Source organism: Crinia signifera, chromosome 9 (genome assembly GCF_055691185.1).
Source record: "Crinia signifera chromosome 9, ASM5569118v1, whole genome shotgun sequence".
Lineage (NCBI taxonomy): Eukaryota > Metazoa > Chordata > Amphibia > Anura > Myobatrachidae > Crinia > Crinia signifera.
This window is the reverse complement of record NC_139225.1, coordinates 125,690,128-125,816,606: the sequence shown is the minus strand read 5'-3', so window position 1 is coordinate 125,816,606 and position 126,479 is coordinate 125,690,128. Positions and strand designations below refer to the sequence as shown.

Below are 126,479 nucleotides of genomic sequence, written 5' to 3'. Positions count from 1 at the left end.
GAGGAGTTAGTCCTTAACACTCGCAAGAACTGTGATATGGGTAGACTTTCTTTGAGTCTAACTGGGTGTTGGCTCTTAGCTTGTAACAGCGTGTTCCGGTCTGTACTTTTACGAAAGAGTGTATATCCTTGTTGGTAAGCTTCCCGAAACACCGTAACATCAGGGAAATCTACTGAGTGCTGGCTGTGGGCATGTGTGAACTATATTGGTTCATATACCATATTGAGCCAAACTATTAATAAAAACTGATCCTGTGTTCCCTAGCAAATCAAAAAGACAACGTCAACATAACGTAAATAACAGATGAGCTGGGCACGGAACTTTGGTATAATGTACAGTATGTCTGCTTGTACCAATTCATGTATACCGTAGGTTGGCATAGGATGGGGCCACCTTGTGCAAATTAGGGAGGGTATACAAAATACTGTAGGAGTCACAAGGAATTCCACATTCGAAACAGTTTTAGTATCAATCGATGCTTGACTCAAAGCCATATCAATGACACCATCCACTTTTAGCTTGATAGAACTGTGTGATTAAAATCCAAATTCGTATAAATTGATGTGTCAGAGAGTTAGGGGGAAATTTACTAAAGAAAATTTGTAAAAAAATAGGTGTATTTGTATCCAGAAATACACTTATTTTTGACATTTACTATCCCGAAAATATGGCAATTTGTAGTCGTATTGATGTGCTATCAATATGAATACGAATTGCCGTATTTTCGGGATAGTAAATGTCAAAAATAAGTGTATTTCTGTATACAAATCCACCTATTTTTTACAAATTTCCTTTAGTAAATTTCCCCCTTAACGTCTAATCTCAAAATCATAGTCCTGCCAATCCTGCAGTATCACCGCCCTGCCTTTGTCAGTGGGGTGAATGACAACTGCAGGAATGGCAGGCAGGCTAGCCATTGCCTGTCACTGGGGGAATGTTAGATTGTAATATTTTGGCTTAATCGTAACTTGGGAATTCATCTCTGATTCTGTTATTCTAAGAAATGAGTGGATGCTGTGGTTATTAGACACTGGGTCAAAGGTGCTAGGTCTTGATAATTGTCTACTATCACCCACAGCACCAGCAAAAGCGGAGTTAGCAAAATGTTAATTCAGGCAAAGTTTCCTGCCAAAATGGTAATTATCTACCATCCACTCAAAAGGGTCGAAGGCCGTAGTTGGTATAAAAGTCAGGCCCAATGATAATACTGATTTCTCAATTTCATTGAGTGGATAGGACAACAAGTTAAAAATAAGTTATAACTCTTGGGTTCTCTCAATCTTTTTCTTGGTGCCAACCCTCCTCTGATGGTGCCTGATCCTCTTTTTTGGAAAGGAGGATAGTGTGCTAGATCTAAAAAAGACTGGTGTTCACTACCATTTTCATTTGGAATCCATATATTGACGACCAGAGGAGGTAGCCAAGAGATATTGACTGTGGCAATTACCTTTAGTTCTTCGAAAGTGTGTGTCGGACAGCCCCGCCTGTCAGAGATTTCACCAGTTTAACCAACGATAAACTATGTATGAGTTTGAGAATCAGTAGTTACAGCATCTAATATTTTTTTGTTTGAAAGTCAAGAGATCCTGTTGGTATGACTCTACTTGGGTCTTAATTTTATCTAACCAGAGTCCATCTTATCGGTGGATAACCATTTGAGGTGTGCTTGTTTGAAGTAAGAGATTTTGTGTTTTTTCGCACAATACTGTGTGTTCTGAATGACAAAAATATTGTTAGGACCCCTGTCAATTTATTTTTGTAGAAAGACAGTCATTTTTAATATATATACATGGGTATACTACCACAGACACAAATTGACTAAGATAGCTAAACTGGATAGAAAATAATTTGTCTGGGTATGGTGCACCAGAAGAAAGAGAATTACAATAAAATGTAACCTTTAAAAAGCTGCAAAATATATATATATAAAAATACATACATGAGACAAACAGTATGAAAATAGTGCATGTTTAAAACAGTGCGTGCTGGGAAATCATGTGTCTAGTAATAATCTCTTTATTATACAGATAGAGCGATTTTAATCTTTGCAGGGGCTGGTGGTCGGATCGCCAGCCACCAGCCCCCGCCAGCCACCGGAACTTGATCCGCACGCACAAGATGCACGTGCATCGCCTTCAACCAGAGCTCCCCCCGGGTCCTCGCCACCTCGTTGCCGGTACCCAATGCTGACCCCACTTCCTCATTCCCCCCCTAACCCTGCCCATCTCCCTGAAGTGGAGACGGGCATGATTCGCATCCCAGCCCGCATGGTAACTGGGTTGCACTTGCGTCTGGGACACTCGCGAGTCCCAGTCAGATTTAGCGCCGGCTCGCCAGTGGGGGCATTCTGGTGAGCCCCAGCACTGAACGAGAGGCGCTCAATCTGTATATTTTGGTGCAGTGTATCACACAATATGGCCATTAGGCTTCTGTATATTAATATACAGTACAGATGTAGCGCTGCTCATTCATTGTCAGCGCCCGCCAGATCGACCTTCTCGGGTGAGCGCCGGCGATAGGGACTGGCACACGCGCGTCCCAATATCACGGCGGTGGGCAGCGTCTCCCTGCCCGTCTCCACTTCAGGGAGACGCTGCCCAATTCGGGGGGGGGGGGGGGGGGGCGGGCGACGAGGATGACCTATCGTGGCTCTCAGCCAATCAGAGGCCTCACACTCAGACTGCTGCTAATTGGTTGAGCGTGCAGCGACCATTTATAAAACATCTCAATGGATCTCTCCAGACCCATCCCCCATGTCCTTGTCATTCCCCAAAATATCTTATTTGTTCACGATGGACTGGACAGAAAGAACTAGTAAGTTTTTTGACACAAGATTGCCATATGTCCATATGCTTCCCTTGAAACTAGCCCTTAAAACCACTCTCACACACCTCATGGTATCTTTTGGAATCTTTAAGTAACTGTCCTCCTTTTTAATACATTATTATTTTTGACCGATTTTGTTTAACCCTTGATTTATTAAAAATATCTGCAATGTGTTACTATAGGCATAGAATACCATTGTCTAATTTATGTCTTACTGTCTATAACAGATTATGTTGCATTATTTGATTGTAATATTTTTGTATTGCAATGATTCTTTTCCTGTTAAAAACTTTTTGGTTAAAAAAAAATAAAATTTTGTTGTTTTTAGATTTATTTTTCCACAGGAAAAGACAAATGAAAATTTTAGGTTTTGGGGCATTAACTTCATTTGTGAATTAGGGTGGTCATTCAGAGCTTATTGCAATTGTGCGAATTCACAATCAGCAGATGTGTACGGATCATATTGTACATGGACCAGCCACAATAGGGACAAAAATAGCGATAAAATCTAATTGCAATCCCCTCGCAATTTGACATACAGGAAGTCTGCATTTTTGGGTGGTAACCAGATGTTTTCTGGGAGTGTCCAGAAAAATGCAGGCGTTCCCAGGCGTTTTCAGAGAGGGCCTGTGACGAGAGCGCCAGACTCAATCAGCATGTCTCTGTCGTAGGGCAAAAAAGATTACCAAAAGGTACGTTTTAGGCGCTTAAGGAGGTGCTTTTCTAGAAGCAGCTGCTTAGGGAGGGATTTAGTCAAGTCCCTTCAAGGAAGAATACAACACAACTAATCGAAATACTGTAGATGCAGCGTTATTATAGTATGGGTTTCGTCTGTAAAATGTAACTGGTACATTTATTATACACGTACACAGTAAAACTACATAACAATTCTCGGTACTTGTTTCCTAGCACGGCCACAGTCGCGGGCATTTCCCATTGAAATGCATTGAAAAAAGTCAAAATCGCGTCGGTCGCATCGCAGGCGGCTAAAAAAGCATTAAATGGTCCAGACGCGATGCCCGCGATTTTCCATAGGGAACAATGTTAAATGCCTCAATTTACCCAAATCAACATAGGGAACAATGTTAAATGGGCCAGAAACCCCCCAAAACATCCCTGAACAGTGAAATGGCCCCCCAAAATTAGTTAACGCCACCCCACAATGAACGTGAACCCGAAGCGTGGCGAGCGCAGCGAGCCCGCGAGGGGCGGCGGTACGCGTCCTCTGACATTTTCATACCCCCACTATCCACGTCGGCGTGGAGTTGAGAATAGATAGTGTGGCGAGCGCAGCGAGCCACCGAGCCCGAAGCGTGGCGAGCCCCGCGAGGGGACGCGGATACCTGTGAAGCCCACGAAGGGACGCGTTTACCTGTGAAGGTATCCGCGTCCCCTCGCCGCGCTTCGGGCTCCGTGGCTCGCTGCACTCGCCACACTATCTATTCTCAACTCCACGCCGATGTGGATAGTGGGGGTATGAAAAGGTCGGAGGACGCGTACCGCCGCCCCTCGCGAGCTCGCTGCGCTCCCCACGCTTCAGGTTCACGTTCATCGTGGGGTGGCGTTAACTAATTTTGGGGGGCCATTTCACTGTTCAGGGGTGTTTTGGGGGGTTTCTGGCCCATTTAACAATGTTCCCTATGTTGATTTGGGTAAATTGAGGCATTTAACATTGTTCCCTATGGGAAATCGCGGGCATCGCGTCGGTCGCATCGCATGCGATTTTTTAGCCCGCATGCTATGCGACCAACGCAATTTTTTTACTTGCGATGCCCAAGATCATGCTCGTTGTGGCCGTGCTAGGAAACAAGTACCCAATTCTCTAATTACAACAATAAAATAGCACAATCAGGGTAATCACAGTTCCATTCGTATGATGCACAGTCAGCTCCTTTAGTGGAGGTACTTGTTCAATCTTTGTCAATGCTCCATAGTTCCTGTTTATAATAATAGGAGGCACTTTTTATTGAGCAAATAAAGTCTCACCACTGGAGGACTTCCTAGGGCCTCTAATGCTGAAGTCCAATTGTCCTCATGATAGTGTGGGTGGATACTGGACATGGGGGTAGGAGTCCGCTGGAGGCACCTCTGGTCTTGGATTCAGTGGTCCTCACAATGGTGTGGGTGGAGTACCAAAAGTGGTGGTATAATGCGCTGGAGGATGATCGATGGACTGAGGGTTTGCCCATATATTGCCCTCGATAGTGTGTGGAGGTTAGGATCAAGTGCCATCAGCAAAAAGGTAGGAGCAGTCACATCAAGGGAGGCAATAGTTTGTACAGGGAGCCATGATCCAGCCCTCTCACCCACGCATTTTGCTGGCTCTGTGCCGCATTTTAAGGTGATTCAGTTGTTGTGAAAGGCTAAAAATATGTAAGTTTGTCGCAGAGTATGAAAAGGGTAGACATGATTGACATTTTCAAATATACAGATGGAGCACAGCCAGCCTGTGGAATCACTAGATTCCCTGAGCTGGCGCAGGCTGGCGGTCAGATGCTCGCGCATCCCATCAGCACGTCGGTCGGGAGGTGCGGTCAGCGACGGGGGAGCATCGGGGAGCCGGCAGAGGGCAGCAGTGGGCTTCAACAGAACAGGGCTCGCAAGCATCTCATGCGCACGTGCCCCCTTTGGTCGGATGGCACACATAGGCGATTGTCGTTTCTATCGCCAGGAGTCGCTCTAATGAGAACTGCTCTATCTGCATCAAGGGTTTTAACAAGGTCCAGGAGGGAAATATTCTTCAATTAAAGAGAACAATTAGAACATGCACTGAGACTGGGGGGGTGGTACAGTAGGTTCAGGGAAAATCTGAAGAAACATTACTTCACAGAAAGGGTAATGGACAAGTGGAATAACCTCCCATCAGAGGTGGTAGAGGCTAATACAGGAGAGCAATTTAAACATGCATGGGAAACATAAGGCTATCCTTACAAATAAATAAGGATGAAATGGGGTTTGAGGTAACAATATGGTTAAAAAAAGTGGTTCTAATCACATTTTATGTTTCTGTGTAACATGATGAGTGCATTCCAACATAAAATAAAACAAATATTAATTCTGGCTGAATGACTTTGTTTTTAGAAGTAAGAATGTAGGAGAACAAGAAATGGCCAGCTCATGTCAAAAACTCAACAGCTTGTGCTAAAGATAAATGCATTCATCAACAATGACTTAATACCAAAGCTAAACCAACTCATACTTGTCTGCTTTTAAAAACTTGTTTCAGGGAGATTATAATTGTTGGTAGAATTTTGTGCAGCGCCCCATTGAGGGGGCGTGTCATGCTCCACCCACTGGGCGTGTCTAGTTCCATATATGGAGAGATTGTGAAAAGTGATTGTGAACTATACTTGGTAAAGTGCTGGAAAATGGTGCAGATGATTCAATGTAACTGTATCTATCTCTCATTCCTTTTTCCCCCAACAAAAATGTAACAGTGTAATGTGGGCTAGGTGACATGAGGGAGATTGCTAGACTAATGAGGGAGAGAGGGAGATTGCTGTTATTTCAGGGAGTCTCCTGCAGAATGCAGGAGGGTAGGCAACTATGTACCAACTATACAAGTATACAAGTGATTTGTTCCTTTTTTTTTAGCACAGGAGCATTTTGGACTAAATAATTTGGATTACTTATGATAAAGATGTTGGGTGACATTTAGTAGGATGTGATTTTTGGTAAATATGCAAAATCGCAATATATTGTTTTTTTGTCCAAATTTGCAACTGTAATGAAAAGCAGTTTTAGGGGTAAAAAATAAAATTGCATGTGAAGTGTCGTGATACAGATGTAGCGCCTCTCAGGGAATCGCCAGAGGAGACGGGCAGGGTTAGTGCGGGGTGCAGGCAGCTACAGGTTAGCAGCAGGAGGCAACGGAGGGTGGTGTTGAGCTCTGTCAGAATGGGGCGTGTGTGCATCTCGTGCAAGCGCCCCCTTCTGGCACATGGCCCGGTAATGTGCGCTTTTCTGACCAACCGAGATTAAGATTCCATCACAACCAATGCAAACAATAAAACACCCCCACCTATTGGTCCACCAAAGTTTATGCATCAAACACCCTATATAAAGGGCATACCCACCATTTTGTGCTTTGAAAGGTTGTGAGGAGTACAAGAAGGAGAGGATGATTTCTAAGAGAGGGGCAAAGAGCAGAGGTCAGTGGCACCAAAGAGGTCAGTGGCTGGGAGAAGGCTGAGCATGATGGCAGGAGGAGGTTTGGCTGGTTGCAGGAACACTGGCAGAGAGGAGGAGGCATTTATCAGGGAGCAGTAGGAACAGCTGGAGGAGGTTGCCACTAATGATGTAAAGTGACTGGAGGAGGCGGGTGAGGTTGGCCAGTTTGAGAAAGGCGAGGAGGATGAGGCTGCCTCTATGCAAGGCCATAATCCCAGTGGCGGCAATGTCCATTTTTCCAATGAGGAAAATGGTGCCTTAATCAGGACAATGGTGCCAGTATTCCCTTGCCATCTTGGTAAAGACAACCAGCGCACTAATGTGACGGGAAAACTCCAAATGTGAGTGGCCATTACAGCTGCAGTTAGCCACTACAAGAGAAAAGTTGTGAACGTAAAGAAACATTTTAACGACATAAAGAAACTCCTGAAAACTAAAATGGCTGCTGAGCGAAAGGAAGCCACACTACCTACAAGGAGAAATTAAAGTGAGTCATTCCGCCTGAGGTCCTTTTCGGCCTACACATCACAGATCCAGATCAGCCTGATCACTCCCTCTATCTGGTAAGTGCTCACATATTTATGCTTACAAATAACCATCAGGGCCGCCATCACATATTCTGGAGCCCAGGACTGACAAAATAGGCAGGGCTCCTCTGGGGGTGGAGCTATGGATAATGTGGGTGGGGCTATCGTAAGAAATAGCATCTGAACGGTCACACAGCAGCCTTGTACTCACCACTTTGCAGCTGCAGCCCATTTGTTGCCGGCTGTCTCCTGTCTAGGAGCCGATGCCTGTGTCCCAGAATGGGGCATTGCATGGTGATCCGAGCAGCAGCAGCTCCCGGCCGGTGACCCCCTCATCTCGATTTAGCCGGAACAGGAAGGGGAGGGGAGGAGAGAGAATGGAAGAGCCTCTCCTCCAAGTCTTCCTGCCATGGTACAGGCTGGCCAGGGTTGGCCGCAGCATACTCTATTGCACTCTTGCTCTCTAACTGCTTCATCATGGCGGGCATTGCGCGCTGCACAGCCGCTTCTTCTGTGAAAGGGCTGCTTACTGCCTGCACTGCCGCAGTGTGTGCGCTGGACAGTGGGACCGCTCTTGTTGTTTTCAGATGGCCCGCAAGCCTGATGTGCAGTGTGGGACGGAGATTGCTGTAGAGGAAAAGTATGTAGCAGGGCAGATCTGCTTGTCTGGGCCCGGGACTGGACTCCCCACAAACCTCCCCTGTCGGCAGATCATTAGCATTAGTCTTTACTAACTATGCTATGTACTGGGTGCTTGGGGGTGGCTGGGGGAGTAAGGGGAACACACATTAGCCGCCGGGTGCTTGGGGGGGCACACACATTAGCCACCGGGCGCCATTCCGCACACAACAGCAGGGTTGGGGATGTGCAGGGACCGCATACACATTAGCGGCTGGATGCCTGAGAGGGAGTGGGCGGGGGGGGGGGGGGTGACTGCACACACAATGAGACACAATGAGTATCTGATGCTGAGGCAGGCTCAGGCACTGCTACCGGGCAAGGGTGCTTAAGCGTGGGTGGCAAGAGGTGCACCGAATACACATACAGTATATGTTGGCAGGGAGGCGCTGCTCCATGTTGGTTCTCCCGGCTGCAGTGCACAGCCCCAATGTTGTTCGATGCTGACTCTACTGAGGGCCAGGGACGGTCGGTGTGGTGAGGGAAGGCTGGGTAGGTGGCAGCTGTCTGATTGATGCTCCTGCCTTCCGGAAACTATGGTTTGTTTTTTTAAAGAGGTGCCGGGAGATAATTGGCATTGCTCGTGGGACCCGCGGTGCTTCATTTAAATTATAAATAAAGGGCGCCCTCCAGCGGCCAGTGCCCTAGGCAGCTGCCTAAAGCTGCCTAGTGGTAGCGCCGGCCCTGCACTCGATATTGACATTATTTTTAAGATATTACAACAGCACTATAAAGTAAACTTATTAGAGGATGAATATATTGTTTAACTAAACCCCCAGCAATTACACTAATGTAAGTTGAATTTTTGGTACAAATCAGGATTGCACTATGCAAAATAGGGAAACCCGTATGCTTTTGGTAACTGCTGTAGTGAAATTTAAACAAAAAATAGGTTAAAAACAGATTAACCATCACATAAAATAACTTACTAAATGTTCCTACCAAGTGGCCAACCCTCAGGCATGCTCCACTGTTGGAACCAGTCCCAGAGGGATGTGACACAAGATATAGGCATCATGGCAAGACCCTGGGTTTCCTGCAACCGCACTGCACATTGAAGGAGTGATGCCCACGTCTATTGATGTAGACATACTGCCTCATCATGTGGGGTGCCCGAATCCCACTATGAGTGCATTCTATAGCCACCTTTAGGTCCTGCCACTTGGACTCAGAACGTGGGAAAGAATTATACAGTATGTGCGCCACAGCTTCTTCATGGAATATACAGTAACACATGGGTTGCGTGGCTTAAGAGACTGGCTTGTGTTACCTCCAGCAACCTTGAGCTCACAGACTGAGCCCAGACACTGCATGGTTGATAGAAGCAAAAGGCTCCAAATCATCTCTCACCTGCTCATATAAGTTCAAAAGATTAGTGCGGTTCAGTCTAAATATCTCCACCACCTCTTGATCTGCGAGGGAGTCCAGGTACACCCTTGCACGGTACCTAAGTGAAGCACGGAGTGGTCTGGGGACCTGGATCTGGTGCGCAGTTTGCGCTCTCCTCACGCGCAGCTCCTCCAAATGTGCAATATCACAGACACACAGCTCAACTCCAGACTTCAAAAACTTCATTGCTCAAACCCTCACAGGTGCCTTTTATGAGGCTAAGGTATATGTAGGGCTGTTCCTGATGATAGTAGGAGTTGTCTGTGTTAATTTAAACACTTTGTTAATTTTTTTTTGGGGGGGACATGGTCAAAATCACAAAATCTCCTACCTCAACCTGGTCTTTTTAGTGTGTACATTTTGATCACATTTCCTTTGCAAATTCCAGATTCACATCCTACTACATTTGCGATTTGTATACTTTACAATGGAAGACAACTTTAGTTCCGCTCAGGATTTTTACCCCAAATGGTCATATATTTTAAATTTTTGTGGTCTCACAAAATTTGAAAATGGGAGTAACAAGTCTTGTCACCCGTATATTTCTAGTTTTGGTGGTGCTCCCAGAGTTGGGGGGGGGGGCACTCTTGGGTTGATCCTAGGGTATGTTTTACTCAGATATGTGTGATTACTCTGGAATAAAACGTCACTTTTATTAATTTATCATTTAAAAATGTTTTTTACTTTAACCGTGTAAAAGTACACGTACTGTATACACATTTACATATACAGTACAGACATAACAAATAAGGGATTTGAAACAATCCAGTTGGACAACTGTGATGGTTCAGACCTTTAGAAAGTTGAAGCTTAATAGTCCACGAGATGCTCAATTGCTTGTGGATCACAGACCCAGATAAATCCAATCAATAATTGTTAATAATACCACAGTGACTGTTTGCTTTAAATGTTAATCAACCTAAATTATTCAAATAATTAAATTAAATGAATGGAAAATTAGATGCAGCATGTCCTTCATCAGTGTCTGGTTCCACTGAAAGTTTTAACACCCATGATGGGCTTCTTTTTGACCAAAAATATCTAAAAAGTCAGAAATTCTCATCCTTCTACATGCCACCCTTCGAGTCGCAACTCATTTAGGAGTTATAATTTCCTAATTCATACATATGAGAACTGCATCTATGTATCAGCCACCTAGAGTCTGACATAATATACATAGTATATTTGCAGATATATATACGAGGGTGGATGAATAAGTACGGGCAGTACGGACGGTGTAATGGTTAGCATTACTGCCTCACAGCGCTGAGGTCATGAGTTCTATACCCACCATGGCTCTAACTGTGCGGAGTTTGTATATTCTCCCCGTACTTGCGTGGGTTTCCTCCGGGTACTCCGGTTTCCTCCCACAATCCAAAAATATACTGGTAGGTTAATTGGCTCCCAAAAAATTAACCCTAGATCGTCTGTGTGTGTGCGTGTACATGTGGTAGGGAACATAGATTGTAAGCTCCACTGGGGCAGGGACTGATGTGAATGTTTAACTATACTCTGTAAAGCGCTGCGGAATATGTGTGCGCTATATAAGAAACTGTTAATAAATAAATAAATAAAATAAGTAGGAATTGCTGCGCTATTTATTTGTAATATCTTAAAGGAATAAACACCATGAGTGAATGCACAGACTCAAATAACTGGATGGAAACTGTATCGGTATAATATCAAAGGTAATTTATTTAGACAAATATAGAAACTTTTAATAGGCGGCCACCTATAAACAATAAGACACAATAATGTACTAAAAATTCAAGATAATTATTATGTGCATATATATATATATATATATATATATATATATATATATATATATATATATATACAGGTCGAGTATCCCATATCCGAATATCCGTTATCCGAATTATTCCGAAATACGGACATTCCAGAAAGTGAAAAAAAAATTTTTTTTTGCTAAAAACTCACTGGGGACATTTGTAACAGCATCACTGGGGACATGATATGTAACTGGCACTATATATGTGCAAGACAATGATTGCTTGGCAGTCAAATTCAGTGCTGAGATAGTACACACATTTTGTTTCACGTTTTGAAACCTTGTTTTTTGAACAATTAAAATATATTTGTGTGTATTTTATGTGGTAATAAAATATATTTGTGTGTATATTATGTGTTTATACAGCATAAATGCAAGATACTTCAAAATACATAATTGAAATATTAAAATATTCCGAAATACGGAATAATCCGTTATCCAAAATTCTCCTGGTCCCGAGCATTTTGGATAAGGGATACTCAACCTGTATATATATATAATTATAAAAACTTTATACAATGAATTTCTGTATAGACAAGACTTTTTATATAAATAGGCTTTCTATTTTCCTCCCAATTTTGGATATATTTCCAGGGTAGTGGATGATATATATAGCAAATTTGCCAGAAGATATTGTCCCTTGTAAGGAAAGGGTAAGCCGAGCTGAACCCACAGTGTTGCCGGGCCACGGCACTACACAGTGGGGAGTCTGTATAGATGAAGTATAGCTCGCGAGAGGACAGTTTGTATATAAGAGCAGATGCTATGGAGGGTGTTGTGTTGTTGGATAAATATCTCACCTATACCTCCACACAGTCCTTCACCTGACTTTGTGGAGGTATAGGTGAGATATTTATCCAACAACATCCAGTTATGAGTCTGTGCATTCACTCATGGTGTGTATTCCTTTAAGATATTACAAATAAATAGCGCAGCAATTCCCACTTTGGTGGTTACATTTTGATATTTTTGTGTGAAGTCCGTTATCGGACCTAACACAAATTATATGCTCAGACACTTGAGCATATAGAATAGCTGCAGCTCAATATATTTATACAAAACCCGAATAGTAAAATTCTAGTATTATCAATATATCTTATAATATATTAGCGCCCGATTTGGTCACTAAATTTTAGTGACTAAGTATCTGGATGAATAAGTACCTGTGTTTGAAGACAGCTGGCGTTGCTGAGGACAGTTGGTATTACTATCGTGTACTACCATGTTTCAAACAACGCCATACCAAATTTCAGATTGATTCATAGGTTGATGTTTTTTTTCACCACCACAATACACCAGCTCCCTCATCCGGAATTGTTGCGGCCAAATTGCATGAATTGCGCTATGAATTGTTGCCGCATCCACCGTACTTACACGACTTGGCTCCCTACGACTTCTTTTTGTTCCCTAACCTGAAAACGTGGCTCGCGGGGAAAAAAAATCATCTCAAACGAGGAGGTCATCGTCGAGACAGAAGCCTTCATGAGTTTGACAAATCATATTTTTTAGAGGGTTTAAAGTAATGGCCATGAAAGGAGATTATGTTGAAAAATAAATAAAAAATAAAATAATAAAGTCTACACACAGAGTAAATTAAGAATATTCTGAAAATGATAGTTAAATAAGTGAAAAAATAACAAATGAAACCTTTCGCTGAAACATGGATAACGACTGTTAAGAAGTTAAAAAAAAATAGTCATGTATTGTAAAAAATACAGACAAAAATACAAAAAAAATACAACAAAATGTGAAAGCTAAAACATCAAGTGGTTAAATATTGTATAGATTAATAAGTTTATATTTTGCAGGAGTAGACAGGTTATATGTGTTCTTTAATCCTTTTATATACAGGAGGATGAGTCAGTGAGTAATGATTGTGCAGCTCATCTCAAAATCCTTCAGTTTTACATTGAATTGATGGAAACTCTCAGATGAAAGCTAATTAATCTGTGAGGCAGGTAAAAAGTTGTGAAACCTAGAAGGAGCTCTGCCAAATTAAGTCTTATTGATTCTCTGCATAATCTACATAAGCTGGTAATCATTAAATTGGTTTAAATGTTACAGACCACAGAGCCAGTATGGAGATCTTTGGGACAACTGCTCTGTTAGTGATATCATGCCTGGTCATTATGGTTATCAATATAATACGAGGTAGGAAACAGAAGAAGAATAACAGCAGGCTGCCACCCGGACCTACCCCATTGCCCATACTGGGCAACATTCTGGAACTCAACATGAAAGAGGTCTTTACATCACTCTGTAAGGTACAGTAAGTTTATTCATTGCTAATTTATGGTGTGAGTAATAAGGGCGAAATGTAAAAGGGTGCGATTTTTTGGGCATGTTTTAACATCACCCTATATCGCACGTCTAAAATGCGCACATTTTTTGATGAAATCGCAAATCTAATAGGGTGCGCCAGTCATTATTTTAGTATTTTAACAGGTTAACTACAAGTCTAAGGGGGCCCATTAATGCCCCACTGGGACTTGTGGTTTGCCAAGTCCCAGCATGCGAGGGAGGCCTGCTGGGGCTAGTAGTTCAACTGTAAAAAGCAATGTTTTTCATTCTAATTTTGCACAAATTAGCATGGCGTCCACCACCCTGGGATGCCAGGGACAGCGCTGGGCTTCAGACCTGGAGAGGAGACCCCCTTTAATGGGGGGGTTCTGTCTCCCCCATGGACCCCATTCTGGGCTGACCAGCCATAGTGCTCATGGTATGTCCAGGGAGCCCGCAGATGGCTTCTGAAATACGGGGGAACCCTACACATTTTGGGTTTTATTCTAGTTCCTTCGCAATGTGTGGCACCTGCGCATGCACATTAATGCGCATATGCAGACGCTAGGTGGGATCGGGAATTGCACACTTCTAGTTCATCACCCTGTTTGCACATAGCAGTGCGGGCCCCCCACCCACACTGCCCTCCACATGTGGCAGTGGCGAGGGGCTGCGCCCATGAATACGCTGGGCGTTTCCATGCCAATGTGTTTGTGACGCACATGCAGGGGGCAGGCAGCTGACATCAACAGATCACAGCTGCCCGCCTGTTTCCCACACAGGGCACCCGCAGATCTAAGACACCAGAGACACTAGAGAGGTGTCTTTGATCTGCAAGCACTTTCAAAATCATTTGATGGCCGGTGACCATCGAATGATTTTGTCCCTGCACGCAAGGCTTGAGAATGGATGTTTATACAAAACAGCCATTTGCATGCCTGCGGGGGATCACATATTTTGTTAATCAGAATAATGTAGGGTACACACCACGACGACCCGCTCACGATCGACCCGCTCACGATGCACATCGTGAGCGGGTCGTCAGTGTCTCGTCCGACCACGGTGACGCGGGGGGGCACGACCCGCTCACGATGTGCACCGTGAGCGGGTCCGATCCAATGGCGACCCGCACCCGGCTGTATGGTCGTTATTCAGATCCTACCTGCAGCTGGTAGGATCTGAATAACGACCGACCGACCCGCGGGACCGCGCATCGCATCAGTATCGGTCCACACCAGGACAGAAAAGGGCCCAATCACCACACAACCTACATCCAATTGGTCGGAATTGGATCTAGATTGAGGGGATCGGGCCCTAGTCGTCCTGGTGTGTACCCAGCATAAGTTCCTTTGTCCCTGGTATTTTTTAAAACCAGGACTGGTTTAATGAGCCCAGGGCTAGTTATGCTCAGGAGGGGGGACCCCATTCCATTTTTTTTCTATTTTCACATTAACACATTTTGGGGGGGGGGGGCAGAACCATGCACAGATCTCACTGATCTGTGCATGGTTTTGTCAAACTTGCCAGGTTGAACTTGATCTATTTGTTTTGTGATTTTTTTTGGTAATATTTACCAAAAGCCGCACCCTATTACATTTGTGAGTTGTATACTTTATAATGGGAAAAATCTATATGCGAATGGAGGTGTGTGAAAAAAGTGCCATTATTTTTTTATAAAACATTTTTATTGTAGTTTTTCATTGATACACAAGGAAATAAAGTATACAATTTGAAATGGTAACATTGTCCTTTTTTTCCTTATAATATACATTCAGGAGGAACATTATATGAATGTTATGAGCACGAGTGAGGAAAATGTTTACTAATACAGTAAAACATTTGCGAAGTAAACCGATCATTTATAAATTAAAAGGCATTAAAGATCAACATGGTGGGAGGACTGACCTCGGAACCCCTAGTGCCACATACGCAAAACCATCACACACTTGTATATACAGTAGTCAGAAAAAAATGAGGTCAGGGTAATATAATAAGTGAACAAAATTCAAAGCATAAATATTTCCATTTCTAAAGAGATACACAAAATAAACAAGGACGGAGGAATGAGGGAGGGATAAGGGGTACACAAGACTAATAGGTACAGTAAGCTGGAGTGATACACGGAAACATATCATTATTTAACTCATGGGGTCAGTGGGAGATGGTAGCAAGCTATACTTGGGTTACATGCTGTGTGTGGATAATTCACGTACTGTAGGATTGTGTAATAATGGGTATTATGATCAAGGCATACAATGAAGATATGCAGATATCCCATTTAGCCTAAAAGCGAGTCACTCCCTTTTCAATATCCTGTTGTGCAGTATGGCGTTTGAAAAATGAAGATGTTCAGGGGTGCCTTTTCAGTTCTGTTTTAATGAGTACGGGCTTTTCTTCAGCAATGTAACCATGTGGGTTTCAACAGTGCATGTAATCCGTCTCTTGGCAAGACTGTTAGCAATTGATATACATTTCTAATTCTATTACCCAAGACATTATGTGCTGACAATAATGAAAGAATCGAATGGTTACTGTCCATATAAAAAAGGGGAAATTTTTACCACAATTTGCATCCTATTACATGTGCAATATTTGGAAAATGTGCGAATTCGACCAAAAATCGCAAATGTCTAAAAACTGGCACCCTATAACATTTCGCCCTAAGTTTCTAAAATGTATATGAATGTTTACCTGCTGCATTTTTTTGTTACCCCATGGTAGATATGATTCAAACCTTGGGTTACAAATTGCGTATGTTAGAGCATATGTGATTATTAAGAATGCGGTACCCGGCGGAGGGGGGGGGGGGGTGATGTAGAGCGGCGGATGTTAGAACATCCCGCCCTTAGTCATTTGTTTATAGAGAATCTACACAAAATACACCATGCATTTATCAGAATACTACAGAGTTATCGAGAAGAAAAATACATTAGATTGTAAGAAATTTATTTTTATTTCAATTTACCACCAAAACAAACGTCATGGTTCTGTCTTTTGCATAAATCTCACATGATTAAGACCTGATTGCACGGCTGTGAATTGATTGACAGGAAGTAGGCATCTGGGGGTGGTAACTGGCTGTTTAGTGGGAATGCTAAGAAAAACACAGGTGTGCCCAAGAAAACAATGGGAGAGTTCAGGAAACCAATAGGTGTGCCTGAACATTTTACGGGAGGGTGTGTGATGTCAGTTACAGGCCGGATAGGCTTTTTTCCATCACAGTGCCAAGTAAGTCCAGGGTTACGTGGCGTCTGCAATGACTTGTGGCCAGTGTAGAAATCATTAAATGGTGACACTGTTACAATGGGTTTTGGCAGGGCTGGATTAACATAGGGGACGATTGAGCTGCAGCTCCCGGTCCAACTATCTAAACAGGCCCACAGGATCTGCAGATTGTTATGCTGCAGCAGACAGGTATACAAGAATCCTCCTACTGCAGTGTATCAGCACTGTCTGAGGGGGTGGAGCTACCCACAGGTGAGGGGGGCAGAGCTACCTGAGGATGAGGGGCGTAGCTACCTGGGTACATACCTTCAGTGTGTTAGGGAGAGCAGATCCGCCATCCAGCCTTTGAGTGAAAATACAGGGCTTGTGAATGTGTGACAGTGTGTGTGTGGTACGTGCAGGGTCGGTGTAAGGCTTTGCATCACCCTACCTACTACCCCCCCATACTGCCAACAATACCCACTTTCCAACCTCTTAAGGCATACTTGCCTAACATTCTGGAAAAGCAGGGAGGCTCCCAAAAATCAGGTGGTGCTCCCAGCCCCTGGGGAGTGTGGGGAAGGGTGCCTGACAGTTTCCCAACAGTCGGGATCCCGACAGTCATTACCCCGACGTTGGGATCCCGACAGTCAAAACCTCGACGCTCGGGGTCCCGACGGCCACCGGCTAATCTACCTCATGGGGATCCATGACCCCCAGTCCGGGCAGTCGGGATCTCGACGTCGGGCTAATGACTGTCTGGACCATATACCACGCCCTTGGGGAAGTCCCCTGCTTTCCCTGAAGGTCCCCTTTGTCACCCACAACAGAGTACAAGGGCCAGCTAAGTAGGGAAGTATGCCTCTAAGGAAAGTATGGGGGTAAGGTCTTAGAAGTTCCACAGCTGCCACCTGCATTAAATAAAACAAGGATCCTCATAGACATCCTTGGTTTTTTGATAAGCAGATTGGTGGCGCTCCCCCCCCCCCCCAGATCCCTGCACCCGAGACAACTGCCTAAAGCTGCCTTATGGCAGAGCCGGCCCTGGGTAGTCGAACTGGTACATGGGGCATTATGTATAAGGAACGCTGCTAGTGCAGGCCTCATGTATAAGCTGCACTGCTACCGTGCACACGTATGCGGGTGTAATGCTGCTACTGCAGGCATTATGTGTGTGAGCAGCACTGTTTCTGTGAGTATTATGTGTGAGAGCAGCGCTGCTACTGTGAGCATTGTGTGCGAGTGCTGCCGCTACAATGGGCATAGTGGGGCAGATGTATTATAGCAGCGCACATTGCGCCACTGTAATACTTCCTGCTTCGCCTCATTAGCGAGGGATCGCAGGGAGGAAGCCCATTACTGATGGTCACGAGGAGGACGCCTGGCGGGGGATCGTGACGTGGACGTCCGGCAGGGGATCACGAGGAGGATGTCCGGCAGGGGGATCGCGAGGAGGACATCTGGCAGGGGATCGCGGGAGGAGGCCCGGCTCGGGGACCGGGTGGAGGAGGCCTGGCACCGGGGATCATAAGTGGAAAGCACGGCGCCAGTGGATTTCGGACAAGAGGCCCAGCTGGAGCAGAGGTACACATCACATGCTGCTTTAATAGCTTTCACAAAACTTTCAAAGCCCTGCTCTGCTCTCTCCTCTACTCCCTCTCCTCCTTTGCAACCCCTCTCTCGTCCACTACCCCATTCTCTTCTCCTCTACAACTCCCCCTCTTGTCCTCTACCCCATCTTCTCCTCTGCAACCCCCCCTCTTGTCCTCTACCCCCTCTCCTCCTCTGCAACCCCCCCTCTTGTCCTCTATCCCCTCTCCTCCTCTGCAACCCCCTCTTGACCTCTACCACCACCCCCACCCTCTCCTCCTCTGCAACCCCCTCTTGACCTCTACCACCACCCCCACCCTCTCTTCCTCTGCAACCCCCTCTCCTCCTCTACCCCCACCCTCTCCTCATCTACAAACCCCCCTCCTCTTCTATTAAGGTTAGTGTTAGGAGCAGACTTGCTGAAAATGGAAATACTGAGATTATAGGCCCATTTCAGTCCTGATTGCAGTTGTGCGAAGTTGCACAGTGGACAATTATCTTTAGACTGTGCATGCATGCCCACCCCTGTTGTAGCTCGTCCCACCTTTGCCCCCCACTATTCACCTATGCTCCCTGGAAGAGGGGGGCACTGTAATTTATTTCAGTACAAGGCCCCACGGTTTCTGATGGCAGCCCTGCATGGATTGAAAAAGATGAAATAAATCCACAGCGTTGTGTTATATGTTCTTAGTGCTCCAATCTTATATTAAGGATATCTTTTAATAATCCTGATGATAGCTGCAAATAATCACTTTAAAACACTTCCAAATAATATAAAGCCATATTCCTTTTAAAATCATATGTAAAGGAAAGTTCAACAATAAAAAACAAACAATGCAAAAAAATTGCAGAAAAATAAGTACAGAGCTCACCGGACCTTCTGGGTTTCTGTAGTATAGTGTTCCCCAGCGGGATGATGTAATTCCTTGGTTGGAAGCCTCCTCTATTACCATCTACAAGCCCCACTCTCCCCTGGACACCGGAGACCTCAGATATACAGTAGGGCAAATAGACTTAGTGAATATCAGCGGTGAAATCCAGGAATTACACTATTCCACTAGGGGAACACTATACTACAGAAACCCTGAAGGTCCGGTGAGCTCTGTACCTATTTTTCTGCATTTTTTTACATTGTTTATTTTTTATTGTTGAACTTTCCTTTACGTATGGTTTTAAAAGGAAAATGGCTTTTGAAAATAAATGACTGTTTTTATGGAATAAACTAATCCAAATTGGAGTTTTTTCTGGACGGGAGTCCATCTCTGTTGAATAGCAGTATTTGGAAGTGTTTTCAAGTTATCCCTAGGATTGTTTGGAATTGTCTGAAAGTGATTATTTGCAGTTATCATCAGGATTCTTGAAAGATACAGTATCCTTAAGATAAGATTGGAGCACTAAGAACATATAACACAACACTGTGGATTTCTTTCATTTTTTTCTTTCCCCCAAGGATTTGTCTTAAGTCCTTTTTTGTACTCATTGGACACTTCAGATTGTTTTTCAAATTCAGAGTCTAACCTTATTGTCATATTTGCTGATGATTCTACAGTAGTGGGTTTGATCAGTGAGGGGGAGGAGGAGAGTTATAGAATGGAGGTGCAGCAACTGATTAACTGGGGAGAGGTTAATAACTTACACCTAAATTGTAAAAAGACAATGGAGGTGGTCATAGGTTTTAGAATACCCGGAAGATCAACCATTAGACCAGTTTTAAAGGTTTAGGAGGTGGAAAGGGTTACTAATATTAGATTCTTGGGTACTACATTTACTAAGGATTTGTTCACATACCGCTATAGCAGTTGGAAGGCTCAGCATCACCTTCTTTTTTTTTTTTGCGGACACTGCGAGCAGCAGGGTTTTCTAGGCCAATTATTTCTATTGCTGTATATTTGAGAGTCTGTTGACTTATGCCATTGCGGTATGGTATGGGAATTCTATGTTTTCTGATTGGAGATCCCTAGATAGGATGGTCAAGGCCACAGAAATATTTATTGGCCAACCCTTGCCTAGGCAGATATTTTTGTAACAAAGGAGAAAAGTTAAAGCTAATAAAATTATTTTAGATCCTAGCCATCATTGTTATTCTCTTTTCTCCCTGTTGCACTCTGGGAAATGTTATAGGTGCTTAGGTTGCCATACTAGTCGGTTGCGAAATAATTTTTTCCCATTTGTGAGTACTTATTTCCCATTTCTCTTCTTCCTTGGAATTTTACTTATGTATTTTTAATGTTGATTTGATATATTTGGTACTGAACAGCTACAATGTAAATTAATCTATACTTTTATCATGTTAAAGTTAAATCTGTGTTATAAATGAGTCATGTACATTTAGATTGAACTAATGGGAGTGACAGTATTGGTTGTCTCCCATGTAGCTCAGTGAAAAGTATGGTCCAGTATATACCTTCTACATGGGAATGGAACCGGTTGTGGTGCTCTGCAGCTACGATGCCGTGAAGGAGGCTCTCATTGACCATGGGGAGGAGTTCGGTGGCAGAGGGCATATGCCACTGTTGGACAGGATAACCTGTAGAGGTCAGGACTTTTCATTTCATGGCTTAGCCTTCAAACAAAAACTTGACAATTCTATATAGAGTTTTATATTTACCATAGTGATTTACTGTACTATTACATTATATTAGGTGTGGCCACGAGTAATGGTGAGCGCTGGAGACAGCTAAGACGTTTTACTCTGTTGACTCTAAGAAGTTTGGGGATGGGTAAAAGAAGTATTGAAGAAAAAATCCGGGAAGAGGCCCAGTGCCTTACTGAAGAATTCAGGAAAAGTAATGGTGAGTACTTCTTATAAATCATACAGTGTTATCAAAACCATTGGTGTAACTACTATTGGTGCAGGGGGCGCACCTATAGTGGGGGGTCCCCCATCCCTGTCAGACTTACATGTGTTATATAAATGTTTCACCATTGGGTGGTACATAGGGTCTCTTACAAACTTTTGCAATGGAGGTTTCAAATATCTAGTTATCTTCTTTAGTAAAACCGTAGCTATAGAAAGTGCACTGTTATGGACAAAATATATTGTTGATATATAGCTCTCTCCATAATGTCACTATAATACACCACACCACAGCACACACTACACACATAGGATGTAATTTACGTTCGGTATTCCATCATATTGTGCACTACGTAACCCACGTGCCTTGATGCATGCAAGTAGGTCATGATTTCCTCTAGTGCTGCAAAAGAAGATGGAATAGTTGCATACTGTATAGGATCATATATGCAATGGTAAAGAGATGATTAAAATTAGGGTTTTTTTGTATAGTATGGGTTAATGGATTTAATTGGCTTTTGCAGAAAACGGTTTCAAATTAGATAAAGGTGAAACAGGGGTTAAAGTGGGGAGGAACTGGGTGGAACGGAGTTTCCAAAATCAAAGAAGAAAAGAGGAGATGTCCTGTATCGGTGCACCAAATAAGAGTAAAACTTAACCTTTATTATTTATTTTTTAAGAACGAAGTTCGACATATAACAAAAAAACAGGGGTGGGGTTCACACAATTTAAAACCAAGGTGGCAGGCAGATGTTGCAAGAACTTTAATCAATACTGATGTGTCTTAGAAACAGTGTGTTCCTGGTCTGTACAGAAAAAGAAATATAATCTGACAGGCCAGGTTATTTATGTGAGGGCGGGTTTATTTCACAAAAACCTCTTTTGTGCTGAGCTCTCAGTGACGCATGCTCACATATCAATGAGTGGGGTTGGCACGTCTACAGAATGGAGGTAACATCGGATGGTGATAAACACACACTGGGGTAATTGAACAGTGTATGAGTGAACTATCACTTTTAACTCCTGATAGGAGGATCCCTTCGATGCTGTGGCCCCCTCTGTATTGGCGTGCTTAGCTGGTGCAGACTGCCCACAACCTTCTAATGCAGGTTGCCTCGTGTACAGAGGTACACTATTCAGCGTGGAAACGCTCTATTGATGCATAGTATGGGCTCCCAGTGGCGGGGGTTAAATTTACAAGTAATCAGTGCACCACCTGGGTATCTTGCTGCACAAGTGCATTGGAGTCACCTCCAAGTGGACTTAACACACTCAGTCGTGAGCGCCTTTACAAAGGCTATTGCGGCAAGTCACTGTCTAAGTACATAATCAAAATGCATAAATATGAAAAATAATAAAGACTGCAAACATCTGCCCACGCACCGCTAGCCGGCACGCGCTTCGCAGATTCAGCGTTCACCCCTACTGTTGTACTCAGTACATGAAATACAACAATCAACCCTATGGGATACACCTATTTCCAATTGTGTCTTGTGCGACTAACAAAACCCCTCTTGTACTCTACTGGAACTGAGTTTCACCACCTGTAATGGTAGGGGGGAATCAGTTCCACCTCCATCACATAATTACAAAAGAAAAGCCTGTCTCAGAAGCTTCCTTTTTCTGGCACGGCGTATGAGATATCCTGCCATTTCCGTTGCTGAAGTGAACAAGAGAGGAGAGGAAGCTACTGGAGGGAAAGAGATAGAGAAGTGTGTAATGGGCACTAACTGTGGACATTTTGTGTAAGGGGTACTACTTCTGTGGGCATTATGTGTATAAGCAATACTGCTGTGGGCAATATTTGTAAGTGACATTACTGTGTGGCATACATGTATAAGGAATACTACTGTATAGTGTAACTGGAATAAGGGGCAAAAAAATAATAAGGGGCATTACTTTATAATATGTACAATATGAAACAGGGTCACTACATGTGGTGTATTGTGAATATGTTTGTGCTACTGGCATAATTTGAATTGGGGGTGTTAATTTGAGGCCACTGTGCTTTTATAGAGTACGGAAGGTTGGGCACAAATTTTGTAATTTGCAAGGGGTGCTGAAAACCCTGGCCCTGGTACAGGTTCCTTCTATTGGGTGGAGGGGGAGGATGGATGGTGGCAGGGGAAATGGCAGGGTCTCTCCAGGACCTCTTTAAGCCCTGAGACGGAAAGTGGGTGTCATTGTTGTAACATTGATTGCTGCCTAAAAATATATACAACCATTTATACCTCATAAATGATATGTAAGTTTACAAGTAATTGTAACATGGGGCCTTATTCTGGTTCACTCTCAGAGGCAAATTCCTTCTCAAATGGACAAAACCATGTGCACTGCAGGTGGGGCAGATATAACATGTGCAGATAGAATTAGATTTGGGTGGGGTTTTTCTTCAAAGTAAGATCTACATTGCAGTGTAGAAATAAAGCAGTCAGTATTTTCCCTGCACAGAAACCAAATAACTCACCCAAATCGAATTCTCTATGCCTATGTAACATCTGCCCCCCTGCAGTGCACATGGTTTTGTCCATTTGAGAAGGGATTTGCATCTGAAAGTGAACCAGGGTGATAGAAGACTTGCGCCCCCCAAGTTCAACCTTTTACAGGATCCGTTAGGGGTGTCTAGACACCACCTCTTATGGAAGAGAGTTCCATACTTTTACTGCCATGACCATAAGTAAGTTCTTCCTTTGAAGGCTACGAAATATTCTTTCCTCCAGTCAGAGTTCATATCCATGTGTCCTAAGGGGTGTACACGATTAGAAACTTTGACGGGAGATTTTGACTAGGTAGTCAAAATCTCCTAGATGGTTAAGGGGTGTACACACGGAGCAATCCTTCTAAGCGATTTTGACTACATAGTCAAAATTGCTTAGAAGGTTAGTAAAGATCTTTACATTACCAGGGACGTCCAGGAACAGAGCATTTTTTCCCTGAAGGAGAGGGTCAGTAGGCAACCATGGGCTAGTTGCTGGACTAAACCAGTTGCTGGGGCCGAATCCATTTGTCCAGTACAAACTGTCATGCCTGGTGTTTGTGTGAAATTAAAGATTAGGAACTTTGTCAACATATGTGGGTAATCAGGTATGGATGCAGAGTCCAGAGCCCAAAGGTGTGACCAATGTCGGAGTAAACAGGAATAAAATCAAGATTGTTTTTGGGAGTGTGATTCAGCGCTCGAGGTCTTGTGAGTGTGTAGATGGTTGTATTGATGTTGTTAGCCTTTTTACTAGGTTAACTGAATCTGTCTAATGCTGTAGCACTTGATAATGTTTGCAACAGTGCAAAAAAAGGGAGAAGGGGGGGAGGGAGAGGCCAAGGGCACTGGGCTATTGCGACAGGGGGTGAGAAGGCATGCTCCAATCAACACAGTAATATGTATGTATACCGTTATGTGGTTGTGGAGGTGCTCCCAGGGAGTAGGGTGAATGTAGACAAAGAAGTTAGATATCCAAGAGAGGATATCAAAAAAGTCTCCCGGGTGGGGCACAGCCTAATGTTTGCAACAGTGTCAGAATGGGTGCAGTGCTTGTGTAATGGTGCAATATAAATGATACAAATAGGTAGTTGTTTTTAAAATATGTATATCAAGCAGGGGCTGGCTGGCAAAGTTTAGCCTGGGGGCATGCACAAAGGACAGGCCCATGAGTGGCAGCCCATCCTCCACCTCGCATCTACATATATACATGCACCGCCTCTCTAATACATACAGCACCACTATCATACATACATACTCTGGCACTCTCATACATACACCATCACTTTCATACATACATATACCGGCACTCTCATACATACACCATCACTTTCATACATACAATCTCTGGCACTCTCATACATACATACATACATACAAACTCGGGCACTCTCATACATACATACATACATACATACATACATATGTACATACTCTGGCACTCTCATACATACATACATACTCTGGCACTCACATACATACTCTTGCACTCACATACATACATACATACATACATACTCTGGCACTCACATACATACTCTGGCACTCTCATACATACTGTACATGCATACACTGCTGCTCTCATACATACACACACACACACTGCTGCTCTTATGCATACATACTGTTCATACATACATACAATACATACATTGCTGCTCTCATACATACATACACTGCCTCTCATATCAATCCAATCATATATACATCAACACACCTCATTCAAATCCATACATATATATAACACCACCATCCCCCCTCCCCAACAATACAACAAAACGGCTACATAAACAATTACAAACACCAACTACTCCCAATACAACATTAGTGCGGCTCCATATGTATATACAAACACCCCCCTCCCTGCCCTCCGCAGTCTCACTCACTCACTGACACCACCTTCCTATTCAGCCACTACTCCAGTGTGCAAGAAAGGGCTGAGTCCTTACCACTGGGCTGGGCTGGCAGCCTGCTACCATCCAATAATCATGGTGCAATTTTACGTCCATATTTATGCTGCACTGTAATACTGTATAAGTGACCCGTAGCAGCCTCCTGCCCTAGGCATGTCCTCAGTGCAGGAGGCCGGCGGCCATGTTTCTGGAGACCAGAAACCAGACTGGTCAGCCGTGGCTGCAGCAGCAGCCTCAGAGCAAGGTGGCCCGCACACAAATCGATTGAGCAGCCCGGGGGGCACATGGCACCCTGCCCCCCCCCCAGCCCAGCCCGCCCCTGATATCAAGGCACTCTGGACAATGGCTAATTTGAAGTCAGAGAATATAAAATATATAAATGATGACTAGATGACCGCTATACCATGAATATAGATTTTTTATATTCTTAGAATATATGGTGAGCAATAATAATTGTAGGATTTAATAAGAACAATTTGGGCATATATGACAATGTAAAATAATTGTGAACATATGGCAAACAATAATAATTGCAGGATTTGATCGAATGAATTTGGACATATATGACAATTTAATCTAATTGTGAAAAATGATTGCATAAAAAATAGAGCAAACTAAGAATTATAAAATTATAATATATAATAGAAAATAAATACGCACTTCAGTAATTAAAGTATTAAAGCAAGGTAATTAAGCAGATTGCAGCTGATAATGGGTGTGGCTGATTTTCTGTGAGACTTTACTGAGTAAGCTTCTCAGTCCAGTCTTTGGGGGCGAAATTAGTTCTCTTTCTATTGTTGCTGGATTAAAGCAAGCATTAAACCAAGGTAATTAAGCAGAATGCAGAATGGAGGCAACTTTGGTTTGTACACGGCGTGGCCAAGGCCCAGTGGCATAAGTTTGTCCCAGTGGCCCGGAGGCAAGATAAATATTGCAAGACGGGTCATGGGTTCTAATACACGGTGTGCCACTTGCAAAAATTATATTAGGAGGGGGAGTCAGCCACTGATGCCATATCGACAGCTTTCAATTAACTGATTAAAACTTGCAGGGGGGTGAGGTGCCCCCTTGGGAGCAGGAGCCTGGCGGGAGATGACTCCATTGCCTCCCAGGGTTACGCCTCTGCCAAGGCCTGCAATAATGGCGGAGAGCAGCATTGAGTATCACAGGGTGAGGAAGCTGCAGCAGAGTCAGGACGGAGCGCTACAGTATGATGGTGATCGCTACAGTATGGAGCGCTAACGCGTAGACCAGACAATAGATTGTCAGCAGCATGAGTACCTGGATTTACCCTCCTGGGTGTACAGCGCAGAGCAAGCCTGGAGAGTCACTTGAGAGTTCTCAAGTGATTTCTCCAGGGCATGCCAATATAAGTCTGTGGAGATTGACCTACTGTATATTTGCGGGCTTAAGGCTGAAGACAGGGCAGATGGCTGACATCATGTGACGTCAGCTGCATGCCCCAGGCACACCTCCTCCCACCCAAAATCCCATTGTAACACCCAGCATTTTCAAGGGAATGCCCATGAAATGCTCGGTGTTCCCATAGGCGACACCCAACTTCGGACCATGAGAAGGGATTGGTGACAAGTTGCCGAGTCTGTTTGCCTAGGGACACTGTGCATAAATCATTGTGCACATGCTCAGATAAAAAATATAGGTGCCCTATACAAATGCACAGGGGACCGAATGACCCCTAAATCCACATATTTGTTAGTACTAAGTCGAATATGGCCCAGTTACGAGTAGGTGTTTTGTAATTATTGTGTAATATACTGGTCCTTAAGTAAGTTTCGAAATCCCCCACTTTGAGCTGAAGTGCTAGTCTCATTAGCCCAGTCATGCTTGGAAAGTTAAAACCCCCAAAATTAGAACCTACCCCTGTTCTGACAATTTTTTGATTTGCTGTAAAAGTAGTGCCTCATCATTCTTTTATGTCAGGGGGTTTGGAGCATACACCTATTAGCAATTTGTTTGATTTTTGCTATTTCCAATTACCTCTGCTCACGTGACCTTGGGGTTATCCTCAACTATCCCCTATATTTCCTATCTTTCCTGAAAAGGGTATATCCCTCTATGTTTAAAGCCCAGTCGCTTGTGTCTCATTGTACCATGACCCTGTTATATCAATTGTATTGTAGTGGTCCCTGAAGGCCAAAGTATCAAGCTCACCCATCTTACCTGCCAGGCTTCTTGCATTGGCCAGTAAGCATTTCAATGTATTTTTTTTGTTTTCTGTTTGTGTTGCTGATTCCTTTCTAATTTAGTTTTTTTCTCCCCATACCCCCATCTCCACCCTCCATTCTCTTACTACTTAGTTCCTCACTGCTCTGTCCTTATAGCCCATAGTACCTGTATCTCATCCCATTATGTCTAGTTTAAAGACTCCTCCAACCTTCTAACTATCATATACCCCATCTCAACCATTTCCTCCTCATTCAGGTGCAAGCTGTCTCTTATATAAAGATGGTCCATAACTGGAAAATCAGCTGATAAAGTACTCATAGAACATGAACCCTACTTGCCTACACCATTCCCTTAGCCACGCATTTGTTTCCCTAAGTTTCCTCTGTCTCCCTGGTCTAGCGTGGTGCACCAATAATATTTCTGAGAAAATGATTTCCCCTAGTGCTGCAATAGAAGATGGAAAAGTTGCATACTGTAAGTTTGTATATACTATAGGTAGATTTGTATATACTATAGGTTCCTATCTACTATAGGTTTGTATAATCAATGCGAAAAGAGAAACGAGATGATTAGAGTGAGGGTTTATGTACATTTTTTATTTTTGCAGTATGGGGTAATGGAAACAATTGTCTTTCGCAGAGAAAGGTTTCAAATGAGATAAAGAGGCAAAGTGGGTGTCATTGTAACATTCATTGCTGCCTGGAAATATGTACAACCATTTGTACTTCATAAATGATATGTCATTTTTACAAATAATTGTTGAAAAATATCAACATGCTTAAAAAATCGGAACTAGGTACTTTAGTGATTAGCGACACATTTGCAATTTTCTCGCCAATTTGCACATGGCGGTTACTCTTTAGATGTGGGAGTCAGATATCTGCTTGCAGTCAACTACAAAGTCTTAGATCTATAGTCTTAGATCTATAGTATGCTGATTTTGGCCTATTAACATCTAACATTTCAAGTGCCAGGTTTTGATCCCTTATTGATAATTAATTTAAATTGGATGAACTCGGTAACCAAAGTTGTAAACAGGGAGTTCAGAGCACAAGTTTAAATTTCTACCATTGCTTACTTATTGCCATGGTGCTAATACACTAATATACTGTACATATAATAATGATCATAACTCCATCTTCTCTATTGACAGGGCAGCCTCTGGACCCAACATTCTATTTCAGCCAAGCTACTTCAAACATCATCTGGTCGGTTGTATCCGGGAACAGGTTTGACTATGAAGACAAAAAGTTTCTCCATCTTCTACATCTCTTCAATGTTATCTTCAAATATTTTAGCTCTGTTTGGGGACAGGTAAGGAAATAATTGTGAACTTGTAAAAAGTGCTGTGTTTAAATGAGACTCGTACGCACTGTACACACTTCATGACATTGGTGCATAAATATCTCTTCAGATGTACAATTTCTTTCCCAAAGTCTTCGGGAAGTTGCCAGGACCTCTCCAGACGTTCTTCAAAGCTGTTGACCACATGCATGAGATCATTGCGGAAAGTGTGAAAGAGCACAAGGAGACATTGGATCATAATTGTCCACGTGACTTCATTGACTGTTTTCTCATTAAAGTAGAGCAGGTAAATTCCAAGGTTACCAGCTGTTAAAATATTACACAGTACATGTAATTATAAAATATTTAAATAAGTGAAGGTAGTAGTATCTTAATCTAAATCCAGCATTAGACTTAGACATACAAAATCAATGGTGTGGTGAGTGTTATATAAAGGTTAGAACTGTTAGATAAGTTAGTTAGATGGAGCAGAGCAGTACACTTCATACCATTGTTCTACAAATTTCACCTTATCCGCCTATACTTGAAGGTGGCCAATTTTGCTGATTAACTCTGGGTAGTTTTTCTATTTGTTTACCCATCACTAACAGCTGGTGGACATTATGTTTTAAATCGTCCAAGGACATCTCTTTTCCCGAAAATTTCTTTATCTAGAGGGTTCCCAACCTCAATTCTAGATCGTGTGACCACTGTTGCCTACTGTTGTATTGTGTCCCTGAGGAAGTCGTGTTCACGACGAAACGCGTTGGGCCTATTGGGTGTATTTCGACCACGGTCAAAATAGACATACCATTATTCTATACACTGTAACTGTATTTATCTGACCTTTTTGGTATATACTGCTATGCTCTGTGAGCAAATATGTTTATTAAATCAATTTTATTGTAAAATTACTGTCTAATAACTTAAGGTCTCAGCGCACCCTGAAACTCCCTCTTTTCTTCATATATATATATATGTATATATATATATATATATATATATATATATATATATATATATTTCAATACAGTACTGGACACTTATATCTCTCTGTCCCATTTTCACAGGACAAACATAACTTTCGAAGCGAACTTAATATGAATGCGATTCTTGGTACCGCATTTGATTTATTTGCTGCTGGTACAGAAACTGTTAGCACAACTTTACGCTATGGACTGATGGTTCTTCTTAAAAATCCAAACGTTCAAGGTTTGTACTATACTCAAATTTCTTCTACAATCCCAGTGGCAGCCATGACACTGGGATATTCCCCTCCTCCTCTTAGTTCAGACAGGATCTTTTTTCAAGGACCGCCCACCTTGGATATAATAGGCCCCTCCCACCTCTCACCTGTGTCATTTACTCTTGTCTCCATTCTAGTTAGGACAGTGTAGGTGTTTACTTTTATTTTAAATCAGGGTTACCTCTATTCCAGCAGGAGTTGGCTGGGCTGTCTCTCCTGGGAGGAGAATAGTGTAAAGCCCTGTACACATGCTTCGATTTGCTTTTGATTCGATGTTAGATTCGATTTTCTATCTGGCATTAGATCTTCCCATTCGATTTGGCATTATATTTGTACTTTTGCATTAGATATCAAATTTGATATACATTCAAGGTACATTGTACGCATTCGATTTACTAGATCAAATTCAATATTTCCTTGGCTGCACAGAAGTTTTTTCTGTTCTATTTTTTGAGTGCGCATCGAATCGAATGCAGATCGAAAGTGACACAAAAACCATTCGATTTAGTTTAGGATTCGATTTGATTTTGCTTCGATAAGCAAGATCGAATGAAAAATCGGGAAAAATCGATGCGTGTGTACAGGGCTTTAAAGGAGTGTGGCCTGTTTAAGATTCCTGCTCCTTATACTATAAATCATACCTGCCGGTTAATATGCCTCTCTGTTTGTAAAGATCTGTGCTGCAAGTACCTGGTCCTAACAAGAATCTAGGGCTCTGTATGGTGGCGTCTGCAGGGTCTGGTGTTCAATTGAGGGAACCGTGGAGTCAGGAAGCGGTGTCGGAAGCCGGCGGGCGGCAGTAGGGAAGGCAGGAGAGGTTGTCATTTCCGTGCAGGGGAAGACAGTGTGGCTGTGGCTCATGGATGCTAGGGGCATATCCGGTAGAAAAGGCCAAAGTGTGCACGGCCTTCACTTCTGCCCGGCTCTACCCATGTGCGCTATATTAAATGTTCCCCCCGGAATTCCAGCTGGGAACATTAGTTCTACTCGACCATCCTGATTATTGGGCCTCTCGGGAGAGAAAGAGTTAATTAACGGGTTTAAAAACCTTCTTCTCCGATTCATAAGAAGAGGACTGCAAAAAATAAATTTTTATCAAACATTCTGGGATGATTAGGAGACATGTCAGGTTAAAAAGACTGAGCAGATGGAGCAACCAGACATTCCTAAAAAATTGATGGAATGAATGAAACAATCCTTTGTATCCAAGGAGGAATTTCTGCAGATGCAGAACCCCAAGAGATCCAGGGCCCAGGCTGGGTTAAGTCATGAAATAGAGGGATCCTCGGAAGAGCTGGAGTATTTTATTATAATTTTATTGATAAGGTGCCACAAGTGTTTTGCAGCGCCATACAAGGGAACAGTACAGGGAGACAAAACTTGGCATTACATTGAATAAATAACAAAAATAGAGTATAAGTAAAGAGCACCACAGTTCAATACACATTACAGCTTAAATATAAGTAGTGAGGACTCAATTAACATACTACTAGAGGCTTGTGGCCAATGATGGAGATGAGTATGCGGACAAAGATGGTCACTGAGTGTTTGAGTATAGGAGAGCTGTGAGTGAAATATGAAGAGAAGAGGGAGGAAGGAAGGGAAGACAGATAGATATAGAGGTAAAGCAAGTGGGTAGTGGCTAGATAGCAGTATGTAAACAGGCAGGGGTTCCGAGAACCAGACTCAGGACTAGTATATGCAGCGGAAGAGTACAATTTGATGAAAAGGTGAGTTTTCAGTGCCCGTTTGGTATTGAGAATGTCTCCAGTGAAGAATCAGGGGAATTAGAGGAACCTAGATCCTTTAACCTTGATCTAGTAAAAAGTTTGTTTAAAAATATTTACATAGCAATGAATTATAAAGAAGTACCTAATACATCAGAAGACCATGACCCATTATTTGAGGATCAATACCGAAGAGGAAGAATGTTCCCTGTACATAAAGTAGTTAGGGAAATTATTTCAAAGGAATGGTCTAATGTTGATAACCGAGTGGGATCTGGAGTCAGAATTGACAGCATGTACCAATCAAAGATGATGAGTTTTTAAATTGGTGTCTCATTCCAAGGGTAGACACAGCAGTTGAAGAACTCGCATCTAAAACCATGATACCAGTAGAAGATGGTGCGGCTTTCAAGGATGCAATGGACAGAAAATTGGAAAATTCCAAAGTACATTCTACATCTGCTGTGTCCCTCAAATCTAGTGTGGCAATAGCATCTATATCCAGGGCATTCAAGACAATGGTGGCAGGCATTACAGCAAGGAGAGCTTTATGGCTCAAGCCATGGAGTGCTGACACTAGCTCCAAGAATAAAAAGACTACTCTGTCTTTTGAGGGTACTTATCTCTTCGGATTGAAATTGGGTACTATGATCTAGAAATTATCGGGAGGAAAGTCAGTCTGTTTACCACAAGATAAAAGAAACTGTTTTCCCATCCCGGTTTTCAACAAGCAATCATATAAGGAAGCAAAATGTTATCGTCATGGTCATCCATATTATAGAAGGGGAAACTCAAATACCTCCCATCCGTGATTTTGACAATCCTTTCATAGAGGCTCCAGATTATTACTATACTCAGATAACAGAAGTAGCAGCCATACTTCTACATTTTGCAGAGGAGAAAGGCAGATGGGTCTTGGACATTATTCAAAAAAAGATATATGGGGATAGCAAACAACAGCATAAAGTCACTGTTGCTTTTAAGAGGCGCAGCTGTGCTTAGGTAAATATCAATCCATATAATAGTTGGTACAATATAATTTTTATTAAAAAAGCAACTCCTATCCAGACATGTTTTCAGAAGTGCACTTCATAATAAAAGATTAATTAAAAGACATACAAGACAGTAAAACATATAACACATTTAGGAGGTTATTCTGATCGGAGCGGCCAAACGTGCGTACGTTCGCCATTACCGCACGCTAGCCGTACGCGGCCGTTAGGGTTAGGTCCACCCACAAATCAGCCGCTTACGTACGGGCAGAAATACCGTAGAAGGGGAGTGGCGTACAAATGAGCGTACGGCAACGTACGCGGACGGCCCAGCCCTTACACTCCGACAACTGGCGTACAACTGAGCGTACGGCGCCGTTTACGGACGTCTTTCGTCCGTCTTCCCAACGACTTCTTGCGGAGATCTGAGCGTACGCCAGCTTGCACGGACGGGTCCCTATTGTTTTCAATGGAAAAGTCAGCTTATGTCACCGCTCGTGAGAGTGAGCGTACGTCCGTGTACGCTGACATACCCTTCATATATATGGACCTGCAAATGTTGCCTTTCAACTATAATTATGAAAATTAATTAATTGATTGAATTAATTAATGTGCAAAATAGTGGCCATGGGCTTAAAACATTGCTGAAACATCCTTTGTAGGTGTTAGATGTGGTTTATGTTATTGTATCATAAATACAAAACCTATGTTTGTATTAGAGTGAACACGTTGACACATGTCGACTTGTGTAGATTGAGTGTGCTACTGTGTAAAGTCGATGAAAGCACGTAGTGAATGTGTCGACCTGTTTAACAAATACCTACCTTAGCATATATAAGCAGGTCTTACAAAGATTCTTACCTTAAATTAAACAAACCTTTAAATGGAGAGAAGTATAGAAAGATAAGCTTCCAATGTGTTAGAGTGCTGTGTGTGGCTTGCAGGTAGTGAATTCATGGTTTGGACTTAATAGACTGCAGCATTGCTTATTACATTCAGGTGTATGTGTTTGAGTAGTAATCCGCGTAAATTAGTTAACCCAGGCGCACGCTGGCATGCGGTATCTGTAGGGGTGGTTTGAGATGTCGGTTGGCGGCCGCCTGTTTTGTGTCCGAAATGAGCGGTGCTTTAGTCGATCGTGCGGTAGTAGCACTGCTCATTTTTGGTGCACACCCCCGTGTACGCCCATATTTACGCCCATTTTCCCTCATTATTTCGGCCGCTCCCATCAACACGCCCCTATGCTGCCCCCATTACCCGTACACTCGCGTACAGGTTTTTTCGCACGTTGAGACCCGGCCGTAAGCGTTGTGGAGTGTTCGCGCCGGCGCATTAGCGTATCTGCACATGCGCAGATCATGAAAAACACCGGGACGAACGCGTACGGCCCGGCCGCTCCAACCAGAATAAGGCCCAAAAACTGGCAATATCTGTTTATAAGAGGATTAGAATGGCTCATAATTCTTAGGCATCAGAACTTTAGATAGAATTTATGATGCAATGCTTCTTATAATTACCAGTCCCACAAGTATGATTAATCCTCATTGGCCATATCGCTGAAGTTATATTCCAGGATCCTTTGTCCAGATATATAACTGACCAAGCTGGTCTTTATTTACCAGAGATGCGCTCCGGAGTCCACTCAGATGGGGCAATGACCATATTTAGCTGGAGATCCACGTTTCTCCACCTTTGTTGTAGAAACTTGGTGGCTTCCTCAGATCTCTACAACAAAGACAGAGAAATGCATTTCAAAACCCTGCAGCCAGGTCACCGCTGTGTGATACCATCACCGCTTACCAAACACATTGTTTGGCGGATCTACAGCTATATATGGTCATTGCCCCATCTGATGGACTCTGGAGCACATCTTTGGTAAATAAAGACCAGCTTGGACAGTAATATATCTGGACAAAGGATCCTGGAATGTAAACTCAGCAATATGACCACTTGGGATTAATCATACTTGTGGGACTGGTAATTATAAGAATAGTTGCCTCATAAATTCTATCTCAAGTTCTGATGCCTAAGAATTCTGAGCCATTTGTAAGCCTCTTATAAACAGATATCGCCAGTTTGTATGTGTTATATGTTGTACTGTCTTGTATGTCTTTTAATTAATATTTTATTATGAAGTGCACTTCTGAAAACATGTCCGGATATGAATTGCTATTTAAATACAATTATATTGTACCAAGTATTGTATAGATTGATATTTAACTAAGCACAGCTGTGCCTCTTAAATTTATGCCATTGTTTGCAATACCCATATATCTAGTTTAGTCCAAGGCACACACCTTTGGTAAAGCGGCAGCAGGAGTACTTAGCTATTGTCTTACCAGTGCTCCCTAGGGATATCATTTTCTTTTTTATTATTCAACAAGGCAGCAGAATAGAGTTTTTGAAGTTCCCCTACCAAAACAGATTTATGGAGTCACGCATTCCGAAGAGATTAAGTAGATCTAATGGCATGCTATTCCAACAAGAAGGTGACCAACTTTTATTCAAAATATTATCATCCTCAAGCATAAGCCTTTAACGCATTCTCAGTACGATGGCAGTTTAACCTCGGCTATGTCTTCCCACCTATACCTATGATAAACAAAATCCTGAAAAAGATCAGGGAGGATTAGGTGGAGGTGTTGGTAATCCTACTCTTTTGCCCGAGAAGGGCCGGGTTCACAAATGTTCTGAAGATGTCGACTCAAGAACCTTGGGGTCTACCCAACAGACCCGGTTGAGCGGCTGATTCTTAGTCATCATAACTTGAACCATCAAGGTACTGATATGATATTGAAGGCGATGAAAAATGTGTTTCTATTGCAAGGTGTGGAACAAATTTATGGCCTGTCGTAAGTTTACAAAAAAACTTTTCTGTAATACCCATAGCCAAAGTACTACAATTCCTATTCAATGGATTTGAATTGGGTCTATCAATGGCTACCATAAAGGAACAAATATTGGCTCTCAGTGTGCTGTTAGATCGAAGACTGGCAGAAGAAGAGCTGGTTAAACAATTTTGTACAGAGTAGTCCTGAGAATGAATCCGGATCTCTTGCGAAAAGTCATTTCGGCCTTTCATCTCAACCAGGAGCTTACTAGATCTCTTTGCCAAGTTTTCAGAGAACAAGAGAATGAAGAACAGAGGTCTTGGCATATTTTGGATCTGGATAAGACTATATCTTTATACCTAGAAAGAACTAGTTACTTCCAGAATACAAAGCAACTTTTTGTAATACCAGAAGGTACGAGGAAAGGTCTAGTTCCAGCTAAACAAACTATTTATTGTGGATTAGAAACATAATCTTTTTGCTTACAGTCAAAAAGGCAAAATGGCACCTCCAATAGTGAAGGCACATTGAACTCAGGCAGTTTCCACTTACTGGGCTAAAAGCGCCAAAGCTTCAGTGACTGAGATTTGCCAGGCAGCGACATGGTCTTCAATTCATACATTCTCTAATCACTGTGCACTACATGTATCATCTGCCCACTTTGGGAATCATGTTCTTGAAGAAGCTCTGTCAGGAAAGTAATCCTCTCGGAGAATACATTTTACTTGCATATATTATGGCCTCCCTCCTGTTTATTCTATGCTTGGGTATGTCCCAGTGCCATGTCTGCCATGGGGATTGTAGAAGAAAGATACGAATTATGCTCACCGATAATTCCTTTTCTTCCTAGAGATCCCATGGCAGATATATTTTCCCTCCCTTGTGTAATTGTGTTTTTTCATGGACCTTCATGATGGAGACACTTGAAATACACAAGTGAGAGGTAGGAGGAGACTATTATACCCAATTTGGGCGGGTCCCTTAAGAAAGATCCTGTCTGAACTAGGAGGAGGAGGGGAATATCCCAGTGTCATGGCTGCCAATGGATCTCTAGGATCTCACATTTTTCATGAGAAAGCAGTTTGAATCCACAGGAGGCTTCGCAGACATTGTTTTGGTAGGGGATAGAACATAAAAGCTTCCATAGGGGGAAAAGGAACTCCAAAAAACAGTACTTCTTAATGGCCATGAACAATCCATGACATAACAAACATGTCATGGATTGCAAGCGTGCAACGATTCTTAAGATCTGTGCAGACTTGCATAATGTAACGAATAGAAATCCTTTTTCACAACCAGCCTCGGCTTATTTAGCCAAGACTGTTATTGAAAAATACTTGTGATAACGGGGAACACACAGTGTAGGGTTCCAACTACCATAATGTCAAATATTGCAGTATTTGGCTGGAATTCATATGGAATGTTGGGCTCCCAAATATAGGAATCCCCCTTCTCTAGAGAAGTAGGATAGTCTGTTCAAAAGGGGTCTCACCGTCCTATATACCCCACTCAGGGGCGAATTTAGGGGTCAGGCCGCCCCTAGGCACAACATTTTTGTGCCCCCCCCCCCTATTTTAATGTAATCATATATGTATATACATTATTATTTATATATTTCATTAAAATTTAACTGTAGCCACCCTTAATATTTTTTTAAGCACTCTGGGTCCCCACTGTACGGAGGACCCGGAGGGAGGGAGGCACTTATTAGTACAGTGATTAGCACAGTGTCTCCGTCAGTCTCTCTCTGGCTCACGCACTGTGACTGACTGAGCGCAGGGAGGATCTGCGCGCCGCTCAGCTCAGCTGCTGGATACACAGCAGCCAATAGACTGTGTGTGTGTGTAGAGTAGCCAATGGGCGGGAGCCGGCAGCAGTGAGCCTGAGCCATTTCCGGATGCGCAGGGGGACCGTAGGACCCAGCCACTAAGCAATGATGTAATGTGCATGGCAGAGTGGGTGATGAGTGGCAATTCATGTCTGCGGCGGCGGCGCTCGTCACTCGCCGCTGCCCACCCGCTGTGCCATGCTGCTATTTAACAGAATGTCAGCCTGCCTGCCGCCCTTAGTTGGTGCCGCCCTGAGGCCAGTGCCTCACGGGCCTAGGCACAAACCGGCCCTGACCCCACTGAGTACTCAGCACTGGGATGTATAGGGTTCCACTGACATAATGTCAAACTGTTGCATGAAGTAACAAGAAACCATCTCTGAGAGAAAGCAAGCATAATATTACAAATCCTCCCCCCCTTGCTGCAATTTGAGAGGAAAAAATCCTGCGTTTACCCCTGAAATTGGTTGTTTTTCTATATTCTATTCCAAGGGTTCTCAAACTCTGTCCTCAGGACCCCACAAGTTCACGATTTCCAGGTCACCCGACAGGTGCACTCATTACTCATTCACACATTTTAAAAGATCCACAGGTGGAGCTAATTATTTCACTTGTGATTCTGTGAGGAGACCTGAAAAACATGCACTGTGTGGGGTCCTGAGGACCGAGTTTGAGAACCTGTGTTCTATTCTATTTTAAAGCATGATGTCTCAGTGGATTTGCAGCGGCTGTGAGCTTATAATGTGGGATCTCTCAAGTAAACCAATGCAAAACCAACAAGATTTTGTTGTGACTTCTATATATGCCAGATATGGACTTTAGCCCAAAACCACAAGATTTACTATACATGTGGTTTAAGCAACATGGTACATGGTTTAAGGTGATTTATCCAGCCTAGTGCCAGTCAGCCTTGTCTAGAACAATGACCCTCCTTACAAATACACTGCACGTATTGGACTCTTTACTAGTAAAAAAATTATTGTGTCGCCTTACAGTGGCGTAACTGGGATATTTGCACACACACCCCCCCCCTGCCAATTTTGGCAGCGCCGACCTCTCCCTTCCCTAGCCCTTCAACCTGCCCGCCCAAGTGAAGTTAAAAGTTAAACACCCCCTTACCCTCTGCATGCCGCTGCCGCATTCAGGGCCCCGCAGCGCAGATCTCCTCCTTGCTCCGTCTCCTCCTGCAGTGCTAATTAAAAATTACCATCACAAAATGCCTGCCTTCTAATAGCAGACAGTTTTTAAGGATGCTAGAGGAGGCCGCCACCTTCTCTAGCATCCCTAAAAAAACTGTCTGCTGTATGAGGGCAGCCATTTTGTGAGGGGTGGTTTTCAATAGCACAGACGGATCGTGGAGGAGATCTGCACTGTGGGATCAGGAGGAGACGGATAGTACCAGCCACTGACGCGTAGTAACCATAGCCCCACAGACCGGCGCCCACAGTTACTCAGTGCCTCCCTGCCACAGTGGGGGCTGCAGGGCTATAATTATGCCACTGTCTCCTTACTAGAATACTGTCCCAATAATTTCTTAGTGTAATTATAATGTAGTGTCCCTAGTAAATACTCAACTGGAATCTTTATTTTGATCCATAAAAATAAAAAATAAAAATAAAAAAATTCACATTGATAAATTGAATCACTCATGGGCAGCTGTTGCAGCTAAGAAAGTTACTGCTCTTTTAAGTCACTTTTTGTAATAACCGGCAGCCAATTAGAACTAATCTCTCATCTGTGAGCAATAAAAATGTTAATACATTTTGTTATTTACAAACCTACAATACGTATGTCAGTTTCAATCTGTGCAATCTGAAATCATGCTCTATGATCTGGTTTCTAGAACATCATTAAATATAATGCTTACTTATTTGCAGTTTTTAAAAATAGCTTTTTTTTAAAATGTTCACCTACATTGTTAAAGCTGTTATAGTTAAGCATATCCATTACTTTTCTTTGCAGATCGCATCCATAGAGAAATTGATGAAGTCATTGGCAGAAACCGTGCCCCATGTAATGAGGACCGCTCTCGTATGCCGTACATGGACGCTGTTATCCATGAGATTCAAAGATTCATTGACCTTCTCCCAATGGGCATTCCACACAAAGTGACTAAGGATGTGCACTTCAGAGATTTTATCATTCCAAAGGTGAGGACACCTCTAGCAATGTATACATGTGATCTGTTTTATACTGGTGAATATAATTAGTATTAATAAAGCCTTTGCTTCATATCAATCAAATAACTGCTTGTACTGTCAGAGGCATAGCTAGGGCGGAGCCAGCGGAGCACTGGCTCCGGGCGCCGACATGTCACCGGGTGCCGGAGCCGTGCACTTTGCCGCCGGCTCCCCCGCCCTGCTCACCCGCTCCCCCAACATGCCCGCTCAGTGGCGGAGGTATGCTACTTGCAGGGAGCACTAGAGAAAAAACCTGCTGTGCAGGGATTCGGGATGGCAAATCAGCGGCGCCGACAGCTTTAACCTTTAACCCCTCCCGACCTCACATCCACACACTCAGCTCCACAGCACATCCCGGTCTGCTCTCTCTTCTGCCATGTAATAATGTCTCTTCCATACTCGCAAGAAGGTCACGCCAAGCTCTCAATGTTCAGCTGCTGTTGCTGTATCATTCCTGCGCCCCATCAGGTCTACATATTCCACATTCTTAGCCCACAGGGACAGTTATCTCTTCAGAATTTCCACTAAAGAATAGGAAACAACTGCGGAATATGTGCGCGCTATATAAGAAACTGTTAATAAATAATAATAAATAACGCAACTTCCAAGGAGGTGGATACGCCAATTCCTAAAAGTACGTTTAAACGAGCAAATAAGCCTGGTGGCGTCATCAAGCAGCACACACACCGGCCACCGGGCAGCAGCACGCTGTTGTGTGAGAGCTCTGAGAGGAGGACACCGCGGGACCCAAGGAAGCCTCTGGTAGTAGGAAGCTGCTACGAGGAACCGATTCTGCGGTGTGGGACCATGCTAGGACTTGGTCTCCCGAGTCCCTGGCTACAATACACACTGAGGTAATAGCAGGGGTCTGTGCACTGCAGGGAGTCTGGACTCAAGCTCCTTGCACCTCAGTTCCCCTAAATACAGCCACGTGCCACATTGACTATGGTGAGTGGCATATAGTGTAAGGTGCATTATGGAGGGGGGTAAGTGTCCAATGTGCAATCGGCATTACGGTGTGTTATATAGTATGTAATGTAATGGGCATTGCGGTGTGTTATATAGTATGTAATGGGCATTATGGTATAATGTTAGGCCATGCCCCCTTTTTGCCATGCAAGAGCCTCGCCTGCTTCAAATCGGGGAGGGTGGGGGGGGGGGGGAGAGAAAATGCCCTTTCTCCAGGCACCATGGCACCTAGATACACCACTGCGTACTGTATGTGGTTAATGTATTGCTGAGATATAATATTTTGTGGACCTGTGTATACAGTACCTGAAAAAAATATCCTTGATACACAGTCTGTTCTCAGGGGCCGCAAAACCATTAACACATACAGTTGATCTGGGAATTCATCTTGAATTCTAACTAACGCGAATACGCCTATTTCAGGCTTATTCATAGCCATTCAGTCGTATGCCTAGCGGCGCCTAGTAGCCAATCAGGAGCCACTAGGCCGCTAGGTGGCCAATATTACTATTCAGGTGGAGGAGCCACAGAAAGTAAACAAACCTTCTGCGGCTTAATAATTGAACTTTGTATTGTTTATAAGTCAAAGTAAAAATGTAACTAAGCTCTTACCCTCAGGCCCCAGTAAAAAAGGTGTGGCCAATGGGAGGGGCGTGGTCAACCAGAGGGGCATAGCCACACCCCCATAAAAAAATAGCAGTCGTGCAGGCCACCAACCGGCGACAGCATCTCTGGGAGAGAGAGAAGACAGGCTGATGCTGCAGCTGCTTCTCTCCCCTGCTCAGCACACGGAACTAAGCAGCGAGTGCTGAGTGGGGGAAAGAGGCTGTAACGTGCAGAGAGAGTCAGATTTGGGGGAGTTATTTTGTTTCTGTGCAGGGTAAATACTGGATGCTTTATTTTTACACTTTGCAAAACAGATATTAGTTTGAATTACAAACCCCACCCAAATGTAACTCTCTCTGCACATGTTACATCTGCACCACCTGCAGTGCAGTATGGTTTTGTCTATTAGCACACCAAGGGCCTTATTCTGGTTGGAGCGGCCGGGCCGTACGCGTACGTCCCGGGATTTTTTATGATCTGCGCATGCGTACATTCGCTAATGCGCAGGCGCGAACTCCCCAAAACGCTTACGGACGGGCCTCTACGTGCGAAAAAACCTATACGCGAGTGTACGGGCATTGGGGGCGGCTTAGGGGCGTGAAGAGGGGAGCGGCCGAAATAATGAGGGAAAATGGGCGTAAATATGGGCGTACACGGGGGTGTGCACCAAAAATGAGCGGTGCTACTACCGCACGATCGACTAAGGCACCGTTCATTTCGGACACAAAACAGGCGGCCGCCAACCGCCATCTCAAACCACCCCTACAGATACCGCATGCCAGCGTGCGCCTGGATTTGCTAATTTACGCTGATTACTACCAAACACATACACCTGAATGTAATAACTAATGCTGCAGTCTATTAAGTCCAAACCATGATTTCACTACCTGCAAGCCTACACACCAGGGGCGGATTGGCCATTATATCTACCGGGAACTTTCCCGGGAGGCCGATGGTAGTGAGGCCGAATTTATAGCTGCAGGCAGCAGGGGCAGCAGAGAGCACAAATATACAGCAGCTGCTCACAGAGCCGGCTGCTGTCAAATGTCAAGTGTCAGTCATGCGGGCTCTGAGCTTCTGACTGACACCTCACCCGCCCACTCAACCATGGAGGCGCTGGGCAGGAGAGGCATCCTCTCTGCAGTGCTGCTATTGCTGGTCCGGCTGCTGCACTTGCCACAGTGTGTATGAGTGCAGCGCCGGAAGCATAAGATTTCAATCCGGAAGCTGATCTCTCTTTCCCCGCAGTGCCTCCCCTGCTCGTCCGCACAGGCTGGCAGTAAAAGTCAGCATCTCCCTGCTGCTTTCTGTTCCTGCTACTAAGCACGGAACGCTTCCCCCTGCACTCCAATTACTAGCCCTCCCCTCTACATGCTGCTGCTGCACGGAAGACGGAGAGCCAGACAGATTTAACACTTTAACATCCTGGTTTTCTACTACAGTAAGCTAAAGTACAAGTGTGTGTGTGTGTGTGTGTGTGTGTGTGTGTGTGTGTGTGTTTTTCCAAAGACATATAGGGTCTGTGTGTTTGCATGCATGTGTGCAATATATATATATATATATATTACACACACTGTATATATTGCATATTTTAGATATCTCTTGTACCCCAAATTCCATTCTCCTATCACTGTCACCCCCCAAGGTCTCTACCTCTCTCCCACCCAGCCACTGCTGTTGTTCCCAGTGGTCTCTACATCTCTCCCACCTAACAACAGCTGTTGCCCCCCATGATCTCTACCTTACCTCTCTCCCACCCAGCCATCACTGTCGCCCCCGTGGTCTCTACCTCTTACCCGCCCATCCACCGCTGTCACCGCCCCATTGATTTCAGACTGACTGCAGTATCTCTGTGGGATTGGTATGAAATCCCGGCACCAGATCCCGACCATCGAAATCTCCAAAAGGGGGGAAGTGGTTCGCCCTCCCCCCCCTTGCGGGCCCGGTGCCTCCCTATGCTCGGCACACTAATTTATTCTCCTTCTATGGGTGTCGTGGACACGCACAGAGGGACAAAGTGCCAGGATTTTGGCAGTCAGGATTCCGGCTGCCGGGATTGTGACTGCATCCCATCTCTCTCCCCTCCTTCCGCTATCCCACTACCTGGCAGCTACCTCTCTCCCACCCAGCGGTGCCTTGTATCTGTGTCAGCATCCGTGTGTCTTTCAGCGTGTATCTGTGTGCGATCATGTCTGTGTCAGTGTACATTTCTCATCGTTCCTTCACACAGCATGCGAATGGATGTTTGACATAAACATCCATTCGCATGCCACTGGGACCCTCCCACATCTTTCAATGGTCGCCAACCATCAAAAGATGTTGAAGGTGCACCCATATATGTAAGGTTGCTCTGAGCAACCTTACATATGTGTGTCCGCTCGGGGGGGGAGTTGGCGGGCAGCTGACATCCAGCTGCCCGCCAAAAATTTTGCCTAGGGCATCAAATTGGGTAAGGCCAGCTCTGGCTGCTCACCTCGGCTCAGGCCGGCTCAGTTGAGCAGTAGGCGGCCGCGGCATCATTACTGGCAGGCTCAGGTTCAGCCCAGTGAAGTCTGTCCCCTTGCTGACTGTCACTGCTGGATAGTGGCTTGGCCCTGCCACCTCCCGTCTCTGAGAGCCTGGCTCTCTCCAAGCAGAGCTACCCTCAGTATGTCCACTGTGTGCACTATATAATATAACTGGTAATAATGCTCTCTGTACAGCGATGCGGAATATGTGTGCGCTATATAAATAACTGGTAATAATGTTCTCTGTACAGCGCTGCAGAATATGTGTGCACTATATAATATAACTGGTAATAATAGTCTCTGTACAGCGCTGCGGAATATGTGTGCACTATATAATATAACTGGTACTAATAGTCTCTGTACATTGGTGCAGATTATGTGTGCGCTATATAAATAACTGGTAATAATATTCTCTGTACAGCGCTGTAGAATATGTGTGCACTATATACCGTATTTATCGGCGTATAACACGCACCGGCGTATAACACGCACCTTCATTTTAAGAGGGGATTTCTAAATAAAAACTTTATTACAGTGTTTATTGATTATCTGTAAAAGAAAAAAAAAAAATCCAACTTGAATAACAGAAGCAGGGCAGCACAGTTAGCACAGAAATCCTTCTCCTCCTCCAGGCTACAGCCAGCGCTTGGGAAGGCTGATGACGCTGCTGTAGCCAGGGAGGAAGGAGTCACTGTGCAGGGAGGAGTTTTAAGTGTGCTGCTGCTGCGAGGACCCGACGGTGAGCAGCAGCAGCAGCAGCAGAGAACACGCGATTAGTAGGCGCCCCGTGGATGACAGGGAGGAGTTTTAAGCGTGCTGCTGCTGCGAGGACCCGACGCTGAGCAGCAGCAGCAGCAGCAGCAGCAGCAGCAGCAGAGAACGCGCGATTAGTAGGCGTCCCGTGGATGACAGCAACGCGCATAACAGCAACACCCGGCATTACAGGCATTACAGGTACCCGCCGGGTGAAATTACCGCCGTATAGCACGCATATCGGCGTATAACACGCACCCATCTTTTCCCTCTATTTTCAGGGGGAAAAAAGTGCGTGTTATACGCCGATAAATACGGTAACTGGTAAAAATAGTCTCTGTACAACGTTGCGGAATATGTGTGCGCTATATTATATAACTGGTAATAATATTCTCTGTACAGCGCTGTAGAATATGTGTGCACTATATAACTGGTGATAATAGTCTCTGTACAGCGTTGCGGAATATGTGTGTGCTATATAAATAACTGGTAATAATATTCTCTGTACAGCGCTGCGGAATATGTGTGCACTATATAACATAACTGGTAATAATAGTCTCTATACAGCACTGCGGAATATGTGTGCGCTATATCAATAACTGGTAATAATAGTCTCTGTACAGCGCAGCGGAATATGTGTGCGTTATATAATATAACTGGTAATAATATTCTCTGTACAGCGCTGTGGAATATGTGTGCGCTATATAAATAACTGGTAATAATATCCTCTGTATAGCGCTGCAGAATATGTGTGCGCTATATAATAACTGGTAATAGTCTCTGTACAGTGCTGCGGAATATGTGTGCACTATATAATAACTGGTAATAATATTCTCTGTACAGCGCTGCAGTATATGTGAGCGCTATATAATAACTGGTAATAATAGTCTCTGTACAGCGCAGCGGAATATTTGTGTGCTATATAAATAACTGGTAATAATATTCTCTGTACAGCGCTGCAGCATATGTGTGTGCTATATAATAACTGGTAATAGTCTCTGTACAGTGCTGCGGAATATGTGTGCACTATATAATAACTGGTAATAATATTCTCTGTACAGCGCTGCAGTATATGTGTGCGCTATATAATAACTGGTAATAATAGTCTCTGTACAGCGCTGCGGAATATGTGTGCGCTATATAATAACTGGTAATAATAATCTCTGTATAGCGCTGCGGAATATGTGTGCACTATATAATATAACTGGTAATAATGGTCTCTGTACAGCGTTGCGGAATATGTGTGCACTATATAATAACTGGTAATAATAATCTCTGTACAGCGCTGTGGAATATGTGTGCGCTATATAATATAACTGGTAATAATGGTCTCTGTACAGCGCTGCGGAACATATGTGCATTTATATGTACTGGCATATTATCCATGCCTTATTTAATTGCAATTTTTTTTGCTTTTTAGGCCCTTTTACAACATAATCATTTATAAAGATAGTATTTGTCCTATATATGTAGCTTGTTTTCTGGACCAAGCTATAGTTGTAGCTCCTGTTCATTATGTTATGGTTTTAAAAAAAAATAGAAAATAAGGATGCATGTAGAATTGCATCACTCAGTTAAGTTACAGTGGTGGCCAATATTGTGGACACTTTTTGAAAATTGCATTGTTACTGTAGGTTGCTTACTTAATGATACAAACACATAGTGTGTAGTTTTGTTACAAATTAGTGGGTACGTTTTAGGGCCTGTATGTTGTTTCTCTAGTGTGCATGGGTAGATAGTGGTAGTGCACCTTTGAGGGAGGACTGCTGTGTTCATTTAATCCAGCCGATGCTGAGATACCATGACATATCCATCCATCTGAGTGACTAATGTGAGTGACATTTTACAGTGTCACCAACAAACAAAAGTTAATATTAATCAATCTGATATTCAGACACTATTGATGCTTTAGTTTTGCCTGTCAAAGTATAGTGATGTGGTAATCCCGCCTACTGTTATGTTGGCTCCGCCCATTATTGAATTGTTGCCGCCCACATGAGGCCACTTCCAGAAATATTCCAGGGCCACTTTTAGTCCCCAATCCGCCCCTGCTACACACAGCACTCAAACACATTGGAAGCTTATCTTTCGAAACTTCTCTACATTTAAAGGTTTGTTTAATTTAAGGTAAGAATCTTTGTTAGACCTGCTTATATATGCTAAGGTAGGTATTTGTTAAACAGTTATACACATTCACTACGTGCTTTCATAGACTTTACACAGTAGCACACTCAATCTACACAAGTCGACATGTGTCAACGTGTTCACTCTAATACAAACATAGGTTTTGTATTTAGGATACAATAACATAAACCACATCTAACACCTACAAAGGATGTTTCAGCAATGTTTTAAGCCCATGGCCACTATTTTGCACATTAATTAATTCAATCAATTAATTAATTTTCATAATTATAGTTGAAAGGCAAGATTTGCAGGTCCATATATGTGAAGGGTATGTCAGCGTACACGGACGTACGCTCACTCTCACGAGCGGTGACATAAGCTGACTTTTCTATTGAAAACAATAGGGAGCCGTCCGTGCAAGCTGGCGTACGCTCAGATAGCCGCAAGAAGTCGGTGGGAAAACGGACGAGAGACGTCCGTAAACGGTGGTGTACGCTCAATTGTACGCCAGTTGTCGGAGTGTAAGGGCTGGCCCGTCCGTGTACGTTGGCGTACGCACATTTGTACGCCACTCCCCTTCGACGTTGTTTCTGCCCGTACGTATGCGGCTGAGTTGTGGGTGGACTTAACCCCAACGGCCGCGTACGGATAGCGTACGTTGTTTTGGAACGTACGCACGTTTGGCCGCTCCAACCAGAATAAGGCCCCAAATGTGCTTTGCGAGCCAGCCTGAATCACCTCCAAATGTGCAAATAAATAAAATATTAAAATATACTGTAGAATAAATCTGAGGTTTATCAAACTGCAAACATGTCTCATTCCAATCGAAAATATAAATGACTGTGTAACAAAATCATAAAACTTATAATTAGTAGAGGAATAGGCAGAAATGATGACGTATGACGCATTTCTCATTGACTGTATTCCTAGGATACCACTGTCTATACAATGCTGAGTTCTGTTCTACGTGACCCCAAACACTTTCAATACCCCGATCAGTTTAATCCAGAGCATTTTTTGGATGATAAAGGAAACTTCCGTCGGAATGAAGCATTCATGCCTTTCTCTTCAGGTAAGTAGCTCACAATGGAAGCTACCAATGAAACTGAAATATTTCACAATAAACTTTTATTAGATATATATTATCTATTATAATATATAGAATACATATCTATATTTTATTAGATATATATTTTATATATATTAGATATATAAAAGTAACAGTATACCCATTTATTTCAAAAACTGTGCAGGAAATGGGAAAACTGAACACTCCAATGAGGTATGGGTGAGGCGGGCTATCTTTTATCTTTTAGGATATGTACCGAACATACCTTACTAGCATGTTTTTTAGGCTGGAGTTGGGGAAAAATAGATCAGAGTCATAACTGCGTAAGAATTTAGGAGGAATGTTGGGTAATGAGAAAGCCAGTGAATAAGTGGTACTTACTGTAGTAGTAATCAAAGCAGCAATAATATCACAATAGGCAAATACTTTGAAGGAGTTGAGGTCAGGACTGTGTGTATCAACCAAGAGTTTTATTAATGGAGAGTGATCATTTATCCTGTTTTAGACACATTGGGGAAAATTTACTTAGGTCCCAAAATACGGAAAATCCTGGGTACGAATTGAAATGACCAGCAACTGCCATATTCCAAAATAGTCATGGCCGCCAAATACAGTACGTGCAAAGTGGCAGCATTACATGGATCAGTCATATCTGTGCATTGCTGACCTGTGTAAAAAAAAAAAAATTAATTGCCCCGTTCCTAAAATAGGGGGGACAAAATGAATAGGAGTCCCCGGATTTTGACATCCAGCACTGGGCCCAAACAGAATCAGCTTTATTGGCCAGGTATACTTGGAATTTGTTTTCGGTTTGCTGTGCAGCAGCCAGGTGGGTAACAAGTAAACAACATACAGTATAAACAATAAACAATATAAACAGGTGGGGTTACATGTACAGTCATACAGAAAGATATTCCGAGGAGACACCGTGTTAGATTATGTGCAAAGGGTTATGGTGCGACTAGACAGTGAGGTGTTCATGAATTTACGTGTCAACAGGTGAACTGCTTGAGCGAAGAAACTTTTTAGGCTTCTGGTGGTCCTGATGGGAATAGCCCTGTAGTGTCTCCCTGATGGACAGGTACAGGTCCTCTGGACAGGTACAGGTCCTGGACAGAGGAAAGGGCCATCCCGAATATTTTCTCCGCAGTTCTGACTACCTTTTGGAGTCTGCATTTGTCTCTCTTGCTGGTGGAGCCGTACCAGACCATTATTGAGGAGCAGAGCACAGACTCCACAATTGCGGAGTAGAAGAGGAGCAGAAGCTTCTGTGGGATGTTGAACTTCCTCAGTTGCCTAAGGAAAAATAGCCTCTGCTGTGCTTTTCCAACAATAGTAGCAGTGTTGGGCCCCCATGTAAGGTCCCGGGAGATTGTGGTTCCTAGGAACTTGAAAGATTCCACTAGTGACACCACACTGTTAGCAATGGTTAGCAATGTTTGTTTACATTTGCAGCTCCTCCCCCTAACTGTGGAACTGGGCATACCCCAGCCAATCAGCAGCGGAGCTACCCTGGAGACTGCACCCTTAAAATGACCAAACATCTCAAAACAAATAGACCAGGTCCAGCCTGGTGCGTTTGACAGAACCATGCACAGATCAGTGTGATCTGCGTATGATTCAGTCCAAAACAGTGTTCTAAAATAAAAAAAAATAGATTCCCCTACCCCAGAGCATAGCCAGCCACAGGCTCATTGAGCCAGTCCTGGTTCCCCAAATATGAGAGGGGGATTTGTGGGGTTTCCCCATATTTAAGAAACCAGCACCAGGCTCTTGGACCAGTCCTGGTTCCAAAAATATAGGGGACAAATAAAACTGGTCCCCCATTTTTTGGAACCAGCACTGGGCTCCAACAGCCAGCGTCATACTTTTTACACAAGGTCCCCTGCCTGAAACAAGAGGACCATGGCTGGTCAGCACTGGATACCTGGGAGAGTGATGACCTTCCAATATATGGGTTGGGGCTTCACCTGTACGTGGCTGAAGCCTGGGGCTGTCCCCGGCATCCCTGAGCAATGGATGCCAGGCTGATAAAATTAGATAAAAAAAATAGCTTTTTACAGTAGAACCTACAAGTCCCAGAAGGCCTGTCCTGCATGCTGGGACTTGGGGAACCACAAGTCCCAGCATGCTGGGCATTAATGGGCCCCCTTAAACTTGTAGTTCACCTGTAAAAATAATGTTAAAATAAAGATACACACACAGAATAGTACAACTTTAATATTTACATCTTAAACAAATCCATTCACACATATAAATCCTTCCTCTCCCCATGAAGCTGGTCCTCCGGCGCAGCTCACCCCACACTGACAACGGAGTGAGCCGGTTCCCTGGAACTAAGAGCGGAGACCCTGTGACTGACCTCACTGGGAATTCCACTGACCTCTGTGCTGGGGACCATGGAGACGTCTACAGTCAATCAGGGATCAGAACAAACCCTGTTACATCTCGCCCATAATGTTAATGCTGCTGATAACTGGGATTGTAAACGGTGCTTTATTCTTTAAACAAAATATATTATATTTTATCCCTTAGGAAAGAGGGTGTGTCTCGGAGAAGGTCTGGCAAGAATGGAACTATTCCTGATTTTTACCACCATTTTACAGAACTTCAGCCTCAGATCCCCAGTAGACATAGAAGAAATAGACTTAAGACCACTACTAAGTGGATTTGGTAATTTCCCGCGATATTACCAGCTGTGCTTCATTCCTCGCTGATCACTGATATCTTCATAACTTCTTGAAATACATTTTCATTCTAGGTGTTTAGTTTAAGTATTGTTCTTTGTAGTAGTTTTTTTTTATACATATTTGTACCAACAGCTGTTAATTAAATATTATAGACATACTGCAAAATACTACCAGATTATTTTAATAGTGCAAATTAAATCATTGTATTAAATTAAATCAGGTGTTGGAGGAAGTTAGGATTGTTGAGCTGTGTACACACATTGCTCAGCAATATATTGCTCAGTGTCCAGTTTTCATCTGCGACCAGAGATGGTCACTGATGAACAGGAGACTCTGCCGTGGAGCCTCAGAGGGAAACGGCAAGCTCCTTCAACCAGCGACCATTAGCGGGCTGAACACGGGAGCGCGCACCTGGCGATTTATCGCTGCTGCACAAACAAATCACTGGCAATTTGGTCGCTCAGCGACCATATTGCCAGTGATATTGCACCGTGTGTACACAGCTATAGGGTGTTAGATTGTAGAAGGGGCTATGGGAGGGCTTATAAGTAATTAGGATGTCAGTGGGAGGTTTCATAGAGGCAGAGGGAGGGTGTCGGGATGAAGTGGGGGATCGCTTTGTGAGGGGATTGCGCTGCAGGGTCTGAGACGCATTGCGGGAGCTTGTATGCCATGCAAGCAGGAGACAAGTTACGGGGGGTGGCAGAGGAGCAAATAATGCTGCGGGGGGCTCCCTGCTTTAACATTGTACCACCGATAATCTGGCAAAATCGGTAATCGGGCTCAGTGCTGGAACCGACAATGCAGGATAATCGGTGTTCAACCTGTATGCTGTATACTGTATATATTGTAGCAGAGACAGCATCTTGAACAAGAAAAAGAAGAATACAAGAATGTCCATTTATGGTACACTTAATAGACAACAATAATTAAAAATTAACTTTTAATAAGCTTTCATAAAAGTGCTTTTTTTGATTCAGCGAAATATAAAATACAAATGCAAATGAAAATAAAGTGGGATTCAAATAAAATCAGGCTGTGTGTTGTTCTGTTGGTGGTATTATTATACTTCTTTATTTATTCAATAAATTATATGATGATTCTTGTCCTAATTGGACCTATGCAAATACCATCTGTACATCTGGGCCGATGTTGCCAGTGGAACTGCTATTGATCATCTAGGATCTGGAACAATGTAGATATGTTCCTAATCCTTTATAATTTAGGTTTTATTATATTAACAGTACATACCAGTGCTTTTTTAATTTGACCTAGATTAGTCCATTTAAAGTGTTAATTAATCTTCCCTGCAGTTTGTGTAGTCTCACACACTATGAACAAGTTACCATATATACTCGGGTATAAGCCTACCTTTTCAGAACTTTTTTTATGCTGAAAAAGCCCCCCTCGGCTTATACCGTATTTTCCGGCGTATAAGACGACTTTTTACCCCAGAAAAAAATGCCTCCAAGTGGGGGGTCATCTTATACGCCGGGTGCACGGCGTGACATACTGGTATTATTATTTTCCGGGTGCGTCATACAATTATTACAGGGTAGCTCTCCCACCCCCCTCTTATGCATACGGTACCTTGAAATAATAGTATCCAGGTATGCCAGCGCTGCTCCTTCCGTTCTGCCTAACCGCCGGTCACGTTGAGCATTGAAGTCGGCGGCAGGCTCGGGTGTTTTCGGCGTGGCTCGGGAGGACTTGTGTGCCTGAGCGCTCCCGAGTCCTCCCGAGCCGCGCCGAAAATACCCGAGCCTGCCGCCGACTTCAATGCTCAACGTGATCGGCGGTTAGGCAGAACGGAAGGAGCAGCGCTGGCATACCTGGATACTCTTATTTCAAGGTACCGTGTGCATAAGAAGGGGGGTGGGGGGGCTGAGGAGAGCTACCCTACAATATATTTTATGCCTGGGGGGGGGGGGACAGCGGCATGAGGGGGTCTTAAAACTTTATGAGGTGGGTTTTGCTGGGGCAGGACAAACCTGCCCTGATAGGTTTGTCCTGCCCCAGCAAAACCCACCACTCAAGGGGTTAATATATGGTACGGTACTATAATACTGGTCCCTGCTCCCTGTCTGCCCTCCCTGTCTCCCTGACTCCATGTCAATAGCAGCAGTCTGTGGAAGGTGTGCGGAAGAGGGGGTAGTCTTTTACAGCGAGTATATAACAAACTCTGTATTTTGAGTGGAAATGTTGGGGGGTCGTCTTATACGCCGAGTCGTCTTATACGCCGGCATATACGGTACTCAAGTGAGGTTCCCACTTAAGTCAATAAGTTTCCCCAGTTTTCTGTTGTAAAATTAGGTGCCTCGGCTTATATTCGGATCGACTTATACTCGAGTATATACGGTACATGTATAACCTATCTCCCTCCAATTCATGAGGGTTATACTTTGTAACTATTATTGAAGATCTAGATACACTGCGTGAGATTTAATAGGATGAGAGAATCAGAAAGTGAGAAATTTGGTAAGAAATCTCCAGTTTTCTTAATTCGGCAATCATTTACACTGCAAAATCAAACTGGTTTTGCAGTGAAAATAATTGCCGTTTAAAAAAATTGAGATTTTTTACCAAGTCTCTAACTTTCTGAATCTCTCATCCTTTTAAATCCTGTTTCCATTCCCAGGGTTTGTTCAGTGTACTGAAATTTCTATAATTTAACAGGGAGTCCTGTGCTGGAGATGGATTAGGTACAGTATAGTGTAAAATATTAACCTCTCATTTGTCAGATTGATGTATTGTTTGAACTTGTGTTTTTATTATTTTTGTTGTTGAAGAACATAGTTTATTAAGTACATATTGTAATGTATATAATATGTATTACATAGTTGCAGTGTACACTTAATGGTGTTTAAATGTGTTTTCACTCATCAGGTATAACTCCCTTAATTGGGGTCTTTAAAGGTGCGTACACACGGCTGCAATTATGCATTAAATCGCTGGCAAAATGGTCGCTCAGTGACCATATTGCCAGTAATTTAATGTGCAGCCAGCGATAAATGGCTGGGAGCGCGCTCCCGCGGCCAGCGCTTCATGGTCGCTGGTCGCAGGAGCTTGCTCCTCAGATTCTGCACAAAATTGCAGGTCGCTGGTGCACAAAGCACTGTGCACCAGCGACAAGCGACACTAGCCTCCTGCGCCGGCCGAGGAACCCGCCCACCCGCCTTGTCACTCACCGCCCACCCGACACGGAGACACGGAGCCAGCCCCTGCTTCTTGCTCAGGTCTTCCAGCATTACCGCACACAGCAGCAGCTCCGATAATCAAGCCCACTACTACACAGCCGCACTATCCTGTAAGTGCATAGGCTGTAGTAGAGGGCATTGGTGTCGGGCAGCATGATTATGTTCATGCTGCCCATCGATGGTGATTTGCACCATCGGTGGGCAGCATGAGCATTACCATGCTGCCCCACACCAATAGTATCTGAGCAGATTTAAAATGAAGGGGGCATTGGTGTCGGGCAGCATGATTATGTTCATGCTGCCCATCGATGGTGATTTGCACCATCGGTGGGCAGCATGAGCATTACCATGCTGCCCCACACCAATAGTATCAGAGCAGATTTAAAATGAAGGGGGCATTGGTGTCGGGCAGCATGATTATGTTCATGCTGCCCATCGATGGTGATTTGCACCATCGGTGGGCAGCATGAGCATTACCATGCTGCCCCACACCAATAGTATCTGAGCAGATTTAAAATGAAGGGGGCATTGGTGTCGGGCAGCATGATTATGTTCATGCTGCCCATCGATGGTGATTTGCACCATCGGTGGGCAGCATGAGCATTACCATGCTGCCCCACACCAATAGTATCTGAGCAGATTAAAAATGAATAAATAAATAAATGAATAAATGAATTTTTTTTTGGGTGGGGGGGGGGGTTGGGGCAGTGGGGATCGGTGGCAGGGGCCGCACGGCCGTCTTGTGCCCCCACACCCCTGGTGGGAGCGGGGCACTAGCGGCTGCTGCCGCTAGATTATCCTGCCCCTACAAAGATGACCCCTGCTACATCTGTAGGTACTTGTGGATTATCACGGCTCCCATCGCATGCCATCGCATGCCATCGCATGCCAAATGTAGTGGCATGCGATGGGATGCGATTTTAGCCGATTTTTTGAAAAACCGCATGCGATCGCATCGCATACAAACAAATCGCATGCGATGCGATTGCACCCAATTTTGCACTGAAATGCATCCAAATGCATTAAAATGTGTTGGAAACATGTGAAATGCCCCAAAATGTCATTTTTCATAGTGTACCACCCTCACTATCAACGTCAACACGAAGCGTGGCGAGCGGACGCGGACACCTGTGAAGCCCGCGAGGGGATGCGGATACCTGTGAAGGTATCCGCGTCCCCTCGCCACACTTCGGGTTGATAGTGGGGGTGGTACACTATGAAAAATGACAGTTGGGGGCATTTCACATGTTGCCTACACATTTCAATGCATTTGGATGTATTTCAGTGCAAAATCGGGTGCAATCGCATCGCATGCGATGCGATTTTTTTAGCATATGATGGCCATCGTGGGAGCCGTGATACTCCACAAGTACACCATATACAGACTTCCCACAACCCATGTCAATCATAAATGAATTTAAATAGAGGGTAAAAAAAATCTAGTCAAAATTGCTAGTAATTTTCATGGAAAATTGCTGGTCCCTCTGAAAAACTGGACACTGAGCAATATATTGCTGAGAAATATATTGCGGAGATATATTGCAAGTACACCAAGCAATATATTGCTCAGGTTTGTGTGATCAGTGCGCTACTAACTGCAGCTGGTACTGAGACTTGTCAGGTCTCGTGGTGGGTGAAGAGGGAAAAGAAAAATGTACCAGCGCTGGCTGAAAACTAAAAAATATGATATATAAAGCGGTATCCTTTACAGAATTTATTTATCAATAAAACATGCTAAAATAGCTGTACCGTTAATGATTTAGGTATGCTTTGGTATAAAACAGGGGGTTACAATAAAAATGACAATAGCACAATAGGATATTCCATATGCATCACAATTATTTATAATTAAACGGGCATTGAATGTATATTACCACACGGATGTCGCGGATGGTAGTCCCATATAGCAGCAGGTGGCCAAAGACAGTCCCAAAACACAGAGTCCAATGGTGGAATTAGGTTCCTCTGGTGGGAAAGATGGTAAACCTGGAGGATGATTGAATTTTCCTGGTCGCTGCCTCGGATGATGAGTCCGGATGGGGTAGTGCGAATTGCACAAGGCGTAGGTCCGCTGTGGTATTGATTGGGCCCGATGGAGTGATGCAATGTGGGTATTGTCAGGTGTTGAAGGGCTCAACGCGTTTCTCTGGGTCAGACACCCAGCTTCTTCAGGAGCAAGTGTGCATGTTTTACCATACTGGGCTGTATAAATACCCTGGTGGTGATTACCCAATTAGGTGCAGCTGTACAAGGTGCATAGATATTAGGATACCGCTCATTAAAGTAAATAATTTGACCTCAAACCAGAAGGCAGATAAAATAAAATAATTGCAAAGAAGTAAATATCAATAATAATGATTATAGAAAGTGGTTTTTAAACCATTTATTCTGCAATTTTGATCCGTGTCACGTGACTTGTAATGGTCACGTGACCCGGAAGTCACATTAAAATACAGATTCATCCGATTTTGCTAATAGACATCTCTCATAGAGTGAGACATGTTGTAGAGGTTCAGCTCACTCTGAATTTAAAAGACGAGTGAGTGGGAATAAATACAGAGGTATAGGCTTTAGAATAACATTTTCGTTTATAATGTGTAGTCACATGTAGGTCTTGGACCAATCAGAAAAGGTCACATGAAAAGGTTACAAGCCACCGATCATGTGACCTTTTCTGATTGGTCCAAGACCTACATGTGACTACACATTATAAACGAAAATGTTATTCTAAAGCCTATACCTCTGTATTTATTCCCACTCACTCGTCTTTTAAATTCAGAGTGAGCTGAACCTCTACAACATGTCTCACTCTATGAGAGATGTCTATTAGCAAAATCGGATGAATCTCTATTTTAATGTGACTCCTGGGTCACGTGACCATTACAAGTCACGTGACACGGATCAAAATTGCAGAATAAATGGTTTAAAAACCACTTTCTATAATCATTATTATTGATATTTACTTCTTTGCAATTATTTTATTTTATCTGCCTTCTGGTTTGAGGTCAAATTATTTACTTTAATGAGCGGTATCCTAATATCTATGCACCTTGTACAGCTGCACCTAATTGGGTAATCACCACCAGGGTATTTATACAGCCCAGTATGGTAAAACATGCACACTTGCTCCTGAAGAAGCTGGGTGTCTGACCCAGAGAAACGCGTTGAGCCCTTCAACACCTGACAATACCCACATTGCATCACTCCATCGGGCCCAATCAATACCACAGCGGACCTACGCCCTGTGCAATTCGCACTACCCCATCCGGACTCATCATCCGAGGCAGCGACCAGGAAAATTCAATCATCCTCCAGGTTTACCATCTTTCCCACCAGAGGAACCTAATTCCACCATTGGACTCTGTGTTTTGGGACTGTCTTTGGCCACCTGGCCACCTGCTGCTATATGGGACTACCATCCGCGACATCCGTGTGGTAATATACATTCAATGCCCGTTTAATTATAAATAATTGTGATGCATATGGAATATCCTATTGTGCTATTGTCATTTTTATTGTAACCCCCTGTTTTATACCAAAGCATACCTAAATCATTAACGGTACAGCTATTTTAGCATGTTTTATTGATAAATAAATTCTGTAAAGGATACCGCTTTATATATCATATTTTTTAGTTTTCAGCCAGCGCTGGTACATTTTTCTTTTCCCAATATATTGCAAGCAATATATTGCTAGCAATATATCTCCCCTGTGTGTACACAGCATTACTTAAAGGATTGACCTATCCCACACATACTGTATATACAGAGGGCTTATTGGTAATTATACAAATCTAGTGCAGCAATACAAGTGAGTCATTTAGTCTGCATATCAGAAAAGTTTAGCTGCAGCCTTTGGTTACTGCATTAATCATTGCCCACATAGTGTAATTTTAAAACAGCTCAGCCGCGTTCTGAATGAGCTGTCCTCACCACCCGATATGTTTAGTGTTAAACTGGGAATCTCTGTCCTACATTAGATCACAGTGTCAGTGCATAGATATATATTTTCTGCACTTTCCAATTAATAAAACTACCTCTCAATTCTAGCAGTGTTGTTCCAATTCAAACCATTATAATTTGAGTGAATTGACACTGCCGCCTGAAAAGTTCAGAAATCTCTGGTTAAGATTCTCCGTCCCTATTTCGACTGCATTCTTAGCACATTAGATTACCACTGAATCACTAGATAGTTAAATAACAATTATAGTCAATCAGTCAATGCCATGTCATCCCTCATTACTGCTCCGTTAGGTGTCAATCAATGGTTCGAAATTCTGGCTATATCCAATCTCTGTGTATGACATTATTAGTGGGTGGAAAGTGTGTACAAGTCCCACCCACCTCCGCTCATATGTTTCACATGTACAGTTGCCACATATAGCATGAATGGAAGGCAGTTAGGGAAGAATTCCCATCATTCTATAGATCGGTCCATTAAAAAGTAATTTGTCAATTCATATTTAAATTTTATTTATTTTTTATGATTTAAAAATTATTTATTATTTTTTGTGTTACACTTGAAAACACAAATATCCATTATTATAGCGCTGGTGTTATGAGTGTCACTGACAAACACTGGGGGCAAATGGGGAACAAACAGACACACAAAAGTGAACTAGCAAGATGTACTGTAATGTGCTTTCACTAGGAGCAACAATGCTCAGGATAGAGTTAATAATAACAAAACCATGAACTTCCTGGCCAGGAAGAATTCCCTCTGCGTTCAAGTGTAAAAGTGAGATGAAACTGACACACTTGAACCGCAGGCAGGCTGGAAGTAAATCACGGAATGGAGTCTGGATTGGAATCACTTACTCTGCAGGAGGGAACAGCAGAGCCCAGTGCCCAAGATCAATCCAGACACCTGCTCTCAGATGATATTAGAGCTAAAACTCTGGATGTGGAATCTGAGCTGAAACACTGGCTCTGAAGATGAAGATAGCAGAGTGCAGCGTCCAGAACCAGACCAGAAACCAATACACAGAAGTGACAGAGTTCAGTCTCTGGATGAAGATGACAATCCTTTCCAAATCCTGCTCCACTCTCCTGTACTGGCCAGATGGAAAAACCAGCACAGAAAAGAGAAGCTAGGAATAAACAGAGACTGAACTTACAATATTGCTACTAGGTGTTGCAATCCAGTGGGGGAAACCAGTCACTTACTCAATCACCTATATTGTAGCAATGGCAATACAATTCTAACACAGGCTAACAGGTACAATACACAGCAGAGCTCTGGCATACAAATTCAGCAGCAACCCCCTGCTCTCTTAATGAGCCTTATAAAGGGAGTGCTGCTGCAGACATCAGGGAGTGTGCCCCGCCCAGTTGCTATGGTGATCCGGGGCGGTGTCCTCTCCCTTGCTAGAGCCACGCCCCCCTGTGCTGCCTTTGGGTTGCTCTGACAACCTGGCCTGTAACAGCTGGTCAGGGTAATATGTCATATCAGTTCTTCTGAAATGTTATTGTAGGACTGATCAGCTTTTGTATCATTTTCTCTGGAGTTCATTGTATCTCGTAGCGATGGATACGTATTAGCTAATATATTATAAAACATTGAATCCATTTAGAAAAAAACTGAGGAGTATCGATATCAAAATAGAGATACCATTATTGGGAAGCAGTGGTAGGATGTTGGAACCCTTTCTCTGTGAAATATGTTATTGTTTAAATAACGGTGTTCATGATCGGGCAATGTGTATAGTGTAAATTCGATGTTTAAGAGTGACATAGATAAATTTAATAAATACATTAAAAATATATAAAAATATAATAAAAAAATAAAGAGACTGCAACTCTCCTCATGAGAGTAATGCTGGCCCCACATCAGACCAACTTTCCTCCAACCATCCAACTAGTTGATTGGTTGGACTGAAAATCTTGTACTGTGTGGGGGCAAATGGTAATAAGCAATATTCTCACAAACTCAGGAGAATGGACAAAAACATTCAGTGGAATTGTTTAAATCAAATAGGTCCAACTACAGTACATTGTGTGAGTGACAGGTGTTGTCCATTTTCAGATTTGGGAAACAAATGACTTAGGCCCTTATTCTGATCTGTGCGGCCGGAGCCGCATACGTTGCTCCGGCCGCACAAACCAATCCCCGCCTACAAGACGGATCGCCACGGCCGTCCGTACGCGGACGGCTGGCGATCCGCATGAAAATGGTGGGGCGTACGCCTCCACCATGGTGGGAGCTGCCCCCTGCATTCGATGGTCGGCGACCATCGAAGGCAGGGCCGCACGCTCCACCAGCTCCCGCAAGCTTAGACCACACGGACAATCGTCCGTGTGAAAGCTTGTATGGGGGCGGAGAGCTGACATCCGGCGATGTCAGCTTTCCGCCCCCATCACTGGCGTCATAGCCTCATTACCATGCATACGCCCCGCGTTTGCATGGGAACGCCCATGAAACGCGGGGCGTATGCATAGGGAAATGAGGCTATTAAGCCCCTCACGCCCCTATACGCCCCCTTTGCGGCGTATAAAATTTTTGTGCGGCGATTTCGCCTGCACATGCGCAGAGTGACCTCTGCGCATGTGCAGAGTGAAAACATCGGCGGTACGGCCGCACGCGGGCCGTACCGCCGAGATCAGAATAAGGGCCTTAATTACAAATTACATTTGCTCCTATCCAGTACCAGATTTTCATTCCATCCAATCAACTAGTTGGATGGTTGGAGGAAAGTTGGTCTTATGTGTGGCCAGCATGATGTGGAGGATCCTGGTTTTGGAAGCAGTAGCTGCAGCAGGGTTGTATAATCAGCAGCACCTGTGCTCTCCTGTTTAAAGGGCAGAAAGTAAATGCTCTTGATTGTGGATTAGCTGTCCAAGCAATAGGGTGTGGGCTATGGTAAAGACCACTGGAGCATTTGCACTATGCAGTGATTACCTGTATTCTGCATGCTGTATTTACACTTGCCTGTGAAATTTACCTGGTATGCTGTGACCTGTTACCCAAAATAAAGACCAAATACTTCATTTAAATCCAGTGTGTGTGCTTCAATGTCTATATATATATATATATATATATATATATATATATATATATATATATATATATATATATATATATATATATATATATATATATATATATATATATATATATATATATATATATAGTAAGCACTTACCCCCCACGACAGGATGGATTGGAGCCGGCACACGGTGAAGATGAAGAAGATAAATTTAATGCATCAGCATCATCGGAACAGGGACAGCTGTTTACATGACAGTTGTTTCAACTGCTCACTGGCAGTTTTCATCAGGGGAGAAACACATACAGAGGAGCCAGTATATAAAGGATAAAAGTGCACCAAAAAACATGTTAATGAGGCCAATCTGATCTCTGACGGCTGCTGTTTGACATAAGAAGTGGTGACTGACAGTTGGAGGCGAGGCTCAGTAGCATGTCAGCGGTGATACCCGGACCCTGTCACACCAGGGCCGTTATCGGTCGGGATCTCCATGAGCGGCTGGGTGTGCACGGTGGCATCTGTCACTGTAGGTGCAGTGATGATGCTTGCCTGCAACACAGCGCTACGGGGGGAAATAACAAAGTGGGAAACATAGTAAAGCTATATTCATAAAACAATAATAGCGTAGGTACACTGACATTTGTAAGACATTTAAGGCTTTCTATTACTTCTTCTATGGGCCAGGCACCAGGACTGTTTAATTCATTGCTGAGTGCTATCCCTGAGACCCCAACTGTATGTATATATATATATATATATATATATATATATATATATATATATATATATAAATAGCCAAGGTGCGGGTGGCACTCGGGTGAATAATCACAATAGCCTGTACTTAGTACTAAGTACAGGCTATTGTGATTATTCACCCGAGTGCCACCCGCACCTTGGCTATTTACATCTTTCATTTGGCTGGGCACCGGGACAATTGCTGCATTTATCAGGGAGTGCCGGAGCTTGTGGACTGATTTATATATATATATATATATATATATGGAAAGAAAAAAAGGGGGACAGGGGGGCGCCCAATAGTGCAATATCGTTTTATTTAAAAAAGCAAACTTTTAAAACACACAAGATATCACTCTAGTGTGCAGAACTCGTACCGAATGTTACGTCTGGAGTGGGCTGGTTACCACTAGGTTTCAAACAAATAATTCCACTGGCAAGATCAGCATACACTACTGTCACCGCTACAGAGTGGTTGTAACTCACGGGACCTCTGCAAGACAGGACGGAGGTAGTTGCCGGCGTCTCCGGCTGCTGCAGGATGGCGTTCGTTTGGCCGGTATCGTATGCTGGCTGTCAGGGGCTTGGATCACGTCATGCTGGCCACGCCCCTACGCGTTTCGTCAGAAGACTTCGTCAGTGGGGTATTCTTATTGAGCATTTGCTCCAATCGGCTATCCAGCATTGCTATCAGTGCCGGTGCCGCCCATCATAGAGTGATTGTGCTAATGGAGATTTTGGGATTGTTGGATTGTTCCAACCACACTGTGCAAGTGTTACAATTTCCGATCATAAAATACAAAATAACAGTAAAAGAATTCGCATGAATTCCATACAATGAATAAAATAAAGATGAATAAAATAGTTTTAAAATTAAGTCACAAAAGACAAGAAATAATCTCAGTGGTGCTAATTTGATATAGCTTTGTTCTTCGATTATATTCAGATCACTTATGCCATATAATTGTTATTTTTACTAGTGTCGGCGGCTTGTACCGTATAATTGCTATTTTTACTAGTGTCGGCGGCTTGCGACAACAAGTACTGGATTGCACCAGAGATTAATTTGTTCGTTTCTATAATTATCTATGATTTGCTGGCATATATAATAGGTAGATAGTTCTCATCCGATATTTTGTAAAAAACTGATGTAAGAGGCTGGTGGCATTTTTATTGTATATAGCGCTATTAGTATCAGGTGTCTCGTCCCAGTACCAAATATCTTATAAGTTTTTTTTTTTTTTTTATTATATATCTACAGGTGGCTGATAATTAGATAGAATACTATTCCAGTATTCATTGCTGCCTGTATTTGATTGCCGGACACGTCGGTTTGTAATTATCAGTATTCATGCACGTCAGTATTGTAATTGACGGTATTTTATAGCGCACCTTAGCGCCAGTGATATCTTGTGTATTGGGTACCCTCAGATGGATTTTTTGCCAGCAAATCATAGATAATTATAGAAACGAACAAATTAATCTCTGGTGCAATCCAGTACTTGTTGTCGCAAGCCGCCGACACTAGTAAAAATAGCAATTATACGGCACAAGCCGCCGACACTAGTAAAAATAACAATTATATGGCATAAGTGATCTGAATATAATCGAAAAACAAAGCTATATCAAATTAGCACCACTGAGATAATTTCTTGTCTTTTGTGACTTAATTTTAAAACTATTTTATTCATCTTTATTTTATTCATTGTATGGAATTTATGCGAATTCTTTTACTGTTATTTTGTATTTTATGATCGGAAATTGTAACACTTGCACAGTGTGGTTGGAACAATCCAACAATCCCAAAATCTCCATTAGCACAATCACTCTATGATGGGCGGCACCGGCACTGATAGCAATGCTGGATAGCCGATTGGAGCAAATGCTCAATAAGAATACCCCACTGACGAAGTCTTCTGACGAAACGCGTAGGGGCGTGGCCAGCGTGACGTGATCCAAGCCCCTGACAGCCAGCATACGATACCGGCCAAACGAACGCCATCCTGCAGCAGCCGGAGACGCCGGCAACTACCTCCGTCCTGTCTTGCAGAGGTCCCGTGAGTTACAATCACTCTGTAGCGGTGACAGTAGTGTATGCTGATCTTGCCAGTGGAATTATTTGTTTGAAACCTAGTGGTAACCAGCCCACTCCAGACGTAACATTCGGTACGAGTTCTGCACACTAGAGTGATATCTTGTGTGTTTTAAAAGTTTGCTTTTTTTAAATAAAACGATATTGCACTATTGGGCGCCCCCCTGTCCCCCTTTTTTTCTTTCCAGAATCCATCAGGAGCCTTAGGATAGGGACCTATCACAGTGGGGAGCAGCGGTCCGAGATTAAAAGGACAAGTGCTACACTAATTCTTTATTGCTATCTGGAGAGCATTATAGCCCTGAGAAGGACTAACTGACAGCAGGTGTCAGCGCTCCATTGCCCAAAAAACCTTTTGATATATATATATATATATATATATATATATATATATATATACATACATACTTTTAGATTAAAATTATATTTATCAAAGTGAAATTTTGGAATACACATTATAACTTTTTAATTTTAATTTGTTGTGTATATAATATGATGCGATACTATGATGTCATGTTGATGAGTCTGACACATTACACATAATATCTTGGAAACCTCTATTTGCTTATTGAGCTTGATTATTAAGCATCTTTTTCAGTTTATGTATTCCTCTAATTTGTGCTTTCATTTTTAAGATAAAATAATGGATGGCAAGACATAATGAAAAACATTCATTTTATTTAGCAACCTGTCAGTATGAAAGCTTTACGACCACTAGCATCTCGCACATAAGAATAACACACATACACAACACTCTCTATCACTCTTCTGGAAACAAGGCATATAACAGCAGGTATTAATAAAAACAAACAGCATTTATGTTGCATTGTGTATCTAGGTGGCACAGGCATGGAATCTGTGTTGTGTATGGGTCGGTGTTGGTGTGTATAGGTTTTAATATATTGCATTTTTCAACCCCCTCTATATTTTTTAAACAGGATAACATCATATTAAATTTGTGCTGTTCAACATGACAACCAGAGCTGTCCGTCCGCATACACAGTAAATGCTCAGCAACGTCAGGAGAAGTAAAAGGGCATCTGGGCAGGCTGGTCATCGAATGTCAACCCTGCTGGCTCCAGATTTCAGTAGTTCTAGCCAGGGTCAGCAACAGAAATCTTGGGGCCTGGTACACTGATCTATCCGGAAAACCCAACCCACTGCACCTTGAGACACAGAAGATGCGTTTAACATTACATGGATCGGATTCCACCAGCAACAATACTGATGCCGACTACCAACAGAAGACTGGTGCCCGATATCTCTAGTGTAGGTATGCAAGCAGTGCTAGCGTGGGGGTTTGGGGGAGTTAAGATGGGCATGCACTACTGTGATTTTGCCTAATTCCGGCGCATTGGGCCGAGAAATGGTGTAAATCGCATGGGTTTTAGATCCAATCCGATGCGCTATCCCATACACAACGGATCAGAGCCCCTAGCTCGCAAGTGCTGCACGTAGGATCTGTGGGATTAGGCCGGCTCTGGCAGCACTTGCTGGGATTGCTTGCAATAGATTGTATGCGATGCTGCCGCCCAGGATGGTTCAAGGGGATCATGTGTGACTTTAGGGTTAGGATGTGGAAAGGGGGGTTAGGGAGGGACGGGGGCAAGGTTAGTACAGTACCTGAACCCTGACAAATTTCTGTCCTACGGGAAGCCAAAGTCTGTATTCTGACTGCCGGCATTGAGACCACTAGTCATTCGTATGTATCCCCACCCAACGCGCACTGCCCCTTTATATTATACCCGGCAGTAAAGCCCACAATATATATTTATTTAAGTAATAAAGGCCATGGTTCATATAACACAAATTCAGAAAATGGATGTGTGGTGCAATTTGATGACTAGCCACACCAGGGGGAGAGATTTGATGTCTGGAGGCCATGTCCATGGAATGGACTCAACCCCTCCTCAATTATTACCAGTTTATAATAAGCTCCTTTATTAAGTCCTTTATGTGTGACTGCATGCAGTACAGTCCATGGCGATCATCGGATTTGTCTTCAGCGGCATCCCCGGACCCAAGGATGCATTGCACATGTGTGCGGGTGCGCCGGTGACATCAATGCTTGTAAAAGGAAATGCCATTGAAGACAAATCCAATGGCCTTCATGGACACGGGGTACGAGATAAGTATGAAAAAAGGTGCCCTGGGGCTTTGGACAGAAAAAAATCCTGAAAAACGGTTTTCAGAGTATTTCGGTTGTGGGATATTCGGATAATGGATACTGAACCTGTATACTCATTTTCTTGATGCTTTTTTACTCAGCGTGGGATGAAGCTGATCTTGTAAGGCCGTGGAACATTAGAGAAGCCAACCATTTGTGGTGAGATGTCCAAGTCTTTGATATCTATGGGGGAAGTGATATCAAAATTCTGTAGAAGTGTTGTAAGGAAGATGAACATTTCAAGACGGGCCAGAGTTTCCCCAAGGCAGACACGCTTTCCTGAAGAAAAGAACAGAAATCAAAGCACTCAAATTCTGTAGGGTAGAGTATTATACATATTCTTACATAGCATCATTTTGCTAAACGTGAAGACATCTATGTCACAATCCCATCAGCCATTTGAGCATCTTAAACCAAAGTGGATCAACACAATTTTGTGTTTGGCACCAAAATATCTAACTGATCATATATTAGCTGTGTCTGCTCAGGATGTTTTCATCCAACTAGGATGTATGGGGTTCTGTGCAACCTGCAGTACCTAATGATCTGCAGGAAAACCAGTGTGTAATGAAGTGAGCCATACAGTAAATCTGGTTAGATCATGTTTTTCTACAGGATAATCATTGGAGCTTAATTCAGAGGTCACATGTTGTAGTTAGATCCTGTGTAGTCCTCTAAAGAGCTTTCATGACTAATTAAATATCTTCCAATTCTGCAATATCCTACATATATTATGTACAACTGACATTAGTCTATAAGCTGCTGTCAATTATAGACTCAGAAAATACCTGCAGAAAATACCAGGAAAGCATCGTTCTTCTTAAAACTTCCATTTTGATCTAAGAAACGATCTGGGTTAAAGGTAAATGGATCAGGAAAGTATTTTGGATCTTGAAGAACGAATGTCAGGATAGGATATATATCTGTACCCTGTGGAGAAAATGGACAAAATGAATAAAGCAGTATGCAAAGTTGAGTTATTGAATTGCTATTTCTCTTATACTGTAGATAGATCTTTTAGGGCTTGATTCTGAGTCGCATACAAGTTTATTTGCAACCACATTCAGCAAAACATGCATAGAGAACAGGCATCTTTATCTCCAGGCGGTTCTAGGTGGATATATTTTGTATGTCTATCTAGGGACATAAAATGTGCATTTCTGGCTGTCACCTTGTCATAGGAGAAAATCATCTCCAAGGTGTATTTTGGGCATTTAGCTAGGGTTGCATCCAGTGGTGGAACTTGTGAGTGGTTAGCCCAGGCACAAATATATTATTTGGGTCCTTCTACTCCACTCTAACCCAAGTTCACAATAAGCAATGCAGCAGTGGGTGTCAGCAGTGGGCCCCTTAGTCCTCAGGAGCTCAGGTGCAATGCACCTGTTGCACCAATGGTAGTTCCACCTCTGGTTGCATCCTATTCTGAGTATATGTTGAGTGCACACCATTTTCAGTAATAGCTCTTGCACATACTTTGGCTTAGGCTTAGGCAAAAGCATGTGTGTTTCCTGTTGCCTTCTCCAGCTGTTGGCCAGCTACTCAAGTTCTGACTATAGTAACAGTATATGATATTATTAATAGAGCTGCCACCACAAAATTTAGTTTAAGAGACAAAGCAGAGCTGCTGCACATGCCAAATGGTAGTTGCTTCTTCTACCATGTTTCCTGTGTGCAAGAGCACTGACAGGTCGGCCAGACCACGCTTAAGTTGAGATTGCATGGGAGCCACACTGCCATGAAAAAATAAACAAGAGAAAGAGAGATGACAGGCTGTCGCTGCAGCTGTCTCTCTGCCCAGCTCAGCACACGGCACTGAGCTGCATGTGCTGAGCTGTAAAGAGAGGTTGTGCTGTCATCTCTCTCCCCACTGCCCGGCTCCCTGCATTGGGGGAGGAGGGAGTGGGACCCGGCCCCTCCAACAGACCTGGGCCCAGGTAAAAAGTACCCCTTCCCCCCTCTACACCACTGGCTGTGTGTATGGATCTGAGCCCTCAATTAGTGAACTGAACCAGAGAGCAGCTGCAAGGAAGAAAAGAAAGACACATTGACATGAGGTGGAAGAATATGTGCTTGAAAGTGCAATTCTATCTCCTGCTTGCTCTATTGTATGTGTATGGAGTGCTTAACCACTGGTGCCAGTTATGTACTGTACCCGAGGAAGGGTAAATCCACGGAACTCTGTGTCCTTAGACACTGCATGTGGAAGGTTCATAGGCAGCACATTAGCATAACGCTGGATCTCATGGATGACGGCAACTGTGTATGGCATAGACTCCCGATCTTCTGCATCCGGCACACGTTGCCTCCCAATGACACGGTCAATTTCCTTTTGTACTTTGCCTGTCATGAAGAATTAATACGAAAAATTGTTATGTTCATCAAATATTTTGTCTTACAATAAAACACCAAGAATTGTCACTGAGAATAAACCCAGGCTTCATAAATGCTATGGTGGCAGATGGAGGTGTACACATTTGATAGATAAAAATTGGACAGAAATTTTGGGCATAAAAAACAGACATTATACTGGGTAGTCAGGCATACAGTACATACTGTAGCTCCTTTTCAGGCAATCTCATGCAAAGGAATGAGTAGATACAAAATAAACCAGAGACAAAAGTCAAAACCAACAGGATTCTAACAAACTTTAAAACATTATCCAATCAGACAAACAACTGATACTCTTAAATAGAGGACTATAGGGGTGTGTGGCTTAACTGCGAACAACAGAGAATGCGTTTTTACAGAGCTCCTAAACTAAAAAACGAGAGGATTAACGGGCGTTCAACCCCTACTCTGCCCTTCAGACACCTTACCCAGCCAGTCACTAACCAGGTGCATGGATGAAGTCGAGCTGCGGAGCCGAGGGACACATCCGTGCGTCTCTGCAGGTTGGGGCCTGCTCTGCCTCTGAAGCCAGGACCTCTGGTGTGGCCGTTGGCAGATCCATGCTCCAGGGAGGTGGAACTGTACTATTGTCCAGGCGGAGCTGGCAGTGACCTGGCCTAGTCTCCCCACAGCCGGATTCCCCCTCCTGGGCTTACCGAGGCTGCAGGATGGATTGGCGCTGAATGTGACTAGGGAGGTGAGAAGAACTGAAAGCACCATTAACACTCACCACAGGGCTCCCTCCTGCTGCTGTGGTTGCCATATTACTGCGGGCAGCATCATTACAGACACCCAGAGCCTCCCCTGCCTGGGACCCTGTGCTTGCTCCTCACCTCTCCAACACTCATATTAGCCCTGTCAGTGACTGTCTGAGTACCTAGACAAGCACACAGCTTTGCTGCAGCACTCTGCGCACCCCAGCGCTACCCCTGTGACTTAGCCTGCATATATAAAGCTGCACAATATTCAGCCTCACTGTACTTGAGTCCTTATACTGTTCACCATTATCCACTAACTGCCAAACAAAAATATATTCACTTTGTGAGGAAACTACAAGATTTTCTATACTTCAGAATTGTAAATCTTGGTTTCTGCACTTGAAGCTCCATCTGGTGGTTACTGTATTTGTCTTATTACACTAGCCACAGGACCCACTGTCACTCTCCCCTAAGCTAATCCTCTACACCCCTGAAAAACCTCAACCAGAACTACACATCCAATATACTTGCTATACGCTGGGGCATTGGGGGGTATCCTCCCCCTTTGATGCCTTAAGTGAAACTACTGCAGCTCCAGACACCCCCGCTTGCTGCCCAGGAAAACGCAGGCCCCTTATGGAGCAGATCCCTGACTGTGTCATCGACTCACCACACTAATTCCATGCTGCCCACTTGAATATCCGCTTGCTTGGCCATAACCCCCTGACCTACCCGCACGTAATGGGGTTGGGCTAGTGACACGAATACCTGGGATATCACAGCGACACAGTATGTTCTTGTCTACCTTCTCCTTCCATGATTTATCCACAACTATCCCCCTTGTTTACACTTTATGGAACCTCTCTGCTAACGGCGAAAGCCAAGAAAGGGGGGCAGACTCCTGCTACTAAGAAAGTAAGTGACACTTTCTCACAACCGAACTTATACCGCTACTTACACACTGAAACAGACAGCAAAGAATCACCCTTACATCAGACCTTCCCCTCCCATTCTCACAACCAGGAGACCATGGCTTGCTCTGAGTCACCCTCCTCACCAGGATGCACAGAGGCGTCCTTGGCTGATGTACTAGCCCAACTTCGTTCTCTTCCGACAAAAAAGACCTCCCGACTAAATGAGATTTCCAAGATCTGGAACACAAAATACGGGAGACCGTGAAATCAGAAATTTCAATGATCCAAGCTGATTTTTCACATCAGGTTACGGATACTGAGGAACATCTAGAAGAACTGGATGCCTCTCATCGATCGCTTCATAACACCATTGTGATGAAAGCTCAAGAACTTCCGGTGCTACAGAAACATCAAGATGACCTCGACAACAGAGGCAGAAGAAATAATCTCTTGGTCAGTGGAATTCCTGAGGATATTCAAGGCCCTGGTATTGTGGATGCTCTCACATCTGTTTTTAATGAAGTCTTAGCCGTTGCCTCAGACAACAACATTCTGTTTGACCGTGCACATCCTGCCCTCCACCTAAGAGGCCTCCAAACTGATGCCCCCAGAGACATAATATGTCATCTGCATTATTATCATGTAAAAGAAGAGTTCTTCACCAAAGCCAGGATACTTGACCATCTGGAATTTAATGGCTCAGCTTTTCAGATATTCCCAGATATCTCCTGGCAAATGCTTCAGCAACAACATTTCTCAATCCTCTAACAGACATTTTAAAAGATCGAGGTATACGATTCCGCTGGGGCTTTCCATTAAGTGTGCAGGTATCCCATGAAGGTCGCCAGATCACCCTGACTTTCCCGGGTAACTTAAAGAACTTCTGCTTGACATTGAACGTCACCAAGCCTTGTTTGACTGAATGGTCTCAATTCTTCCATCCTCTCGACCCACCTACTCTTCCGACCCCGCAGGCTTCCTGGACTCAAAATAGTAACAGGAATAGAGGTGCCCAACCTGCTTCTCCTGTTTGCACAGACACAATCACCTGAGACATGCCCATTGAAGTTTTCGATCTCCACCTATCCTTTTACTTGAATAGCACTGTTGCACTGTCAGCAGAGTGTAGGCTGTGAAGTGATTGGTCAGATTGGTAACATTTTTCTCATTAACAATTTATATTGATCTGTCTCCCCCTCCTTGTCTCCCCTCCATGAATCTGCCATGGTTTACACTTACTTCTATATTATTAATATTCAGGAGACACATTTTAACAGTGTAAAAACTATACTTTAATATTGCGGGGGTTTTACAGTAAGTCCACAGGTCCTATCAAGCCCCCCCTCCACTTTATCTCTCTCCATGTGGTGATAAATCTTCACTTAAAATTAATTTATTTTTTTTGGTCAGTTTTGGTTTAGAACTAAGGATTAACTTGAGTAATTGTTACCCCATGGTGTCACTGGTCTGTAGGGGTTACATTTACTTAATAAAGTTTGAGTTTATGAAGTGGGAGATGTTGCAAATAGCAACAAATCAGATTTGACTTATTCATCTAGCACATGGGTCCTCAAACTGTGGCCCTTCAGATGTTGTGAAACTACAAATCCCAGCATGCCTTGCCACAGTTTTAACACTCCCTTATAGCAAAACTGTTTGCAAGGCATGCTAGGATTTGTAGTTTCACAACATCTGGAGGGCCGCAGTTTGAGGACCCATGATCTAGCACTTTCTAGAGGATATTAGCTAGTATCTGATTGATTGCTTGGTGTATGGTCTCATTCTCACACCAGACAAACCAATTATTGGCTTCAGACTCCATTTCTTACTTTTGATGTCAGGGTACTTCAGTAACAGTAGAAATGCGTGTCTCAGTGTCATGCTCATTGTTTCTGTCCCAGCAACAAACAACACTGTTGTGTTTGTATAAAAGTTCTTCATATTGAATTGTGTGGATGGATTTTGCTTTTCCTGGAAGTACATAAAATAATATCAGTGAATTTTTAAGGTGGGTTTGACTAAGGTTCAAACTAATTCTTGTTATTCAATATCACTGTTAATTCAGGGATGCCTACCCTTCCAAAATAGCCAGGAGGCTCACAAAAATAAGGTCCCCCCTAGCCCCCAGAAGGGTGGGCAAGCCTCCCACATTCAACTGGCTCCTCCCACAGCCCCACCTCTACCTGTAAAATACCGGTATTCAAAGCCAAAATGATGCAAATTGCGTCGCTTAAGCCCCTTCACAAAGAGCCGCGAATGAGGGCATTTACTGTGCTGAGGGTGGGGCTTGATGACATCAAGCTCAGGCCCCGCCCCTGTAAATTTTGCAGTTAGTCTTTTCTCTGGGCTTCTCCTGGAGAGGACACATGGAAAGTAGGCAACTCTGCCATCATTTCAAACTCACCTATTCCCGTCAAATTTAGAAGTGGGAGAGAATCAGCAATCTGTACACAGTGCAATTCACATCGGTAAGGTGATTATTTAAGTGTGTGCACTAATGCATGTAACAGTGCTATATGGAGATTAGGGTCAATTGGATATGACATGTTAAAGGCCAATCAAAATGACAGCTTAGTCCTGATCTGCTGCTACCTCCAGTTCTTGTCTTCACAGCTCCATCTGTCCATATCCAGACAGTTTGAAACAGATTATTTTGCTTTCACTTTGTGTTAAGGAGTAATTTGGTCCTCAGTGGCCTCTAGTGGTCACTGGCGGTACTTCACCTCAAAAAAAGGTGAGGAGGATTTAGATTTTTATACATATAGGAGCTCATTATTGTTTGCAAGCTGGGTACGCCCAGGAAAATGCTGGGCATCCCTTGCGAACGTGGTTGGTACCTGGATTCCAGGGGCGGGAGGCTGACGTGACCAGACGTTAGCTGCCCGCCCAGTTCTCAGAGCAGGAAGCCTCTAATCTAATGTGGAAAAAAGGAAGGGGGTATAACTGCGCTATGTGGGTAGGTGACAGTGAGTAGGTAAATACCTTTATTATATATATATATATATATATATATATATATATATTCACTTTCACTGAACCTCACACCAGTTCACATCTTCAAAGGGACAGTGAAAATTATTTTTGGATTGAGACCTCAACCCTACACTAGCAGTGTCTATTCTTAGATGCAGACTGGTCGGCCCTAAAAGGAACACATCGGGCAGAGAGGACCCAATTGTGAACAGCCATAGATCGCATACAAAGCGTACCCTCAATCGAACCTTTAGTGCTGTCCGTTCAAATATACACGGATAAAAATCTGTAACAAGAATGAAAAGACTCTAGCACTAATACAACCCCATAGCAGCGGAGTTTCATAATTAAAGTGCGCCTCAGAGTCCATAGAGGATTTATTGTTTCAACGTCTGGTTGGGATACACCTTATTCTTATGCGAAAGAATCGCAAAAATTGGGTCAATAACAACTGCAAACCCCTGATGAAGTCCCTTGCAGGGACAAAACGCGTTGGGGACGTTTGTTTGCTATTCTGAAATACTACACTGAAGTTTTTATGATCTGGAAAAAGTACCTCTATTGAATTAAAAAAATAGACTTTTTAATAAATGTTTATTAATCATTGGACTTTACTTTGATTCACTCTGAATATAACTAAAGGCTATTATAGAACGAATCATTGAAGGTTCAAACAAGGGCGCCAACTTACAACTGTTATCCACATTCCTTTTTCCCCCGTCCAACAGGGGTTCTTGTAAGTCCGGCAGCCGAGTATTAACCACATATTAAGTAGTGGCGCGAAACAAGAGTCTGCTCCCCATATATATATATATATATATATATATATATATATACAAACAGGCAGTGTCCAGCACAATCCTCCTTTTGTCGGACTATATATATATATATATATATATATATATATATATATATATATATATATATATATATATATATATATACACAATTTTAATTAAAAATAAAATGGATAAAAATAAAAAAATAAACATGCAGCATTTAAGGGTAAGAGCAGTAAACGATAAGTGACCAATTGCTAAAGTGGTCTAGATATGTGTATAGTCACCGATAGGTCAAATGACCTGTTGTGGCTGAGTGTACATTCCTATTTGTGCCTCATTGGTATGGCTTGATCCTGGAAGCAGGTTAAAAGTTGTTAAAACGGCTTTATGGAGGAAGCAGCCTCCTGTGCTTAGCCTGGGATGTTTGTGGTGCTGGCTCCCTTGAAAGCAGATGAAGGCCTGGGAGAACCGGGAGAACCGCTTTTTGTGATGTTGAGGCTGGTCCGGATACTGAAATAGCTTGATGGTGACTGAGCTGAATGAGGTCACTTGTGTGGTACCCTAACGCATTTCGTTGCACTAGCAACTTTATCAAGGTGCTAGTGCTTCACCTTGATAAAGTTGCTAGTGCAACGAAACGCGTTGGTAAATGCTTCCTCCATAAAGCCGTTTTAACAACTTTTAACCTGCTTCCAGACTCAAGCCATACCAATGAGGCACTACTAGAAAGGACACTCAGCCACAACAGGTCATTTGTCCTATCAGTGACTATACACATATCTAGACCACTTCAGCAATTGGTCACATAGTTTATTGCTCTTACCCTTAAATGTTGTACATTTTTATTCATTTTATTTTTATTTAAAATTGTGTTGTATATATAAAAATTAAGGTATTTACCTTCTCATTGTCACCTACCCACATAGCGCAGTTATACCCCTTCCTTTTTTCCCCATTACAGGACTGACACCCCCATTTTACATAACTGCAGTTAGCACAGTAGTTAACCATTCAGCGCCCCACCAGATACTTGTTATCGGTTTCCATCCAGCCGCTAATCTCAGTCAGCTGAGAATGATTTTCGATTTGCGAGCACTATAGAAATCATTTGATGCAAAACATCTATTCGCAGTGCACCAGTTATTCTTCGCTGGGCGGCGGGGGATGGGCAATCGCACACCCGGCATGCGGCGATACAAGGCTCGCCAGCGGCAAAATACCACTGCTTTGCGAGCCAACCAGAATGACCTCCTTAGGTTAGGAAACATCATGCGATGAGTTCTTTCTTAAAAACATTTTTTTATCCTGCAGCAAAACTACTAAAACACAGCCTTCTGGTATACTGTATTTCTTCCCATATTTATTAAAATAACCTGGTAAAAAAAGTGAATAGGAAATGTATATATTTTTATGTGCATAATAAAACGATGACTGCTAAAACTTAACACATTGGTGTAATGAGAAATAATGACCGCACATTACCTCTTCCATTCTGATAAGAAAACTATCAATCAAGTGTCGTGGTCTACTTGGATCCAATGTCTTTCGATCAGTCTCCATCCTCTCTTTGACAAATTTTTCCAGTTGGAATATATACTTAGTTGTTCTGTGATGAGGTCCGGGAATATGTCTCATCAGCAGGTCAAACATATCATACAGCTGCAGTACATGGCAGAAAAGAAGTGTATTAACAGAATGGAAATTCAAGAGAGTCAACGGAATAGCTGAGCATTCAGTAGAGATGCCATTGTTCTACTTCTATTCCCTCTAATTTCTCACAGCCTCATTCTATCATAACACAATACAATAGATTGATTTAGCTTGTGTGCCAGTGCTAGGCTTATTTACATATGATTTATGTCATGAATGATGCACTATATGCTTTATGGCATCCTTAACAAATACTGTTAGAGGCGAGCAGCTTATATTTCACCTTAAAATGACAGAGAGGAACAAGTTTAAATAACATGCTGCATTGTCAATATAGCCAATGCTTCCTTTAACTCAATAGTTCTCAAACTCGGTCCTGGACACCCCACACAGTACACATTTTCCAGGTCACCTGACAGGTGCACTTATAACTCCCTGACACATTTTGAAAGATCCACAGGTGGAGCTAATTATTTCACTTGATTCTGTTAGGAGTCCTGCAAAACATGCACTGTGTGGGGCCCTGAGGAACGACTTTGAGAACTTGTGATTTAACTGTATATTAGGGGGTGGTTACGTTATGTACATTGGAAAGACAATTCTTTCACACTGTACATTACATTGGGCCGGATTCAGAAATGTACGCAAATGCATTTGCAGCTGAAGCAGTCAGGGCCGGTGCAAGTGATATCAGCGCTCACTTGGCTCCACGGGGGAAATGTGCGGCCGCCCCACCACTCACCCTCGCCATGGGCGGGGGGGAGTGGGGGTGGATGTGGCGGCGGGCACTGCTCAAATCTGTTGATTTGTCTGTTTCTTTAGACTCCTCCCTTCATTCTGTGCCACCACAACGCTGCCATGTACAGTATGTACTGTCTGCTGACGTGATGTGATGACCTTGTGCAGTAACCTGCTGGGGTCCTGTAATCTGTAGCCGGTGTAAGGCACCAGAGCGCCCCAGGCGGGGGGGGGGTGCTCCGGTGCTCACCCACCCCCCCTGGCCGCTGTACAGGGGGGGTGCCGGTGACTGCACCCGCCGCAGCATTCGAGGGCGAGCGGAGGGGTGGCAGGGAGTGTCGGGGGTGCCACTTAATTTCCCGAGGTTGGGTATGTCAGGGGATGTGGCGACCGCCGCTAAGTAATACCAGGGGTAAGGAGGCGGCCGCAAGGGGGGAGGGGAGAGTTGCGGTGCCACTCACCTCCACGGGCACCTCCTGCTGCAAACTGGTGCCCTCCACTAGGCAGGTGTAGGCGATTTCAGCCCTATTTCTAAGCAATCTGACTAGATCTAGACTAGATACATTTTGACTACATGTAGTCAAAATCTAGTCAAATCATTGGCCTGAACACTGGTTAGCACAGATTGCCCATACGTGCATCGTTATGTGTGTATGGGCGATCTAACCGCCGGTATGCACAATGGCAATTTATCTAACCTATATCGCTAAGCATGCAGGCTAGGAGAAATTTCCCCATGTGTATAGGGCTTAAGTTTCCCTGACCCTAGTGACCTTTTATACACCTACTGTATCTGTGTGATGCCATTTTGATTATTGTTCGGTTTATAAGAAAATGATTGCACAATGTTTCATTAATACCTGGCCCCAGAAAGACGACATTGATTGAAATATGTCATCGATGATGAGCATGAGCCTGACGAAATTAGGGTCTCCATAGCTGTACCTGTTCCCAAAGATGATGGAGCAGATAACGTTGGCAGCTACCTGACTGAAGTAACATGTTGGGTTGAAGGGTGTTCCTAAATGTGGAAAAAATGTACAGTACATCTGCCAAGATACATGCTAAACACATACTTTATAGTTATACTTTTGTATGGGTGTCAGATGACGCTCTGACAGTCGGGTTTACGACGTTTGATTTTCCAACATCAGAATCCTGATTTACTAAATGCCCAACAGTCGGAATCCTGACTGACAGGGGCTATTTTCCTTCGTGAAGGACCAAGACCCCCATAGAGAATTGAACCCACAATGGACTCCGATGCACTCGCCGCCCCCTTTTGGACTACTGGCAGTCGGGATTCCGATTTTGGAGAAATGACAGTCATAATCACGACTGTCAGGGGCACATACCACACTTTTGTATATCCTAGAATATGCACTTTTGTATACCTAGCTGTATAGCACAATATTAAAATAACTTTTAATTCAGACTGTATTTTTTACATTATACACATTGCACTTATATCTGCAATATTTTCATTAGATATACTGTAAAAAGGATCGCATACACGGTAGAGATGTGCGGGCTCGGATTTCAAAGATCCGAGCCCCCACGGACGTCATCATTCCGAGCCCGATTCCGAGCAGCGCTCGGAGATTCCCGCCTGACTCGGTCCGTCCGCGTGATTAGAACGTCATCTCCCGGCGTCGGATTTCGCGAGGCTTTATAAGCAGCTGCCGCGCCCCGCCATCTTCACTCCAGTCAAGTAGTGGGTTGGGAGAGGGTGTGTTGGTGCTGCTGCTGGGGCTTAAACTTGAGCTTGAGCTTTTGCAATCGCTGGTGCTGTCTCTCAGTGCTGCTGTGTAGTAGTCTAACTGTGTACTTGTAGTACTACTGTCTCCTCTGTGCGGTCTACCTCTGGTGTGCTGTGCTGCCTGTAATTGATTATTTTATTTGCTGGGGCTGTCTCCCTCAGTGCTGCTGTGTACTCTGTTCTCAGCTTAGGACAACAGTCTAACTGTGTACTTGTAGTACTACTGTCTCCTCTGTGCGGTCTACCTCTGGTGAGCTGTGCTGTAATTAATTATTTTATTTGCTAAGGCTGTCTCCCTCAGTGCTGCTGTGTACTATACTATGTTCTCCTCTGCTTAGAAGAACAGTCTAACTGTGTACCTGCCTGTAGTACTACTGTCTCCTCTGTGCTGGGGCATACATCTGGTGCTGTGCTGTGCCATTATTATATATATAATTATTAATTATATTAAATATAAATATATATAGTCCACTGGTGCTGCACTGCTGCCTGCACTGAATCTGCCAGTCTGGCGGTCTGTGGTCTGGGGCTCACTGGCTATACTGCCGTATGTACCGTCTGGTCTGGGGCTCACTGGCTAATAAATAATTAAATACTGCCTGCCTAATAAATAATTAAATACTGCCGTATATCTCTACCTTTGTGGTCTGGGGCTCACTGGCTATACTGCCGTATGTACCGTCTGGTCTGGGGCTCACTGGCTAATAAATAATTAAATACTGCCTGCCTAATAAATAATTAAATACTGCCGTATATCTCTACCTTTGTGGTCTGGGGCTCACTGGCTATACTGCCGTATGTACCGTCTGGTCTGGGGCTCACTGGCTAATAAATAATTAAATACTGCCGTATATCTCTACCTTTGTGGTCTGGGGCTCACTGGCTATACTGCCGTATGTACCGTCTGGTCTGGGGCTCACTGGCTAATAAATAATTAAATACTGCCGTATATCTCTACCTTTGTGGTCTGGGGCTCACTGGCTATACTGCCGTATGTACCGTCTGGTCTGGGGCTCACTGGCTAATAAATAATTAAATACTGCCTGCCTAATAAATAATTAAATACTGCCGTATATCTCTACCTTTGTGGTCTGGGGCTCACTGGCTATACTGCCGTATGTACCGTCTGGTCTGGGGCTCACTGGCTAATAAATAATTAAATACTGCCGTATATCTCTACCTTTGTGGTCTGGGGCTCACTGGCTATACTGCCGTATGTACCGTCTGGTCTGGGGCTCACTGGCTAATAAATAATTAAATACTGCCTGCCTAATAAATAATTAAATACTGCCGTATATCTCTACCTTTGTGGTCTGGGGCTCACTGGCTATACTGCCGTATGTACCGTCTGGTCTGGGGCTCACTGGCTAATAAATAATTAAATACTGCCGTATATCTCTACCTTTGTGGTCTGGGGCTCACTGGCTATACTGCCGTATGTACCGTCTGGTCTGGGGCTCACTGGCTAATAAATAATTAAATACTGCCTGCCTAATAAATAATTAAATACTGCCGTATATCTCTACCTTTGTGGTCTGGGGCTCACTGGCTATACTGCCGTATGTACCGTCTGGTCTGGGGCTCACTGGCTAATAAATAATTAAATACTGCCTGCCTAATAAATAATTAAATACTGCCGTATATCTCTACCTTTGTGGTCTGGGGCTCACTGGCTATACTGCCGTATGTACCGTCTGGTCTGGGGCTCACTGGCTAATGAATAATTAAATACTGCCGTATATCTCTACCTTTGTGGTCTGGGGCTCACTGGCTATACTGCCGTATGTACCGTCTGGTCTGGGGCTCACTGGCTAATAAATAATTAAATACTGCCTGCCTAATAAATAATTAAATACTGCCGTATATCTCTACCTTTGTGGTCTGGGGCTCACTGGCTATACTGCCGTATGTACCGTCTGGTCTGGGGCTCTCTGCCTAATACTGCCGTACCTGTCTGGTGTGTGGCTCACTGCCCAATACTGCCGTATCTACCCTCTGGTCAGGGGCTCACTGCCTAAATACTGCCGTATACCATTATCTACCTGTCTGGTCTGGGGCTCTCTGCCTAATACTGCAGTACCTGTCTGGTGTGTGGCTCACTGCCCAATACTGCCGTATCTACCCTCTGGTCAGGGGCTCACTGCCTAAATACTGCCGTATACCATTATCTACCTGTCTGGTCTGGGGCTCTCTGCCTAATACTGCAGTACCTGTCTGGTGTGTGGCTCACTGCCCAATACTGCCGTATCTACCCTCTGGTCTGGGGCTCACTGCCTAAATACTGCCGTATACCATTATCTACCTGTCTGGTCTGGGGCTCTCTGCCTAATACTGCCGTACCTGTCTGGTGTGTGGCTCACTGCCCAATACTGCCGTATCTACCCTCTGGTCAGGGGCTCACTGCCTAAATACTGCCGTATACCATTATCAACCTGTCTGGGCTGGGGCTCTCTGCCTAATACTGCCGTACCTGTCTGGTGTGTGGCTCACTGCCCAATACTGCCGTATCTACCCTCTGGTCAGGGGCTCACTGCCTAAATACTGCCGTATACCATTATCTACCTGTCTGGTCTGGGGCTCTCTGCCTAATACTGCAGTACCTGTCTGGTGTGTGGCTCACTGCCCAATACTGCCGTATCTACCCTCTGGTCAGGGGCTCACTGCCTAAATACTGCCGTATACCATTATCTACCTGTCTGGTCTGGGGCTCTCTGCCTAATACTGCAGTACCTGTCTGGTGTGTGGCTCACTGCCCAATACTGCCGTATCTACCCTCTGGTCTGGGGCTCACTGCCTAAATACTGCCGTATACCATTATCTACCTGTCTGGTCTGGGGCTCTCTGCCTAATACTGCCGTACCTGTCTGGTGTGTGGCTCACTGCCTAATACTGCTGTATCTGTATAACTGCCTGCTGGTGCATACTCACTGACATATATAATTGCACTCCAGTGGTTCTGTTCTGTGACATAACTCCACAATAATAATGGAGATCCAAAATATGGAGGTTAACAAACAAAGGAAAGATGAAGATGCACTTCCTCATAGTTCTGAAGCTGCTGCCACTAGTCATGACATAGACGATGAAATGCCAACAACGTCGTCTGCCACGGCCGATGCCCAGTGTGAAAGCAGAGGGCATGTACAATTGAAACCAAACTTCCGTAAAAGGAATAAAAATATTAAATGTAAATCGTTGGAAGAGAAACTTAAACTTGGCAATATGCCATTTACGACACGGAGTGGCAAGGAACGGCTACGGCCATGGCCTAACTTCATGACTAGTGGTGCAGCTTCAGATGACGAGGAAAGTCCTCCTCGTCTGCTCTCCCCGCCCAATAGGAAATCAAAGAGAGTTAGGCTGACACCGACTCAAAAAAGTCTGAAAAAATTTCAGAAAAAAAAACAGAAAAAAATTCCAAAAATAAATCTGGAAAAAACTCATCCTTCTAAAGACATATCCCAAATCCCCACGGAGAGTTCGAGGGTGGTGGTGGTTGTGATGCCGGACCTTCCCATCACTGTACGTGAAGAGGTGGCTCCTTCCACCATTTGCAGTACGCCCTCTGCATATGCTGGAAGGATCACCCACAGTCTAGTTCCAGATTTTATCAGTGAAGGTGATGTTGTACACCAGGAGGAGGATATTGATGTAGCTGGCACTGAGGAGGAAGTTGTCGAGGAGGATGGAGACTTGGTTTGCTTAAATGACGCACCAGGGGGGAATGAGGCACCTTTGGGGGAAAAAGTTGTTGTCCATGGGATGAAAAAGTCCATCGTCATGCCTGGACAAAGGACCAATAAATCCACCTCTGCGGTCTGGAATTTTTTTTATCCGCATCCGGACAACAAAAGTATTGCCATTTGTAGCTTATGTAAAACTCCAATAAGCAGGGGTAAGGATCTTGCCCACCTAGGGACAACCTCCCTTCAACGTCACCTAAAGACGCGTCATGGTTCAGTGTTTAGTCCAGAAAGTGCGGCTAGCAGTCCAGCGACACCTAAATCACTTGGTCCTCCTTTTGGAGCCAAATGCCTGAAAAGCACACCACCAACTCCCTCCTCGACAAATTCCTCCTCGATCCGGATAGGGGGGAGTCCTGCAGTCCATCTCACCTGCATGAATGACTCCATAGATTCCTCCGGAGGATCCTGCAGCACTACGCCTACTACTACTGCCGCTGCTGCTGCTGCTCCTGGAAGTCAGTCATCATCCCAGAGGGGAAGTCAGTCATCATCCCAGAGGGGAAGTCGTAAGACCGCTACGTCTTTCACTAAGCAATTGACCGTCCAACAGTCATTTTCCATGAGGATGAAATACGACAGCAGTCATCCTATGGCAAAGCGGATAACTGCGGCCTTGACAGCTATGTTGGTGTTAGACGTGCATCCGGTGTCCGCCATCAATGGAGTGGGATTTAAACGGTTGATGCAGGTATTGTGTCCTCGGTACCAAATCCCGTCTAGATTCCACTTCACTAGGCAGGCGATACCCGCGATGTACAGTGAGGTCAGAAAAAGTGTCCTCAGTGCCCTGAAAAATGCGGCTGTACCCACTGTACACTTAACTACAGACATGTGGACAAGTGGATCAGGTCAAACTAAGGACTATATGACTGTGACAGCCCACTGGGTAGATGCATCACCTTCCGCAGCAGCAGCAGCAGCAGCAGCATCTCCTGCATGCCAGCTCCTTCTTAGGCAGGCTACGCTGTGTATCACCGGTTTCAAGAAGAGGCACAACGCCGACAACCTCTTAGAGAAACTGAGGGAAATCATCTCCCTGTGGCTTACCCCCCTTAGACTCTCCTGGGGATTTGTGGTGTCGGACAACGCCAGTAACATTGTGCAGGCATTAAACATGGGCAATTTCCAGCACGTGCCATGTTTTGCCCACACAATAAATTTGGTGGTGCAGCATTTCATAAAAAAATGACAGGAGTGTGCAGGAGATGCTTGCGGTGGCACGCAAAATTTGCGGACACTTTCGGCATTCTGCCACAGCCTGCCGAAGGCTGGAGCGGGAGCAAAAACTCCGCAACCTGCCCTGCCATCAGCTGAAACAAGAGGTGGTGACGCGCTGGAACTCCACCCTCTATATGCTGCAGAGGATGGAGGAGCAGCAAAAGGCCATTCAAGCCTACACAGCCACCTACGACATAGGCAGAGGAGCGGGGCTGCACCTGACTCAAGCGCAGTGGAGGCTGATTTCCGTGTTGTGCAAGGTTCTCCAGCCGTTTGAAGTAGCCACACGTGAAGTCAGTTCCGACACTGCCTGCATTAGTCAGGTGATTCCCCTGATCAGGCTGTTACAAAAGCAGCTGGAGAAAGTGAGGGAGGAGCTAAAGCGGAGCGATTCCGCAAAGCATGTCGCTATTGTGGATGAAGCCCTCCATACGCTTTGCCAGGATACGAGGGTGGTCAGTCTGTTAAAGTCAGAGGAATACATTTTGGCCACAGTGCTCGATCCTCGGTTTAAAGCGTATGTTGTGTCTCTGTTTCCGGCGGACACAAGTCTACAAAGGTGCAAAGACCTGCTGGTCAGGAGATTGTCATCTGACGGGGACCGTGACATGGCCCCAGCTCCTCCTTCATTTTCTCCCACACCTGTGCCTGTGAGGAAACAGCTGCGATTTCCCACACAACCCGCTGGCGGGGATGCAGGGCAGGCAGGAGGGAGTTTGGACATCTGGTCCGGACTCAAGGACCTGCCAACGATTGCTGACATGTCTACTGTCGGTGCATTGGATGCTGTCAACATTGAAAAAATGGTGGATGATTACTTTGGTGACAGCATCCAAGTAGACATGTCAGACAGTCCTTACCTGTACTGGCAGGAAAAAAAGGCAGTTTGGAAACCCCTGTACAAACTGGCTCTATTTTACCTGAGTTGTCCCCCCTCCAGTGTGTACTCCGAAAGAGTATTCAGTGCAGCGGGGAACCTGGTCAGTGAGTGGCGAAGGAGGTTGCTCCCGAAAAATGTTGAGAAAATGATGTTTATAAAAATGAATTATCACTTATTCAATGTAGAGCAGGAATTGCCTCCAGAGATTATAACTGGACCTGTGATTGTGGAGTCCAGCGGGGACGAATTGATAATCTCTGAGAATGAGGAAGTACACACTGAAGGGGGCGAGGAATCAGAGGAGGAGGAGGATGATGATGATGATGATGATGATGAGTGACGATGACATCTTGTTACTGTAGAGCCAGTTTATACAGGGAGATATTATGAATTGTTTTATTTTTTGTGGGGGCCCAAACAAACCAATCATTTCAGCCACAGTTTTGTAGGCCCTGTCGCTGAAATGTTTGGTTTGTTAAAGTGTGCATGTCCTATTTTCGCAACATAAGGGTGGGTGGGAGGGCCCAAGGACAATTCCATCTTGCATCACCATTCATTATTCCTACTGCTGAGAGTCATTCATATGTGGGACTTGTCTTTTCAATGCATACAACTGTTTGCATTCCACTTGATTGCTGCACCTTCATGGGTGAGAATGTGATCTCCCTGACCTGGGGGACTCAGGGCTGGGGCAGGAAGGCTCAATTACACTTCTTTTTTTGGGCGGCTAACCTTTTTTTACCTGTCTGGTCTGGTGCCCACTGCTGAGAGTCATTTTTAATGAGGGAATTGTCTTTCAAATGCATATAGCTGTTTGCATTCCACCTCATTGCTGCACCTTCATGGGTGAGAATGTGATCTCCTTGACCTGGAGTAGTCAGGACTGTTGCCGGAAGGCTCAATTACACTTATTTTTGGCCGGCTACACTTTTTTTTACCTGTCTGGTCTGGTGCCCACTGCTGACAGTCATTTTTAATGAGGGTATTGTCTTTCAAATGCATATAGCTGTTTGCATTCCACCTCATTGCTGCACCTTCATGGGTGAGAATGTGATCTCCTTGACCTGGAGGAGTCAGGACTGTTGCCGGAAGGCTCAATTACACTTATTTTTGGCCGGCTACACTTTTTTTTACCTGTCTGGTCTGGTGCCCACTGCTGACAGTCATTTTTAATGAGGGTATTGTCTTTCAAATGCATATAGCTGTTTGCATTCCACTTGATTGCTGCACCTTCATGGGTGAGAATGTGATCTCCCTGACCTGAGAGTCATTTTTAATGCATTTCAGGGTCAGGATCAGGCACATCATAATTAATAATCAATCAATCATAATCAATCAATCATAATCAATCAATCTATCATAATCAATCAATCATAATCAGAATCAAGCCTGGGCGGCTGCAATTAAAGTTCTTTGTGGGCGGCTAAAGTTTTTTTTAGTTTTCCAGTTACTGCAGTTTTATACATAGCTTGGTTTTTGTAAGTTGAAGACTTGTCAGTGCAATTTTCTTTTACAATATCCTTTATCTTTGCATGGACTTTGTGTATTTGGTTAGCATTCTGAGGTGTACACTGACTGCCTTCACCTTGAGCATGATCAGTTTCTGAAGCGGCAAAAATCCTTTTGTTTTGAAGATAGTCACTTTCTTTGCCGTTAGTTGTACAGGCTGACCTACTAACAGACACAGTTGCTTCGGAACAAGTTGTTGGAAATTTTTTAGGAGATAAAGCTGTACAAACCTTCTGGCCCCCCTTTTCAATTTTTAATTGATTTGCAAACATTTTGTAGTATTTGTCATATGTGCATAGCCTTTTAGAGAGAACTGCTTTTTCCTCATCAGATAACCTTTGTAATGATTTGACCTTCGCATCTCTCTCCTTTTTATTTAATGACAAGAACGATGAATACTTCTTTAATTTCTTCATCAACTGTTCTTTATTCATGAAATGGTCCGATAAAGCCTTTCCTCAAAACTTAAGTAAAGTTATGTTTCCTTGATAATACTTTCACAGCTCACAAAATTCTCATCACTGGCTTCCTTTTCTTTGCCACTTGATACCTTGTTTTCACAATAAAGATTGATTTATTTTTGATGACCAGTTGGGTACAATTAGTTACACATCTTTTTGGGCGGCTAAACTTTTTTGGGGGAGGCTGCATTTAAACTTCTTTGGGGGCGGCTGCAATTAAACTTCTTTGGGGCACAGGGGCACAGGGGGTATCCTGTAGTGGGCTGCCACACATTTTTTTAAATATGGATCTTTCAGCACAGAGACAAACTGCACATCAGGGTCAGGATCAGCCAGGTTGTTAAACGGGGTTTCGACCACTGTTGGAGCACTCCTCTTAAAGTAATCTTTTCACGAGCGTCCATCACTTTGATAGGCTTGTCTCCTGCCATGATCTGTTGCTTATTTGAATTCAGCATTTCACGGGCGTCCTGCACTTTACCCCTTATGCGGAAGCGAGCATCTTTGGCCACCAACTTTTCACGGGCATCTTTTATCCCTAGTTTTTGGCGTGCATCAGTCACACCAATTTTCTGACGAGCATCAAATGTTCTCTGAAAACTGGTGGCAAGTGGACGATTGTTCACAGATGGTTGGAGTCTGGATCTCACGTTTCCTATACCTCCCCTGTTACTGACCCTGCGGTACATCCCGGTGCCCACGGACATTCCCCGTTTCCTGATCAGTTCATCCAGCGACACGTCGGCCATATTCCTCCAACCACACAGCTGCTATATCTAATTTGATAAAAATAAAAATAATACTTGTGCTGTGTGGGACTGTAAAAAAGAATTCCATGCTGCTTGTGCACTGACGTCTGCCACTGAGTGCCACGGCCAAGCAGTACCTAATAAGAAAATAAATTATTATAAATTCTGCTGGTGCACAATACTAGTATTGCTGACGTATCTACCTGTCTTGTGCCTAATACTACTGTCTTATCTACCTGTCTGGTGCCTAGTACTGCCATATCTACCGTCTGGTCTGGGGCTCACTGCCTAATACTGCCGTATCTACCTGTCTGATCTGGGGCTCACTGCCTAATACTGCTGTACCTGTCTGGTCAGGGGCTCACTGCCTAATTTTTTTTGGAGCCTTGAGACTTTTAGGGATGCTATGCTAGCCGACACCTTTAGGTGGACTCTGGTCTGTCTTGTATCAAGCACAGTGGTCTCATGTGCATGAGATTGTTCTCTGTCCTCTTTTAAAATTGTGTCACCATCTTCATGGGTGAGAATGTGATCTCCCTGACTTGGGGGAGTCAGGGCTGGGGCAGGAAGGGTACAGGCTGAGTGGGGGTAGGGCACCCTTGTACTCTGCTGCTTTTGCCGGCTCCGGCCGGTAGCGTCTCCCTGGTGTCACGGCTGGCACTCTGCAGGGCCTCCCTCTTGCCTTCCTCATGATGCTGGCTGCTGGCTCTCTCTGTGTGCGCTGCTGTCCATCACCGCCGGGTCTCCTGCACGGAAACGCTGCCCGGCTCTCTCCTCTCTAGCGGGTCTCACTTCTGCACGCTTCCAGGCTGCGCACTCTGCTGCTCTCCTCTCTGTGGATCTTTAGGGTGCCCAGCCTGTCTTCTCTCTCTAAGCACGTGTCATCCTCTCTCACGCTGCTGCAAACCCTCCTCCGGCACAGTTTCATTTCACCTCTGACCTCTCCTTTTGCGCTCCTGTGCCAGTGCCCCTGTAACGGTGTGTGGTGCAAAATAGTACCTGAATCTGGAGCTGATTACGGCGGCAGCTTCTGGATTCCTCACGGCTTCTTCGGGAGAACCTGTGGCAGGGAATGGCACAACCCAAGGAGAACCCACAAAAGACAAGGCTACTACGGCTAGCAGCAACAAATATTTATTTAAAGGAGGAAACGCTGCCCGGCTCTCTCCTCTCTAGCGGGTCTCACTTCTGCAAAAAATAGTTGATGGTGGCGCTCAAACCTAGATTTGCCGGCTGCTGTGTCGAGTGGGTCCCAACTCAGAGAATAATATATAATGCTTGGTGACCAGCGCTCAGGCACTAACATACATATGGTGTGATATGCGTTTACTATGAACGTGCTGTGACAGACAAGTCTGTGAGCCAGTGTTGAAAAGCAATGTTATTTATTGAAGCAGAGTAAAAAGAATGACTGCACTATTGTGATCTGTGTTGCAGCAGCTGTTGATAGCCGGGGCAGGGCTAAAGGACACAGCGTGCTGGTGGCACAGTCACCTGTATGAGAATGCACAGTCGGGTGGGGAGGGGGGGTAATGCTGGGTGGGGGCAAGTGGGGGGTCAGGGAAGAACAGTGCGGTGGTACTGGGTGTGGGCGGTGCCCAGATAGTCCCGGACTGGAAATGCAGGAGTGAAACAGCTGGATGCCCACAATGGGGAGAGTACAGTCCTGGGTCAAGGAAGGTGGCAGGGTGTCGTCGAAGGCTGGCGTCCCAAGCACCTCCGGCGGTGCACCGTGCACGTACCTGATACCCGCTTGATCTTCTCCCGTCTGGAGGGTCCTCGGCGGTGTCCACGGATTGGAGACTGTACCGGCGTCTGCTGCAGGGGAGGACGCCGGCTGTCGATCCACGCCGCTTCTACAGCAAACAGCCGCACTTCCGGGTTCTGCGGGGATCGCGTAATCGGAAGTGTGAGCTGGTTGGTGGAGCAGGGTGGGCTCGACTCCTGGATAGGAGGAGACTTAGAAGCTTGTAGGATGATGTTGTATGCTATCAACAGCTGCTGCAACACAGATCACAATAGTGCAGTCATTCTTTTTACTCTGCTTCAATAAATAACATTGCTTTTCAACACTGGCTCACAGACTTGTCTGTCACAGCACGTTCATAGTAAACGCATATCACACCATATGTATGTTATTGCCTGAGCGCTGGTCACCAAGCATTATATGGGTCTCACTTCTGCACGCTTCCAGGCTGCGCACTCTGCTGCTCTCCTCTCTGTGGATCTTTAGGGTGCCCAGCCTGTCTTCTCTCTCTAAGCACGTGTCATCCTCTCTCACGCTGCTGCAAACCCTCCTCCAGCACAGTTTCATTTCACCTCTGACCTCTCCTTTTGCGCTCCTGTGCCAGTGCCCCTGTAACGGTGTGGTGCAAAATAGTACCTGAATCTGGAGCTGATTACGGCGGCAGCTTCTGGATTCCTCACGGCTTCTTCGGGAGAACCTGTGGCAGGGAATGGCACAACCCAAGGAGAACCCACAAAAGACAAGGCTACTACGGCTAGCAGCAACAAATATTTATTTAAAGGAGGAAACGCTGCCCGGCTCTCTCCTCTCTAGCGGGTCTCACTTCTGCACGCTTCCAGGCTGCGCACTCTGCTGCTCTCCTCTCTGTGGATCTTTAGGGTGCCCAGCCTGTCTTCTCTCTCTAAGCACATGTCATCCTCTCTCACGCTGCTGCAAACCCTCCTCCGGCACAGTTTCATTTCACCTCTGACCTCTCCTTTTGCGCTCCTGTGCCAGTGCCCCTGTAACGGTGTGGTGCAAAATAGTACCTGAATCTGGAGCTGATTATGGCGGCAGCTTCTGGATTCCTCACGGCTTCTTCGGGAGAACCTGTGGCAGGGAATGGCACAACCCAAGGAGAACCCACAAAAGACAAGGCTACTACGGCTAGCAGCAACAAATATTTATTTAAAGGAGGAAACGCTGCCCGGCTCTCTCCTCTCTAGCGGGTCTCACTTCTGCACGCTTCCAGGCTGCGCACTCTGCTGCTCTCCTCTCTGTGGATCTTTAGGGTGCCCAGCCTGTCTTCTCTCTCTAAGCACGTGTCATCCTCTCTCACGCTGCTGCAAACCCTCCTCCGGCACAGTTTCATTTCACCTCTGACCTCTCCTTTTGCGCTCCTGTGCCAGTGCCCCTGTAACGGTGTGGTGCAAAATAGTACCTGAATCTGGAGCTGATTACGGCGGCAGCTTCTGGATTCCTCACGGCTTTTTCCGGAGAACCTGTGGCAGGGAATGGCACAACCCAAGGAGAACCCACAAAAGACAAGGCTGCTACGGCTAGCAGCAACAAATATTTATTTAAAGGAGATATGTAAATGGGTTGCTGCAATACACTCACGTACTTATGCAAAACAGTCACTTTATATCATTCAGTAATTAAAGCTATAACTAATCAATGACCAGATTAAAGAGAGAACGATTACGCAATAAATTACATCACAACAATAACAATATGACAGAATAATATTACGTCACAACATGTCCGCCAAGTGGCGCTATGCATCCTATATACACTGCGCGGTAGTCCCTGGTGCAAAACAACACAGTTCCTGAATTTGAATAACGGTCCCGCGAAGGAAATCCTCACAAGGTGATTAGGCCATAACTTAGTGTGCACACTACTTTTATGTATAACAAAAGTGATCAAAAATCCTCTCTAAGAGGGGCAGGCAGATTCCCATCCCTTAGGGCAATCCCCTGTATCAGAGGCAAACAGGCAGTCCTGTTAGTGGGGGTATCCAACACCCCAGTACCTGAACAATCAGCTGCAGTTGCCAGCTCCTGCTGGTCACGACTCCTGGCTGGCCACTGCCTGTCTTGGGTGCTGTGTGGTCCTCTGGGTGACTCCCAGATGGGCGGCAATGTCCCTCTCTGCCTAGTTCCGTGCTGTAGGTCTCTGCAGTCACTCCTACTGGGCTCTATCTCCCTTCACATGCTGCTCACCCCTTCTTCTGGTCAGCAGTGCTGGCTGTCATTAACTGCTGGGTCCTTGCTCCCAGTGCCTGGTCTCAGATGTGTGCTTCTCTCTGCACAGCATCTCTGTCTGCATGCTTCCTGGCTCAGGATACAAGCTCTTCACCCCTCTGCACACTTTCTCTCTCTCTCACACACTGCTGCTGGGATCACCTCTGACCTCCCAGCTTCCTGTCTCATGTGCAGGGGAGCTGGGACACTAGGACACTAGCTGAGTCTGTTAACCCCTCACAGACCTGCAGCTTCCACAAGCAAAGGAGGTTTTCCTCTGAGCAGCATTGGCTGCAATTAAAATCTCTTTGGGGGCACAAGAGTACACCAGGGGTGGACTGCCACACTCCCTGGGCAGCCAATCAGGGGGGTGTCAGGCTCCCTGCACGTGGACTGAGCTGGGGCTGTTTAACCCCTCACATCCCTGCAGTTTTCCTCTGAGCAGCATTGGCTGCAATTAAACTTCTTTGGGGGCACTCCAGGGGCACAGGGGGTATCCTGTAGTGGGCTGCCACACAAGCCCATTCACATTTTTTGAAATATGGCTATCCACAGGTTGTTCAGTCTGCCATTTGAGATTGGCATCTTTCAGCACAGAGACAAACTGCACATCAGGGTCAGGATCAACCAGGTTGTTAAACGGGGTTTCGACCATGAATCAATCACATCAAAAAATTAATTAATAATCAATCAATCATAATCACAATCAAGCCAGATAGGGGTCTTGTTAAATATTAAACTGACCAAAACAGATACACACACAACTAATACTGCCTCATCTACCTGTCTGGTCTAGTGCCCACTGCCTAGTACTACCGTATCTACCGTCTGGTGCCTAGTACTTCCTAGTACTGCCTTATCTACCGGTCTTGTGCCTAGTACTGCAGTATCTACCGTGTGGTGTCTAGTACTGCTTCATCTACCTGTCTGGTCTGGTGCCCACTGCTGAGAGTCATTCGTATGAGGGACTTGTCTTTTAAATGCATACAACTGATTGCATTCCACTAATGAGAGTAATTGATTGCTGCACCAATCGCCCACTGCTCCTCGGCTGCACTGTGTAAACAGTGCACAATCAAGCCAGATAGGGGTCTTGGTGCTTGTTTTGAGGTTGTAGCAGGGGAGTGCAGCTACGAGTCGTAACACCTTGAGAGAAGATCAGTACTTCTCTTACGGCAAAGGACATCCTCCTCGACAGAGCGCACAGCTTCACGAGGGACGCATGTGAAGCAGTGAGCAAAGGGAACACCCGCCTAGCGAGCCAGATCACCTGAATCCACCCTAGCGATCAATAGAGTTACAGAAGTCGCAGCCAGATAGAACTCTTCCAGCTGCCACCTAGTCATTGATTAGCCCACTCCACCCATTAGGCAATGATTGACGAGACGAATGGTAATAAAAATCAGATGAAATTAATTATAAAAATAATCATAATCACAATCAAGACAGATAGGGGTCTTATGAAATATTAAACTGACCAAAACAGATACACACTCTGCACCATCGAGCAGGTGATCACTGACATGCCAGGTGCAACGGTCTTTAGCACCCTGAATGCCAAGTGTGGGTTTTGGCAGATCCCTCTGGACAGAGCCTCTTCCATGCTTACTGCCTTCATGACCCCTATTGGGTGCTACGTCTTTCTACGCATGCCCTATGGCATCACCACGGGCAGCGAAGTTTTCCAGCGCTGCATGGAGCAACAGTTCGCTGGCTCTCCCTTTGACATCATCGCTGTCTGCATCCTCCTTATCTGCACAGCCGGGTCCATCAGTTACTGCCACTGCTGCAACCAATGCTAGTGATGGTTACGCATGCCCTATGGCATCACCACGGGCAGCGAAGTTTTCCAGCGCTGCATGGAGCAACAGTTCGCTGGCTCTCCCTTTGACATCATCGCTGTCAGCTTCCTCCTTATCTGCACAGCCGGGTCCGTTAGTTACTGCCACTGCTGCAACCAATGCTAGTGATGGTTTACATTACATTACATCTTCCATCTGCCACCTTAAAATTGATTAGCCCACTCCCCTACACCCATTAGGCAATGATTTAAGAGACGACTGGTAATAATAAATGAATAATAATCACAAAATTAAACAATCAGATTACATTATCACACAATCAAGCCAGATAGGGGTCTTGTTGGATGTTAAAGTGATCGAAACAGTTACACACTTGCAGACAAACTCTGTGCTGCACAAAATGCCCACCGCTCCTTGGCTGCACATGGTAAACAGTGCATGATCAAGCCAGATAGGTATCTTTTATGGGCCTATTTTTTTAAACTGCCATCATGTCTGCCGCTGCAGTGCCACTCTTACATGAGCCACGTGTTTGTGCCGCACACTTGTGTGGCTTAGCATAGTTATCCAGCTACCTCAGTGCAAACTTTGGCAATAAAAACAATATTGTGAGGTGTGAGGTGTTCAGAATACACTGGAAATGAGTGTAAATGAATGTTATTGAGGTCAATATAGTGTAGGAGCAAAAAAAACACAAAATTCTGCAATTTTTGCTGTTTTTAGGCTTTTTTAACAAAAAAATCAGAACCCAAAACCCAAATAAATCCAAACACAAAACACTTAGGAGGTGTTTTGCCAAAACCCATTAGAACCCAAAACCTCAAGGTAATCAGAACCCAAAACCCAAAACCCAAAACCCGAAAAGTGGCCGGTGCACATCTCTAATACACGGGGATTCAGATGAAGACTTTGATCTTTATTGTATAAAGCAGGTAACAGCATACCAGATTAATTCCATAGGCAAGCGTAGTTACAGGCAGAAGCCTATAGGTAATACAGCATAGAACAGACTCTTGAAAATGCTCCAGTGGTCCCTACCATAGCTCCAAAACCTGGTCTGGATCCTCCACATTACTCTCATGTGGAGATATGCTGTCTCTGCCACAATACATATTGCATTTTAAAATTTTAGTTTAAAACAATATCATTTTTAGTATATTTTGTATAAACAACCAACCATGTAAGAAATTTAATAGGATGAGAGATTCAGAAAGTGAGAGATTTGGTAAGAAATCTCCAGTTTTTTTAAAGTGCCAATCATGCAAAATCAATGCAAAACCAGTATGATTTTGAAGTGTAAATGATTGACGCATTCAAAAAAAAAATGGAAATTTCTTACCAAATCTCTCACTTTCTGAATCTCTCATCCTATTAAATTTCACCCCATGTTTCTAACCATATTCTAGTTTAGAATATTTTCTTAAAATGGTAATGTTTGAATAGGCTGATTCAAGTACATATGTGTCTGCAGCCAAACAGATTATGTCCATCGTTTCACTGGCTGCAATAGATAAATTATAAAAAAAGGATCTGCTTGGTTGCTATGGGAAACATCACCCCTTTACATTTTTGGAAGCTTTAATAAATTTCCCCTTAATGTCTGCACACCATAATGCATAAGAATCACAGTGGGACTGACACAGTGTACTGTATTTTTCTTTAGACTTTTGCCTTGTTACTTGGCGAGTGCAGCGAAAAACTGCTCATAGGGCCTTATTCTAGTTCATTCTTTCTGAAAAAATCCTTCTTAGATGGATAAAACCATGTGCACTGCAGGGGGCAGATGTAAAATGTGCAGAGAGAATTAGATTTGGGTGAGTTATTTTGTTTCTGTGCAGGGTAAATACTGGCTGCTTTATTTCTACACTGCAATATAGATCTCACTTTGAAGTAAAACCCCACCCAAATCTAATTTTCTCTGCACAAGTTACATCTGCCCCACCTGCAGTGCACATGGTTTTGTCCATCTAAGAAGGATTTTGTCAGAAAGAGTGAACAAGAATAAGGCCCATAATGTATCAGAGATGCTTGGCTTCAACTAATGGCACAGGAATTCAGTTTACACACACAAAAAAGTCACAGAGTAATATAAAAAGGAGTAAAGGTGAATGGCGGCATGGGGTACACTTAGCTTCCGGCTATGGACTGACTCTTGCAGTTGTGAACAGAAAAACAATGACCAGTGTGGCCATATAAAATAAGATGAACTGATACTAGCACAGATGGCTGGATACTAGTTGAGTTACCCTTATCCTAAACACTCGGGACATGGAGAATTTAGGATTATTCTGGATTTAGGAATATTTTTAGTTTATTCATACTTACCTGTCCCTAGTTGTCCCCTGGTGTCCACGGCATCCATCTTTCGAGGCATACCCAGGCTCAATGATGCATTATGTGGGTGCATGGTGGATGTCATGATGTCACTGATGCACACGCACAATGCACGATGCATCATTGAGACCTGGAATGTCTCTGAAGATGGACGCCATGGATGCTGGGGTGGGTTTAGAAAAAAAACTAGGGTTTTCAGAATATTTTGGTTTTTGGATATCCGGATAAGGGATACTCAACCTGTATTAGCAACTGAAAAGGGAAAAGGGGTATAAGTCACTCACACACTAATACCAAGGGCTGATTCCGTTATATGTTGTAAGGTCTAATTGGAGTAAAGATCAATATAGACTAGGCGATTTTGAGCTCAAAATCTCTGAGTGTGTATGGTTCGGCAATGTTAAGTGCTGATGCGTGCTCCCCCACCATCGCTGGCCACCACAATCCATCAGCCGAGTTAACCACTCTCCCCAGTCTCCTGCTCCCCTCCTCCTCCTGTGAAAATTGCTCAGTGTGTATGCACTAAAAGATATTTATTGGCCAGTGCTTTTCACATCATCTCTCGGCATACAAGGGTGTATCTATTATAAAGACTACATTATACACAAAGGACTACTTACCATTCATCTCCTCAAAGGTTTCCACAAGATAATGAGCTTCCTCTTGTACCCTTTCTTCAATGCTCCTTTTCCCCATGCCAAAATTTCTCAGGGTCATAACTGAGAAGCGACGGAGCTGTTTCCAGCATTCTCCGTTGCTGAATACCACTCCTGGGGAATACACATGATAGGTACTGTTATAGAGTAAGAAAGATGCATCACTATACACCAAGCGTTGGCAATATAAGGTAACAAACAAATATTCATATGCTGTATATCCAGTGGTGAGTCGAAATCTAATATCAGTGCCTACATAAGTCAGTTATTATCAGTTGAATTGGCTACACTCATTGCACTTTCAGTGGCACACGTAGGGGGGTTTATGAGTACCCAGAAACCAGTGGCATAGCTACGAAAATTGTGTGCCCCCCCCCCCCCCCCGCCGGGAATTTTTGGCGCCCCCCCTCAAGAAAAGTTAACCCCCCCCTGCCTTACCCGCTGCCGCTTGCCGTCGCATCGATGCCTATCTACTCTGTGGTCCCGGCGCTCCTCCTCGCTAGGCTTGGCTCCTGCTATTATAAAAAAAATCTCCTACACAAAATGTCTGCCACCTTATAGCAGACCATTTTTTTGGGTGCTAGAGGAGGCCACTGCCTCCTCTAGCATCCTAAAAAAACTGTCTGCTATAACGGGGCAGACATTTTGTGTAGGAGATGTTTTATAATAGCAGGAGCCAAGCCGAGCGAGGAGGAGCGCTGGGACCGCAGAGTAGATATGCGTGTCCCGTTACATAGGCAGCGATGCGACGGCAAGCGGTAGCGGGTAAGGCAGGGGGTTATTTTTCTCTGAGTGGGGGCAGCAGTGGAACAGGCAGGCAGGAACGGAACGATAGCCCCGCAGACCCCCGGCGCCCACACTTTACTTAGCGCCTCCCCCCCCCTAAGACACCAGATTTTTGTTTCCATTAAATGCAGCCCCCTGCCATGGCCCATGTTTAAGCCCCACCCTTTGGAGATTGGGTCTGCCCCTAATGAAACACCCGCAAATTGTGGGTAATGCAGAAAACAAGTATAGTTACAGTATCCATGTTACCTTGCTTTTTCCACACAGCTGCTGCTGCTGCTGCTGCTATGTTCTGCCTGGCTCTGCCCCTCCTCCTCTCTCTCCACCTATCCAATGCTGCTGCTGCTGTGTTTCTGCCTGGCACTGCCGCTCCTCGTCTTTCCAACTACCCAATACTGCTGCTGTGTTTCTGCCTGGCCCTGCCCCTCCTCCTCTCTCCAACTACCCAATGCTGCTGCTTCTGTGTTTCTGTTTAGCTCTGCCCCTCCTCCTCTCTTAAAGCCTAATGCTGCTGCTGCTACTGCCTGTGCAGGTAAAAGCTTCAGCATAATTTTAATCTTAAACATATACACATATACATGTGTGTATGTATGTGTGATATATATATATATATATATATATATATATGCGTAGTGAGTCGGCCTGGAACTCTCCCCTTGGGCGAACTTAGACCCCATTGTGGTAAAGATGGTAAAGACAAGTCTAAACCTCTATACATATGTTTGTTACTGGTCATCAACATAGTCGAAACCGTACATACCGAGGTTTAGAGAACGTGGATATCCTACAAAATTTGTTGATTCTACTTTAAATAGAGCTCTGATTGTGAGGAAATCCTTCAATTTAAAAAGAGATAGACCATTGAGGATAACAAATCTAATTGCCTATTTATAACAAAGTTCAATGATGGGGAAAAGAAAATCTCTAAAATCCTGCCCAAAACATTGGCATATCCTCAAGTGTGATCCAGGTACCCATATTGGTGATGAACCAAAGATTGTATACAAAAACATTTTACAAATAAAACTATAAGTACGTGGGTTTTAAAAAGTCAACTTGAACCTATAAAACACATACAATCTACAAATGTATCCTCCTTTTTGAGCCTCAAAGGTTGTTTTCCTTGCGGCATCCTTTGAATCAGTAATCAATTCTGTATGTAACATTAACCAGTTTATTAATTGTACATCGATATATGTTATATATTTATTGGTGTGTCCATGTGGCTCTAGAAGACCAAACGCACATTAAAGGTGAGTATTCTAGAGCACATGAGAAACATAAAGGGGGGAATTTACTAAAGGAAATTTGTAAAAAAATAGGTGTATTTGTATCCAGAAATACACTTATTTTTGACATTTACTATCCCGAAAATACGGCAATTCGTAGTCGTATTAATGTGCTATCAATACGAATACGAATTGCCGTATTTTCGGGATAGTAAATGTCAAAAATAAGTGTATTTCTGGATACAAATACACCTATTTTTTACAAATTTCCTTTAGTAAATTTCCCCTAAAGCATGGAGTCAGGAACCATAGTGTTCCTTTGGCACTTTAACAATAAACATAACTGCGATCCTACTGGTTTAAAGGTCACCGGTATAGAAATAGTACCGGTAGGAAAGAGGGGTGGTGACAGAGATCATACTCTGTTAAGATGTGAGACCTACTGGATACTTACACTAAATACACAGACTCCTATTGGCCTTAATGAAGGGTATGAAATCACCACCTTCATTAATCATTATAAATCTATATATTTGTCCTATGAGTCTTCTATTATGTATATACACAACGTTTTATATAGTTATTGTTACATAAATTGGCATCCAATATTTCCTCCTTTAATAGATAATAGTATCTTTATTAATCAAAGATAAATAACTATTATTCTGGTAACTTTAATCTGTAAAAATTGTTAAAGTTATTTTAAATACAATTGGTTTTATGGAGCCTCCATGTGACATTTTTGAGCTCTACATCATTAATGCGGCCCTACTGCGTTATTATCTTCCACAAAATATTTTGATGCACATCTAGTGGTAGATTTTATGAATAATATGCAATATAAATAATTATTAGTGTAAAAATATTGTGCACATTGGTGTAAAAATATTGGTTACTTGTGTCCTAGCATGGCACCCAATTAGCGTACGTACGCTAGCGTAGGGAAATCGCATTGCGTGTCCCGTTTTAGTGGCGTGCGATGCGATCTCAGTAGTCACTTTTATTCAGACGGAGTATTCGTAAACTTCAGAAATGAAACCGAAGACCTCGAAATAAAAAGCAATTCTTTATTGGAAGCCCAACGCGTTTCGTCTACACGACTTCATCAGGGGCATGGCATGGCCTAATACGGCCAGAAATCCAGAAAACAGTGGCAGTAATGGACAATGTTCCTTTACACGTACAGTCAGTTAAAATCAGTGTGGGTGGAGACGGAGAATAAAGCCAAGGATAAAAATCCAAGGATAGGTATCCACAAACAATCCCTTCAAAGGTGGACAAGCAGGTGTAAATAGCCAAGGGGGTGAGATCCAAAAATGTGGATAATATGTGGATGCTTAAGCTGGCCATACATCAGTAAGATCGATCTTAAGATCGATTGCGCTCATGATTGTGTACAATTTCCCTTGAAATCCCCGGCAGTCCTTGGTGGTTTTTGGACACACAATCTACACACAATCCATCTTACAATCAGTCATACAATCCATCTGCTGTATGATTGTTTATACAAGATGTGCACACAATCTGCATACAATCCATCATACAATCAGTCATACAATCCATCTGATGATTGATTGTATGATTTGTGTACACAAGATGTGCGCACAATCTGCATACAATCCATCTTACAATCAATTGAGATTGTATGATTGGGTACAATATCTTTCTGATGTATGGCCACCTTTACTCCACTGCAACCAGGATCCTATCCTGGTTGCAGTGGATTAAGCATCCACATTCCCCTACTGCGGATTTTACTATTTTTTACTGAGTGTGAGAAAGGAAGTCCTTACCTCCAAGCCTGTAGGTTATATCCACATTTTTGGATCTCACCCCCTTGGCTATTTACACCTGCTTGTCCACCTTTGAAGGGATTGTTTGTGGATACCTATCCTTGGATTTTATCCTTGGCTTTATTCTCCGTCTCCACCCACACTGATTTTAACTGACTGTACGTGTAAAGGAACATTGTCCATTACTGCCACTGTTTTCTGGATTTCTGGCTGTATTAGGCCATGCCATGCCCCTGATGAAGTCGTGTAGACGAAACGCGTTGGGCTTCCAATAAAGAATTGCTTTTTATATTCGAGGTCTTCGGTTTCATTTCTGAAGTTTACGAATTCTCCGTCTGAATAAAAGTGACTTCAGGATCACATCTATTTGGGACTATCAGTTTGTGGCTAAGTGGTATCACTTGAGCGCACTCTGGACACCCCCCCATCCGTGTATTCTATCCTCTGTCTCTCACTAACAGGAGAGTCGTTCCAGAGGTGCAGCTGGTCGAAAGACCGATTCTAGCGCAATTCCTGACCATATTGTTTGTTATATATATATATATATATATATATATATATATATATATATATATAAATATATATATATATATATATATACACACAGGGGAACAGAGAGGCGGCACTCGGAGACGATAGTAAATAGAAAAAACCTCCAAAGGTGGTTTAATGTGACATTTCAGCAACGTTTCGGGGCTGCGCCCCTTTCTCAAGCAAAGTCAAACAACATGTGAGCAAACAATGTACAAACAATGCCTAAATACCTGTACCAAGCTCCCGCCGTCTCCTCCTCCCCGTCGCTCCGTGCTGCACGCCGCAGCGTGCTTCCGTATAGTCCCCAGCCTTCTCTCACTAGGCGAGTGACGTCAGCGGAAGCTCTACGGCTCAGCTGCTCCGGGCGCCGGGGGTTGGACGCGGCGTCTCTGTTACCTAGGTGACAGAGACCAAACGTAAACAAGACAATACTACACAACGGAACAATCAACATTACAGTGCATTACATTGCTGGGGTGTGTGTGAACAGTTCCAAACTGGAACTGTGCAAATCCATGGCGTCTGCCCCAAAATGGGGGGGACGCAGTGTGAGATGTGTCATGATGAGTGTTGTGTGCACTAATCTACTGCGCTATCAGGCTGGTATTACAAAACAAAATTAACAAATAAATGTGTTGATCGTGCCTCAGTCCACCTGCGTGTAAGCATGTTGTGCCTTAGTGGATGTGACTCACATAGAAGTGAGTAGGGTCCATGCTGTGACATATACATGTGACTCTATGTGCCTGCATGCTGTGCTTGCGTGTGGATACTAACCACTCAGGTTGTGTGATGTCTGCTGCATGCGATCCAGCAGGTCCTGGACTAAGTCGGCTAACATATCTCATATGTGTAAAATGCAGACGTGACCGTTACCCATCCCGTGGGTGGATGTACAGTATAAAGTACCTGTGCTTTGTATGCCAGGAGGATTGGTGTAATGGCTAAAATGATAATGGACTAAGCCTGTCCAGTTGACGGACCAAGGACCCCCCTGTTTATGGCATGTTTGGCAGTGTGCAGAACAGGTATATGTGTGCAGAACAGGTATATGTGTGCTGCTGCACAACTGACTATGTAAATAGGGAAATCCTATTGTATTACTGTGCCATCTGCCTGCCGGCAGGAACTGCCCCCGGTGTTACCCATGACTGCTGCCTCCGCCTATTGAGTAATGGGGTGGTGGGCAATAAGGTGGCTCTACCTGGTGAGTAATGGTGTGGTGGGCAGTAAGGTGGCCACCTGCCTCTCTGGTAAGTATGACAGTGCTGTCGTGGATGCACGGACTACTATGTGTGTGTAATTTCAGAGGAAGCATCCTAGCCACAGGGATTCGTTTAGTCCCTTCGGTTGCACAGTGTCCAGGCGAAAAATCCATTTAGCTTCTAGCTGAAGCAGGGTCTTCCCCCTGTTGCCTCCTCTAGGAGATGGTAATACCTGGTCGATGACTTTGTGTCGCATGGTGGCTACTCCGTGATGCAACTGGGCGAAGTGGCGTGCCACAGGGTGTTCACTTGTGCCGCTGGCTATGGCTGCCCTGATGGCTGTCCGATGTTGGGCCATTCGCTCGCGAAACTGTCGCTCCATCTTGCCCACGTAGCACAAGCCACATGGGCAGAAGAGCGCGTATACTACGAACCTGGATGTACAGGTGAGGGCTTTGTTGATGTAGAATTTCTTCCCTGAGTGGGGGTGTAGAATGAAGTTCCCCGTCAGCATGTATCCACACTGGGTCACTGGTGCATCGGTATTGTAAGGGTATGCCGATGCACCAGTGACCCAGTTGAGAGAGAAGAACAACTTGATCTCATGGCGTCCAAATTTATAGAAAGGGGCTACCTGAAGGCAGAAATCAATGCAGCCAGATCAAAAGCCACTGGCAGGCCTAGGGAAGAATTACTCTTAGAAAAACCTAAACAAACCCTCAAGAATGTCACTCCCTGGGTACAACAATACAATGTACAAAGTAAAGCATTGGTCAAGAAAGGGAAGAGATATTGGCCAATCATAACCACAGATCCAGATTTAAAAGCATTAAAGGATCAACGCCTGATGCCAAGCTTCAAGAGAAGCCGCAACCTCAAGGACTGGCTAGTTAAGACCGACGTCACCCACCTAGGCTCTGCCCCTATTGCGCATTTCTTATCACGCAAGAAAGGCTGTCACAAATGCCTCGGTTGCACAACATGTGGATACATGCTGACGGGGAACTTCATTCTACACCCCCACTCAGGGAAGAAATTCTACATCAACAAAGCCCTCACCTGTACATCCAGGTTCGTAGTATACGCGCTCTTCTGCCCATGTGGCTTGTGCTACGTGGGCAAGACGGAGCGACAGTTTCGCGAGCGAATGGCCCAACATCGGACAGCCATCAGGGCAGCCATAGCCAGCGGCACAAGTGAACAACCTGTGGCACACCACTTCGCCCAGTTGCATCACGGAGTAGCCACCATGCGACACAAAGTCATCGACCAGGTATTACCATCTCCTAGAGGAGGCAAGAGGGGGAAGACCCTGCTTCAGCTAGAAGCTAAATGGATTTTTCGCCTGGACACTGTGCAACCGAAGGGACTAAACGAATCCCTGTGGCTAGGATGCTTCCTCTGAAATTACACACACATAGTAGAGTGCCGCCTCTCTGTTCCCCTGTATACACGCACCTTCCGTGTCAGGAAGGCACCGGGGCAATTCAGATCCAGCACAGCATCTAGGAGTGCCGGTTATCCCGCATCTATATATATATATAGTAAAACATTTATTAAAATACAAAACAATAAAGAAATATATAAGATATTTTACAAGAGTTTGTTGTAGACATAGTTAATTCTCATAGATGAAACATGTACCCATCCTACATGGGGTGCTGTTAATTCCAAGAATCTCTTATATTCTTCTTTATTATTAAAATCTCACAGATATAAATGGATGGAGGCTCATAAATAATATAGGATATACCATACACCGGTCGTTATCTGTATAAAACGGCGGTCTTACACCTATAGTATCGTGTACTGATTCATTCTCCTTGGTATAAAGGTACCTGATATGTACCATCTTTAAAGGTCAAACTTTATATTGGACCACAAAAACTCTTGTGGTAGATTTGGAAAAAAACTCATTTAAAAGTGGATCAGTCACCTTAGAATGACAGACTATCCGACTCCCTCTAGAAATTTACATAGAGAAGGAGACAACCATTCCTGGCTCTCTGTGTGTGTGTATCCTCCTCAGTGGGCACCATAAACAGATGGAGCACCTCTCATGAAGTGCTGGGTATCCACAGATTTCCCCTGCTGGTGATCGCTGGTGGAGAGGCAGTCCATCTGACTGGGATGCACAGTGGAGACGGGCAGGGTTAGGGGGTGTGGGTAGGCAGCGGGGAGGCGGTGAAGAGCTCTGTTGGAACGGGGTGTGTGCGCGTCTTCTGCGCCCCCCTTCTGGCGGATGGCGGGGGCTGGTGGAGGCTGGAGATTCTATCACACATATACAGATAGTGGTAGATGCTCAATTAGTTCAGTAACATTACCCAGGTACATGAGGGAGGGGTACTTACTGGGTAAGTAAAACAAGACATTTTTTCCCCCGGCTGAATGAGTCGGGCTCCATCTGTATATATAAATATATGTGTGTATATATATATATATATATATATATATATATATATATATATATATATATATATATATATATATATATATATATATATATATATATATATATATATATATATATATTAGACAGAAATTGTCGTGTCACTCCAGGGGTCTTTAAATCACAAGGTAGTTTATGTAGAATAGAAAGAGGGAAGGTCTGGTGATCAGTGCGCTACTAACTGCAGCTGGTACTGAGACTTGTCAGGTCTCGAAATGGGTAAAAAGGAAAAAGAAGTGTACCAGCGCTGGCTGAAGATATTTTTATAAAAACTAAAAATAATGATATAGTAGAACGGTATCCTTTACAGTATTTATTATCAATAAAAAATGCTAAAATAGCTGTACCAATAATAGGTAGTATATGTGTAAAAACAGGGGGTTACAATAAAATCATGATAATGGACATTCAATCAGCATCATAATAAATTGTGGGCATAGATATATATTACCACACAGACGTCACAGATGGTAGTCCCATATAGCAGCAGATATCCAGGTAGCCAATGGCAGTCCCAAAACACAGAGTCCAGTTGGTGAATTAGGTTCCTCTGGTGGGAAAGATGGTAAACCTGGAGGAAGATTGAAGTATCCAGTCGCTGCCTCGGATAATGAGTCCGGATGGGGAGGTGCAAGTGCACAGTGCGTGGTCAGCTGTGGTAGAAATTGAGCCCAATGGTGATGCAATGAGAAGGAATGTCCAACAGTGGGTGGCTCAACGCGTTTCCCTGGGTCAAACACCCAGCTTCTTCAGGAGCAGGTATATATGGCTAGGGTGAAGCTGGGTGTTTGACCCAGGGAAACGCGTTGAGCCACCCACTGTTGGACATTCCTTCTCATTGCATCACCATTGGGCTCAATTTCTACCACAGCTGACCACGCACTGTGCACTTGCACCTCCCCATCCGGACTCATTATCCGAGGCAGCGACTGGATACTTCAATCTTCCTCCAGGTTTACCATCTTTCCCACCAGAGGAACCTAATTCACCAACTGGACTCTGTGTTTTGGGACTGCCATTGGCTACCTGGATATCTGCTGCTATATGGGACTACCATCTGTGACGTCTGTGTGGTAATATATATCTATGCCCACAATTTATTATGATGCTGATTGAATGTCCATTATCATGATTTTATTGTAACCCCCTGTTTTTACACATATACTACCTATTATTGGTACAGCTATTTTAGCATTTTTTATTGATAATAAATACTGTAAAGGATACCGTTCTACTACATCATTATTTTTAGTTTTTATAAAAATATCTTCAGCCAGCGCTGGTACACTTCTTTTTCCAGTTTATGTAGAATAGGCAGAGTTACATGTTACAGATTGACGTTTCGATTCCTTTAAGAATCGTTTTCAAGATTTACATGTACATGCCATACAACCGCCTGTATGTAAGGGGTACTACCTGGTGCAGGGGAGAAGATGGAGTCCCGATGGTTTGTAGTCGCTGGGATGGTTGCGGAGGCTGGTCCGGGCACAATGATGGAACCAAAGTTTGTAATCCAGGGGGTGCACCAGGTAGTACCCCTTACATACAGGCGGTTCCTGGATAAGGAGATCTACATCTACTCATTACCTGCAACAACATTTGGTTTCTTCAATTTGGGATACATCAAAAAATAAAGCAATATAGGAATGGACACTGGACACCACTTTACGGGACTCTGGGTGACAATCCTTGCTTACAAAATTCTTCTTGGTACTAACCATTTTAATATTGCAATTGAGCTCATTATTTACCCTTTTCCAATTTTATTGTGTATTTTTTATTGCATTTATTAAATTTATTTTCATATATTCTACACCTGTTGCATGTGTATATATAGAGCGCAGTTTCACACACCTCTTTTTTCTTTTCACACATGCAGTATACCTGGTGGACCCATAATCGCTGCCAATGACTCTCTTTATTATGTCATCTCTGAATTTTTGGACTTTTATTTACAGCCTGTCATACAGCATTTGTCAACTTACCTTAAAGGCACTACTTCTTTGTTACTCAAATTGCAGGATTTGTCCCTTTTAATTGGTGTACACTGGATGGCCACGATAGATGTCGTGAGCCTATATACCACCATACCACACAATAGGGGTATACACGCTACTCGTAAACTGCTTTCCTCTAGTCCTCACTACAAAGGCCCAGACATTGATTTATTTTTACAACTTTTACAACTGACCCTCTCCCGTAACTATTTTTTGTTTGATGGTGCCATTTACATCCAAAAACGCGGGTGTGCAATGGGTTCTTGCGTAGCTCCGAGCTACGCAAATGCCTACATGTACAGTATTGAGCAGGATATATTTTTCTCTAATCCTGTGATAGCGAACAGTATTTCTTTATACTGTCGTGATATAGATGATATCTGCCTGTTTTGGTCTGGACCTGAGGAAGCATTACGTTTATTCCTGTCAAATATTAATGAGAAAGATGTCGACACTAAATTCACATTTGACATGAGTAATGTGAATGTCCACTTCTTAGATGTGTCCATCACCATTGTTCAGAATGAGATTGTTACCTCTTTATATCATAAGGAAGTTGAGAGAAACACATTGTTGCAGGCTCAAAGCCATCATCCGCCGGCCTTAAAAAGAGGCTTGCCTTTCTCCCAACTCCTTAGGATATGGCGGATTTGTACTAATGAATGTGATGCCTTGGTTGAAATGGATGCTCTGATGAGTACATTTCTAAAAAGAGGATACAGTTGGGCTAACCTGCAGGAAGCCAAATTAAAGGTTTTAAACATCCCCAGAAGTAATACTCTACATCCTCGGACAAGAGAAAATCTCTTTGATAGGATGATTTTCCCTATGGATTACTCTACCACATCCCCTGACATTGTACAAAAGGCCAAATCTATATGGCCAGTAGTCAGTAATGATTCCTCTCTTACTATACTCAACAATAAAACTATTATGCCAGGGTACAGGAGAGGTAAAAATATAAAACAGTGGGTAGTCCATAATGATATTTCATCTTTCAAGAGCAGTCAGACTCCACATTTTTTAACCAGGAAACCCGGAAATTACAGATGTTTAGGCTGCACTACGTGCAATGCCCTGGAACCTGGTGACAGATTTTCACATCCCAGATCCGGTAAAAAATATTGTATCCGATTCCCACTCACTTGCTCTAGTACACACATGGTGTATTACATCAAATGCCCATGTGGTAAATTGTATGTGGGGAAAACCATCCGCACTTTTAAAGAGCGGATGGCTTTACACCGGTCTAACATTAGAAAAGCCATGGAGGGGAAAAGCAATGAACAGCCTGTTGCCAGGCATTGCATCCTAATGAATCACTCCTTGGCATCTTTAAAATGTAAAATGATAGATTGGATTCCCCCTTCTGCCAGAGGAGGAGATTGCAGCAAATTATTGCTGCAAAGAGAAGCACGTTGGATAGACAGATTGCAGACAGTAGCCCCGTTAGGGCTTAATGAAAAGCAAAGTCTTTATTGTTTTTTATAAGTGATTAACTTGTTGTTTATACTGCTCTCTACACTGTGTTTTCTCATTTAATATGCCCCCTCTGCGATATTACTAGTTATGTTTCAGTAGTGCTTATTCAGATTTGTGTAGCCACCCTGCTATTCTCAGATCGTCCGATTGTGTTGTATTCATTTTTATTGCCAAATGTAATTGTGTATGTCCGTTGTCTCCTGACAGTTCCCATGGTGATTTTTTGTTGTGGTTCCCTGCACACGCCCCCTGGGCTGTCTGTCGTGGCTCCGGTGCGTGGCGCGCCCCTGTGACATCATCCCGACTCCCCGTCGGGTGCAGCGTGCTGGAACATCATGTGGGCCATTGGGTAAGCTATTTATATGTTGTGTATTGATATTATGATTGATGTCCTGACGAAAGAGGTATAATAAAACCTCAGAAACGTTGACAAAACACTGCTGTGTTGCTGATTGATTTTTATTGAAGAGTGCCGGCCATCGCTCCTCTGTGAGCATCCATCCGTGTGTTTCCCTGAGCAGGGTCACCTGGAGCAATTGTCCTCTGTTTGTACTGAGTGCCGGATCATCTCCCCCTATATATATATATATATATATATATATATATATATATATATATATATATATATATATATATATATACATCCAATGCTGCCGGCACTCGAGGTAAAAAAGTACAATTTGCTCCAGGTGCCAGAAACATATCGCAGTAGTAATCCAAGCACTCCCACACCAGTGGGAATAAACGGCACTCAAGGAGACTTGTATAAAGCAAAAGGTGCATTAGAGGTGCATAGGGGAACGTTTCGGAGTATCAGCCCCGTCCTCAGCCCCAAACCTACAGCCTATATACATATATACAATGCTAAAAAAATAGGGAACACTTAAACAACACAATGTAACTCCAAGTCAATCACACTTCTTTGAAATCAAACTGTCCACTTAGGAATCAATACTGATTGACAATCAATTTCGCATGCTGTTGTGCAAATGGAATACATAACAGGTGAAAATTATAGGCAGTTAGCAACACACACCCAATAAAGGAGATTTTCTGCAGGTGGTGACCACAGACCACTTCCCAGCTCCTATGCTTTCTGGCTGATGTTTTGGTCACTTTTGAAAGCTGGTGGTGCTTTCACTCTAGTGGTAGCATGAGACGGAGTCTACAACCCACACAAGTGACTCAGGTAGTGCAGCTCATCCAGGATGGCACATCAATGCGAGCTGTGGTAAGAAGGTTTGCTGTGTCTGTCAGCGTAGTGTCCAGAGCATGGAGGCACTACCAGGAGGCTGGCCAGTGGAGGAGGCCGTAGGAGGGCAACAACCCAGCAGCAGGACCACTACCTCCGCCTTTGTGCAAGGAGGAACTGAAGGAGCACTGCCAGAGCCCTGCAAAATGACCTCCAGCAGGCCACAAATGTGCATGTGTCTACTGAAATTGTCAAAAACAGACTCCATGAGGGTGGTATGAGGGCCCGACATCCACAGTTGGGGGTTGTACTAACAGCCCAACACTGTGCAGAACGTTTAGCATTTGCCAGAGAACACCAAAATTGGCTAATTTGCCACTGGCCACGGGTTCGCACTGAGAATGTGACACACCAAGCCACTTTACACCACAGACTGTCCAGGAGTCGGCGGATGCTTTAGTCCAGGTCTGGGAGGAGATCCCTCAGGAGACCATGTCATCAGGAGCATGTCCAGGCATTGTAGGGAGATCATACAGGCACATGGAGGCCACACACTACTGAGCCTAATTTTAGCTTGTTTTAAGGACATTACATCAAAGTTGGATCAGTCTGTAGTGTGTTTTTTTTTTTTTTTTCACTTTAATTTTGAGTGTGACTCCAAATCCAGAACTCCATGGGTTAATGAATTCCATTGATAATTTTTGTGTGATTTTGTTGTCAGCACATTCAACTATGTAAAGAACAAAGTAATTAATAAGAATATTTCATTCATTCAGATCTAGTATGTGTTATGTTAGTGTTCCCTTTATTTTTTTAACAGGGTATATATATATATATATATATATATATATATATATATATATATATATATATATATATATACATACAATTGTGGGGTGGCACCTTATATGAACTCTTTATTAGTCTTTCCTACACCTCTATTGATGTCTTTAATATTGTCTTTAATATTCACAACTGAAGTCGATGAAGAAGGTTTTTTTATTAGTAAAAGTCTCTTTTTTAATAGCCTGCTTGATGGATAAATCAGGTTCAGTGGCCACTAATACACCAGATATAGTGAATATATTTTTATCTTTCTATAAAGATATTTATAAGTCACGTATTAACTATACGAAGGAGGAACTGAAGTTATATTTAAATGGGATAGACCTTGCTGTCCTATCAAATGAGGCTAGAGAAAGTTTAGATGCTGTATTTACTGTGGATGAAGTTGAGGCGGCCATTGGATCTTTTCCTGGGGGTAAGGCTCCTGGATCAGATGGCATCCCCATTGAATTATATAAGAGTAATTTGGAAATACATGAGCCACGATTGTTAAAATTATTCAATGGTATTTTTGCTAATGATATTTTTCCTGCCTCAATGTCAGAGGTGATTATCATTGTAATTCCCAAACCTGGAAAGGATCCTGTATTCCCAGATTCTTATAGGCCAATATCCCTTATCCCAACTGATGCAAAAATTATGGCCAAGGTGCTGGCTATACGATTGAATGCAGTAATTTCTTCTATTGTACATCAAGATCAATCTGGTTTTATGCCAGGTAGATCGACTAGTATAAATCTAAGGAAATTATATATGCATCTTCAGGCTTTGCATGAAAGTGAAACACATTCAGTTATTGTTTCACTTGATGCTAGAAAGGCTTTCGATTCTGTTGAGTGGATGTATCTGTGGGAGGTCATGAGATCGATGGGTTTTGGACCTTATTATCTAAGATGGATACAACTATTATATTTTTCCCCTACGGCAAGGTTGTCAGTTAATGGTTTTGTACCTCATCATTCTCTCTTTCAAGAGGAACTAGACAAGGGTGTCCACTTTCCCCATCCCTTTTTGCTCTGGCAATTGAGCCTCTAGCTTGTATCCTTAGAGCCCATCCAGATATTGTGGGGTTGCGGATTGGTAAAAGGATGGATACAATTGCATTCTATGCAGATGATCTCTTACTCTTCTTACAGGATTATGAATCCGCTATGCCCATGGTTTTGAAGGTTATGGAAAGTTATGGTAGATTTTCGGGACTAGAAATTAATTGGAATAAATCCTTCATTATGTCTTTGAGAGGTAGTCCTCCAGCTGAGCCAAAAATTTTATTACCGTTATGCTGGACTGATCGGTTTAAATATTTAGGAATTAATATAACTAATAATTACAAAGATTATCTTTCATTGAATCTTCTACCAATTCTTTCATATCTTCAAGACAAAATGAAAACTTGGGGTAAACTGCCTTTAACAGTAACAGGCAGAGTGAATCTAATTAAAATGGTTGTACAACCAAAAATTTTATATGTGGTCCAGCATTCTCCAATGTATATTCCTACTAGTTTTTTCCGTAAACTGAATGGCTTGATCTCCTCTTTAATTTGGGCAAACAAACTCCAAGAATTAGGCTTGATAATCTAACTAGAACAAAAGTAGAGGGGGGGCTAGCTTTTCCACACTTTAAATTTTATTACTTCGCTTTGCAAATGACACATATTCGACAATGGTTACAGGATGAATCACCTGATCCTTTATCTTTGGCATTTATACAGCATACTGCTTCGGGTAGAACCCCGCTTTAATTACTCTTGAGTAGTGAAACCTCTATTCGAGGATCCCCTATTCTTACACAGGCCCTTAAAATTTGGCGAGACATTCAAGTCTTGTTTAAATATTGTGATTATGACCCTGACACTCCTCTCTGGCACTCCCGTCAGTTACCAAGATTAAGGAAAATTTCTGGTGTCAAGGTCTGGACTCCTTGGGGAATTGAGACATTAGGTCAATTATATCATTCTGGTATTTTGAAAACATTCCAACAACTGCAGGCGGAATTTAATTGATCAATACACTTTTTTGTCATTATCTACAACTGAGAAATGCCCTACAAGCTCAATTTGAAGATTCTCCCCCTAATATTGCTACATCGCCTTTGAAAAAGTTTCTTTTAAATTTGAGAGAGAAAAGGAGTATTTCTGTGGCCTATTCCTTTATAATATCTGAATATCATACAGATACCATGCAGGTTCAACGTCAAAGATGGGAGATAGATCTGGGTATCCTTAATGATATGGAATGGGATGCTGCTAGGGAATTTCCATCCCTTGCCACTTCTTTGATTAGGACTCAACAGATTCAATTATTTATATTATATAAAACATATTTGACTCCAAAGCGCTTGGTCAAATTTGGTGGTAGAGATTCAGCTGAATGTCCGAAATGTAGAGGGGCGGATTGTGGCTTTTGGCACCTTATATGGGTATGCCCTGTAGTTCAGAAATTTTGGAAACAAATTAAGACTGCTTTGATAGTCACAGGAATCCCGTCGGACTATCTTACCCCCAGGGTATGTTTGTTAGGTGCAGGGGATGCTGAATTACTTTATAGGGATGATACTATGGATGTCATTAACCTGACTGCCCTAGCAAAGGTTTGTATAGCTCGCGCTTGGATGGCACAGTCAGGTCCATTATTTAAAGAATGGAAGATGTTGGTCAATTCTACTTTACAGCATGAAAAATACATATATATGATAAGGGGCAAATTGTCTAAATATGATAAAGTATGGCATCGATGGATTAACTCAATTTATGCCGATACATTCTGAATGACTCTAATGTCCAACTGTCTATTTAAATTTGCAGCCACTGATGCCAATTAGTCGTTCATTACAAAACTATATGACTTCACTAGGAAAATATTCTTTCTTGATGATATTTCTCATTTTAAGGAACAGGGTTGGATGGGACAGTATATATTATATTTATTTAAGTATTTAATAAATTATTTATTTATATATATTTTATTTTTTTGTGTTGGGTGTATTTATATATATATATATATATATATATATATATATATATATATATATATATAATACAATGTCCGGCGGCACTCGGAATAATGGAACAAAACAACAGCCACAGGCAATGTGCTGCCAACGTTTCAATTAGATTTACTAATTTTCCTCAGGGCATACAGAATATAAAAATTACTCACCATTTATGTGTTCACCCATCACCAAATGGGTCCGTCAGCGCTGCGCGGCAGGCACCACGCCGTCTGCACGCACGTAACGTCATGACGTCATCCCCGTGCTCCCACACCAATACAACAAACTTTATTAAAACTGTAACAAAAATGAACAGGCATCAATATCAAAATTCTCATAATAGCGCAACCGTCACTGTATAACAACAGCAGTATGCATAATAAGCAATCATTTGCTATATCCAAGATATGGATCTACTTAATGAAAAATAAAGGTGATTATTGCACATAGAGAAACACTTTAAATAACAACAAGGACCAAATGGAAAACACTATAAAAAACAGTGTAGCCCGAGTGATTCATTCAGACCTTGGGGACTGAGAGTTCCCAGTCTGAAAATCCACTCCGCCTCACGCTGTAGAAGCATCTTAGATCTATTGCCCCCCCTAACTGTTGGGGGGACATGATCAATAATTTTGTGCTTGAAAGCCGTGGGTGAGTGCCCCATTACTGCATAATGTCTAGCAACAGGTTGCTCACTAGACCCTTTGAGTACCGCAGTGCGTATGGCCATTCTATGCTGGGCCATGCGCACTTTGAATTGACAATCTGTCTTTCCAATATAATACTTGCCGCAAGGGCAGACCAGTACATATATAACATGAGTGGTGGAACAGGTGACCCTGAATTTTATGGGAAATATGATGTTTTTAGCAGGATGTTTAATGCTGTCCCCTGTCCACATGTAACTGCAAGTGACACAACCCGTGCATTTTACACAGCCCACTTTGGGAGCACCAAGGAACATAGTGTTGGGGGATTTTTCAAAATTAGTGATGTCGCTATGTACCAAAAGGTCACGCAAATTGTTGCCCCTCGAATAACTGGTAACCAATTTTTTACCTTTAAGGCTGGGCAAATCCTTATCTGTGGTAATTATAGGCCAATAGGTTTTAACAGCTGCACTAGCTCTAGCACTAGCTGTATTAAACCTATTAGGCCAAAAAATCCTATTTTCAGAGGTTTTGCGTGATTTTTTCTTCAAAGCTTTTGACCTAGGGACTGCTAAGACCCTTTTCTTGGTGGATAACAGTTGTTCATAGTCATAACCTCTCTCCAAAAACTTATGGATCATCTGATCCAATTGGACCTGAAGATCCTCCTCATTGTTACAGATCCTCCGGACCCGCAACATCTGTGAATATGGCAGTCTCTTGGTTACTGAAGAAGGATGGAAACTGGAGGGAGACAGTAACATGTTCCTATCCGTAGATTTTACAAAAAGGGACGTATTCAAATGGCCATCAACAAGACTGATGCGCACATCCAAGAAGTCAATCTGACTATATGAATGTGTACATGTCAGTTTAATTGGACTATCACTGCCATTTTGATGATCAATGACCTCATTGAGGGCAGCTACAGAGCCTCTCCACAATAAAATCATGTCATCAATATAGCGGGCGTAATAAATGACGTTTTTGGTGACTTCGGGGTTAGAAAAGAAAATATCGCGTTCTACCATCATCATGAACGCATTAGCGTACGATGGGGCCACCGAGGACCCCATCGCACAGCCGGTGAGCTGAAGAAAAAATTGGCCATTAAAATAAAAGTAATTTTTGGTAAGAACCATCTCTAAAAGATCACAGAAAAATCCCACATCAGGACCCTGGTACTTGGGGCTGGTGGAGATCAAAGACCGAGTGGCCGCAATGCCCTGAGGGTGTGGTATGCTAGTGTAGAGTGAAGACACATCTATACTGCATAACACACATCCCTCAGGCATCTGGCCCAAATTGTTTAATGCCAACAATAATGCAGTGGTATCTTGCAGGTAATATAAAGAATCTTGTATAACAGGCTGCAGGTAAATATCTAAATAGGCCGACACTGGTTGAAAGATGGATCCCCTGGCAGAGATGATAGGCCTGCCAGGGGGATTAACCAGGCTTTTATGCACTTTTGGGAGAGTGTATAACAGCGGTCTCCTGGGAAATTCACAGGAAAGAATTCTTTTGGTGCGATTAGTAATCAACCCAGTGTCGACTGCAGAGGATAAATACCTGTCGACCTCAGATTTAAACACATTGGTAGGATCAGATTTCAGCAATAAATATGTGGAGCCATCAGACAATTGTCTCTCAATTTCTAAGCGGTATGCACCCACATCTTGAACAACAATAGAGCCGCCTTTATCAGCGGCTCTAATAACGATATCACGTCGACTACTCAAGGCTCTCAATGCATCATATTCATTTTTATTGAGGTTTGAGTGACGTGCCAAGGCTGATTCCTCCAAAGGGTTAATGGAGGCTTCTACTAAACGTACAAAAGATTTTATAGAAGCATTCAGGGACTGCGGGTCATAAGTAGACTTAGGGGCTAGTTTGCGAAGTTCCGATGGTAATGGATCATCCATAGGAATGTTACTCAAAGTCCCATAATGTTCCTGCAGTTTTAATTGACGATGTAGTTTATAGGTTTCCACCTTCCAGATAAATGGGTCAAAGCGGGTAGTTGGCACGAAACTTAAACCTTTTTGTAGAACAGCTTCTTCATGGGTGGTGAGTGGGGTTGACGAAAGGTTAAATATCACCTCTTGTTGCTTGGCGGTTTGCGTCCCCTTGATACGCTGCCACTGGCCTCCTCGGCGACAGGGTCCTCGTCTCCGGCCCGCTGGGCACGGGTGCGCACCGCTAAAGGGATAAATCGTTTCCTGGCATTTCCCCTGGAACGACCTCTCCCCTGTGGCTCAAAATCGCTGGCTGAGTTAGCCGAATCATTAGAGGAACCTGTCTGTATCCCACGGCCTCCTCTGCGGCGATTAGGGAAACGCTGTTGTTGGCGAGAATAGCCCGTAAGCCATCCATACACATTTTGATTATCATAATCTAGACAGACTTTCAAATATTTCTCTTTCTTGTATTTAATGATCTCACGTCTGTAGTTCTCTACTTGTGTTTGGATTTTCTCCAGCCATTTCTCAGAGGGGTCATTCTGCAGGGTGGCTTTATGGGTCACATCAAAAGCAGCCACTTTCTCCTTAGTAAGGTTAAGTTCACGTGTGGACTCTTCCACTACCAATATTAATAAGTCAAAAGAGCACTTATTTAAAATCGCACACCATTTCTTGCAGAACGACACATTGTGTCGACCAATTGTTGGTATATTGGTGACACGGAAGCCACGGGGTATCCTCTTGTCCGTGTAATATTCAGACAATGTTGCGGCATGGTAATAGAAGTCCAACTCGCGTTTTTTTAATTTCAAGAGCTCATGATACAAATCGGTGGCAGTGACGTTATCAGGGGTATTCAAAACACGCTCTTTATATATAATCTTCTCAGCTTCCAGGTCTGAGTAAGAGTGCAACTCATCCTTGTCCAAAATCACCTTTTCAAACACGCCTTCCATCAGAGTTACAGGTAACAAACAGAGGAATTACCTCACTAAAATGTGCCAATGTACAGCACCAACAGGAGCCACTTGATGAGGAGGTAAAACACCGTACAATCCAGGGTGCCTGAGCCAGAAATGCAATCACTGATAGCCCAGTGATGCAATGGATACGTGGATGGGCTCTGGCACTCTCTATAGAACAAATACTTGTCCCGTTGCCTTCCGCAATAAGGAACCTAGGCAGGTCCCATACAATACAATGTCCGGCGGCACTCGGAATAATGGAACAAAACAACAGCCACAGGCAATGTGCTGCCAACGTTTCAATTAGATTTACTAATTTTCCTCAGGGCATACAGAATATAAAAATTACTCACCATTTATGTGTTCACCCATCACCAAATGGGTCCGTCAGCGCTGCGCGGCAGGCACCACGCCGTCTGCACGCACGTAACGTCATGACGTCATCCCCGTGCTCCCACACCAATACAACAAACTTTATTAAAACTGTAACAAAAATGAACAGGCATCAATATCAAAATTCTCATAATAGCGCAACCGTCACTGTATAACAACAGCAGTATGCATAATAAGTTAGGGGGGGCAATAGATCTAAGATGCTTCTACAGCGTGAGGCGGAGTGGATTTTCAGACTGGGCACTCTCAGTCCCCAAGGTCTGAATGAATCACTCGGGCTACACTGTTTTTTATAGTGTTTTCCATTTGGTCCTTGTTGTTATTTAAAGTGTTTCTCTATGTGCAATAATCACCTTTATTTTTCATTAAGTAGATCCATATCTTGGATATAGCAAATGATTGCTTATTATGCATACTGCTGTTGTTATACAGTGACGGTTGCGCTATTATGAGAATTTTGATATTGATGCCTGTTCATTTTTGTTACAGTTTTAATAAAGTTTGTTGTATTGGTGTGGGAGCACGGGGATGACGTCATGACGTTACGTGCGTGCAGACGGCGTGGTGCCTGCCGCGCAGCGCTGACGGACCCATTTGGTGATGGGTGAACACATAAATGGTGAGTAATTTTTATATTCTGTATGCCCTGAGGAAAATTAGTAAATCTAATTGAAACGTTGGCAGCACATTGCCTGTGGCTGTTGTTTTGTTCCATTATTCCGAGTGCCGCCGGACATTGTATTGTATGGGACCTGCCTAGGTTCCTTATTGCGGAAGGCAACGGGACAAGTATTTGTTCTATAGAGAGTGCCAGAGCCCATCCACGTATCCATTGCATCACTGGGCTATCAGTGATTGCATTTCTGGCTCAGGCACCCTGGATTGTACGGTGTTTTACCTCCTCATCAAGTGGCTCCTGTTGGTGCTGTACATTGGCACATTTTAGTGAGGTAATTCCTCTGTTTGTTACCTGTAACTCTGATGGAAGGCGTGTTTGAAAAGGTGATTTTGGACAAGGATGAGTTGCACTCTTACTCAGACCTGGAAGCTGAGAAGATTATATATAAAGAGCGTGTTTTGAATACCCCTGATAACGTCACTGCCACCGATTTGTATCATGAGCTCTTGAAATTAAAAAAACGCGAGTTGGACTTCTATTACCATGCCGCAACATTGTCTGAATATTACACTGACAAGAGGATACCCCGTGGCTTCCGTGTCACCAATATACCAACAATTGGTCGACACAATGTGTCGTTCTGCAAGAAATGGTGTGCGATTTTAAATAAGTGCTCTTTTGACTTATTAATATTGGTAGTGGAAGAGTCCACACGTGAACTTAACCTTACTAAGGAGAAAGTGGCTGCTTTTGATGTGACCCATAAAGCCACCCTGCAGAATGACCCCTCTGAGAAATGGCTGGAGAAAATCCAAACACAAGTAGAGAACTACAGACGTGAGATCATTAAATACAAGAAAGAGAAATATTTGAAAGTCTGTCTAGATTATGATAATCAAAATGTGTATGGATGGCTTACGGGCTATTCTCGCCAACAACAGCGTTTCCCTAATCGCCGCAGAGGAGGCCGTGGGATACAGACAGGTTCCTCTAATGATTCGGCTAACTCAGCCAGCGATTTTGAGCCACAGGGGAGAGGTCGTTCCAGGGGAAATGCCAGGAAACGATTTATCCCTTTAGCGGTGCGCACCCGTGCCCAGCGGGCCGGAGACGAGGACCCTGTCGCCGAGGAGGCCAGTGGCAGCGTATCAAGGGGACGCAAACCGCCAAGCAACAAGAGGTGATATTTAACCTTTCGTCAACCCCACTCACCACCCATGAAGAAGCTGTTCTACAAAAAGGTTTAAGTTTCGTGCCAACTACCCGCTTTGACCCATTTATCTGGAAGGTGGAAACCTATAAACTACATCGTCAATTAAAACTGCAGGAACATTATGGGACTTTGAGTAACATTCCTATGGATGATCCATTACCATCGGAACTTCGCAAACTAGCCCCTAAGTCTACTTATGACCCGCAGTCCCTGAATGCTTCTATAAAATCTTTTGTACGTTTAGTAGAAGCCTCCATTAACCCTTTGGAGGAATCAGCCTTGGCACGTCACTCAAACCTCAATAAAAATGAATATGATGCATTGAGAGCCTTGAGTAGTCGACGTGATATCGTTATTAGAGCCGCTGATAAAGGCGGCTCTATTGTTGTTCAAGATGTGGGTGCATACTGCTTAGAAATTGAGCGACAATTGTCTGATGGCTCCACATATTTATTGCTGAAATCTGATCCTACCAATGTGTTTAAATCTGAGGTCGACAGGTATTTATCCTCTGCAGTCGACACTGGGTTGATTACTAATCGCACCAAAAGAATTCTTTCCTGTGAATTTCCCAGGAGACCGCTGTTATACACTCTCCCAAAAGTGCATAAAAGCCTGGTTAATCCCCCTGGCAGGCCTATCATCTCTGCCAGGGGATCCATCTTTCAACCAGTGTCTGCCTATTTAGATATTTACCTGCAGCCTGTTATACAAGATTCTTTATATTACCTGCAAGATACCACTGCATTATTGTTGGCATTAAACAATTTGGGCCAGATGCCTGAGGGATGTGTGTTATGCAGTATAGATGTGTCTTCACTCTACACTAGCATACCACACCCTCAGGGCATTGCGGCCACTCGGTCTTTGATCTCCACCAGCCCCAAGTACCAGGGTCCTGATGTGGGATTTTTCTGTGATCTTTTAGAGATGGTTCTTACCAAAAATTACTTTTATTTTAATGGCCAATTTTTTCTTCAGCTCACCGGCTGTGCGATGGGGTCCTCGGTGGCCCCATCGTACGCTAATGCGTTCATGATGATGGTAGAACGCAATATTTTCTTTTCTAACCCCGAAGTCACCAAAAACGTCATTTATTACGCCCGCTATATTGATGACATGATTTTATTGTGGAGAGGCTCTGTAGCTGCCCTCAATGAGGTCATTGATCATCAAAATGGCAGTGATAGTCCAATTAAACTGACATGTACACATTCATATAGACTTCTTGGATGTGCGCATCAGTCTTGTTGATGGCCATTTGAATACGTCCCTTTTTGTAAAATCTACGGATAGGAACATGTTACTGTCTCCCTCCAGTTTCCATCCTTCTTCAGTAACCAAGGGACTGCCATATTCACAGATGTTGCGGGTCCGGAGGATCTGTAACAATGAGGAGGATCTTCAGGTCCAATTGGATCAGATGATCCATAAGTTTTTGGAGAGAGGTTATGACTATGAACAACTGTTATCCACCAAGAAAAGGGTCTTAGCAGTCCCTAGGTCAAAAGCTTTGAAGAAAAAATCACGCAAAACCTCTGAAAATAGGATTTTTTGGCCTAATAGGTTTAATACAGCTAGTGCTAGAGCTAGTGCAGCTGTTAAAACCTATTGGCCTATAATTACCACAGATAAGGATTTGCCCAGCCTTAAAGGTAAAAAATTGGTTACCAGTTATTCGAGGGGCAACAATTTGCGTGACCTTTTGGTACATAGCGACATCACTAATTTTGAAAAATCCCCCAACACTATGTTCCTTGGTGCTCCCAAAGTGGGCTGTGTAAAATGCACGGGTTGTGTCACTTGCAGTTACATGTGGACAGGGGACAGCATTAAACATCCTGCTAAAAACATCATATTTCCCATAAAATTCAGGGTCACCTGTTCCACCACTCATGTTATATATGTACTGGTCTGCCCTTGCGGCAAGTATTATATTGGAAAGACAGATTGTCAATTCAAAGTGCGCATGGCCCAGCATAGAATGGCCATACGCACTGCGGTACTCAAAGGGTCTAGTGAGCAACCCGTTGCTAGACATTATGCAGTAATGGGGCACTCACCCACGGCTTTCAAGCACAAAATTATTGATCATGTCCCCCCAACAGTTAGGGGGGGCAATAGATCTAAGATGCTTCTACAGCGTGAGGCGGAGTGGATTTTCAGACTGGGCACTCTCAGTCCCCAAGGTCTGAATGAATCACTCGGGCTACACTGTTTTTTATAGTGTTTTCCATTTGGTCCTTGTTGTTATTTAAAGTGTTTCTCTATGTGCAATAATCACCTTTATTTTTCATTAAGTAGATCCATATCTTGATCTTGGATATAGCAAATGATTGCTTATTATGCATACTGCTGTTGTTATACAGTGACGGTTGCGCTATTATGAGAATTTTGATATTGATGCCTGTTCATTTTTGTTACAGTTTTAATAAAGTTTGTTGTATTGGTGTGGGAGCACGGGGATGACGTCATGACGTTACGTGCGTGCAGACGGCGTGGTGCCTGCCGCGCAGCGCTGACGGACCCATTTGGTGATGGGTGAACACATAAATGGTGAGTAATTTTTATATTCTGTATGCCCTGAGGAAAATTAGTAAATCTAATTGAAACGTTGGCAGCACATTGCCTGTGGCTGTTGTTTTGTTCCATTATTCCGAGTGCCGCCGGACATTGTATTGTATGGGACCTGCCTAGGTTCCTTATTGCGGAAGGCAACGGGACAAGTATTTGTTCTATAGAGAGTGCCAGAGCCCATCCACGTATATATATATATATTTTTTACAGTAATATTGTTCATTGTTATGATAACATTGAATTATCCATAAGATAACTATTATTGATGTCTTTCTTTATTATTCTTTTTTAAATGTAAATGCCTTTCTTTAAAATAATAAAATTACTCTATTGAAAAAAAAAGTAAGTCTCTTTTTGTTCAGTAGATAAAAAGTTCAATGTAAGTATTTCGATGTACATTTAAGATAAATGAGCCGCATCACCCAATACGTTTTATCTCTAATGAGACTTCTTAAGGGTTTAGCTAAAGTACTTTAGTAAACTCAACCAGGTACATGGAAGAATGAAATAAGGTTCTAGAGTAATCAGTCTAATAGGCCAAACCTTAAATGATCAGAATGAAGCTACGGTCCAATAAATAAGGGTCCCATCCAAGTGGCCTCTTTACAATCAGTATTAAAATATTTTTTATAGAATAACATCATGTCCTATATAGGTGAAATTCAATGAAAAAAACATGAAAAGTTTAAAAATAGTTCCCTTTTAGTGCATACAGTATACTGTAGATTCAAAGTGCACTATACATAAATATGGGTTCATTCACTTTTAAAAGCCATTCATGCCTGTTTAAGTGGTTTCACCAGAAAACAATTAATATGAGAGCATCTCCCAGAGGCGGCTTCTGTATTGTGAACGGGACCTGGGTCGCATCGACGTGGGTCACTCGTTTTCACTGACCTGGACCTTAGAGCATCCCGAGTCAAACCCAAGTAACTACCCGGGTTGGCGTTCTGGCTCAGTCAACCGAGGATTTCCCATTTCCACTAGCCAAAAAGCCTGGTCGATGCGAGTACATACAGAGATTGCTCCAATAATTAGAGATAAGCCCCAAAACTTCAGCTAAAGCACTACATTTATTATATATCAGAGTTACACAATTTGGAAAAAAAACGAGCACCTAATTTCTTCCATACATAAATGTATTAAGTTATAACATTTATGTGTGGAATAAATTAAGTCCTGGAATTTTACCAGATCTTATACTAATACTAATGTATGTCTAGCACTAGCTAATCAATACCTTGCCCACTAATATTCTTATACTAATACTAATGTATGTCTAGCTTTTGGTGCCTATCTATTGACTATCTGACTAGACATTGTCTGTCACCCTTCCGGAACCCATAAAAAATGTATATGGCTGTACTCCGCATCTGACCTCTCAATCCCTAGCTAATCAATACCTTGCCCACTAATATTCTTGATACTTTTTAAAGTTAATTCATCTTAATATGTCTCTAACCAGGGCTTAAAGTGGTCATGCAGAGGTGAGGGAACTCATTACTCTAAGCCACCCTCCTCTCCCCCAATTAGGCAGAGACAGGCCCAATGGTAGGGTTTCTGGCATCCCCCTGCAATCTAGAATGCTTTTCTGTGAAAACTTCTGTGCAGGGTGGTGGAACTCAGTTCCACCCCATTCCCCCTCACTTTAATCTCTGCATATGACATATCAGTGGACCGTATGCCAACACATTTGTTTCAACTCAGATGACTTTTTCAAGGCTCTAATGTCAGGGAAAATGCAGGTGTTCCCAGGCGTTTGAAGGGAAGCTGTGTGATGTCAGCTCTGGCCTGAACCATAATTACTATTGTCTAACTAATGCATGTCTAACTTTTGTCAATGTCTAAATAACATATGTCTAACTTTTGTCAATGTCTAACTAATGTATGTCTAGCTTTTGTCAATATCTAAGTAATGTATGTCTAACTTTTGTCAATGTCTAAATAACATATGTCTAACTTTTGTCAATGTCTAACTAATGTATGTCTAGCTTTTGGTGCCTATCTATTGACTATCTGACTAGACATTGTCTGTCACCTTTCTGGAACCCATAAAAAATCTATATCATCACCTTGCTGCTGAACTGCACACAATGGTGCCATCACTGGAAATACCAATCTAGTCCAAAAATAATATAATGGATGTGCCATTATTGTATCTTATTACTCCTGCTGAAGTTAACAACGATGAACGTGTTGGATATAAGGAAACTTTGTAAATTGTAAATCCACATTTTGAATGAGCTCACGCACCCTCTAGTGCAACAGTCACAGTGAAACCATAATTCAAGTTAATAATACTTGTAATAATGGTGATGATAATTAATATGCAAAATCTTTTAATGTATTGTTGGGTAAACATCTTAAACAGACATTTTATAAAACGAAAATGTATAGTTTGCAGACTCATCGTTCACTCATCACCAGCTAGAGAGAGAAGGAGAGAGAGAGGGAGAGAGAGAGGGAGAGAGAGGGAGAGAGAGAGAGATTGTATTCAGAAATGAAGGCATTCACCGGGGACTTTAAAATAAAACTTATCTTATGGAAAGTACATTTTAGCTCAGAACAGGTTCAGGAATCCAGTTCCTGATGATGTCATATTTAATTAGAGGTTCAGGAACTGAGTTCCTGCTGGTTCCTGCTGAAAAATAGCACTGCTCACCACACTATGAAAGATAGAATGTCTGTTTCAAATTAGAACCACGGTTGTGAGATGCTATTTAATGGTTTTTTTGGGGGAGTTTTCCCTTGATTTATCTTGTCTAGATATGTGTATGTGTATATATACACTCCACATGGCTAGAGCCCATTCATCTGGCACAACCAGCAACAAATAAAGGGATCCTGTCCTTTTATGTTACTCATCTGACCCTTTATATGGACTCTGGATGGAACATGACATGCCCCCCCAACGGGAAAAATCTCCCTGAAAGTAGTTCTCAATAGTAGGCAAGTATGATCTATAGTAGATTCCAATATTGTTCGAGGTAGATAAGATTTACTTACCATGACCTTTAAAATAAAGATCTACACTTGGCAGTAGACCTCTCATGCCAAAAATCTCTCCTTGATCCACCAGAGCTTCCTTAACCGCATCATATCCACAGAGAACAACCACCCGCCGTGGTCCTAGGTACAGTGTGTACACGTCTCCATATCTCTCTCTCATCTACACATGGAAGGCAATTATATTGTTGGTATGTGATACACAATGAGCCATACACTTGTTTATAATACAACTACTTACATATGAATAAATATGGAATATAATATTATGATTATTATAATGCTTCCTACATTATAAAATACAGGGTATGAAATCATGCACACTGTATAAAGCAGAGCATGCTTTTGGGAAATGCACTAAGTTTTGGAGAGTGTTAAAATAGAGGGAGATAAAGTACCCACCAATCTTAACTGCCATATTACACACAGTTTTTGGAAAATGACAGGAGTGGATTGGATGCAACTTTATCTCTCTCCTCTTTATCACACCCCAAGGTTTTCAGAGGTGTCCAGATATTTCTTGCTTTAATATTTCAAACAGCGAGAGAGTTCTGGTGGGAGCTACCGCTGGGTGCCTTTTTTTGCCGAAAATGCTTTTAAAATGCAACATACAGTATTGTGACCAGGATGCACCGTAGCACTTTGTATGCAGATTTAGAGACTCATTCTCACACAAAACAGAGACTCTACACAAAAGGTTCCCATACACGGTACAATTATTGTATACAATTTGGACTAGATCGCATCGCATCACATTCGTTTTGCAAATTAATGAGATGCAATCTAGTTCAAAAAGTATGTGCAGCACATACTTTTTGAGCTGTGCGATGAGATATGTGACGGGAGCGCGCACCTCATCGCACCCAGGAATTGTACAATGTATGGGCACCTTTACAGCATCTGACAGGAACTGGCGTGCCAAGAGGGCTGTATAAGGACCTATAGAGACTCTTTTACCTACTGTACAACACAGGACCTGGCCTCCTCTCACAATGTACAATACACGGCTTCCTCAACTGTACAATACAGGGCTGGTCCTTACCTGAATACGCGGTCTGCCCTGCAGCCCCACCCTAACCCACACTGTACAATATAAAGCCTCTTACACCTACTGTACAACAAAGTACCTGTCCTCCTCTAACAATGTACAATACACGGCTTCCTCGTACAATAGAGGGTGTCTATGCTCAATGTCGTTAACGATGCGTGCTCCCTCAGATTGTTAACGATATATATTGTCATCTGAACATGCAGCTCAATGTTGATTAGATCGACAACGACTGCATGTCCAACAAGGTGACGGGTGATGTCACTGAGCGATATCCTCAGCAATTGTACAGTGTATACGCAATATCGTTTGCCCGGGAGACCCGCCAATATGGTTTGGAGCGTATCGTCTAGTGTGTATGGGGCTTAACACTTGATGTACAACATATGACCAACATTTCCCACACTGTACAATACAGTGTCTGTCCTACTCATCCCCACATGATACAATACAGTGTCTGTCCTACTCATGGTACAATAGAGGGTTTGTCCTCTTACCACAGTGGTCTAGTGATATAGAGCATTCTAGTGCAATTGCCTTAACTGTATACAATACACACTGCATTCTTCTACACAACATACAATACAGGGTCTGAATTACTCATATAAAGCATTCCCAGCATACAGTAGTCATACTGTATAATATTCACAATGCAGAAAAAAAATCTAAACTGTAATTTTCAATAAATTATCATTTGTTGTAACTAAACCCAAATGTAATAGTATTGTTTCTAACTGTAAATATGGTTTTGTAGAAAGCAGCAGAATTAATTACCCCATGGTGGACTCCCCTACTAACCTCTTTCAGAGACTCCACCATTTGCCCGGACTTCAGCTGGAGGAGATTGCCGATAATAGGGAGTGGGGTTGGTCCGGGGGGCAGGTTCTGTTTTTTGTATAGGTTGCTCCAGGTGTAAAGACTGAGGACAAAGGAGACCAGAAATACCAGAACCAGAGTCAGGGGCTCCATGCTGAGCTGATGTCAGATGACTGTGATTTCTTTGCTGGAATAAAACTGCTATAAATATTATCTAATTAGATACACTAGCTCTTAACCTCTGGGCAGCAATTTCTGAGGGAGTGGCTCGTATTTAACATATTGAGATATTTGGCAGGGAGGCTTCTGTGTCTGAAACTTCCTGTCACTAAAGGCAGGATAATTTCCAGGAGGTTTTTACTAGGAATGAGCGGGTTCAGATCTCCAAGATCTGAAACCCTCTGAACTGCCAAGCAGGGATCCAAGTATGGCTTGGGGTTTCCTGCCAGACTCGGATCCCGTAACAAGGCAAAAAGTCATCATCCCGCTGTCAGATTCTCGTGAGATCTGTACTCTACATACTGTAAGTCCTTGCTAGTCAGCATCATTTTCATTCCAGCATTAGAAAGGGAGCAGTACGGACATGTCTGTCATCTGAGTGGAGGCTGGTGTCCTGTGTTTCCAGCCTGCCCCAATTGTACACTTGATGGTGTCCTGTGTGGTGTCATACGCTGCCCGTGCTGGGGATGTACTGCTGCCCTGTCTGTCACACGTAAAAAACAGGGGTGCTGCTCTGTGCTGTTAGAAGGGGCCATTTTCCCATGATGTCCTTTGCTGTAAAGGGGCAGTGCACTGTGTGCTCCAAATAAATATAGGGGTTATCCTGTGTGCTGTAGGGTGCGCTGTCCTGTGTACTCGCTCCATAAAAATTAAAAGATTCTCACATGTGCTGTAGGGGTGCTCTGCCCTGTGTGCTCGCTCCATCCAAAATGAATCAAAGGGTGCAACCCATGTGCTGTAGTGGTGCGGTTTTCTGTGTGCTCGTCTGGGGTGAGATGCCACATCCAAAATGAAAGGGGTTCCACCTGTGTTCTGTAGTGGTGCGCTGTGTGCTAGCTTCATCCAAAATTAATTAAAGAGGTTCCATCCATGTGTAGGGATGCACTACCCTGTATTCAGTGGCGTAGATAGCGTAAGGCAGCCCCCGCTGATGCTTGGGGGAGCAGGGGCTGCGTGGGTGCCGGCACCGGCCACTGCCCTCCACCCCTCTCCTAATTGTGCCCCTGCCTTCCCCGCCACATCTGTATTCGGCCGGGAGTCGGGAACGCATATCTACTAATCTGCGTCCCGGCGACTGGCTCCTTATGAGTCAAATGTCCATCACAAAATGGCTGCCTCCTTAGAGCAGACCGTTTTTAAGATGCTAGAGGAGGCAGCGACGGCCTCCTCTAGCATCCTTACAAACGGTCTGCTGTAAGGAGGCGGCCATTTTGTAATAGACATTTGACTCAAGGAGCCAGGCGCTGGGACGCAGATTAGTAGAAATGCGTTCCCGACTCCCGGCCGAATACAGATGCGGCGGAGGAGGCAGGGTAAGAATGGGGAGGCAGTGTTAAATTTAGGGGGGAAGGGGGCGCCAAAATGATCCAGCTGGGAGGCGCATAAATTGGCGCTACGCCCCTGCCTGTATTCTACCCCCACCCACAAGCATAACCAGCCCTAGAGTCGGCCC

General features: G+C 43.6%; 2 protein-coding genes across 3 annotated transcripts; one reads left to right on the top strand and one right to left on the bottom strand.

Annotated features, from left to right (window-relative positions):
* The first annotated feature begins 13,460 nt into the window (after nt 1–13,460).
* LOC146035958 (cytochrome P450 2C16-like) lies at nt 13,461–50,731 on the top strand. Its single transcript, XM_083159685.1, has 9 exons — nt 13,461–13,646; nt 20,832–20,991; nt 21,099–21,248; nt 28,983–29,143; nt 29,244–29,420; nt 30,184–30,325; nt 39,700–39,887; nt 47,810–47,951; nt 50,484–50,731. The coding sequence occupies exons 1-9, from the start codon at nt 13,461–13,463 to the stop codon at nt 50,663–50,665; spliced, it is 1,488 nt and encodes a 495-aa protein (XP_083015811.1). The 3' UTR covers nt 50,666–50,731.
* A 10,407-nt stretch (nt 50,732–61,138) lies between these two features.
* On the bottom strand, nt 61,139–125,983 carry LOC146035957 (cytochrome P450 2A5-like). Of its 2 annotated transcripts, XM_083159684.1 has the most exons (10): nt 124,790–125,983; nt 122,944–123,106; nt 95,008–95,157; nt 76,818–76,978; nt 75,052–75,228; nt 71,644–71,785; nt 67,967–68,154; nt 66,603–66,744; nt 65,881–66,093; nt 61,139–61,382 (listed from the first exon to the last, which is right to left on the bottom strand). In XM_083159684.1, the coding sequence occupies exons 1-9, from the start codon at nt 124,958–124,960 to the stop codon at nt 65,912–65,914; spliced, it is 1,476 nt and encodes a 491-aa protein (XP_083015810.1). In that variant the 5' UTR covers nt 124,961–125,983; the 3' UTR covers nt 61,139–61,382; nt 65,881–65,911. The 2 variants fall into 2 exon arrangements, with proteins under 2 accessions (XP_083015810.1, XP_083015809.1); XM_083159683.1 differs by lacking the exon at nt 61,139–61,382 and having other exon boundaries at nt 65,400–66,093.
* Between the last annotated feature and the right edge of the window lie 496 nt (nt 125,984–126,479).

Bases quoted from the DNA above. Each gene is read 5' to 3' on its own strand.
- LOC146035958 (XM_083159685.1), top strand. From the start codon at position 13,461: ATGGAGATCTTTGGGACAACTGCTCTGTTAGTGATATCATGCCTGGTC. The intron at 29,144-29,243 runs GTAAGGAAATAA...ATATCTCTTCAG, and splicing joins TTAGCTCTGTTTGGGGACAG to ATGTACAATTTCTTTCCCAA. The intron at 29,421-30,183 runs GTAAATTCCAAG...CCATTTTCACAG, and splicing joins TTCTCATTAAAGTAGAGCAG to GACAAACATAACTTTCGAAG.
- LOC146035957 (XM_083159684.1), bottom strand. From the start codon at position 124,960: ATGGAGCCCCTGACTCTGGTTCTGGTATTTCTGGTCTCCTTTGTCCTC. The intron at 123,107-124,789 runs GTTAGTAGGGGA...TTCCATGTGTAG, and splicing joins TGGTGGAGTCTCTGAAAGAG to ATGAGAGAGAGATATGGAGA. The intron at 68,155-71,643 runs GTAAGAAATGGA...TCTTCATGACAG, and splicing joins GAAGTACCCTGACATCAAAA to GCAAAGTACAAAAGGAAATT.